The sequence below is a fragment of the Melanostigma gelatinosum genome (genome assembly GCF_949748355.1).
Source record: "Melanostigma gelatinosum genome assembly, chromosome: 17".
Taxonomy (NCBI): Eukaryota; Metazoa; Chordata; class Actinopteri; order Perciformes; family Zoarcidae; genus Melanostigma; species Melanostigma gelatinosum.
This window is the reverse complement of record NC_136650.1, coordinates 8,729,389-8,873,567: the sequence shown is the minus strand read 5'-3', so window position 1 is coordinate 8,873,567 and position 144,179 is coordinate 8,729,389. Positions and strand designations below refer to the sequence as shown.

Sequence of the window (144,179 nt, the reverse complement as noted above, 5' to 3'; positions counted from 1 at the left end):
CCATAGTCAACATTATGAGATAGAAAGTCGAATTTATGAGATAGAAAGTCATAACTGTGATAGAAAGTCAAAATTACGAGATAGAAAGTCAAAATTATGAGATACTTAAACAGTCATAGAAGCAGCTCTTTGGCTTACTGTACATTTAACATGGAAATGTATTGTGAGCACATTGAAGACTACTTTAAACAGTGAATGCAGAGAGTTATTTAACAATATGTTACGAGTAGTTCCATTTACAACCGGCCCTTTGTGGGCGACCATGATGCTGATGTGGCCCGGAGTGAAAATGAGTTTGAGACCCCTGCTCTAGCACGATGAAGAAAAACATCCTGCACACTAAAAAAACGAATACACAGCTAACATCTGACACGCAGATGAAGAGAGCCTTCAATCAACTTGTTTATCAGCTGATGACTCATCAAAGGTCAGATTTAATCAGACTGCCAGCCTACTGTATGTGATGTGATGTGTCTAACAAAGACAAAAATGATCTTTGACATTTGAATAAGCAAACCTTCAGCCTCAGCTGCACTGTTATCATCCCGTACCATCTCAACTACTCGTTGTTGTGACAGTGTTTACACAATCTCCCAGAAGTTATTCACACATGGACTTGCCAGTAACAAGAAAAATAAATGAATGCATCTCGGACTTAATTGTGCTTTATTTTGCAAAGTGGTTTTATGGAGAAAAATTGAAAATCGTGACTCAGAATGTCAACCCTACTGGAACATGTTTACAGTCCCCAACAATCTGAGTCAATTGTTGCAAAAAAAAAGCTGCATTACATACACAGTTAATGCAACAAAGTTCTGCTCAAGGCAACTTGTCAAAAACTGCAAACCTTTTAAGATACTTCAGGAAGAGCAGCTGAGGAGGGATCCCTCTGACGACGGCCGTTCACTAGATGTTCAGTACGGAATAGACTGGCATAATAACATTACAGTACAGACAATACAAATTATTGGTGAATTTGCTCTAAATATTAAAAGGACCAGGAGGAAATATTTCTAACGAATCAATAAGCTAATGTAAAACCAGCATCTTTGATTCACAGTAAGTCGGGAACTATTGTTGCTTTTCGCTTCCACTTACTGCAATAGTTTAATTGTTTTCCTAACAATGCAAAAACAGTAGAGAATGAAAAGAAAAACTGCTATGCAATTGCCTGTTAGACATGCTCACCAGGGTGAAAATGTTTTAATATTTGCTGGCTATTCTGTTGAGCTGTGTACATCTGCTTTCAGTAAATTAACTATAATTTCTCAAATAACTTGATATGGAACTCAGTTTCAAAATCACAGGGATGAATAAAGGTAAACTTAACATTTTCGGTCATCAACTCATTATTAATGTATAGGTCTGAAGACCAAATTTCAAAGTGAATGCAAGTGATAAACAGTGAGAAGGAGTTTGTGGTTCTTTTACAGTTAGAATTTTTGATCACAAGCTAAACAGTACACTTCCATTAAAAAGACAAACCGTTCTATCATCACAAGTCCATAATCAACATTTCCGGAGACCCGCAGGCCCTAAATAACTTCGAATGAAACCGCAACACGTCACTGAAAGTGAAGAGGTGTTTTGAGAATCATCTTATTTTCAATTTGCCAAATTATTTTTAAATCATGGCACATACGCAAACCAACAGTATTCACAGCCAATGGTTTCAAATATCAGACGAGTGAAATTGCAGTGGGTGTTGAATTGTTAGTGCAGTTGTAACTCTTCCAGTTTTAGCAGTTTGTATTTGTTATCTCGAGGTGGAACAGAGTCAACAGGAAGAGGTTCTGTGATTTCATGGAGAGGGTGTAAACTAGTTGTGGGCTCACCAAGTGGAAAAGTCTTCACACAAGGGGAATAACTGGGGTATGAATGCCCTTCATATGGCTTATACTTATATGATTGATCCATACGGGTCAAACTAACTTTATTTAGCATTTACAAGCACTATATAAACATTTAATAACCTTTTTATAACATACTATATTGGGATATTTGTGTCTCTATGGTTACAGAAATTGTCAATAATTACAACTTACACATGTATATGTTTTACAATATTGTCAATCATTATCATTTTATCCAATAGTTTCTACTTATGGATGCCTTACAGGAGGTGTTATAGTTGTTGACAATTACATAAACACTTGAAAATGTTCTTATATTTGCAAAAGTAAATGATTAAATGCTGTGTTATAAAACAGATGTTTTTAAACTGCTGATGGAGTGGTTAAAGTAGAGTGTTACCGAACGATGTTTCCACTCTGAACTAATGAGGGAGACGATAGCAGCAGAGTGCATGCACTAAGAAGTGTGTTTACAGCCCCCCCCCAAAAAACAGAGCTAATGTCACAGTGGTGTCAGAAGATAACAAAAGGTTTTTCTCTCATTTATTCTTTTTATATTGGTATTGATCTGCTCATCCCGACTGTCAGCACGACATGAGAGACATTCAGGATCTGCATTCATTCGGTGCATCAACAATCTGCAGGCTGCAGTAGTTTGAGTCTTTCTGCCCTTTACAGCTGCCATCGCCGTCACCCCTCACCCCCGACAGGAACAAATCTACACCGCAACCACACATGCACACTTCATGAGACTGTCAGCCACACTAGCAGGTCAGCTCATTGGTACCACAAGGTCGCACAGTTTCACACCTGCACTGTATACATCTACCCACTGGCACTGGACCGTATTTTGCATCGTCGCCAAATTAGCCTCCTCCACAATTCTTCACATTATTTCATCAATGTACTATTTATTCGTGCGGCTAGTTGTACAGAAATAGAGTTGTAAATCTTACTGACGTCAATCGGGCTCAGCTTTCCACTCGTGAACACTCAGAGACAGAATGTGGGTTTTGTTGTTGGAGGGAAAGAGTGACAGAAGAAGAGGTACAGTACACAGCGATCACTCAGACATGACTCATCTTCAGATGCTTTCTCAAAATAGATATTTACCCCCTTTTAACAAGAGAGAATGTAAAGCAAACTATGTAAATAAATAAAGGAATACGCTGTCATTCATTCACCCTCCTCCCCAACATTTCATTCTGTAATGTAGCTATCTATAACTAAAACAAGCCAACAAGTGGCTCCATCATGGCCCCTTCAGCTCTGTGATCTTCCTTTCCCCCATTTGGCAGCCTGGGAAAGTGGTTTACAATGTGCAACTTTGTAAATTCACACCTTGTTGAGATCCATTAGGACGTCAAAATATACCACTTCTGAAAATAGTGCAGAATACGGATACAGGGGAGCTGCCACGCAGGATGATGTATTTGACTGAAAAGCAAAGAAGACCGGTGATGACTTTTGTCGGAAATATGTCTATAGAGCCCTCTGCTCGTCCCCTAACATAATGTTGTTGTTGTGCAGCAAAATGAGTGTGTCAGTACATGAGAAACTGCTCCTGCTGAGTCGAAATGACACCATTTCCAAAAACCCCTAGTGTCACCAACACAAGCACAATAAAATGCAATCCACTGCAGTGGTCCAACAGCGATTCCATTTCAAGCTTGTAATGTTCAATTTATGTTGAACAGTGTTGAGTGTTTTAGGATATTTTTCAGACACGAAAAGCTCCAACCGACAGTCCCCCATTATACACACCGTTCATGTCACTGTCTGGCAATTAGCAGAGATAATGTGGGGATGTGGGGGAGGGGGGAGGGGGGGGGGGGTTGGGGCAGAAGGTTCATCATGCAACGCAAAAAAAAAGCATCATCATTTTGCAAAGGCATACTTTGTTGCAGGTCTACTGTACTGGATTCAATGAGGTCATACGGGTGTTTGTAATATCATCAGGTAGCTGAAACATTTAGGACATCAGAGAGAAACCTCTGAAAACACACACAAAAAGTGCTGAAGATCTGTCCCAGTGCTTCTGCGATGTTGCCCAGTATGGATGTGCATGTTACAATATTGCTCAAGTTAAAGCAATATTAAGCTAAAAACAAAGTGTTTAAGCGGCGGCTATCCTGCAGAATAGTGCTCAAGTAAAAGTACTTGTGTAAAAATGTTCTTAGATTAAAAAAAGAAGAAAAAGTCGGTCAGTTAAAATGTACTTTTCGTAAATATGACTGCGTTACATTTTTATTTTTAAAAAGGGAGGGAGGGAGGATAAGCCAACGCTGGAACAACAACAGCAACAAAAGCCCATTTATCCTTTGATGGCACTTTGCAGCCTTTTCATACAGCACAACTGATTTTTTGTTATAATTTTTAAAAAACCTCCCTCAGCTGTTTTTGCTTTACAAGAACTCACCAGAAAAGACAATTAAGCAAAAATGGCCGACCTGTCAATTTTTTTTTTTTTTATAGAATCAAAAGCAGAATAAAACATCACCAACGCAGCAGGTTCCAGGTTCAACTTCTCTGCTCGTTCACTCTTTATACATATAATCTGTCCACTCAGCCTCTCAGTCCCAGTAAAGCCAGTCCAATCGTCCTCTCTGTCCCACTGAGCTCCTCAAATTAGTCTCACTCAGTATAGTCTCAGACAGCAGCATGTTAGCTAAGCGTGTACCTGAGGACACATCATGGGTGTGTTTGATTCTGGGCACTTAGCATACCGGCCAGCAGGTGCATTCAAATTATTAATTAAGGTAGATGGAACTTCTTTTTTTTTTAACCATGATGATGTACAATGAACTTAAGCATACCCCTTAAGCATGTGATCTTTAACTTGATTGCATTGTTGTCCATAATTTGTACTGTGGCCCGGTACCGCTGTTTCACAGCATTTCGAACCATAGCAAACATGGCGGCAAACTGAGACTGCAAAGAGAAAGCTTGCTTTGCTGCAGAGTATAATATAGAATCACTGTCAACATAATGAGACACGATCTGTTCTGTCGTGTGAGAGACAGTGAAGGATAAAGCATCAGAGAGAGAAAAGTGAGAGACATGCCAATATAAAAGAGAATTATGGCATCACATGATGCTGACATCAACCTGGCTGTGAGACAAGAAGAGCCAAAGCAAAAGGAGAGCGATGCAGGAAGGGAGGGAGAGTAACCGGGAGCGAGCGGAAGTGGTGGGCGAGGCAAAGGCAGACAATAGTGTTGAGTTTGTGCGAGACCGAGAGAAAAGCAGTGATAAGAGTAATGGGAGGCTGCTTCAGAGGAGGAAGTAACATGCAGAGAGAGAAAACTAAGCAGGCAGAGCTGATGAGAATTTGGTGTCGGGGGATCAAAACAAAGAGCTCATCAAGGACGAGAGAGCAGCATGCTGGCAGCGAGGTCACTCACTGTAATAGATGCATTATGCATGAGGATCAGTTGAATAAAGACGAGGCGGGGAGGGAATGCTATGTCTTGCGGGCGTGAACGTCTCTGAATCCACTCAAGGGATGAAGAGACTTCAATACATGGTTTTGATGTTGTCACTTTATATAATATGTGGTTCGGAGCATTGTTTTGATAATAGTGACACTGAGTAGATAGAACACTTGTGTCTACCTGCCATTGAGTGTACTACGAAACAAGTCTTTCCTCATGACAAACCCGCAACACTGTTTCGGTTCACTTTCATCAGCTTCATTTCCAGGTGCAGCAAGCAGCTGTTTTCAGCAAAACTGCTGACTAAAGTCCGGTGAACACAGCGGAGCATTTAGTGAACTGAAGCGTCAGATATTCCCCTCAGGAGTTGGTGGAGACCCAAACAGAGATAAAAGAAGAGTTGAAACATTACTTTTAAATGAATGTTAACGTCACTCCATGTCTGCTGGATGTGTAAACATGCAACTTTATAATTGTCGGTGTTGTGTTAACAGCTTGTTGTACAGCCAGAAAGTGAGATTGACTTTTAAATGAATGAGACAATTAGAACAATAGAAGTTGGAATTTTAACCACTGAATTACATTCTGTAAGTGGCATTTTAAAGGAAAAAATCCAACAAACAAACATACATCCACACTATACATGATGATATATTTTTTAAATTACAAAAGTAAAGCACATTGCCATTTCATCCAGACTTTTCAGGTACAACATATAATTCATCTTTTTTTGAACACAGACTTTAACTTTTCCTACAAATCAAACCAAGTGGTTGAGATGGAGGAGTTGCTTTCATAACACCAACACTGATGCATTACTTTCTCCTGATTAACAAAAGACAATAATAGGCTTTCGTCATTCTTTTCACTCAATGCTGTAACAGTCTGAGTGAATCTGTACCGGTGAGGCCAGTGGTGAGTTCTTGAGGACTTGTATAAGCAGTGAAGTTTCCATTTCCGACACGTCAATCGGATCTCACAGGAAGGAAAAGAGACCAAAGAGCCGGAGAGAAATTTATATCAAATCTTCTGGGAAGCAGCTGTGTCTGTCAACATCAATGTGTGCAGCTGATGTATGTCATCGCTTGTTTTAATGTGAATTAATGTGCGCACTGCTGTTGCTGCTTGGTCCATCAGTGTGGTGCTTAATTATGCAATCCACTACCACCAGTAGGTTAAAGGACGAGCTCAGTAATAGCACTAGTGCAGACAGTCCTATTTGTAATTGTTTAACCATTGCAATTCTTAATTTTAGGTGCCTAATCAGTTATGAATGTAATATTCCATTTCTGCTAATTGAAATGCTACACACTGACCTCTTAATTGGACGCACCACCATCAAAACACAGAAATTAGTAAAGAAATGAGGTGTCCAGATGGAATAGCGCAGTGCTAACACCTGTTGGGTTCATAAGATAAACTGTGAGATAACAAAAGGAAATTGAACCAGAGCTGGAGCTCTGTCCTGTCCGATACTCGACAACAAATCCAATACCTGCTGTGCAAAAGTATTGACCTTTACTGGCAAGCTATCCAGTTTTTTGTTCCATTGACTTACATTAAACAATGTGCAACCGGCAGTATGCATTTATGTGAAAGGGTAATAGCTGCTGCTGAAGGCACCAGTGGTGCTGTAAAGGTCTGGCTCCTATACATATCCCTATAATATCCCAGTATCTGCACTTTACTCTGTCAGAACCAAACCAGAGAGAGTGCATCTCCGGGTTAAAGTGGAGGAACATAATCATTGCAATTTACATTGCAAATAACATGATAATTGCTCTCAAGGCTTTAAGTGTATCGTGATGATGGTGGAGTAACATTATTTTCATGTGTGAAAAAGTCCTCTTCCATCTTCCATCTTTGAAGATGGAAGATGACCCATACGGAGCATGAAGCAGAGAAACAGACAGTTGAAATTTCGTCACTGTAGCCTCTCTGCTGTTTTCTTTTTCAAAAGTACAGTCGCTAAAGCTTTTGCAGCCCTGTTGTTCAAGAATGCCACTGCAGCGATCCAATCAAATATCAAATAAAAGGATGCACCAAAGAGCATGTTTGCATGTCAGCTTTTTAGAATCTCCCAGTCGTGTCTCCTTTTGCTTCTCATGCTCTCTTTCTCACATAGGAGGTTGAAGTTGAAAAAGTACTTGCTGACATGACAAGGATTTGGCTGCGGCTGCTGTTGGGCCCATTCTTCTGAATAATTCCCATCGGTCTGTCCCATTTGTGCTGCTCCAATGATCCAGCAGCAGACTGAAGCCTCTGTGACTCATGGCGTTGAATTCATGACTATGTATGCACGAGCAAATTACACTTTGATCCTGACATGATACCCAAGGCATCACAGAACATTTGCCTACCAAATTTATAATATGATTTTAGTCCAAATCCAACGGCTTTGATCAGATTCCTAAGAGAAAAAAAGATGGTTGTCAGTCTTTTGTCTGCTTTTGATGAGAACCACAGCGTGCTTGCACAGTAAATGTTTATGTTTCTGGATCTGTCATTAAAACTCTATTCATGACACAGAAGTGTCTTGCTTGATCAGTTCGGGTACTGCCATAGCAACGACGGAGCAAAAAATAGTGTCAATTTATCAGACCAGGTTTTATGGGTTTTCAAATTCATCACATCCAATTACCAACAAAAGGACCTCTAATATGAAGAATTATTATCATATATATTGCCACAATTTGGCTTTGAAAAACTGATTGATTTCTAGAGCACCAGCCTAACTGACATCTGCAAAACAAATAGCATCAATCTCAGTCAAGATAGATATGACATGATTGGTTGTGAAAATTGAAATACAAAGTGCAGCCCATAATTTGAAAGCTATTTCAATATAAATGCAGAAAAACAAGAAGACAGGGAGTGTTTGCAAATAGACATTAAATAGCATGTTGTGAACTCAAATTACCCGCTGTTGTTTCTTTGGCCGCCTCTTTATATAATTTGTAAGAGGTCATGTACCTATTAGAGTGTTTTGTTTGTTTATTTTGCTCATATGATGTTTGTTATTCAACACAAACATGTATTACAGTAAATATATATAAATATTAATACTGCTGTTCGTTCTAAATGGAGAACAATGGCTATTAACTGCAGCTGGATCAAGAGTGACATATTAGCTTATAAAATGATAGAAACTTATAAAGTTAGCAGACAGTATTCACACATTCAGCACAGAGTACATTAGCATGTACTGTATTTGCAGTCATGTTTCTGGCCACCTGATTGGTGTAAGTTCAGTTTTAATTCTTGGTTTCGGTCTCCACCAACTCCTGCAGGTAATATCTGCTTCTTTGGCAGCCAGAAGCTTCACCTTACTCACGGTCACTGACTTTCTCTGTTGCCATTTGCAAGGTTGATGAGGGTAATGACATTAAAATTTATAGTTGTGGGCCATAAAACGAAATAAAAAAATGGACAGCTATTAAAACACTCGATGGAGCAAAGTCAACGATTCTCTGTGGGTTCGTCACCACAAGTGACTCCCTTTACACATAGTTATTTGATCCATTGTGGAAATGGAAAATATTGATATAGTTTAATGTAATATGTATTTTCACCACAGTACTGACACAATTGTCTGTTAACAAACCTGTTCCAGTTGCAAGCAAAAGTGCATCACTGAACGCATCACTGAAAATGAATACGTTTTGAACACGTTGACAGAGCCAACAAGCTAATTCATCTTAGCTGTGAGGACTGAAACATGGCTTTTTGTGCTTCATGTTTATTCATAGAGTTGTGTTTCGATTATAGCTGTACCATCGAGCATCAATGCACAGCATGAGAAGCATCGGGGTGATTCAGTAATGTTCGACACATTTTATCATAAAACGTTGTCGTGAGGCTCAGTGAGCGCCGGCTGCCTTCAGGTTGAGAGAGAGGAGTGTGATGGGTTGTCCATCACCCATTTTGCTTCGCATCTGGCACGGATGGTGTAGCTCGCAGTAAGCAGATGTCTTGGAGGAGTCATAAGCCATCTGTGTCCTCATATTGAGCGTGACTCCCTTTCATGTGCCCCATGTCCTGACACAGTATATTTGAAGACTTCCACACAAACGGAGAAGGATGGCAGGGATCCCGCTGCATTGTTTCTAATCCCCAAAGTTGGCAGAATGTTCCCGGTGAACACACTCACTGTGCAACTTCTCAGAATATGAAGAGAAAGGAAACTCGATCTTCAGGCTAATTTCCCAGTATGTCATGACAGGAAGCCAGTATGAAATAAAAGCGGCTGTGTGTTCCCCTTGCTTGTGCATATCAGTCAGTTTTTAAAGTCTCTTCCAGAGCTGTTAAGACGAATGTACACCTAGCTTAAATGTGAAGTGTGTCCTTACATGGCCAATACACAGGTTATTGACTTGATGGCTTTTATGTTGTAATTGAAAGCTCAAAGCAACAAGTGGCAAGATGATCAACTACTTTTTACATGAATCAAAAATGTTCTTTCAATCTCAGCTTTTAAGGCAGCATGGACAGGGAGTCCTTACAATTCTCTTCTTCTTTAGTTTCCTGACATCTATCGAATATGACCGAGGCTTTCAGAACAGCTAAGTCAACCTCAAGCTGCGATTTATTTGCCTCGTGGTGACTCCTGTGATTCCCTGTGGTTGTAAGACATATGGGTTTGTTTTTTTCTTATTTGTAAAATTGAGTTTCATCACTACAAACCTCATTCTTCCAGCCCTCTGCAGTGTTTGTGTTCCCCTGCTCATTGATCTCCCTCTTTTTACGAGGCTGTAATGCCTCAGCAGCGGAATAGCTCGTTGTCTCTGTGTTTGCTTCTGTGATGTTCTTCCAAGTAGCACTGACAACTAATACTCCGCACCAACTGTAACAATGTGCCAAAGCACCAGAGAGTTTAATCCTTACACAGCCACTATTAATACAAACTCCAAACATTACCAGTGCCATCACTGGAAAGTCATCACGAAATGTTGAGTGCCGGATCAGAACGCAGTTTGTAAAATAAGACAAAAGACAACCAGAAGTCATGTTTCTATTTGATTACTGTTCCACCACTACAAGCTGTCGTATGAGTAACTGCTGACACAACACCCACTCCCACCCAGAGCCCCGGTGTAGGCTCTGGAATGGGCAGGCCTGAAGCACGAGGCACCTGGGCTAAAAATCATTCCCACCTTCTTGTCCAATTGGCGAAAAACTGTCACACACCCCCACACACATACGGAGCAGCGTTGCACACTCACTCCCCCTCACTGTGTCCTCCCTCTTTAAGTCAAAACCAGCTTTGTTTATCATATACAGGGAAACAGGCCCATGTTACCGAAAGACTAACAATTCAGGTACAATCAATAACAGTTTATTAACATTAACAGATTATTATAAACAAGTTGGATGAAGCTGTTGAGCATACAGTGCCACTGCAGGAGGCTACAACATCGTGAGCTGAGAGAAAGCTCTGTTCCTTGAGGTGATGAATGTGACACTTGAAAGTATGGATGTCATCTTCAACACTGAAGGAAATGTGCGTCATGGAATTAAGATTTTACTCAGAAACATCCGGTGTGTAGCGTGTACATGCGTCAATACATATATGTATATAAACTGCATGTGCACAGTGAGAAGATAATACCATAGACGCTGCATGAAAACCTTTTACTTAAAGGAACTGCAGGAAACCTGTAGAAGCAATGTCTGAAGTCTAGTTGTCTGACCAGAGAGATGTCCTTTAGTAACCTGGCAGCCTGTACTTTCTTTAGTCAGCGTGCTCGGAGGTCATCTCCAGCTCTCTTCTGCCCCTCTCAGGCTGAACTGGGAGCAGCAGCACTTCCGGTCGTCCTCGTCTTTTGTATTCCTCTTGTGGTGCAGTCCTCCTCTCTCCCTCTCTCAATTTCCCAGCTTTTTACTGAAGAGACATCTGCACACTCAGGCGAATGGATGCTTGCCTATGTTGTCGGTGTTGAAGTTGGTAAAGAGGGAAGTCATATTGGTATATAGATTTATATTTTAGGGACTCCAGAGTTAACTTAAAAATGGTTGAGAGGGTACATTATTCGATTATCAAAGCACATGTCAATGCATTCGAGTACCTTTGCAATAGTATTATGGCAAAAGAGCTGTCATAGCAGAATGCAAGTTAACATCTCATTACTCTTCCTGCTGCTGGAAGATCAGATAGAAATCCAAAAGGTCATCAGAGTAGGAATTAACTCAGAGGAGATGCAGCTGTCACATTGAGTGAATGAATAAAAGTGACGTGATGAACTGCAGGATTGGCTAAGGCAGACAATAAAAATGTGCTCCTATCCACATCTAAATGTATAGTAAATGTACAGTGCATGCACATGGTTGTGCAATGTGCAGATATTTGATATCCAAGCCAGTATGCACGAGGAAAAAAAAGTATATGTAGATTAATAAACTTGTATGCTTGTAAATACATACACTGCAGATGCTCTGCAGCCTCCCCCTGAGCTCATGCCGTCTGCACAGGAAGTGTTGCACAACAGAATACACAGAGCACTCCATGCGTCACATTGAGGGGAATAGAGCCGAGTCTGATGGCGAGATCCATCGCTGCATTACATACTGGGCAGTAGGTGATTGGACGGAATTCACTTTTCTCCCTGTTTTCAGACTCAGCACGGTGTCAGAGCTGTCTCACTGCCTGCCTCACTCTAATGCTGCATCCTGTAAGCAGACTTCTGCAAGCACCACAATGCAGCAGACATCATGTCAAGCCCAACAGCCCGGTGTTGTCGTGTTGAATAAACAAGAAGAAGAGGAGGAGAAAGTTGAGGAAGAAAAGTTTATTCTGCTATAAATCCCTCTGTTCTACTTTGCTGCTGACGTACATGCATCCCCGGGCACAGGACTGGTAGCTGCTGCCTCATCTCCATCTCACCCCAGGTGGTGACAGGCGTCATCGGCGTCCAGCTTTGTTGGGAAACCACGACCAGCTTCTTGGTCTCACTGAGCTGCAAGCTGCACGTGGTGCTTTGCAGCTCATGTGAAAGATATCCACAGGGTCACGGGATCACGCCATCCCTCCTACTCTCCCTCGCTGATATGGACTTCAGCACCAAAAATCTAATATTTACCTTGTAGACAGTGTGCAAGAAAGGTGATGGATGTGGGTGGATGGTGTTGCAATCTGAACAGACAGACAGAGAGAGGAGGACAGTAAGACGAAGAAAGATACAGCGAGAAAAAGTAGGAATAACCGGAACATAGTGAAACATCAGATACACATGCTTCTCACACTGTTTCATTTGTATGATTAGACTCAACTCCCTGTCTCTGTGGAGATTATGCGTCTGAAAACTCAACGTTGAACATTGCTGATGAGATATCTGATCTGCTGTGCTCAATAAAGCTGAGCAGTCAGAAGTGTGAGGGCTCAGTGGGGGATCGGTTCAGAAAAGAAAACATTTTACAAACTGGTTCATTAAAATTGTCGTTTGCCAATAATTATCCTTCACAGCTAAACTTTTAACCACCAATAAAGACTTTCTAGGTGTTGCTTTTTAATTGATGCGACACACATTTTTCGAAATTAAAAAAACACCGTGACGGAAGTATGTCAACAACTTTTGGGTGGATCGCTATGAAACTTTGTACAAACATAGCAGAGACAGAATGAATGCAGTAGTAATCCTGTACGCCAATAACAGAGAATCGTATAATTTGTAATCGGATGCAGTAAAATTCTCACTAATGGCCTCTTTTAATTAACAGGAAATGATGATATTTGCACATTACACTTTCGTATGCAGAAATGTCCAAAGGGACAGCTTGAATGGCACAGACAGTATACGAACAGTACTTCTTACCTTTTCTTTTAATTCATGTCTTTTCCCACTTTTGTGTGACATTGTTGTTATTCATCCATCTTTCGCACAAATACAACAAAAACTAAATAATACAAACTCTTCTTAGTCTTTCACGAATAAGAGATTTGGTTTCCATCGACGTGGTTCTAATGTGTATAGGATCAAAGCAAGGACACAGGCTACTCTATCTGAGAGGCCTGTTGCCTTGATGACGACCTGGTGACGTTTGCAAAAGGCCTACGCAAAAGAAAATCTTTGATACGGGATTTTCTTCAGAACTGATTAAATTGTCCTTTTAACACAGTGTAAGAATGATGGTTATTATCAGCAAGGGGACAAGTCCAACTTGTTTCTCCTTTAACGACCTGGAAATAACTCAGCAGCCCCCAACTTATCACCTGTTTTCCCCTCAGGGTTGAAACACTATAGGCCTTGCTCAACACTTACAGCTGCAGGCAACAGTACGTACGTAAGAATAAGGGCATTTTAAATGATTGAAAACATAGAATTCCCATTCCTTAATTAAATAGTAATGGCGAGCAGCACACAAAATAAAGCACCACCTTCTTTATATGTGGTCTAGTAACTTTTACACACTGTGGACTTATTCCAGGTTGTTTCTTTCGTTTGCATACGTTTTCTAGCTTTTTTTATGTATTTCAAACGATCAAATTGCTGGAAAATACAGCACATTCTTACAACCGTTTACTGGCAATGAATTATGAGCAGCCTTCATCTTAATAGCAAACATTAAAGAGCATAAAGTAGATGCTGTATGCAACAGTTGATCACATATATATCGTAATGCATTCAAGGCTAGAGACATACGAGAGTGGAGGGTAGGCGTTGTTAGCCCCACTTTATAGAGGAGAGCTGTGTTGCTGCAGTGCAACGTACAGTTGGAAACACAGAGCTAGTTACAGTTGCTTGTTGCTTATTAAGAAGATGAAGCATGATGACAGTGACAACAAAAGCTTAGCGTAAATTCAATCCTTAAATCCCAGACAACTCTGGCTTTGCTTGACAAGAACATCACCACCACAATCAAACAGATAACAGCAGAAGGAGACAGCAGTCAGTCCACACAGTTGGGTATATCCATGTGTGCATCACATAGACACGCTCGGAGTCTCACTCCGGAGCTGTGAAGGCATTATAAAAACGGCTGCCCCGGGAATCAACAGAGCTCTTATTCCACACTAGAGAGGATACTTGGCTGTTCCTGCGCCTGCAAAGCTGTGATTTCAAGAGTCAAGTACAGCAGTTCAGCTGAAACTCCATTCCACAGACTAATCAGGGCTGCCCAACTCATTTAAAGAAATCTGTTTCAATGAAGACTTTCCGTTCCTCAACTAGTTCGTGCTGTTTCAGAGGCCTCTATCTCCATCCCACTGGTATGTAGTTATGCACACATCACATTTGTCTTGAAAGTGAGTTTGGATATAATACTAATACCACAGTGATTAGTAATGCAACTTCTGCTTAGTGGGGAAGAAGGCATTTGTAATATGTTGCATTAATTCCACACTTGGAAGCTACTGAGAGCTTTTTTTTTTCCAGTTTCTCACTTCATGCCAGGCAGCTTGTTATTAAGACTCTTGTAGATATTACGGTCATTAAGCCAGATTTTTCTCTCCTCTCGCTTGTATTTGTTTTTTCCTTGTATTTTCGGTTTCAGTGGTTGTCTGATTACAATGGCTTCAGTCAATAATGGCATAAAATGGCCAAATTTACTTTTTTTTGATAAGATGAACTGCAGGAGAGCATCATAAACACTGTTTTCCAGCATCACAATATTAACATTTCCTACCTCCCAAACAGTGTCTCTATTTCAGCTGCAGAAATGTTATCATTGTGTTAAAATGGGTCATGTATTAGTAGGTGTTGCCGTAGCGTCACTGCATGTCCTGAGCTTTGTCACTGAGCAGTAGTGTTTGGACGTCCTCTTCTATCCTGAGTGTCTTATTGGGAGTTAATGAAGCTCATGAGCATTCAGCATTTCACAGTCTGCGTGTTGCTGAACAGAAGAAAACAATTACACTAACCATTCTGATGTTTGTTTTTTAAATTGCCGCACAAATAAAATAAACCAATTAATAATATATGAAAACATCTGATCAACTATGCTTTGGCTTCATTATTTTTGTATGTTTGCTCTTCTTCTGGCCTAGAAAATGTATTTTCGTTTACTTTTTTCATGTCAAGGTTAGTTGAAAAGGTTCTGTATCACGCAGAGAGGATGTGATGTTTTCCTCATATTTCACTTGTACTATATTGAAATGGTGTCAGGTCAGTGGCCACAGGTGTATTTCAATGATTCTGGACACCATGGCAACAGCAGCCTGCTCAGCTCAGCCAGATGGCTGATAAACTCAAAACCCTAAACCTCACATTTCACCCACATTTTACTTTGATAGTCTAATGATGATGATACCCTCATGAGACAAAAAGCATATGCTCAACCGAGTACTTCCTGTCTACTTATTGCAATCTATAACATTTACCCTGTCATTGATTATGTCTGCACGTGGTGATATTGCCTTCTGGAAACACATTGTTGTAATTTAAATATCTGCAATGTGATATTTGTTGCTCCTAAAGAAGTGTAAGAGATTTAAGTTCAATGTTTTTAAAGGCACATGTCGTCTTTGTCGTCTTGTTTCTTAGTTTATTTTGACACATTGAAGTGTGATCGATTTAGAACAAAAAGAAAACATGCAATTTATTATTATTCCATCACCGCCTTTGCTCCCAAAGTCATCTTCAAGTTTTCGGCTGTCACCGTGTCAGTCACACAAACCGTGACAGAATTCATAATGTCTTTATTGAATGGACCATGATTCACAGAGAGGCTATTTAAAGACTGTGGGGGATGAAATGTTCTTCTTGTTGCTTTTATATGGAAATAAACAGCATCTTTTTACAACTATAATTAGACAAAGTGCTGCTCAGTCAGGGACACAGAGACTTTGTTGTGATTCACAGCAAAGTTCTTAAGAACTTTCTGTGTGCTCTGAAAGCATTGTGCTGCTCTTATAATGGCATTCTGGGAGTAAACAGAGAATCGGACTTCTTTCTTCAGTGAAATAAATGAGGCACAAGATGCTGTTGGACAAGACTGTTAGGCAACAGGCCCAATCTTCGTGTTGAGCTTCACCGGTGCTCTTATGCATCATTCATATTATTTGATTTTAAGGTAAAAAATAAGGTATCCAGGAGGTAAACGGCCTCTGAACATGGTGCTGCAATCACGAGGTGGATCAATGTCCTGTACTTTTAGATGGCATTGAGGGAAATGCTTTTCACCAGGTAGCATATTGCTAATGGCTGCGATGTGTAACCGTCATCTCTCACATGGAAAGTTTATTGTCACCAAGACGGTGTATTTTTATTATGCCACGAACGGTCCAGGCCTTCCAGGCTTTCTCCCAGAAAAGTCTCCCAAACTTCTTAGCAAGTTTTGTGTGATGTGTCTTGGGAACCAAAGACGAGGTTGGTGTCACTCCTTTATCGTCGCTCTTATTCACTCTGAATTCATCTGGTGGATGTGACACATCAAATGACCTCAACACTCCCTCACAGATTCCTTCATAGCCTCACTTCCTTTGTCTGTGTGCATCATCACAACCTGCACTGGCCTTTGCGTCTGTGCTGCTCTATTAGAGTAGAAGGGATGGGTAGACAGACAGGCTGTGGGCTGGTGGAGGCGGGAAAATAAAATCTTAGCGATGAAGATCTTGTTAATCACATAAAAATAATACTTAATGAGAGAAGAAATGTACTGCGAGAAATTCTGAAATAGCAACAATCATAAACGTGGGAGGAGTCGTTGAGTGCAGAAACACTTGGCTTGACACTGTTTGCTTACGTACACAATGATCCAAGTGCATATATATATATATATATATATATATATATATATATATATATATATATATATATATATATATATATATATATATATATATATATATATATATATATATATATATATATATATATATATATATATATATATATATATATATATATATATACACACACACACACACACACACACACACACACACACACACACACACACACACACACACACACACACACACAGTACAGTAAAAACTATACTATACGAATCATGTGCCACATGGAACACACACCCACGTGTGCACAGAGAGGGCTTTGGGTTCATCACATTTGATCAACTGTGCATTACCACTTGCTCACATAGACAAACGGGCATTCAGAGAGACATCTACGCATAGGCATAAACATATTTTCCAACCTACGTCAGCATGAACTCACAGTTGGGCGGCAGAATTGAGTTTCTCAGTGTTTGCTGGTGGCCTCCAATGAAACAGTGAGGAAATACGTCAGAGGAACTCTCCCCTGTTGAAGGAGGGGGTCAGGGATGACTGTGAATCACTACCTTTCTCAGTAGTTTGCCATCATTGGCTCCTTTTTCCAAAGGGAGCTGAGGGGAAGTGGATTATTGCTTTTCATCTCTCAGCAACCATAAGGGATTGTCTCTTTATTTAGGATTTCCATTAGCACGAGCGTAAGCATTTGCGTAAGCATTTGGTAAAGCATCGTCTTTTCTTCACGGGGTCCATACACATATAGCCGAACACACTTAAACTATAGCCACATATTCACAACAAGCACAACAGCTCATACTAGATAATCAATCAAGTACAAAAGAGAAACAAACTGCCATCCTTTGAATGAACTTTAAGCCAAACACCTTAACAAAACTTAGCTGAATTTCAGGAGCAGGACCACACATCAGCCACTCGCCCACTTCCGGCCACGCTTCTATTAATACCTACCCACTCTAAGCCTCGGCACACTCGCGTTTTCTGCACCCGCAACCGGAACTCCACACAGAGGACGCCGCCAACCGCCATCGAGAGGGTCCGGGCAGCAAACCCGCGATCTCCATCTCGCCGACCAGCTGCATCCACCCGCCAGAATCTGACATACGAAGAGTCGGACTCAAGGCCGTCCTCCTTTAACTCACGTCTCGGTGGCAGAGGAAGACCCGCTACCTCCAGACGTAGACAACGGAAACGTAAATCCAGCTCTCTTCTTCTTCGCTCGCTCCAGACCCAGCTCGGGAACGATTCTCCGACGACTCTGGCTGCCGGCACGCAGCGCTCAAAGACGCCGCCACCCCTCCACGCTCCAGCCAGGTCCCCCATCGAAGACTTACCAGCTGATCGAAGACTCACCAGCTGATCGAAGACGCACCAGCTGATCTCCAACTCGACCACAGTCCGCCTGCTAAGAGCATCAACGCAACAAAGCAAACCGTGCCAACTCCTCATAACTTTCCCAAAGTCACGTTAGGGGGGAAAAAAAACAACTGATTTTCCTACTACGCATACTCTTCCCACCATGCAGATTCCTGGCACCGGGTTGCCAGGTCTTCTTGCCTCTGTCCCCCTCTCTAAGCCGTCCCCCCCTCTAAGCTGTCCCTTCACTGTTCTCTTACACCACCTATCTTCTGCCGTACCTAGGCACCGGGTTGCCAGGTCTTCTTGCCTCTGTCCCCCTCTCTAAGCTGTCCCCCTCTCTAACCGCAACAACGCAACCACCGAACGCAGCAAGCAACAACGAACCGCAACAACGGAACGCAGGACACCAGCGCCCCCCGGCCACCTACTTCCAGCAACCACAGCAACTTGCCGGGACACCGGGCACCGGGATGCCAGTGCCCCCACCCCGCCTACTTCCAGCGATGGACCCACACAATTGGCCAACAACGATGCCGCTCCCTCTGCCGTCTTTTGGGGGGTTTCCACGACGGACGACATTGCCGTAGACCAGCCTCAGATCTTGCAAGCAGATGCCAAGTCGTTTCCCCTCATGCTATGAAATCGGACCAATAGTAGCCACAGCCATCACGTGGGGCCGCGGATGGGCCAGCAAGTCCATCCCTTAAACTCCTGACAACCAGCAGTCGGTTACCCAATCATCAAATGACGCTGCGACACCCGTCCGCCAAGGGCGCGTCCTCGATGCAGCTCACGTCTGGGCCACCGCCATGCCATGGCTTCTCGTTTCCCATTCCAGAAGTTCAGCCCTCCTGCAGACAAGGCCCGGGAGCCGCAGTGGATCCTCAGCTAAGCCTCTCCCAAACCGCATCAGGCCAAATCTCCATCAAGCATTCCTCAACACTCCAAACAACCGACGAAGGCTCGCTCCGGCCGAGGTGGGGGCCTAAGCTAGTGAAATTAATGTAATAAACTCTTCAGGAATTCATACAAAACAAAATTTTGTCTTATAAATAGTCCTTAATGAGCAGACACCCTTGTTTAGACAAAACAAATTTAGTATAGCTGTAGACTGCGGAGACTTCACTCAGCGCCCACTCCCAGCCAAGAAATAATCTGAGTCGTGTCTAGATTTTTAACCCTCGATTTGCGAAACTCTAACGAGACGATCGAGGTTAGGCATCGGCTTTGAATAGTTAGGCTTAGGATAGGTCGCTGGGCAGTGAATCTCACAAGACTTTTTGCAAGTTTGTGAAAATCTAGAGTGACCTTCTAGACACGAGTAATAATCTGGCGGATAACATTCCTTAAAACCACCACACGTCACTTTTACACTTCGGGAAAAGAGTGATGTATACCTGGGAAGTAATCACATGAACAGTGGTCACCAAAGAGCCATGCAGATAGCTGCCCTTAGTCTTGTCAATGCTTCTATGCTGAATAACTTGTTCTGTTCTCAACAGCAAGCAGACAAAAGAGAGGAAATACATCATTTATTTGGTCTTAAGTATGTTGTTGGGATCTAAAGGAGCGTGTTTGGGTTATCAGCATTTAAGAAACTGAATTCTTGACATCAATAGAATTATTGATGTATGTAACAATTATTAATGATTATTAATATAAACGGGGCACCACCCTGCGAACAGGGACCAATAACCAAACGATAAAACTAAGTCTCATAATTAGTAGTCACTCATAATGTCAATAGTCTGCGTATGACTATACATTCAGTGACAGTGAAGGTTTTTAAGTTCGAGCACAGGCTACTACATACAGTCTTATCAAATACATATGCACAAGTAATCACAGACGACTGCTCCTTAAAGTATAACAGAGTTTATTAAATCAAAATAATAAATGATCAGATCAATTAATATTGCAACCAACAAACGTTATCATACAATTTTATATGCCTAAACTAAAGAATGAATAAAGTGGATGAGGGTGTATGTCTGTGTGTGTATGTGTATGTATGTGTGTGGGTCTGTGGGTGAACAGGAAGGAGTCTTACAGCTACGCTAAAGACTACAAAGATGGCGGCGTCGAGTGACGCTGGCCAAAGGGGAGGGGCCTTAAGAACTACAGCTAAAAACTACAAAGATGGCGGAGTCGAGTGACGCGGACCAAAATGGCAGTTAGGCTGCTGTATGTAATTCACGTGTGCCGATGCAGCACGTGTGTTGTGCGCTCGTTTGAACGAGGTTCCCCAGGGGTAGAGCTAGGAGCTGTGTGTGTGCGTGTTTCGTGAAAGGAGGAAAGAGAAAAAAGGAGCGAGAACTCGAAGTGAATCACGCTTCGGCGTGCGATGTGGTAGGGAGCCTGAGTGCTGGTTCTATCATGCATAAATATACCGCTGTCGTCTTTGAACTGCCGGTAACTTATGCCGTGATAAGCCACGCACCTCAGCTCACTCACCGAGTCGAGTTAATGAAAAGAGAACTTCCACACGGAGTGGAAGACAATGAATGAAAATGATCCCAAAGAAACAGTCATAGCAGTTACACCAATACAACGGAACTTCTCTGTTCCGTAATGATTGCGCAATATCTCGATATCACGCGACAGTCTTAAACACACAAAAACACGGGAATATCAACATATAAATGAATGGCCTGAATTAAACTTAAGTTAATTTAAGCTAAGCTATGCCCAAATGCCAAGAACCTTACTTGTAGATGCTTCGTTGCAACGTTGAAGTGTTCGTGAGCAAAGTGGTCCGTCTTCCTCGTCGGGAAGGGGGACAGGGGGGGGGCTGCTTGCAGCGCGGCTTTGCAGCGGGCGCTGGGTGTCGCACGGCGTTTGCTGGTGCGGCTTCGGTCCGTCGTGGCGTGGCTCTGGAGCAAACGCAGGTCCGATCTGTACTCGCTGCAGGGAGGACAGTTTAACTTCGGCTGAGACGACGTGGTCCGTAGGTCTCCCGGTAATCATCGGTCAGGAGAGGAGCGAGGCTTCGTCGGCTCCTCTGTGCCGGTTTGTGCACAAAATAAAAAGAAGCAGAAAGCACTGAACGAATGCTGATGCAGATTCGTTATCGCGGGCTGTTTCGTCCAGCGAAATGGCTCGTGACCTGTCAGGGTTTGATGAGGGTTCGAGGGGCTCCCTCGTGGGGGGAAAGCTGGTTCTTCTGTGGCCTGGACGGGGGTGTCCGAGCGAAGAGAGCGTGGTGTGCTCCCTGTTCGACGGAGGTCAACGGGAAAAAGCTTTGAGGTGGGGGCAGCAGATAGTTTTATAGAACAGGGGTCGAACCACAGGGGTCCTGGGTTCGCCTGGCCTTCGGCCAATGAGATTGGACCATAGTTTTTTGGGGGGAGGGGGAATTCACACCTGAGTGTGAAATTTCACCCAGAGGAGGCTTGTTCTCATCAAACTACAAATCAGGGTGAACCCTTTGCTCGACAAAGTGAAGGCCTGATTGTCTTTGTCCACAGCACATGTTTAAGCCACATGGTCAGAGCCCAACATCCCCCCTTTGTTCTGAAGAGCGAGGTGTTGGCTTCGGTCTTTAGAGCAAACCAAGGGCTGGCATGTGCATCCATGTGGTGGGGAAACCTGAAGAGGTGAGACAGTCCAAGTGTTCCTGAGACCAAAAGCAGTGGTTAAAACAGGCAGTGTTCATTGTTCATAGAGTTCAAGGTTCATAGTGGTCAAGTTCATGGTGTTCAAGTTCAGAGTTCATTGGCATCTGGGCAGATGACTAAGGTGGCATCTGGGCAGATGACTTTAACTACTTCTACCTACATCTACTATCATACACAATTCAAATCATAGGTGAGCAAAACATTATTCCCAAATAATTCAATCGCTATTATGATGTTGTGATAATCTAGCATTGCGGCACAGTGTCAAAGAAAGTAACAACCCAAATAAAACAAAAACAAAACACAAAAGAGAGAGAAGGTAAGAATAGAAAGACAAGAAGCAGGTGAGGGGCAAACAGTGGTTACTGGTTCAACTCCTAGACAGGACTGGAGTCCGTCGGCGGAGCAGTCGTAGGTTGGCTACGTGGTGTTATGAATAGGAGGGAGATGATCGGTAGATTTAGAGCGAGTCCTGTGTCTAAGTTTTAGAATCTATCGATATTGGAGTTGCGTTGCCAAGACTATAGGCCAGAGGTACCTGTGAGGGTTGCATAACAGTAGTGGTAGCAGATTTACAGATTTCATTAGCACGGCTAGTGTGACTAGCTAGGCTGGTCTTTCGCTGCTCCCGCTGTTGACAGCTGAGCCTTCTCGGATGAGGTCCTGGGTTAAATCTGACTGCTACGGCAGAGGTTATGTCCTCTTTGGTTACTTCTGGTAGAGTCTATAAAGCATGCAAAGGGTTCTCTATGAGAGTGGAGCATCAGTTTACAGTCGCAATGATTTGTCAGGTCATGCAACTGTTCTGGTTGAAGTAGGCTGTGTTAGCGGTTAGTGCATGTCTACAGGGTGAGTTGAAGCATGCAGTTAAACGTCAGTAGTCAATAGTAAGCTGCCATTCTGCCGGTTGGTTTCGGCACTGGCGAGATTAGAGTGTACTTCCTGTGAAGTGCATCTCTCTAAGTTTCTGTTGTCAGAGATCCCACCCCCCTCGCGCTGTTTGAGTGGCGAGGGCAGATATCCCACGTTACCGTCAGCACTCAGGGAAACGTCGCGAACAGTTTCACTCTGGAGTGTGTCATGACGGGCTGGTGATATCTCCCTCCCCCCACCCTCCTAATTAGAGATGGAGACAGGTCCGGCGCACAGGTCAAGTTCAGTTACCTACGGCACTGGCGACTTGACAGGCCCGGGCGATGACTCGGCTGAAAGAAGGCGGTGGCTTCGTTGAACAAGCTGGAGGTGGCTCATGCTGACAGAGCAGGAGAAGAAGGCTTAGTTGACGAAAGATCTTACGAGCTACTCGAAAGGGTGCTCGAAGGGCCTCTAAGGTTGTGGCACCCTAGAGGTGTATGCGAAAAGGTGGGGGAACACATGAGGCTCGTTTCTGACCCGGAGTCGGGTAGAGCAAGAGTGTTATGACCCCCCAGTAGGACTGAAGAATATGTATAGATTTATACATAACGGGCATTGCCTTTGCGAACAAGGTCGCCCAAGAAGGTTGAAGAACGAGGTGTGAAAATGGGAGTGGTCGTTTCCGGAAGTGTGCTGAGTTCTCTTCCCCCCCCCCTACCACGTCGACTTGGCAGCAGGGGGAAAGGTCACTCGGCTTAGTCAGGTGGGCTGCGAGTCAGCGTTACCTGATGTGTTGCCCTTGAGGCCGTCTTTCACCCCCCTGGTTCCGTCGGTCTTTCGACCGCCAGGGTCGTTTGTTCCTCGGGGTGACCAGGGCTCGCTAGGCCAAGTCCTCTCGTCGTCTTCCGACGCTAGGTCGGAGTCGCTCGACTGTTGGATGCCTAAGACTATGGCGGTGTCTTCGTACCGATTTGTCGGCCGTCCGCGTGTCTTCCATGCAAGTTGCGCATATTTCCTACTCTCTGGCATGGTGAGGTTACTCGTTCTGCAGTGCATGGTAATATCGTATCTCACGTTGTCGTGGAGATTGTGCAAGAAAAGCGACTTGAAGGCATGGTCTTCTTCTAGACCTGGGGCGTTACGTCCTTGGAAGTACGCAGATCTCAAGCGCCTGAAGTAGTCTCTCGGAGACTCTAGCCTTTCCTGGGAAATGGCAAAGGCGCAGAGGGTGGCAGAAGCTGGGTTAGAGTACAGGGAGTACTCCTCCCTAAGGGCGTGACAAAGGGATGAATAGCAGTCGCGGATGCTCGGCTGGAGCGTTTCCACGAAAGCGTGGACGCTTCGCGCTGTGGTTTTCCACACTAGCTTTAGCTTTTCGCGCGATGAGGGGCGCGATAGGTCGAGGAGGCAGCGATCGATCTCCCTTAGGTAGTCATCGATGCTCGAGTCGTGATTATCGGGGTTAAAGCGCTCTACGTCTTTTACCAGAGACTCAATCTGTCGAGTATGCAGGCCTCCAAGGTTGATGGGGCCTGGGCCGTCCGAGTCGTCTGAGTCTCCATACTCGCGATGGTGGTAACGACTATCATCCTCCCTCCCTGAGGGGGATGGGGTCAGTTCTTGTCGCGCTCGTGAACTGCGTGGAGGATTGCGTTCGCCTGAGGTGGTTTTGAAGCCGCCTGGGCCGACTAGGACCTGGTGTTGGTCCTCTCTCCTCCTGGTTGGGGATGTCGCTTTCAAGAAATGCAAGGTGGTTCGGGTCTCGGGGAATGAGGGAGCCGAGACCAAGAAATGACTGGGCTGAAAGGCTCGGTAGGGGGTAGCAGTACCTACCGGGGTTGCTGGAACACCTTGAAGCGCTTTCAGTTTGTCATCACTCTCTGATGCTTTAGAGAGTTCTAGGTTGACCTCTCTGAGGTCACTGCGCAGGCTACTATTTTCTGACTGTAGGGCTCTACAGTCACGTGACAACTCCTGAACCTCTGTTCGGAGTGTCCAGATCTCGCGTTGCTGCTCGTCGCTCTGTGCCCGGGTTCGGGCAGCTTGCAGCTGCATTTTCTGATGGTAGATGAGCAGTATTTCGCCGATTACGTCCTGAATCAGGCGCTCTCTGTTACCTGCTGGGTTATTTACATAAGCCACCAGCTGCTCTAATTGCTCGTCGCATAGGACAGCAGTGTATTTTGCAAAGTACTCTCTTTCCTTTGCTGTGAGTCCAAGGACATCAGCCACCGCATCTCGTAGTGCGGTGTCTTCTGGAGCTACAGCTCCAGGAATGGGGGATTTCTCGTCGGTCATTCTCTCTAATGAGTGCGACTCCCAGTAGTTGTTAATTCCCTAGTGTTAGAACGGAAACTGTTAGTGTTTACGGTTCATCAGTGAAATGTCTAGTTCTGTAACTTAGGATTTCTACTGTTAGATGTTAATTACTGTTAGTGTTACGGTTCATGCAGGCGCACAGTGAAATGTCTAGCTCTGTGACTTACGTTTCTACTGTTGCTGCTCTGAGGTATCACTACTGCTTTGCAGCCAGAGGTGCGAAAATGCTAATGTGGTTTAGCACTTTGGGCCTGTGACAGCTGTGTGTAACTTCTTTGAGGGATTTAAGAAAGCAATCAAGGTATTACAAATAAACAATCAAATCTACTACACAGCTGGCTGTTAGTTTTAAGAAATGAAACGAATAATTAAACCTGGAAACGAAATAAAATTTCGAGAAGGGAATTAAAGATTAAGATTAAAAATCTGGATTTAAAATCAAAAATTTAATTACAATAAGACAAGATTTTGAAGATAAAAGCCTACCTATTTTGGGAAATAAGTTCCAGGAATTTGGATCATTCAAAAGAAGAAAAAAAATAATTTTTCGAAAAAAATATTTTTTTTGGAAAATTAATTATTCAAAAATAATTATGGATTACTGTGCATATATACTGTAACAGAACTGGAATAACGTAGCCTCACACGGGGCACCATTATGTTGGGATCTAAAGGAGCGTGTTTGGGTTATCAGCATTTAAGAAACTGAATTCTTGACATCAATAGAATTATTGATGTATGTAACAATTATTAATGATTATTAATATAAACGGGGCACCACCCTGCGAACAGGGACCAATAACCAAATGATAAAACTAAGTCTCATAATTAGTAGTCACTCATAATGTCAATAGTCTGCGTATGACTATACATTCAGTGACAGTGAAGGTTTTTAAGTTCGAGCACAGGCTACTACATACAGTCTTATCAAATACATATGCACAAGTAATCACAGACGACTGCTCCTTAAAGTATAACAGAGTTTATTAAATCAAAATAATAAATGATCAGATCAATTAATATTGCAACCAACAAACGTTATTGTAGCACCTGGTTACCACAGAGATCCGGTTCACAACACCGTAAAGGCACATACACACAGGAAGCAGTGTTATAAAAATATAAATGCTTTATTGGTACATCCTATGTGGAGTAACCAGTGACAGCTGGTTTAGCAGGCAGGAGGAGTTCACAGACCGGGCGATCAGATAGATATCAAACAATTTAAAGCCAAATAAACAAAACAAAAAGACCAAGGCAGCGTCCCACTAACTAGAAAAGAAATGAAAACAAAACATAAGTACTCACCAATAACTGCCAATAACCAGAAAACAAACCCAAAAGATTATCCTTCCACCCACCTGTTCAGCAACCCAGCCACCCCCACTTGGATTCCCCCCCAGCTACCCTTGGGTGCACTGCTCAGGAAACTCTAAAATAACACAAATACACCATTACATATCCCTTAATTATACTGAATTTCCCCAGCACATGACATACATAAAATAATATATACCTGAAACAGCCATCCCCCAAACCCACGCTGTCCCCTCCGTAACTGACGCCTCTCCGCCACTGCGCTACTGACGCAACGTATGCGGCCTCACCATACGGCTCCGCTTGTTGTGGGAGAGAAAGCAGGTTGACTCGCCCCCCCCCCCCGCTTGTGGCGCCGGAGACCAAGAGCAGATTCAGCACAGCCGCTCGCGACGGCGGAGAGAAAGACACAGGACGCGAGTTGCCAGCAGGTGCCTCTTTTCACCTAATCAGACCGTGCACCTCATTACCGGTCCGACGGACCCACTAGTTACACCCAGTCAGTTCCACTGGGTTACATCCACCCCCCCCTTAATCACTCAGTGTCCCACTGATGGCATATGTCCCCTCCAGATCCCACATCACCCTTCCCCAATCCTTCAGCTAACCCTGAAAGAACCTGTTTCAGCACCGCCTCGCAAGTCTGCTGCAACTGCGTCACCCCCACCGGAGCTACTCCCTCCTCCCTGAGATGGCTTACCGCAGACCTCGGCAGCCGGTGCGGGTTAGAATGAACCCCGGCAGTAGCACGCTTGGCCCTCCGAAGTGGAGGTGATGGCGAAGGCACAGGTAATGGCAGTGTCCGTGGCGAATGCCAGACATGTGTACTCTCGCCTGCACTCAGTTCCTGCTCTGCCATCTGTACGCCTGGCCCACAAACACGCAACTCATGTCGATGTAAATTGCGTTGTGGTTTCGAGAAATCAATCGGGACCACAGAATACACAGGCAGGTCCCCACCCAGCTGCGCTATGACTCGGTGAGGGGTGGGAAGCCACACATCCTGAATCTTATGCCTACCCGAAAACTGACGATTCCTAACATACACAAATTGGCCTGGCTGTAACGGATGGTCACCTACAGGCATGCCTGCATACCTTTTACGAGCTTCCACTGCCTGCGCCATGTGCCTTCTAGCCCGAGCGTAGGCACAGCCCAACCTCCTCTGATGTTCCTCAACCCGACACTGTCGCGCCATGTGACCCGCACCCCGACATTTAAAACAAATAGGCTGACCATCAGCGTCAAACCTCGGCTGATCCCCACGTACCCCCTGCCAGCTAATCCCTAGACCGGACAAATCAGACACTTTCCGTGCCAAATCAAAAATCCGAGCCTGCTGTCTCTTAAGCGTGCTCTCAACCTGGACCTGCTGTTGTTTTAAAGTTTGCAGAATTTCCACCAGCAGTGGGTCAGGTTCGGGGAGGGCAGCCGCAACAATTGTATTGAACTCAACAGCTCCCATCTCACATGAGTTTGTCACCCGCCGACTCTGACCACCCGCTGGCTCTCCCTCTTCCCACCTCAACGCCTCCTCGCGTAACCCAAAGAAAGTGATTTTATTATTCTGCCGAATCACCTTCTTTAGCTCTCTACGGAGCGCTAAATCCCGAACATTCTCGGCAAATTGGTCACGTAAAGCAAAGTCACTACACCAGGCCTGCTTGATGTCACAATGATTAATATCATCAATAATAGCCATCAGCCCGTGCGAATACTCCCTGACAGATTCCCTTTCTCGCTGCCTCCGGTCGAAAAATAGTTTTTGCAATCTGGTCAGGGAATCAGGCTGCCCATATACTTCCTTCAGGATCTCCAGCATGCGCCTAGGGTCTCTCCTCTCACTCTGAGACCGATAACGTACCTCCTGTCTGGCTTCCCCACCCAAATGGTCATAAATGTACATCGCCTTCTCAGTATCCTCAAAATGACGATAACCCAAAACTGCATTTATCTCCTCCACCCACTCGTAAAACTCAGCACAGGACCCTTTATTGAAAACCGGACACTTTTTTTCCTTTGGTACGTAAATGACACGCTCTCTACCCCTCGGACCAGCAGCACCATCCCCCAGTACTCCTGTTTCCTCCGGTTGTGGGGAAGACAGGGCGCGGGATGTAACGGGAGACCCCGGTCGTTGCAACTGTTCATTCAAGGAGTCATAAATGTCTTTTAAGGCCGCCATAGCTGCCACCACCCTCTCCTTCAGGGCCTGTAGCTGCTCTTGAAGTTCGTCCATCTTCACCGTTCGCACCGTCCTCACCAGCTGACGACCCCGGCTCTTGTAGCTGTGTAGACTTCGTGAGACCCACTGCCTTGGTCTAAAATCGTTTGCCTTCGCACCAGTCCTGCCCCTCCAGCACTAGGCCCAACCAAACTGTCACTGCCGAATTGGACCCTACTCACAGCGCCAAACTGTAGCACCTGGTTACCACAGAGATCCGGTTCACAACACCGTAAAGGCACATACACACAGGAAGCAGTGTTATAAAAATATAAATGCTTTATTGGTACATCCTATGTGGAGTAACCAGTGACAGCTGGTTTAGCAGGCAGGAGGAGTTCACAGACCGGGCGATCAGATAGATATCAAACAATTTAAAGCCAAATAAACAAAACAAAAAGACCAAGGCAGCGTCCCACTAACTAGAAAAGAAATGAAAACAAAACATAAGTACTCACCAATAACTGCCAATAACCAGAAAACAAACCCAAAAGATTATCCTTCCACCCACCTGTTCAGCAACCCAGCCACCCCCACTTGGATTCCCCCCCAGCTACCCTTGGGTGCACTGCTCAGGAAACTCTAAAATAACACAAATACACCATTACATATCCCTTAATTATACTGAATTTCCCCAGCACATGACATACATAAAATAATATATACCTGAAACAGCCATCCCCCAAACCCACGCTGTCCCCTCCGTAACTGACGCCTCTCCGCCACTGCGCTACTGACGCAACGTATGCGGCCTCACCATACGGCTCCGCTTGTTGTGGGAGAGAAAGCAGGTTGACTCGCCCCCCCCCCCCCCCCGCTTGTGGCGCCGGAGACCAAGAGCAGATTCAGCACAGCCGCTCGCGACGGCGGAGAGAAAGACACAGGACGCGAGTTGCCAGCAGGTGCCTCTTTTCACCTAATCAGACCGTGCACCTCATTACCGGTCCGACGGACCCACTAGTTACACCCAGTCAGTTCCACTGGGTTACATTATCATACAATTTTATATGCCTAAACTAAAGAATGAATAAAGTGGATGAGGGTGTATGTCTGTGTGTGTATGTGTATGTATGTGTGTGGGTCTGTGGGTGAACAGGAAGGAGTCTTACAGCTACGCTAAAGACTACAAAGATGGCGGCGTCGAGTGATGCTGGCCAAAGGGGAGGGGCCTTAAGAACTACAGCTAAAAACTACAAAGATGGCGGAGTCGAGTGACGCGGACCAAAATGGCAGTTAGGCTGCTGTATGTAATTCACGTGTGCCGATGCAGCACGTGTGTTGTGCGCTCGTTTGAACGAGGTTCCCCAGGGGTAGAGCTAGGAGCTGTGTGTGTGCGTGTTTCGTGAAAGGAGGAAAGAGAAAAAAGGAGCGAGAACTCGAAGTGAATCACGCTTCGGCGTGCGATGTGGTAGGGAGCCTGAGTGCTGGTTCTATCATGCATAAATATACCGCTGTCGTCTTTGAACTGCCGGTAACTTATGCCGTGATAAGCCACGCACCTCAGCTCACTCACCGAGTCGAGTTAATGAAAAGAGAACTTCCACACGGAGTGGAAGACAATGAATGAAAATGATCCCAAAGAAACAGTCATAGCAGTTACACCAATACAACGGAACTTCTCTGTTCCGTAATGATTGCGCAATATCTCGATATCACGCGACAGTCTTAAACACACAAATACACGGGAATATCAACATATAAATGAATGGCCTGAATTAAACTTAAGTTAATTTAAGCTAAGCTATGCCCAAATGCCAAGAACCTTACTTGTAGATGCTTCGTTGCAACGTTGAAGTGTTCGTGAGCAAAGTGGTCCGTCTTCCTCGTCGGGAAGGGGGACAGGGGGGGGGCTGCTTGCAGCGCGGCTTTGCAGCGGGCGCTGGGTGTCGCACGGCGTTTGCTGGTGCGGCTTCGGTCCGTCGTGGCGTGGCTCTGGAGCAAACGCAGGTCCGATCTGTACTCGCTGCAGGGAGGACAGTTTAACTTCGGCTGAGACGACGTGGTCCGTAGGTCTCCCGGTAATCATCGGTCAGGAGAGGAGCGAGGCTTCGTCGGCTCCTCTGTGCCGGTTTGTGCACAAAATAAAAAGAAGCAGAAAGCACTGAACGAATGCTGATGCAGATTCGTTATCGCGGGCTGTTTCGTCCAGCGAAATGGCTCGTGACCTGTCAGGGTTTGATGAGGGTTCGAGGGGCTCCCTCGTGGGGGGAAAGCTGGTTCTTCTGTGGCCTGGACGGGGGTGTCCGAGCGAAGAGAGCGTGGTGTGCTCCCTGTTCGACGGAGGTCGACGGGAAAAAGCTTTGAGGTGGGGGCAGCAGATAGTTTTATAGAACAGGGGTCGAACCACAGGGGTCCTGGGTTCGCCTGGCCTTCGGCCAATGAGATTGGACCATAGTTTTTTGGGGGGAGGGGGAATTCACACCTGAGTGTGAAATTTCACCCAGAGGAGGCTTGTTCTCATCAAACTACAAATCAGGGTGAACCCTTTGCTCGACAAAGTGAAGGCCTGATTGTCTTTGTCCACAGCACATGTTTAAGCCACATGGTCAGAGCCCAACAATGTTGTTTAGGTGAGAATTGTTTAATGTCAACAAAATGTGTTCGCCTGGAATGAAAACTCCAAAGAATAACGTTTGTGTTGCAGAGAGTTACAAGGCCAGAGTCTAGACGATAAATATCAAGACATACTCTGTAGTCACACTCGTGAAATGTTCCACGCGAGTTGCCTGGGTGAATTATTGTTAATAATGAAAACACTCCAACAATGATAGAAAAACAAATAAAGCAAGAAGAAATATAACTCATTTAAATATCTCCACCTCATTTCCATATTATTGTATAATATATTAATAATGCTGTATTTGGTATGTTTGAATTATCCAAATCATATTTTGTTCAAAAGTATTGAAAACATTTTCCAACTTTTTGAATGTCTGTTAAAAAAAACAATTGCTTTGGCATTGTAACTTTTATGTATTGATATGCAATAAACCAAATGTCTTTCTTTATTGTTAGAAAGGCGAAGTCATAAGTCACTCACTGTTCACTACTTAAGGATTCATTTTTAAAACTTTTGGTAACGGAGAATCAACATACCTGTTGTAATAATCTAAGTTATTTTCTTTTTGTTGGTAAGCTATTTATTTGTTATCGCCTGATGAGGTAACCGAAACAAATCATTTACTGATTTATTCAATTTGAATTAATCAATAGTCATAGTCACCCAATGTCATTTGCATCGTTAATGGCCAGGTGCAACATTTCTGAGTAGTGCTGCGTAGACAGTTATCATGGTTCCAGACTGTTTCCAGCCATGGTAAGTGCCCCATTTGTCTCTTTTACTACAGGCACACTTTAAAAAAGGTTCAACCATGAACCAAGTTTAAACGAGGGAAACCACAAAATGTAAAACACAGGATTAAAAACTACTGGGTCCTTTATACAGTATTTTGATGAATGAATAAAACTACAATTGCTGCTCCCATCCATCTTTATTTTCCCATGAAGAAGATACTTGAACTCCTTCACTTGTTGAGTAGCATGTTTTTGCTTTTGTGGCCACAGGAGTTGCAGTTCTTCTGACCAGAGATTTAGATTCAAAACGAGCGCGTCCTGCTGCAGTACAATAGATTTCAATTGTTTTTTCGCTTGCAGGAACTACCAGCGATATAATCGCCTTTTTTCCGACTACGTTCATGTTCTTACGTTCACAAACGAGCCAGTATTGCCTGATGTGCATATGTGTGTTCATTTATACGGTGTGTGTGTGAATGTGTGTAGGCAGTTATTGTAGAGCCATCAGGTGGGTGCATGCGTCATTGATCCAATCTGTACACAACAAGTGGTTGCAACCTCACAAGTCCTCAATCGAACCCAAAGAGAATGAGGAAGACAATGACGCACAGGCCTTCCCCGACGCCGTCTCCTCCATATTCATTACCAGATCTAATGATGCATAACTGAAGTTTTAATTGCTACATCTAAGGAGATGGGGAGATTCATATTAATATACGAATAAAGACAAATCAGGGAAAACAGTCAAATTAATTTCCGGTCCCCCTGAAAAATTCTGGAGCAAGAATTGTTAAGTGACAGCTTAGTGTTGATGGTTTGATGTTTAGGTCCTTGGTCCAAAAAAAATAAAATGAAACTTAAATGATATCCTGCCCCATCTGCAGTCAGGCTTCTGTTCCACTAGCATCCAATCCACAATGGGATTGTTTTGCATAGCGGGTTTTTATGCTGTTCAGTAGTTCAAGCCAAGTATAGCCGTATAAACTGAGTGCAAACTAAATCAAAAACATCCATGGGTTTATTTCTCCCTATTTTTCAGGGTCTCTGTGTAATTGTTTTTATTTCAGGAAGTGAGAGCAAACGGGAGGTGGCAGCTGACAGTGACAGATATCAGTCCACTAAAACCCAAATAGAAATCCAATAAGTTCACTGACGTCAATGCCCAGGTTCCGAAGGCACATGTTGATTGAATCAGCAAGGTTGTTGTAAAATGTCTGCTTCGCACTGCACTGTTTGTTGTGATAATAACGGACTTCAGGCTGCAACACCGACACCGAGTTAATGGGGATGAGAATTTGAATGAGACAGGCTGAGTTCACCAGGAGATGTCCTCACAGCAAGCTATCCATTTTTGGGAGAATAGGTTTTTAGGAAAAGTGCACAATTTTTAGGATAGGATCGGTTTTAAAGCTAAACTAAATGAGCATCATTGCATCATCCCAGACTTCCCCACCAATAAGATAAAAAAAAGAAAGGATTCAATTTCAGAACTTTGCTCAGGGTCATACTGTCTACACAACCCGGCAGGTGAAAGCCTGCAACTTGTGGTTCGAAGGATTCAGTGGCCCATCATGGTTGCTTACAATGTTCTGATCAGACCCCCTTGATCTCCCTCCACCTGCCGGTTTGCGTAACAGACAGAGAGCGTCGGATGCTGTGTTCTTGGACAGCTGCTATGACTGAGCAGCTGAACCTCTAATGGTCACTTCCGCTGTTGAAAACCGAGCCTTCACACGGTCACACTCCTCTCGCCTCGGATAGTTCCATCTGTGTTTCAAATCTGTTAACCTTACATGTTTCCCCTCAGAGGCTGAGACCACAAGGTGATTGAGACTGAAGTAATAAAAGATGCTCTGTTTGTTGTGCTTGCCCTGAGTGTTCAGTGACATGCAGAAGAAATCAATGAGCTTCAATATGGCTTTTATTGCTCATGAAGGCCAAAGCTCTTGCTTTTCAGCAAATAGTTTCAAACCGGAAACAGTGAATCTTTTTGATGATCAATTCTAAATCAGAGAAAAGGTCTGCTGATGCACAAATGACTATGTCCTTGAATTCCTACGATTTTACTGAAATAAAACCATTTTTTATGTAATATTTGGTTATTTTTTCAGCAATAGTCATTCAGTGTATTTATATTCAGTAATTATATCTCGGTAGTGGCAGAGTCCACCATTCTCACTGTGGATTCACCACTATCAGCCTCACTGTTTCCCGTTCACTCTCCGACAGAGCTCAGAGCTGCCTGACGTTACTACTGTGGTGAAACAAGCAGTGGCTTTTATTGTGAAGCAGTCACACAGGAAACACACTGTATTTGTCATCAAGGTTAGCACGAACTGCATAATGTTCATCTAAACTGCATCTACAAAAGTTGACAAGTCATTTTCAGCATTGTTTTTGTCAAAGGGTCATCACACATGTTTGCAAGTGGGTACTGGAGCAAGAAGGAGCAGGAACAGTGAGGTAGCAACCCGGTCTCACGCCCAACTCGCCAGATGCCCACAGTTGTTCGGTGCTGCTCGGCATCTGATCCCGATGATGCGCCAGGCTTTCAACGGACTCCAACGCAAAACCCACCTGCGTCATTATTGACATTTTGTCACATGACGTCTTTGTCACTCGGTAGGGACGTGAGTCGTTGGTCAGCATCTACCAAGCTCTCTTCCTAAACCTAACTTCCTATTAAGATGGAAATTAATTTTGAAAAGACACTATTCATCGTCAGATTGACTTCTTTATCTAAACTAAAGGACTTTGTTTGACTGAAAACACGCACTCCAGTGGCTCCTCTATGGTGGGGCTTGCTCTGGAAACAGAGACGCTGGTGAAATGCTTTCTCTGTCTAACAAAGATCAATAACTGAATGGCGGCAGAGTGCTACATTTCACACAGGAAATCCTTTAACAAAAGCAAAAGTCGTCTGAAGGTGTTGCTGTCCGGAAAAGCCTTCTGACAATTACAAGGATTGAAAGAGAAAAACCTTTTTCTCAAAGTCTAAGCACTCAACACTTCATTCTAATTGCCTCGGCGAGCTGGTATACTTCCAAAAAAGTGATTGCTGTAGGTGTTCATTTTCTGTAGTTGCTGCCTCCCTTAAAATGTCATTGACGTCATTGGACTTAAAACAACAAAAAACGGCTGACCTCAACAATTTGTCCCCGACCATTTTCATTCTGAACATAAATGAACAGTGCATACATTCACAACGTGCACGTATCCAGCACAGAGAGAATACGCAAAGTGAGTGGGCTAATTGCAGCTATTGAGCACAATGACAATGTGAACAACAGCACTTCAGCGGCCCGAGCAGAAGCAGACGTCATTAAACACTGATGGAGAGGAGAGACAGAGAGAGTGTGAGCGACAAAGACAGCGAAACAAAATGAAACATTTAATTGAATTCTCAAGGGCAGGGGGGGATTCAAACAGTGGCGGCTGGTGCAAAATGTTCTAGGTCGGGCCATCCTATCAATTTCAGCAAACATCCCAGTATGATTTAATGCAAAAAAAATGTAAGTATCAAACACGCATTATTACTTGGCAGTTAAATATTTAACATGTATTCCAACACGAAAACAATCAGTAAATCACACTTATATAATATAACATGTTCATTTATTGAGATGCCCCTATGGACCTTGTTATAGGAGGTAAAGATCAGGAGAAGTAAACATGAAGTGTAATTATGAATACTGATGTTAAATTAAGCTATGATGAGTTTTTCTCATCTTTGCACCTCTGCAGTCACTGAATGAGATTGGAGAAAACAAGCAAATCAATGGTGTTTTTACAGAGCGAGTGCGTCAGACCAAATGATGGAGAGAATCTCTAGAGGCCATGGACGTATGTGTGCTTGGCACTCTGCCAGGTTGTGTAATGATCACATGCTTGAGACTACAGATGGATTTTCAATTTACAGGTAATGTCACGGTGCCTTTGCAGAGGGAATCACAGAGGCTTATCTTTTTTAACCAGATCATTGTCATCACTGCTATCGATGAGCTCAGAGCAGTCATTTCAGTGTTTTGCAGTGTGATCCTTTTCCACAGGAAAAGCATAAACAGACATTTTAAAGCTTTGAATAAGTCCCCTATATAATGCAATAAAGGCATTAATGGTTACCAAAACCTTAAATGGACCGAAAGAAACTTAGGTTTCCTCTGTTTTTTTGTTTCTACTAACTGCAATAACTGACAAACTGCAATTTTCCTTTCCCTACCTGCGGTCACTATGGGGGTAGGAACTCACTTTCAGTTACTTATCCTGAGGTTTATTTTTTAAATATTTTTAAAGAGCTTTTGCTTGTGTCAGAGTGGCCCAATGAACGGAAATATCAGGTACACTGGTACCAGCAGAAAGATGACTGAATAACTCTACACACGTATTGACTTGAACACAGGGTTTGGTAAACAGTCCAAAAATACTGGCACGGGTTTCCAAAAATCGTAAGCAATGTATGAACTACAGAATGGTTATATGACCACTAGGAATACAGCTGCACAGCGATTTTTCTCTTTGTTTATTGCAGTTGCCTCCAGCCATTACTGAGCTAATTGTTCCCCTTCTCTGTTTGTCCAAAATATGTTCTTCACCTATAAATGTGTCAGTCCGTGTCTTTCATTCACATTGAGATGCAGGAGCATAAGACTTGGTCACAAGAACCCGGTGACAAATCATTATGGAGCGAAGGATGTTGCTGCTGAGAGATTAGCGTCACGCAGGTCTGATGACGCACATAACCCTGCAAAAAAAAAAGAAAAAGAAAGGTATGCTCGGTGCGGCAGAGAGGGAGGTGAACAGCAGGAACGTGGATTAGTGAAGCTTTCATCCATGCAGGAGGACAGAATCATGGTCTGCATGCAAAATGATCAAAAATGAAATCATTTGAAAGTTTCTGCAAAAATGGATACCACATGGATTCTGTGCACACGGGCGATGTCTGAAAACAGCAATTTAAGAAAGCACTGCATAACAAAACGAGGCTTGTTTATGTCTGACAGACTCTCAGAATGACACAACTGCCTTTGGCCAGGTCAGCACGAAACGCAGGCTGCAACAGATCTCCTGCGTCACTGAGTGAGCATCAACCACTCTGATGTTTTGAATGACCGCCCACGCCTCTGCGCACTGCAGCCTGTCATACACACATACATGTGCATACAAACACACACCCTGCATGAAGCAGGGTGTGTTTGACATGCTCTGTTTGACACAGTTTGCGTGCTCTGTTTGACACAGCAGCTCGTCACAGCCCTGTTGCTGTGGTGATGTCCTTCCCAGAAAAAATGTGATGAATTTGACAAGTGGAGTGTGAACGCTGAAGGCAGCATTCAAATGAACAATTAACAACATAAAACAGACAATACCAATGCACAAACACAGGATGTCACTGCAAACGAGTTTATATCAAAAGGTTTAAGTGCAAGTCATCGTCACAAAAAGGGATAAAAGAACTGATAATTGATCATTTTGACATTTTACTTAAACTGTATCTGATTCCATATTGCAGATGATACGGCTGTGTCCTGCTGCACACACTAGTTAAAACAACTTAACTCCCATTCAGTCTAACCGACTATTCCCTTGGCTGATGGCACTTTGTTCTTTGATGATCTTGCAAGATAAACAGGAGGCACAACTCCTCTATAGAGTCAAGTAGAAAGGTCAGGTTGAGAAATGGGGAATACATTAAAAACGGAAGCTGCATTGGTTTGAGAAACTCAGACAAAGAGCACAGACAGTCTCTGTGGCGTTGTAATTACTATAGCTTACACTGGCCATCGGTGTATAGAGCGTCAGCTTCCAGCAGCAGCTCAATACAGAATACTAATGATGCAATTAGTGTAACCCAGCAACAGGAAGTTGGCTGCCCTTGAGGGGAGAAGAGAGAACAGAGCTGAATACATCGCTCTGATACCGACGAGCTTTAGTGGCTGCTGTCAGGCGGGCCAGGCTCCCTGCTCAGACCTGAGGGAAAGAGCTGGAACAGTAAGGCTCTGCGGGCTGCCTGTACTGACAACAAGGGAGGGGGGGGGGGTAAAGCTGGCATGTCACGGTTAAGTGCTGCAGGATCATTACAGGTTATCCCTATGATAATCAAGACAAAGCGCCACTTCTGAAGGTCCCCACATCTGTTTGAATGCTGCCCTGGCAGGTTCTGACCCTGCAAATTTGCATTCAGAATATGTAACAAGAAGAAAAGTTGCAAAGCTAGGCTGAGAGCAGTCGTCTTTTGCAGACTAAGGCAAGTAGCATGCAACTAGGAGTAGAATCAATAAAGCATATATATGTTGTGAACAATTTACTTGCACATGCTGAACAAAATGACAAAATAATTACACAAATATAGCATCTCTATATCATCTCTCCTAACAACCTCCAAAACCCTGGGGTCTCCCTAAGACTGAACCGAGTACGGTGTAATGTAAAGTGTTCCTCTGTTCACAAGCCACGGAGCTTGTACCTTATTTGCAGTGCTGCACACATCTCCAAAACATCCGACTGAGTCGTTGAAACAATGGGGAGGTGTGTGCAGCCATCCAGAGGTCTGAAACCAGGCAACCCCTCTCAGTACTGACCTACAGATATTGTCTGTCAGTTATATGGCAATTAGTTAACTCTCAGATATAGACAGAAGCCATACAGCGGTCTGCTGTGGTGTAAAAGACCATTAGGACCAACTATCTAGACAACAGAGCTGAAGTTATCGGATGCCTGTTAATTGGACTTAATGGTACCAATTGTGACTCTGCAGAGTGCATCCATTCAACCCGATTGTCCCTGCTCTCACATCTCACATGGAGTTGAATGACACGTGTCCTGCATTCTTATGAGCCCATGTGGAAGCTCGTCCTCGAGTGGCAACTTGTTCGATAAAACACACTCTGAGCTTTGTACGGCACTTTCGCTTAAGTGCAGCTTTCAGCTTGATACGCTCATTTCTGAGGCCTCGCACCCATTATCCCAATGCTGAGGGACAATCAAATGATAGACACAGTGTCTGTTTTCAACAGCTTGTATACATTTTTATTTATTTTTTATTTTCTGAAAGAGTTGTCAAGCCCATTGACAGTGCTGACACGTCGGAGTCCGTATCTCCATTCATGTTTTGAGTCTTGGCTTATGGAAAGGAGGAGGACTAAGAGGAGGGAGGTTTACTAGTTGTCATGCCTCGCACTACCAACGCTTCATTTGAGTTTTATTTTTCATCAGTGGGGATGACAGTAAACACACTTATTAGCATAATATTTTTCATTGAATAAAACCGGGAGTAGGATAACATGAATGGGATGTGTACTTGACACGGAACGTGGTCGTACTGTATAAGAACTGCAGCTCATGACAACCCTCGGACAATCAGGTCACCTTTTATAAAAGTTCAGACCCTTACATATTCAATCACCGGTTACCTGCCGTTTCATTTAAGAGGTGTAAATACATTTGGAATTAAATCCAAAAGCGATTGAGGCAATGAAAGTCCAGCTCCAGAATGTCCTTTAAAGAAAGTTACTACGGTATATACTTACTTTTATGTTCATAATATTATTTTGTGTTTGTACTAGAACGTGTTTACATAATGAAGCCATTGCCCAAGACCCACAGGTGGGTCGAAGGAGATTTTATTAGGGTCGCCAAATAAATTTGCAGAATATTCGCAGAAAGAAAAGTCTTTTGTTAAATATTTATATCTGCAGTAAACCTTTGAGCCACATGAGGGGGCTTGAATGTTCGTAATGTCCTGATAATTGTAGCCTACTTATAACATTGAATCTAAAATGAAAGGCTGGCATTGTTTAACGGATGATAAGAAATGAAAAGTATGAGATGGCCTGTGTGCCCCTCATTTATAAAATATTTATGTTTTCAAGAACACATGCATATAAGAAAGTTGTGATTTATCGAACATATTTTTCATTGAAATGGCGGGAGTACCTTTTCAAGATAATATCAGGTGATGTGGAAATGGCGTTTACGCACTTCTCGCGATTTACAGATATTTATTGTGATTTGGGTCGCGATGCTTTGTCATTTTTAAAAAGTAGGTAACTATAAAAAATACAGTTTCTATTTTATATTGACTGTGGTAAGGGCCATGATAACCGTCAGGGGCCCTGATTTGCCAAAATTGCAACGCAAGAGCAACTATTTCAGACAAATTGCAATTCAACTGAGCAACAAGATCAGGTTCAGAAAAATATGTATGCAAATCAAGTGATCATAACCGGTAACACCCATTTGCCAAATCTTTCTGTGCAACTGCGTAGTCACACCTGCTGAACATGTGCTCACGCTGGGTGCACTTTAAAATACAGAGATGTGCAGTTTAAACTGGTATGTTCAATTTAGCTGAATGTTTTTAAAAAAGGTATGTTTAGCATAGCTTATTTTTTGATTTGCCTTCCAAATTAAGCTAGAATAAATTAGACGCTATCGTTAAGTTTGTCAGTTTTGCTGTTGTTTTGTTCATGGTGGGTGGTAAAACAACAGTTGGCACTTATCAGGGAGAACAGAACATCTTTTGTATTTTAGTGGGCTGAGCTGTCAAATGTTTTTCCAGTCAACTCCCTTTAAAGTATCCTTGTGAACACCACTAACAATTTGGCAAATATCTAAATAAACAAAAGTTTTGTTGTAACTTAGTTTGTGTCACACTTTTCAAAACCAGACGGGGCTCAACACTAACCTGAAAGTGGTTGTCACGCTGGCGATCAGGCACCAGCTTTTGTTTACTGAAAAAATGGTTGCCGTTCTTCGTCACTTTTTATTTCTTGTTCTCCCCACGTTTCAAATGTTGGTTTTCTGGACATTTTTGCTGATTCCTGCCACAGATCCATTGGCCTTTCAGCATTGAAGTCTTGGATTGTGGGTCCCTCCAGTGACACCCGCATCATCTTGTCCATCACCTATAGTTTCAGACATGACCTGTCTTGATTCTGCTCAGACAGCTGAAGAGACTGCATGTTATGCTGTTTGATGGCCCCGTTTATTTAGATGTTAAAAAGTGGTTGCCATTGATGACAACCAAAATGTCAAGAATCGTCGCCAATTTCTCCGAATGGTTGGCAATGGAACAACTTTGTTTTCGGGACGACATGACGTTGAAATGAGACTTCAAGCTACAAAATCACTTTGTTAAGTTGATAAAGAACATCATGGTTGGGCATGAAATAACTACAAAGGTTTAGATTTAGGCAAGAAAACCATGAACGGTAAGGTTTCCGCAACAAAACCACTACCACATATCTACAACGCCGTGTCGAATATCGGTCTCCCGGTTCAGCTTTAGCGTGCTCCGTTTTTGACCACAGTTCCCGATAAATACATGTCTTCAAAATGAGCCACTGGTTGCCCACCACCAGTGATCATCATTATTGCCTGGGAGTGGATTCAATGAACTATTCTTAGTTGGTGTAACTAATAATTTACCAGCGTGGGGAACTATCTTTGATCACAATGCCTCTGCCAAGATGTTTCACCCAGAGTCTGCTTAGTACATCATTCGTGGTTTGTATAGGACCATTATGAGCTTGCCAGAAATAAAACTAACAAAGGCAGCGTTACAGACCCACCGGTGGTACATGCATCAATAATAGCCCCTGGGGTGACATGGCACTGGGTCATCATGCCTTTGACGTATTGACCCATCCCAAGATGAGAAGAGGAAACAAATACCATTTCTGTGACTTCATGGGCAATTTACCTTTCCTTCAGCACATCCATTTTCAGCACTATGGGGGGGGGGGGGGTATTTCTGTTGCTAAATAGCATGCAATTGACCGTGTCTAGTTTGTACCTTTTTTCCTTCCTGTGGGCAGAAAGCACATGCATATAAAAAGGTTTGAGTCATTCTTAATGTCAGGTGGCTTAGTTCGTCTGGGCGCACCAGGGGATCATTATATGTGCAGTTATTGTATTTACTGTAGACGGTGAGGCATATAGAGTATGTCATACATCTCAACTTTTGAGTTTTGTCCACTCTCTCCCCTCTCTTCTTTTCTCTCCCTCCCTCTCCAACAGGAAATCTCTTTATGGAGCTCCAGCAGATAAGAAAACCTGTTTCCATGGGGACTGCAGTCTTTTACACCGGCTAGACATGTGTGCGTCACGCAGCTCGAAAATAATAAAGTTTTCCACTTTGATATACCAAGCTGTTGACACAAGATGAATTGCTCAGGCTAAATCGACCAATTTTACCGCGACTAATCAATGGTGTAAAAACATCAATTGAGAGTTTAAATTGTTGCAGTGTGTCTGCAGGGAGATCCATTTAAGACTGAGCAATATGTCTTTCCTTTGTAAAATAACAGTGGATGCATCCCAGACTCACATGCCAAGGTATTGTATGCATGCGTAAATGAAAGCAACACTGCACTTTGCATAGGCAGCGAGTACACAGCTTGCCAGTGTTGGAGAATTGTTTGCTGCAAAAAGTAGTTTTTTCCACTAAAAGTCAGTGTGATCAGATTGGAGGTTTGGGTGCAGGACATATAGGAATGCTGCTCATCAAAAGTTAATTTACCTTTTGGTTTTTCTGTAAAAATGAATGCATACTGCCACCCAGTGTAAGCAACAGGTTTTCTGAGAGCTGTGTGTGACTCACACTAAGCTGTGCTTGTAAAATGATACTTTTACATCTTCATGAATTAGATTGCAGTGCTGTGCTGTCAATTACAGCTGCGTGTGTTTCGACTATTACAACACTATGTACAGTATATGTAAAGACAATATTAAATGATAAAGTGAGACCCTTCAGGCAGCAGGATATTCTGTGAATGACCCCAAACAGTGAAAGAGCTCCACTTATCAGTATGGCGCAATCAAGGGTTTTACCAAGCTTGACTTGGTCTTTAACAGTCAGAACCGGATATGCAATTAACGCCTCCTCCTTCCCGAGCCACTGACTTTCTAGCAGTGACTCACTAATTGCAGACAACCATTGTCAACTACACCGAGCGGGCACGAGGGCTTCAGAATCTATTCAGCACAATACAAATGGAAACATAAACTGACAGCATTGAGAAAGCTTTCCTTTTCTTCTTTGAGACAAATGATGTTTCAAAAGGGCAAATGTCTCAATTTGACCAAAAAACACAAGAAACAAAACGTTCCATCTATCCGCAAAGGATTTGTCAATAGCTTAGTTCCATATGAAATACTGGATCAAGTTAAATTGACTTTACTCCACGGTCCACCTCAGTGAAAAGTAAATCTCAATCACTTCATAAACATAAGCGCCATCCATTCACAAAATGTGCAAATACCTTTGAGCTTTGATGATTAGCACTAGAAATCTTGGCAGACACTAACATCCTAGTAAGCAGTGTAGCTCTCCGTGTACTGCTCTTGTAATACCTACGCCAGAGTTCAGCTGTGGAGAGATCTCTGGACAGACAGACCTTGAACCTGCACCAAAGTCTCCCTGAGCATATAATTTATGACACAGTCAACATCGAGCTCTGTCATACAGTACACCAGCGGTTCCGAAACTTTTTAGGCCACGCACCCCCTTCTACATCCCGACCGGGTTCACGCACCCCCAACCCAACAGAGCCGCATAAAAATCGGACGAATGAGAGAACAGTTTGCTCGCGCGTGGCGTTTGTTTACAAGATAAAAAACACAAAAACTCTTCCTGCGCCGTGCCTTCGAAAAGGTAACGGACGTAACGTTACGAAGGTAACGGACGATTGGCCAGATTGGCCACATCTGTAGGCTCGTCTACTTGCAGAGAGTAAAACTCACTCTTCTTCACGCGACCGACCAATGCAGCCAGGATGTCTTCGGACAAAGCATCGATGCGCGCGACAGTGTTGTTGGACACCGGGATCACGTCCAACTTTTTCGCTTCTCTCTCTCCAATCATACATTCCACCATCTCTTTAACATTTTTCCCTCTCCACCACCGCCTCTCCTTCTCCCTATTACGCAGTCAGAATACTACCACAACACACCGCCTGTCTTCGGCAGAAATGCGCTCATCCACGCACGGGAACAACACCAAGTTGTAATATAAACCTCCATAACACCCCGCCACTCTCGGCTCATACCTCCCCAGCAACGAGGCACATCACCCGGTCACAATACCTCCAGAATGTCCCCCGGGTGAAATCCGGGACTTGGTTTTATGGTTCCGAGTGGCGGGCGCTCACTCGTTGACGCCGGGACGCGAGGTCTCCAGCCGTCAGGTCTGTCAGCCCTCGGAACAGGCCGCGGGTCAACAACTCGTGGGTGGCGGGGTAGAGGCGAGGCAGATCACAGAAAAATAATAAAGACTAGAGTACAGCAAAGATATGTTGATGAGAAGCGTATTTGTACGTCAAACACAAACGTAATCAGGGAGAAAATACGTTCGTGGTAAAACGTAATTGAGAATGCATTTTAGTTTTGGGGGAACGTAATTTTTAGGAGACAGGACTGCACCGCCATTACATTTTTCCTCTCGCGCACCCCCTAGAGGCAGCTCGCGCACCCCCAGGGGTGCGCACACCCCACTTTGGGAATCCCTGCAGTACACCATCTGACTGAGATATTTGACCTGGTACTGCAGGTAGAAACTTTAACTGAAGCTCCTGCGTAAGCAAACCTGTTTAATCTTTCATGGCATGAGCCGGCTGCTCTGAGACCAGAGTCAGGGAGAATATCTGAGTGGAGAGAAATGTCTTCAAACTTTTGACAAGTTAGTTGTAATCCGGTGGAAGTTTATATCACTGTCTTACTGTCGACTGTGAGCTCTAAAGCATCCTTGTCGCCGCTCAACTGGGACGGGCCGTCCAGTGCATGTTTCCAAAATGATGATGATTTTTGCCATAATCAAGCAGCCCTACTCGGAGGCCTTCAGCAGGGCCGCAGCTAGGGTTTTAGAAACACTGAGGTAACTCCCCTCCTCACTAAAGAAAAGATTCTGGTGAAAAATAATGTACTCTTTATTTATTTATTGCCCTAAAAGTAATCTATGTTTTAATAATGTTTTGGTTAATTGTTTTTGATTTCCCAAATGAATTGGAACTATACCGGATGTGTGAACGGATGCATGGACGGATTAACAGATCGTTGGACGGATGGATTATGGATGCAATTTAACACACAGAGAACCCTTCTTGTTACGACTTTTTTAAAACCTCCTCCAGGAAGTGTCCTTTTCACACTAGTGACTCACTAATACAGACACTCAAAATAAATCAGAGGGGGCAATCTGTTCAGTTCAACAGAAGAGTCAAAGCATTATTGAACAAATAACAGCTCTTTTCTTTCTATAGACATCAGTTATCTATAGAAATGACCATGCCTCATGGCCACTGAGGGGCAGATAGACTAACTGTATGTGTGAATGAATGAATGAATGAATGAAAGCTGTTTGGGTGCTTCACTTGTTGTCAAAGGCTTTTCATTTCTATGTTTTCTGTGTATTTACCATCATTTAATACGGCAGCTTTATGTTGAAAGGGAAAGTCATATCTCTTTTCTTTTCTTTTTTCTTATGTGTCCAGAAACAAATTTGCACACCTCCTTAAAGCCAGTTGAGGTCACAGGAAGCTCGCCGAGGGTTCTGAGTGCAGCCTGACATTTTACTGGGTGAGAGAAATGGAAGAATAAGAAGGCAGAAAGCATTTTTATCTGCCGTTCTTGGCTGGATCAAGAACGAGTCTCCACTCTGCTGTGTTAGCCATCATCTAAAATCAAAAGATGAATACAGGATGCTTTGAAAACACTTTACCCTCCTATTTTGCATTTATGAGCAGTAAACACGTAATAAACCGTCAAACTTTAACAATATATTTATAGGCGGCTATAAGGACATCTGTATTAATTGCTACATATATATATATATATATAACTCCTTGTATGAAACATATATGACTGGTGTAAACAGTTAATAAATGATTCATAACACCGTATAACACACAGCTATGATCATATCTGATGATAGATGAATACAGAACTCCTTGCAGTGTTTAATACAACATTTGCATATTAACTGATTGTACACATGTACAGTTAATAAACGTGTTCTAATCTGATGACAACATGTCATCTCAGTGTATTCAGTGTATGGAGTTCGCTCAGTTGACGGTTGAGAGTGGTATTTGTGAATAAGTAGGTACTTCATTGTTGAATACAACAATTATGATAAGTACTTCCTCAATGGATGTGATATCTGATCAAATAAACAAACAACTGCCCAGTGGTTGCTGTGGTGTTTGAGTTCGTAGCTGTGACGCTTCTAAGTGGTTGTTGGCTGTTCGTGATGTTCGGGACGGCTACTATGAATAAATAATTCATATATTGTTGATTAATAAATATTCATACGGTATATTATTGACAACTACTTTACCATATTGTCAATCATCAGGATCCAGTCATTCAAATGAGTTATAAATGATGTTAAAAAATAAACTTGTGTACGAGTTTACATGTAAACTGTAGCGTATTTAGCTACAATAAGAGATTATATAGATTATTGGGAGGAATTAAAACAAAGTGTATCTGTTATAAGTTACAATCACGATATGAAAAGATGAATCATGTCCATTTATATAAGGTGCAGTCATTATTAGGGGCTCACTTTACCAGAGAGTGAAATCAATAAAATCAGGAACAATCACTGATAAGCTATGTTCTTTCACATCCCCTACTATACAAACACACAAACCTGCAGCAAGAGCCCACAACAGAACAGACTGAGAACAAACAGAATGAACAACAACAGCGACACAACCAATAAGGGGAAAAGACAGTTACATACAGTACAGGTGTGCAACTCATGAAGAATGAGAAAGCAACCATCCAGAAGGATTATGTTAATTGTGTTTATTTGATAACTGATTCTAAATAGCATACTTGAGAGAATGCACATCAAAGAAATGACAAAATACATGTAAAAAAAGAAATTGATTACGTCATGGGGTTAGCTGGAGGCAAAACAAAGAACAGCTGGAGGCAAACCCATCTCCTCAGAGTCGTGCACTATGGATACACTTTGAAAATGTCATCTTGCTGTGTTGTTGGGCGCCAGAATCGATCGGATGATAAACGCAGATTTTAGTTTCCAGCGAGCTGCAATATTGGCGAAACGTTTCAGAGATTGAGAAAAAATGTTGTTAACCTCCAGAGCTGTCACAGCTACTGCACTGAGCTTAGATTATTTTCACTGCAGCAATATTGGCCTTGATTCAGACAGTGATGAGTACTAGGAAATAGGCAAAAAACAAGAGTGATGGAGGCCGTGATGTTACGCTGTGCCACCACCAGATGGCAGTCAAATTGAATCACTTCAAACGAAATGGATCGTAGACCATCATGGGATAGATCCCAGCCCTAATCAATCAATCACTCATTCAGTCAGTGATACGTTTTTGGTGTAGTTGATTAACGTGCTTGCATGCTTATTGTTTCCAATATTTGTTCTGGTTTAAGACCATAATCATGTTAAGAGATTTAGAAAATATGCCTATCAACATATACTCAGCTGTCAGTTTATGTGGTGCAGATACAGGAGCTAAAACGAATACAGTCTACAACAGCCACGCAATACACCTCACCCTCATGAAGGTGGTTTGGTTTTTGATTACGACTTTAACTTGGCAATTTGGGTTTTTTGTATGCTGTAGTTTGTTGCTCTGTTCAGTTGTATAGCGTGATACAGAGAAGATGTTTATATTTTTTCAATCCAATTTACATAATTGGGGATGGTTCTATTTATTAAATGAATAACGTAATTATTGTATTAAATCATGGTCATAAACTGTATATATACAGATATATTGTTATGGCCCACGTTAGATTGTAGCGTCACTTCTCTGTGCTTGTAACTCAGACTTCTACCAGCGGGTGGCGGTGATGCGCCGTTAACATTGAATATCGACAACATCATGAAAACCAACGAAGAAGGCCGACACCCCTCCGGGTTCAGTCTGGGCTTGGAGTTAAAAGTAGGCTGCATATCCCGGTCACTGGGGGGGTAAACAAGGTAGGCAGACAAGACACGTCTCCCGCTCTTTGACACGATCGTCTGTATATATAACTATATCCTTTTGATTTGGGTGGCTAAGTATGCTAGCTAACAACTTTCTGCTCGAGTTGACTGACATTAGCTGCAAAAACCTGCTGAGGCTAACGTTAGCTTAGCCAGTTAAATACTGCTAACCAGGACAAGTTAAAAGTATCTGTTGACAAACGCGAATGAATCCCACACATGCAGTTGCGTCTCCATCCGTCTGCACGAGCTCTTTATAACAGCGTAACGCTAGTTGCCATTAAACGTTGGTCGTGTTAAATGTCTGTCACACTACACAAAGCATTCGCACCAGTAATTATTCATTATTTGATATTGTAACGTCTTATGCAATGCCGCAAGTATATTCGACAGCAGCACAAATGACTAATCTGTAATATTACTGTTATGTTGTTGGGATCACGTTTTCCTTTCTGCCCTCAGGTTCCAGCTGTGTGCCGTCTCCACAACATGACAGGAGCCACCTTGCAGCTTGCAGGCGAGCAACATCAGACTTGACAATAACATTACAGCTTCGTTCCGATGTCAGGAACACACTAGAAAACCATCAGGAGGACTGGAGCCGATATACCCCCGACAGGACAGGACAGTCCGGATCTCTCTTCTTTCTCCACTTGAGACAAATGGTTTTGAGTCATGGATCAAGGTGTTGTGGACGGTCCTGTTACCCTGGTCATCAGGGCACCCAACCAGAAGTACAATGACCACACCATCAACTGTTGCCAGAACTGGACTGTGGAGGAACTCAAAGCGCACATCTCCGATGTGTACCCAAGCAAACCCGTGAGTATTGTCTTTTGCTCTTGTCCACCAGGACAATGCCTGTGGTCCTCTGGTCCATCCTGCTGCCCTTTGTCATTCAAGTCAGCTGATCACCTTTTGTTGAATCACCAGAAAGAGCTCAACCTGTGTTGTTGTTGTTTCACCTGTACTGGGCAGCCTGAAACATGAAGTGAAACTGGTGACATAACCATGAATAAAATGTTCCCCATGACTGCTGGGTCCCCCTCATGTGATATGTATGATGTCTGTAGAAGTTAAACCCAGGAAGTGAGTTGTGTGAGATAAGATCAAAAACACTGTTTCCTCCTGTTGAATGTCCACTCGGAAGAATAATGTAGAAGAAATGGATTTGGCTGGTGTTGTAACAGAATCCAAACATGTTCAGATAGCCGTCCCTCTGAGTTCATTACTGTTGAATTATCAGCGTCACATAGACCGTGTGATCTATTCTATTGATCTATTCTCTGAAGTGATAGTAGCTGAGAGAGCCTTGGAGTCACAATGAAAGGAAGGCATTTAGACTCCTGCTGTATTCTGCAACTAATCACATTTTGCTCCCTTTCCTCACTGCCCGGGAATAGTTCTGATGCAATCGTTGTATGAAACACACAGGAACAAACGGCTCCCTTAGAAAGCTCTGGAGTAATCTCTGTAAGGGCTCCACTTAAATTAGGAGGTAGCGGACATTGACTGTGACATATTTTAACAATGAGGCATCTTGAACCCAGAACAAGTTTGCCAGGTTTGAAAATAAAGGCCAATCAAATTCCTGACTGGTCGTACAGTGAATGCAGGCTTGAGGAGGACACACTCTGACCTTGTTCCACCGCCAGGTTAATCCACTGTTAAAACCCACTTATTCCTTTTGAGGTGACTATAATCTCATCCTCATTACTCGCTCACACAAAGTATCTGTCTTTTGCTGTCGTAATCTACATTTCAGAGTTTGCTGTTTTTTGATGCTCGTTGTTGTCGACATTGTTGCCAATAGAAAGGTTGAAACTAAATTGAATGAACTGTGTTCTATTATCTCCCGTGACCTAATTATCCTCACACTTCCGGATTTCTAGAGCTCCAAAGACCAGAGGCTGGTGTATTCTGGGAAGCTGCTTTTGGATCACTTTACCCTAAAAGATGTGCTCAGAAAGGTAGGTTCTCTCTGTGGAGGATTTCACATCCATTCGAGCGACGCTAGTTTAGTAATTCTTAAGCTACCGAGAAGCACACAAGCTGCCTGAATCTCTGCTTCCACCAACTGCATATTATCAGCAAGTGGACACCTGTCAGACTCCCATGGATTGTGCTCGTAAGATAAATCGTACTGATAGACTGATATATTTAGACAATAATGTTTTGCTTGTAGCAACAGTTTGGGAAAGGTCCCGTCCTCTTTAAACAAGACAAAGCGAGGTTTATAAAGCAGTAGTGTTCCCGGTTTAGTCGGGACTCTTACTCGGAGCCCTGACCTCTTCCCCGTGGAACACCTGTGAAGCTGCTACATGGTGGTATATGGTGGTATTTTATTGAGAAAATCAACTAGACGTGTTGTTATACTCCATTTACTGATATTAAAACAACTCTTTTATTTCAGTTCCTAAAGCAAATGACACCGTACATCCGTTAAGTTCAGAAGTTGCAGTTACATGCAATACTTTGACTGTGTTTTAACAATGAGCTGTGTTTGCTTCTGCAGCAGGACGAGTACCACATGCTCCATCTGGTGTGCGCCTCACGAACCCCCCCCAGCTCCCCGAAGCCCCCCCGCAGCCGCAGTAACAAGCCTCGGGAGAGCTCGGCCGGTCCCGCGGTGGGTCCGCCACGCGCTCCTCACACCTTTCCATTCATTTCTTCATTTCATCATCAGCGCATTTCCTTTCATCATCCAGCTCACTGCTGTGATCTACGCCTCCTTGAGGATTTAAACGAAATAAAAAATTCAAAGAAAACGTGGCTTGCCTTTCTTTCAAGATGAACCATAACTTTGGAACTTTTTTTCCTGGTTTCAGCCTCTTCAAAACTCTACTAGTCCTTCTACTGGTCCACACAGCCAGCCACCGCCAGCAGGGAGCAGTGATGGACTAAGACAGCGAACCGGACCCTTCCCTTACCAACAGATGTATCCGCAACTAATGCACAGGTAGGCTCACTACAGCAAGTAAGGAGTTTCAGAACAAAGGAAAAATAAACCTTTTGAAGGGGATAATTTGATGAGCATTGCTGCTCCAAGAAAAGTCCTGTAATGTCTGAATGATGTCACAAGGAAGATTAGCATAAAATACTCTTCCACGGATTTATGGATCAAACTGTACTGCAGCATATGTCTGAAAAAAAAGATCCGTAGTTACAAAGAGCTGCTATTGTTTTGAAATGTAATTAGTTTAGCTTATTTTCCAGTGCAAAGTTAGATTTTCTGGACATTCTGTACATAATTACCTTTTTGTAACACAATGTCTGTGTTTCCAGCTGGAATCGGTACTCTCCACAGTCAGCTGCTCCCACTAACATGCCCGCATACATCAACCCCATGACGCTGATGTGGTGGCAGCAGTTGTACGTCCGGCAGTACTACATGCACTAGTAAGTCCCCTCATGTGTCTTAATGCGTTAACCGATTCCCTATCCAGCCAATAGTAAACGACCCCCCCTCCTCCCCCCCCCCCTCCAGTCAGCTACTGGCTGCCTCCTCTCAACACCCCAGGCCGGACCAGCCCTCCACTCACTCCAACCAGCCCGACCCTGTGAGCCAGCGACCTCAGGCGGACCGCCGAGGCAACCCGGAAGTCCAGATGAACGCCCAGGGAGGGGAGGTCCTGAACGAGGAGGAGCTGAACCGGGATTGGCTGGACTGGGTGTACACGTTCTCACGCGCTGCGATCCTCCTCAGCATCGTGTACTTCTACTCCTCCTTCAGCCGCTTCGTCATGGTGATGATGGCCATGCTAGTGCTTTACCTGTGAGTCTTCCTGAGTTATGCTGCTGTAGATTGATTCGGCAGTCCGGGCTTTTGGTTTATATTGTACATAATGATTCCTGTCTTTTGTTATAATTATCACAGACCTCACTTTTTGCTCAAAATAATGATTAATAATGAATAGATAGGATGTTAAATGTTACTGGCAGGATGTACAAAGTTTGTAATACGAGTTGTTGTTGTTGTTGTTGTTTTCTTTCTGCAGGCATCAGGCCGGCTGGTTTCCCTTTAACCTGGAGAATGAGCTCCAGCTTCCTGGAGATGGAGCCAATCAGGACGACGTGGAGGGAGAGCTACAGAACCAGGACATACAGGAAATGGTAGCGTCTCAGCTTTACCGAGAACATTTCATCTGTAGCGAAAGGTTGTATTTGAAGTGCAAGTGGTTCACCGAGATGCTAGTTTACAGAAAATCTAAATACATCGAAACAAGTAAAAGTGTTAGTCGGGCTGGAATGTACTCGAATAGAAGTTTAAAAACAGAGCTGAGTTTTGTTGCTGTTTAAATAAATTGCATTAAATGTCACCGACCACACCAGTGTGACACATGACCACTGATGTCCGAACCAACAGATTATCAATTCTAAATATATGACCTTCCTCAGTGCTTCCTCGCTAGAATTAACCAGAAAAGAGGCCGAACTCAGACAATTAAACTGAAGTAACCAAAGAGCTATTTACACCTCGGCGGGTGCAACAACAACAAGAATTATTAATTCAACAGCATAAAGGCTGATGACATTCTCATCTGGAGAGCGACTTTCATTTGTCAGGAAGTCTGTTGTACTCACCCGTCTGAATGTCCTTCTGCGAGGCACTGCAGAAGAACTGCACTGGAGTCCTCTTGAATCTGCTTCTTTGCTGGATCATTTTCAAAGCATGTTGTAACCCGTCCACTCAGCCAGTCTGTCCCAGTACAACTAGTCCACTCAGCCAGTCTGTCCCAGTACAACTAGTCCACTCAGCCAGTCTGTCCCAGTACAACTAGTCCACTCAGCCTCTCTGTCCCAGTACAACTAGTCCACTCAGCCAGTCTGTCCCAGTACAACTAGTCCACTCAGCCAGTCTGTCCCAGTACAACTAGTCCACTCAGCCAGTCTGTCCCAGTACAACTAGTCCACTCAGCCAGTCTGTCCCAGTACAACTAGTCCACTCAGCCAGTCTGTCCCAGTAAAACTAGACCACTCAGCCAGTCTGTCCCAGTACAAATAGTCCACTCAGCCAGTCTGTCCCAGTAAAACTAGACCACTCAGCCAGTCTGTCCCAGTACAACTAGTCCACTCAGCCTGTGTCCCAGTATAACTAGTCCACTCAGCCAGTCTGTCCCAGTACAACTAGTCCACTCAGCCAGTCTGTCCCAGTACAACTAGTCCACTCAGCCAGTATGTCCCAGTACAACTAGTCCACTCAGCCAGTCTGTCCCAGTACAACTAGTCCACTCAGCCAGTCTGTCCCAGTACAACTAGTCCACTCAGCCTCTCTGTCCCAGTACAACTAGTCCACTCAGCCAGTCTGTCCCAGTACAACTAGTCCACTCAGCCAGTCTGTCCCAGTAAAACTAGACCACTCAGCCAGTCTGTCCTAGTACAACTAGTCCACTCAGCCAGTCTGTCCCAGTAAAACTAGTCCACTCAGCCAGTCTGTCCCAGTACAACTAGTCCACTCAGCCTGTGTCCCAGTATAACTAGTCCACTCAGCCAGTCTGTCCCAGTACAACTAGTCCACTCAGCCAGTCTGTCCCAGTACAAATAGTCCACTCAGCCAGTCTGTCCCAGTACAACTAGTCCACTCAGCCTCTCTGTCCCAGTAAAACTAGACCACTCAGCCAGTCTGTCCCAGTACAACTAGTCCACTCAGCCTGTGTCCCAGTATAACTAGTCCACTCAGCCAGTCTGTCCCAGTACAACTAGTCCACTCAGCCAGTCTGTCCCAGTACAACTAGTCCACTCAGCCAGTCTGTCCCAGTACAACTAGTCCACTCAGCCAGTCTGTCCCAGTACAACTAGTCCACTCAGCCAGTCTGTCCCAGTACAACTAGTCCACTCAGCCAGTCTGTCCCAGTACAACTAGTCCACTCAGCCAGTCTGTCCCAGTACAACTAGTCCACTCAGCCAGTCTGTCCCAGTACAACTAGACCACTCAGCCAGTCTGTCCTAGTACAACTAGTCCACTCAGCCAGTCTGTCCCAGTACAACTAGTCCACTCAGGCTCTGTGTCCCAGTACAACTAGTCCACTCCGCCTCTGTGTCCCAGTATAACTAGTCCACTCCGCCTCTGTGTCCCAGTACAACTAGTCCACTCAGCCTGTGTCCCAGTATAACTAGTCCACTCCGCCTCTGTGTCCCAGTACAACTAGTCCACTCAGCCTGTGTCCCAGTATAACTAGTCCACTCCGCCTCTGTGTCCCAGTATAACTAGTCCACTCAGCCTCTGTGTCCCAGTATAACTAGTCCACTCCGCCTCTGTGTCCCAGTATAACTAATCCACTCAGCCTGTGTCCCAGTATAACTAGTCCACTCCGCCTCTGTGTCCCAGTATAACTAATCCACTCAGCCTGTGTCCCAGTATAACTAATCCACTCAGCCTCTGTGTCCCAGTATAACTAGTCCACTCAGCCTCTGTGTCCCAGTATAACTAATCCACTCAGCCTCTGTGTCCCAGTATAACTAGTCCACTCCGCCTCTGTGTCCCAGTATAACTAGTCCACTCAGCCTCTGTGTCCCAGTATAACTAGTCCACTCCGCCTCTGTGTCCCAGTATAACTAGTCCACTCAGCCTCTGTGTCCCAGTATAACTAGTCCACTCAGCCTCTGTGTCCCAGTATAACTAGTCCACTCCGCCTCTGTGTCCCAGTATAACTAATCCACTCAGCCTCTGTGTCCCAGTATAACTAGTCCACTCCGCCTCTGTGTCCCAGTATAACTAGTCCACTCAGCCTGTGTCCCAGTATAACTAGTCCACTCAGCCTCTGTGTCCCAGTATAAGTAGTCCACTCAGCCTCTGTGTCCCAGTACAACTAGTCCACTCAGCCTGTGTCCCAGTATAACTAGTCCACTCAGCCTCTGTGTCCCAGTATAACTAGTCCACTCAGCCTCTGTGTCCCAGTATAACTAGTCCACTCAGCCTCTGTGTCCCAGTATAACTAGTCCACTCCGCCTCTGTGTCCCAGTTCAACTAGTCCACTCCACCTCTCTGTCCCACTGCGCTCCTCAAAGTTTCCAAACGTGTTGAGTTTTTTAATGGCAAAAAACGAGCAGACGGTCTCACACTCCTGACTGAGGGTACACGCTCCTAAGTGAACGCAGGACTCCCTGCTGGAGGATCCACCACGAGCGTTTCAGCATTTAGCTCGTGAGACAGACCCAGCATGCACCTGTTGATGATGATTCGAATCACCTGGTGGTTATTAGTTAGAGGGTCAATTCATCGCAAAATCAAAAATACATAATTTTCCTCTTACCTGCTGTGCTGTTTATCGATCTAGATTGTTTTGGTGGGAGCTGCCTAGTTCTGGAGAGATCGGCTGTAGAGAAGTCCGCCTTCTGCAGAATAGAATGGGACTATATGGGTCTCGGCTTGTGGTGCTCAAAGCCCCAAAAATTACATTACATCACCCTTACATACACCATATTTGATTGCCTTGTTGTCCTTTTTTTTTTTTTAACCGTCCATGTTCCTCTTATGAATCGATTTCGTCCCGTACAGGAAGGAGTGATGGACGACGGCTCGGACGACGACGGGGAAAGTGGAGAGGAGGGAGCGGAGGATCCAAACAGCGCCCCCCACGCGGGCTTCCTGTCCTCCACGTGGTCGTTCATCATAACCTTCTTCATGTCTCTCATCCCGGAGGGACCGCCAAACGCTGCTAACTGAACCACGAGCCACCACGGGTCTCCACAAGGGCTCATTCTTTCTTCTTCAAGAGGACGAGCATCCCGCCTGCTTAGAGAAAACCGTTTCTGTTGCAGCACCGTGTTATAGTTTCCCATTGGTGTACTTCACTACCAAGACTTTGAGCCAAAACAAATGACTGATTGGATGTGAAAAGAGGAAAAAGGGTCAGAACATTTTGAACTGTCACAGTGACACGGAAATTAGTTTAGCTGCTCCACACAAGGATTGCTAGTGATGCCATGTAAACATAGTTCAAATAATGATTGATTCTGCATTATTGAAATAGGGACAACAGGCACATTTATACAGAAAAATAAGACCTTTCTTTTTTTTTTAAAGAGCCACTTTAGTCCAAAGGCTAAACTTCAATCCTGAGTCAGCGCCTGTGATAATTAACATGAGTGATGAATTTCATAAAAATGTGTCTGAACACATTGTGTACTGTGTTGAAGTGTATCTCAGAGTGATGTTTGCTACAAAAGTGTGATTTCTTCTCCTTTTTTTTTTTCTTTTTTTTTTTTACTGGAGTGAGAGCTGAGTGAGGTAGAAGAATTGATCTTCCACCTTTACTGGAGTGACCAACAGGACGGTCGTTGATGGGACTGGAGTCACGTGGCATCGAGCGAACAGGAGACACTTTGCACTGCCAAAGTTCACATTTCATGTTGGACAAAACTCTCACCTCTCTCGAGTGTGTGAAAATGGCTGATGCTGTTACCTTTTGACATGTTCTGTACCAATAATAATCAAGTTCATTAAACCTTCATTCATGGCAATGTAGTCATGTGGATTAAGATGGATAATGCTGTTTTTTTTTTTTTTTTATTCCTCCAGATTATAACTTTAGCTAATAGCAATGCACACAACTGACTTAATTGCCTTTGGCCACAGGACAGATGCAGATATTTACGTGCGCGCGCCTCACCAAGCCTTAGTGGGTGATGGCAGGAAAAGTGCGGTGTATTTAGTGACATTAATGATAGCTGCATTCCACTTCCTGGGACACTTCGGGGCACCGAGCAATCGTTAGTTCACGATTGTGCTTTTTTTTTTCCGACTATGACAAGTGAACAAAAAAAATGTCTGCTGTGAATAACAGTCCATTAGATCTCTCTGTAATTGTTTTGCTACAACAGTGAGGGAAATGTCAAACACAACCTGTAGCTTTCATGCCCACTCAGGCCTGAGAGGAGTAATTCGTCAAATAACCAGGATTACACAGAAACTCAATGTGCCAGCAGTACTCGGCTGTGGCGTGTCGGCGCTGGGTTGGAGTTTTACTTTTTTGTGATTGCTGGATTAAGAAATCTGCCACGGAATTAGATTAGGATTGTTTTTATTGGCTGGCTGGAATTGTTAAAATCTAGCATTATTCTTTTGTTTTTTAGATTTGGTGGTGATTTTCAACCTGGTGTGTAAGACAGATCTCTGCTGCCACCTTTTGTCGTAATGATGAAAATGTTACAAATGGGACGGTCAAGAACTTCCCTACGACACACATTTTCATAAAGACTGCTTCAGATTGGGTATTTAAGAATTGTAACTAAGATATGTACTTTGTGGGACATTTGATATACATAATAAACTTAACTTGTCCTTAAACTGGAATACCACCCACTATTTTCATCATTGATTTAAACTTGTCAAACAATGCAATAGTTTCTAAACCACAAAAATAGCTTTTCTGTGTATCAGTCTGATTACTTATTGGCCGACATCCGATACTGAAGACTAGTAGTATTATATCAGATTTTATTTTGTTACTTTATTTATGATCAGTGTTGATCACACCTGGTTCTATTATTCTTAACTATTGTTCGCATGTGGATTGTGTGATGCAGCGGTTTGGAGCCCAAGACAAATTTCCTTATATATCTGCGTAAGCTAAACTAGAAGACTGATACATCTGCAATAAGATAAACTAGGAGAGCTGCCTGATGAATTGGTCCAGTCATAGTTTTGACTGTACAGTACATTGTACCTCAATCAACATCGTCTCCCTAAAGCCAACAAATGAAGACAGAAGAACGTCACCATGTATTCACTTTTATTGCTTTGCACCAATCGGTCATGACAGAAGATGCATCATTCAGTCGAACAGGACGCCATGTGCTTCGCTGATGTTGTGCGTCTGTACATCAGAACTAATGCATTTTTACCAAGTAATGGTCGAGTGTAAAATCTCCACATTTTTGTTGTTGACATCGAAGATCCGCCTCTTTAAGTTTATACATCAACGTCAAAACCGATGTCATGTGAAAATAGGTTTTCTTCATCAAAATAAACATTCTGAAATGATAAGTACTTGGTTGGTGGATGTTCACTTCGCTGTGTTGATTCTACCGATCAGCTCACACCTTTCTTTTTTTTACCTCAATGAGGTGTAAGGAAAGAACTTGTGCAATACCTGTGACTGAATTCAAATTCAAGATCTTTTGAAAATAGAGGTTTGGCAAAATGTCACAGACTTCATTTTTGACGGTAGGAAAAAATAAATAATTTGCCATTCACTGATCAATTCCAAAAAAAAGAAACAGTACCTCAATAGCCACAACGGAGAGTTTACATGTGCGCAAATACCAGAGCTGCGACAGTAGCGCACACACGCACACACACACACACAGTATCAGGAGTAACATTTGCAAATGGAAGATAATTTGAGTTACATCGTTGGAGTCGGTGGCTCTGGCTAACGACTTCTCACAGACGTGGAGCAACACTAGGACAGACAGGTTCACTGTTGTAAAGTTATGATGATCCGTCTTTGGCATCTGTGTGCCATCGGGTGTTCTGAACATACATCATCAGTACGCCACTTTCAACATAAAGCGCTTCGACAAGGCACGTAAGCGAGTGTCCGTAGAGTCGCTGTAGCTACACGCACACACACACGGAGCCGCTGAAGTGGCCACGAAACAAATCATTTCAACATTTACTCTTTGCCTGAATAGTAGCCAGGTTCCGAGTCCATACATTGCACGGTATGGAATACTTATTGCTAAAACAGGACTGCACTTAGCAAAATTAGAACAACTTCATAGAATATAATAGTTTTTTTGTTTTTTTTTACATTTACTGTAGAAATATTTTACATGAAATGATTTGCACCGCTAAACATACCAAGTTATCTTTACGCCACGCACACATACAAACTATTACCAACAGTAATACAGACCGTATAAAAACCGGTGCATCTAACTGGGTCACAAATACTAGTTTTTTATTCAACAACTTATTGTATTTTATGATTTACAGCATTTGTTAAAATAGTTGTGATACCAGCAATGAAAGGAATACAGTAGACAGTTAATTCTCACTGCCTTGTGACAAAAAAATATAAATATCAAGTGACCACAGTCAGAAATCATTCAAGATTCCTGAGTTCTTTAACTGACATTTGAACAACAGCTCTAAAGATAATTAACGCAGATATTAACACACTATAATCCGTTTTTTGGTAAGAAACTATACTGGCAAAGTGCTTACTGTACAGTACAGACTTCATATGGCCTCTGAAGTAAGTTTCCTATAATGTTACAAATTAAAAGAACACAGTATACATACATACAGAATATTTCTATAAGATAACATACAATATCAACAGTGAGGTTTACAGTGAAAACAACCGACCAACTTATGAGCAGCGACGTCAATACTGAGTGTTCCCCGGCAGACAGAGATGATTCATGAGCAAATTCTACAAAGATGTGTGTAGTAGTGTGGTGGAGTAGTTTCTATCTGAATGTACCTCTGTTTTGGTTTGGTTCCTATACTGTGCCATACAATCTGTGAAAAAGAATCAGCTGGCACCGACGGTACCTGAATGGCTTTCATCAAACAAGTTCTGAAGCTGGTGTAGTTGGGCGACGGGTCTTAATCCAACCGAAAACACATGGAAACAAACAGCGCAGCAAAACTCGTGGTGTATGAGCTTCGAAGGACCCCAAAATGTACAGTACGGTAATCAGCCAAAAACAATAACCGTAAACAGAAATCAAGAATATACAGCGGGATAAAAGTGAAATTCAATTCAACCAGCCCACGATCCCCCTTCCTTTGGCATCTGTGGTTTTAATGCGTGACGAAATTGCTGGTTTGAGAGACTTCCAAAACAAGTGAGCGCCGGTGGGCAGTAACAGCGGGATTCCTTCATTCCTCGGAGGTGCATCGCGGCAGCCATAGTGCACACGCGCTGCACACTTACAAGACTTCAGGTGGAGGAGGACTCACAGCCCCGGGGGAGCTCGCCCGCTGCCCCCAAGATGGGAACGCTGCAGTTATATGCCCCCTTATGCCATTAAGATGGTGCTCGTCAGCGGGGTAGGGTGTCGCGTGTGTGTGTGTGTGTGGGGGGGGGGGGGGTTGGGTGGGTTCGGTGGTGAGGCATCAAGACGGGAGGAGGGCCTCCGTTTATCACAGGAAGGTCTCGTTAGTGGAGCTCCTTCCTGGTGTTTCGGGGCTGATGTCGACTCTAACACAGGCCATCTTCTCCTGGCTGTTTCAAAGACATGAAGAAGACAGAAACGATGAGCGCTTGTGCTAATTCGCGCTGCGGCTGAGAGCAACTTTTTTTTGTCACGGAGAGGAGTGATGGTGCCCAATTAGCAGTGCTCTTAGAACAAGCTTTTAGCACCGACAGTACACCTCGAGGACGGGGCGTTATGTGAGGACTGTGTTAAAATATGCAGCTCTTAATAGAGACAATTCTAGATTCAATTTGTCAATGTTTTATGGATTTCCTCATAAAGTTTGAAAGTATTCATGTTAACATAATCCAATTAAAAGCTTTAGCGACAGGAAACAAGAAGGAACGCTTATCTTTCCTTTTTCCAACACTGTATGGACAGTTATCCTGCTTTAGATATTAAGCTGATCTACCTTCCAGGCAGCAATACACTTCAATTTATTTCAGGGGAAATAATCTTGCAGAGTCATAAAATTCATATCATATCAAAAGTAATGCAGTTGGGGGGGGGGCTGTGGAAAACTCCAGCAGATGGCATAGCTACCTTTCACTACGCTTCACAGGTTGGCTACATGACTCTGCACTCGAGTTCACTGCTTTCCACGCTGACGGTTTGTCCATTTCATCAGAGATATTTACAACCAAGGGGTCAGTATCAGAACTGCATGCGAAAAATGTAAACACACACACACACACACACACACAAAGAGAAGACAGGCATGCAGATGGCAAATCGGCAGGAGAGGTTCAGTGCAGGACAGTTGAAACAAGCGGACACAAACGTGCATAGAAATCAGAGATTAAATCAGCAGCACAGAATGGCTGAGCAGACGGGCCACACACAGTATGATCCAGATTTACGTGGATCAAGAAATGTGGACCTTTTGCATTAGAGGCAAACGTTATTAGTCATGAGTTGATTGCGTACACATTATCAGTTCGTTAGACACGGATACGATTATTTTAACGAGACAAACTTTTGATCACGGACTATTTTTACCCTCAACATAAAAACACCACATCAACACACACAGCAGTGTGTTTTAAAAAGCCATTGTTTCTGTTTTGACTGACAGTTTTGGCCATGCGACAACTGTCTGAGTATCAGTGAGGAGGGTTAGAACGCAGCCATGTGGGTCAGATGTTTGCCATCAGACACACAGCCCTGCTACCTCTTCTTCCATTGGGAGGCTGTGGGTCACTAGTCCTATTCTGTAAGATCTGTTCAAGATGGACATAACAACACACAGCTGACTACCAGTGACAGCATTGCCATTACAAGGTGTACATGACCACATGATGCATCCGAAAATGTGGCTACAGCTCTAGTTTATTGTTTTCTCCAAGTTTCTGGAAATGTTTTCAGCCATAACAACTATTTGTATTAAATGTCGTCCATAAAGCATAAAAAATGTGTTGTGTTGCCTCATAAGGGTCAGACCATAAAATCCCCATCTCTGTGTGATTCCAAATAGAATAGACTTGACGCCTCACTAAGCATTTGAAATAAAATGCTGCTTTGGGCGTCGCACCACTTACCTCCCCGAGAGTGCTTTCACCGGGATGTTGAGAAGGCTCGAGCCTTCTAAGTTGACCTTTGGTTCCCGAGCCTCTTCTTTGTACAGACTGGACTCTTCTTCCTGAGTGAAAACAGCAGCGGAACCCTAGATCACAAGAGCAGTGAGGCACGTAAAATACAGGTACGGTATCGAGTCACAACTGTCATATTCACATCTTCTTAAACATGCCAAGTTTAATAATCAACTCTGAAGGTCGGGTGTTGTGAGAGCTCACATCACTTTTCATGCATCAAGACCCACCACTTGAACTGAAGCATCATTGGACAGACCTGAGTGACTGTACCGAGCACAGATTCCCAGACTGAGAACCACATCTTCAGGACTTGTGACGCTCCTGTGTTTCTGTTCACTGTAACTCTGAGAAGACGAGGATTTTGATGCCTTTTGTAATATTACGGGTTTTAAGTTCAGTGTGGTGAGGTCGCATAGTAGGTTTGAACATTTACTGTTCTAGCCCACATATACATACAGTACAAAAGAATTCAGAGCAAAATTAGGATTATATTGTAAATTTGAACATTTAGAAAAAACAGACTTGGTCTTCAGGTACACAACCAGGCAGACCGAGTTAGTTTAGTTTACATTTCCTACAATTTGGAAGCTGAAGTGGGCTCAATGCAGAACGAACGCACCCAACGTGACAAGGCTGCTACAGTCAACTCTTTGTTAAAAGGTGCAGCGTAAGATGCAGCCAGAACCTTAATTGAAAATGAACAGAATGTGGAGAGGTTACAGCGTTAGTATTATGTTAAAGACGTTTATGTATCATAAGGTCCCTCTCCCGAAGCCGTTTCATGTTTCCTGCGGTGAAACGAGTCTTCTGGTGGCAGGAAAGAAGTTGTTTCTAGTTCTTACCATTTGGCATTCAATCCAATAAACAAACTATCAAAATGTACACGGACCATACAGACCCCAGTCAGCAGCAAAGTAAACACGCAGATGGCTAAACGTAAACTATAACTGGCTGTCAGAGTTTCAGCAGTTTGGTTGAATTTTGCTTCGTTTTTTCCTGTTGTTAGTAGTAGTAGTAGTAGTAGTAGTAATAGTAGTAGTAATAGTAGTAGTAGTGCTGACCCTTTATTTCTTTGGAGTGCTCCAAATGTCACGTTGCCCCTTTAAAGAATATAAAAACTATACATTCCACATTTACCAGACTTTCTCGAGCTTTCTTTTTCTTGTCGTCCTCTTTCTTCTTCTTGCTTTCTGGTATCAAGTCATCGAGCCAGCTCAGCTCTCTCTTTGTGAAGAAAAAGTCGAGAAGCTTTCGGATAAAGACCAGCGCCAGAACCTAAAGACACATGGAACAATGATTTAATATCAACAAATATAAATAAAACGGAATAAAAACACACATATTACACTGAGAAAATGTTGAATCAATTTCATCTGAAACCACAACATGGTGATATTAGAAATATCTCTTACAGCTCAACACACACTGTGTTGTGACATGTATCTTGATATCTTAAATCTTCGTCTTCAACACATCATAAAATCTGAAGTTGAGGTCATTACCATCATGGGAAATACGACAGCTGCCGAGGAGGCCTTGATGACCCAGAGCAGCACCAAACAGGTGAGCTGCACCAGAGTGAAGACGTGGACCTTCCACAGCGGCACGTAGCGCAGGTAGATCAGGTCGGGCTGGTGCTTGGCGGGCATGCCGAACAGCTTGATTCTGTCAAAGAACTGCGGAGGACACGAGAGGCTCAGTGAGAGAGATAAGGAATGCTAATGAGAGCGACGAGGGGTGGTGAGGAGAGGAAGGGGGGGGGGGGGATTCAATACCGTAGTCAGAAGACAGATTCTTCTGAATGACCATCAAAGGTTTGGAACTACAAGGGGAAAACTTATCTTTACTAACTGCTGTTCTGTTCGGGATAAAAGGGCGTATTATCTTCAAAGACCAGCAGAGTCGAGTCTTACTACATATCTATATCAATGTATTATGATTGTATTGTGCATGGATGTCTTAGTGGTCCAGCACTTGGGAGACAGGGGGCATTGGAAGGGATGGACAAAAACTTGACTTAAGTGTACTATGTTCAAGTTGTATTTGTCTTTCGTGATGTATTTAATAAAATAGAGTCTTACTTGAATGCCTTTGAGGGAAGAGACACCCATGTAGAGAAAGACTCCATACAGGACCGGCATAGGAATAAACTGTAAAGAGCAGACGTATAACAACAGTATCACTTATTCAACTTGCAGTTCAGGAAAGGAACTTGTATCATGCTATTTGTTGCACCAGGACAAGTAGTGAAAACTTGAAAATAATGACCTGATATGTAGCTACTTAGATGAACTTCTCATTGTGAGGCCAGAATCATTACAGTGCCTCTCCCGTATCTCACCTTGAGCACCGATGTCATGAAAACAGAGCAGCCCATGAGGACAAAGATCATAAACCCAGTGACGCGCTGCTCCCGGATGCCCAGAAACTTGGGCTGCTCTCCCGGAGCGGAGCAGCCGGACTCCACCTTCAGGCTGTTGACGTGGGAGATGGAGAGGACGGTTGCAGCCACGAACCACGGCAGGCCCATGATGGAGCACACACCCAGCATTATCGCCACTATCAGCAAATCCAGGTGATAGCCACAGCCTTTCTGTGGGGGACACAGGGAGACCGCAAATACGTTTGAGAGCCAGTGAAGCAGTAATGAGTGGTTGTAACCGGGGAGCAAATTTACTTCAAGTAAAAATAGAATTACAAGACTCAGGAGCACAATCTTTGAAGAAGTTGCTCATCCACTCTTGGAATACTTTCAAATCTTTGCTTTATGTATTTTCAAGGTGGATTAAAAGTATTTTTTTTGATAAATGGTAGCACTGCTAAACCTGGAGGCATACAAATACCTCAGAAAAAAAAGCTGAAAGAGATAATAGTTGAAGAATTTCTGTGAGATGAGCACAGCAGAAGAACAGACAGAATTAAGATGACAAGAAGGGGGGGGGGGTTTAGAGAGAGCAAATTAGGAGAGTGGAAGAGCTGGAGCTGAAACACCAATGAAGTTAAAAGAGAATTAAAAATAATTACAAGGTACATTTTAATACATTCGCTTAAACATACACATCAATTCAAAACATGACTTCTGTCATAGATGCTGCACAGCTAGTTTGCACTGCTGGATGTTAAGGAAGGGATGAACGCCACCACAGAAACTCTGCTTGTAACTAAGATGCAACTCTGGCAAAAGCAAATCTCCAGCGGCCGGTCTGACCTTGAGCTTGTGCTCCTTGCGGTTGATGATGACTGCAGTGATCTGCTGGTCCATAAAGATGAGGATGGTGCAGAGCAAGGCAGGAAGCGCCGCCACCAGCAGCGTCCACCAGGGGTTTTCTCCTAACGGGTCCATCAGCCAGCCTCGGTTCTTTGAAGTTGGCTGTGGGGGAAAAGCAGGAATGGTCTACATTTACTACATCAGGCACAGCTTCATTATTTGAGAATATTTGACAATGTGAACAACATTTAAGGAATAGTCTACCAAACGTAAATGTATTTAAGTACAACATTTAGACCTTTGCTTACATAAGAATGACTTTACAGAAGTAATAATGTGCGACGTCCCCTTGAAGACAGGAAGACAGACAGACGTGCTGGAATAGATGCCTACCTCAAAGCAGTCAGGGACATTCAGTTTAGGAGAAGGGATCCCCATTAGATAGTCCACCAACACCATGACCATGATGGTTATAAACACAGCGAAGTCGCTGATGGTGGATCGCACCTACAGAACACAACACAGGTATTAAGTGTTCTCTATTGTCACACACACCCACACAGCCTTTTACTTCAGGTCACTGTCGAGATCCAACAAAGTAATAATTACATTGATGTCAACAGTGAGAAGCGTAACAATACCAGCACCTGCCTACACAGAAGACCAAGTGATAACAGACTAGCTGGTGCTGTGTGGGCGGATGCAGGGAAATCTTTTCTTTCTGCACATGGGACTGCTCCAGCATGCTAATGACTGATACAATGTAAACATGGACATAGTGTGAGAAGCTGTAAGCTCGATCTGCACAGAGGAGTAGAAAGAACACCCTGCTCTCTCATGGGAATTTCATTTTTTTATTAACCAGTCATATAAAAATGTATTTTACTTTGTCACGTATGTAATTCATTTCTGGACTTTGAGGACTTGGTGTGGGATTAGTGGTAAACGATAATGATAATTATCTAATTGCAATTGTTTTGACTGATATTGCAATTTAGATATGGAATGCGACAACAGAGGGAATGCTAATTTTTACATGAATACTCTAATTGTTATTGAAAAACTTGATTACGGTGTGATTTGTGACGGGATCTGTACCAAACAAATATGTTTTGTCTGAAGTTTGAGGAATATGATGTGCAGACTCGGACATCTCTGCAGCTCGACAATATTTTATGAAAACATTGTATTTTGACACACCATATTGCATTGTGCAGCCCTACAGGGGATCATGGGAGTTGTTGTCTTCATTGTTGAAACAACCACCGTTCACGATAATTATCTATCTGACATGACTCCAATGAAACCATGTTCAGACTGTCAGACACTGCTGCAGTAAAATGAGGTTTTCTGGAGGGATTCTGGTGCTCGGAGGCAGTACCGCTATTGTCCACAGGGGCCGACAAAATCAGCACAAAAGAAAAGTTTCTTGTAAATTTAGGATAATAAAAAAACAACCTTGAACTTGATTCATGACTTCATAACTAGCACTGTAATCTACAGCAAATTCCACACTGCATTCAAATTAGCATGTAAACATGTCCCACAGAGCTGCCAATGCAACAAACAAGGATTACTCATCATTACACGTATGAACTTAGTTTGACACAAGACGGATCCTTTCCAGACATATTTGGGGTAAAGGGAACACGACACCATTGACAGGCAACCAAAGAAAAACACACCGTTACCTTGAATATTGTTGGAAACATTTAGGCTAACGTAAGAAAATATATAACTTATACATTTGGGCATTTCATTTTGGAAATGTTACGTATTATACCTAGTATAATACGAGTAGTACTAGTAGTACCGAGAAGAGAATGCAGATAACAAATGAAGGAAACACCTCACCCTGGTGGGGAAATATCTCTCCGTCTTGAACTGCTTAAGGAAGGAGGACAGACAGAAGGTGGTGAAGAAGAGGATGACGGACCAGAAGAGAACATCTGGGATGTAGGGCCCAAGATGACCGCAGGCAGGACCCACAAACTCCCCATGGAGGGTATTACACATCTAGAGAAAAAAGGAGTATTAGGTTAGTATTGTAAAACAAGTTGAGCTGCTCCAGTACTGACAGTACTATTGGTTGCAGGTGTTTTTGTCAGGCCAGACACAGTTCTTGTGGTGGTTGCAGTTGTTGCATTGATGTTAAAGTGTCCGACTTAATCGGTGTGAATTAGGGAGTTGGTGTGAGTATGTATGTACAGAACAGGATGTAGGCCGATGATCCTATACATGGGTGTGATTCCTGCACATGACAGCGGAGATCATTGTGTGCTGGTCTCACTGAAACATTGAGGCTGCTCCATGGGATAGAGTCCGAGCCGTTTCCTGTGATGTTCCACTTCCGCATGAGCTCCTCCGAGGCATTGACCGGTGGAGAGCACCGACACCTGGGGACAAGAGAACAAATGCTGAGCAAAGTACGGATGCTTAGCTTAAGTTTGGCTCATTTTAAAGTCAATTAAAAACACAGGATGCAGCAAATCTGCTGGCATCGGTTGTTTTTAAATGTGTTATTTTGCACGGGGGTAATTTTCCTCTCTGGGGAAGACACAAACTGGGAACAGCTCGCGCCACTGCTATCACAGTTTTCAGCAGTTTGTTCCCAATGGGATATTTTCATGTGCATGATACGCTGCTTTCTGCAACTCTTTAGCATTTAAAATGACATCCTGACCTAAAGAGAGCATAAAAAGGGACTTTTTAGCTCTGACTTAAACAGTAAATACATACGCTGAACATATTAGTTATCAGATAATTTCATAGTTTATTCAACTCACTCTTTGAACAAGACACATAAAACCGAAATATTAAAGGAACTGTAAGTGTAGTACTCACGAATACAGGGTAAGGTTGTCCAAGTTGCTGTGCATGTTGACAGGGTAGTGTTCTCCCAGGTGAAAGAGCTTCTCGAGAGCCTCGTAGATGAAGATGATGCAGATGAGTGCAGCGAAGGCCTCCTCTGTGAAGCGGGTGATGTAGCAGACCAGGGAGCTCGCATCTGTGGCCACCAGGACCAGACACATGAAGGCTGTCCACAGACCAATGCTGGTCCGCAGTGACAGGTAGGACAGTCCGTAGTCACTGGGAAAGAGACCGACAAACACGGAGGAGAATGGAAGCAGGTACACACACGCACATTAGGGCCAATTAGATGGTTGGAATCCAAAGGAAAATGTATTCACTGAGAAACAAAATGCTGCATACTGTGTAGACTATTTCGTCTTATCAGTAATTTGACTCCGTATCATGAAGCAGACTTGCTTGAACGTACGCGCAGAACTTGAAGAGGATCTTCTCAAACACTAAAACCGGGCCCGTGCTGCCAAGGATCGTGAGGGGCTGGCCTGCGAAGAGGGAGTACGCCACTCCCGTCAGTGAGGCCCCAAACAGAGACTCTATGGCACTCTGTAGAAACACAGCAGAGGGAGGGAGTGAGGGAGGACGTGGGAGGTGATACCAGCCAGAGGAGAAGGAGGAGGAGGAGAGGTGAAGAAGAGACCCCCCAACAAGAACACATACACTTTTGATTAAACAGACACTCTGGGCTGCGTCTGAGAGGCTAGACAAAAACAGTTTGAATGCTTCCACCCTGCTGACTTGTCGGAAGACATATCTGTGTGGAGATCTCGCTTGCCGAGTTTATTCAGAGGCATCACACGCACACCAGCACAGACTGTGCCAATGCCACCAGTCCCTGTCCTAGTAAGGACATCTGGTTAAACAGGAGAGAGAGAGAGGCAGACAGAGGGAGCGACAGAAAGAGACACTGTAAAGCTTGCATTATGATAACAGATTGGTGCATGGGAGGCTGATTATTATTCATCATATCCTATTTTGGACAGTGAATTAAGACCTGACAGTGAAAGACACCCACCTTGATGAGAAAGCGATCGCACGGTGACAGATTATGGTGACTTTCCTTGACACAGTGCCAGCACAACACTAAGAAAATGTAATGATATACTCACATATGATAGCAAAATTGTACGATGTCCTGGTTAGGGGTTTGAGTAAAAGTATTGACTTTTGAATGCCACGCTTTCAGACTCACTATGTTGCCTTTTGTTGCCTCCCCGAGCAGACCCCCAAATGTGATGACGGGGGACATGCAGGCGCAGTAGAGGAACAGGACGGAGGCCAGACACTGCAGACTGAAGGAGTCTCTGACGTCGCTCCAGTAGAACGGTAACTTCCGCTTGACGTCCAGGACCAGACCTCCAAATATCCTGGAAGAGGTAAGTTATGTTTGAATTTACAAGTATGAGTGCACAATGCCATTATATAATAACGTACATTAATCAATAGTACATCAGTGCGTTAGGTCGGCGGAATGGCAAGAGAACGCACTTGATTTAGTGTCACATGAAACCCTTGAATGTGACGCAGTGGTTCATCTATTAATTCCATAGAGATTGTTTCAGATATAAAAAGGTAACTGTAATGGTTCGAACGTGAATAATAAAAATTATAAATGTTTGCAGCCATTTAACTAAAGTGGCTCTGCAGGTCTCTTAACACAAACACCTTGTAAATTGTCATTTTATGGTCATTCAACACAAGCTTCCTTGTTCTCTTTATAGTTTGTTATTCAAATGCAGTGTTTCTTAATATAATGTGATTAAAACTTATTGAGCATCAATTCATATTTACTAGGTATTGAGGCCTTTTTGACGCAGTTAACTGGTCAGGACTGTTTGCTTCAACACTAATTAAAAAGGTATTAACATTGTTTTACGTGATGCTGAGGCTTGAGTATGCATCTTTATAATACTCAAGCCCTAAACCGAGACACTGATGGTGCTGCCTGTCGTCTCCGTCTGCCTCTTTACTTTGCTTTTGAGGGATTCCTTTTCTCACCGTGTAGATCTTCCTCTCTTTCCTCTGACACCTGACCAATTGCTCTGCTGAGAAGTCTTCTTACATTTTCTTTCCCCCCCCACACCTCTGGAATAACTACTGCCTGCCTCCACAACCCCTGCTGTCTCTTCTACACAGCTTCTGATAGCTTTTCCTTATATTAGCCTCTTACACTTCCTTGCACTCTTTTCTCCTCCAGTAGCTAACTCGTAGCATGAGCCTTTTATAGTAGCAGCAGAGTGGAACTGTAAATAATACAGTGCCTCGCAACTGATGTGTGTGTGCATTTCTGTCTGAGGTTTCAAATAATCTCTCTCTCTCTCTCTCTCCCTCCCTCCTCTGTTTGTTCCGTCTCCAGAGACCCAGCATGAGTTACCCATAAATGTCAGCAACTGACTTCACAGAGTACAGTAGACATGTACCTGCTTAAAACACAGTGATGTTGAGCTTATCAAATTGAACATTTCATACACATTAAAATTCTACTTTAACGATATGTGAGGAATCTCAGAAATAATTCTAAAAGCTTTTACTGAACGCTTATAGATAGAGTACTATTACACTCCGGGTACGGAAGAAACACTACTGTACTGTAAAAATACTGAAAATAGCTCATGGTCATTTAAGAGAGTTTGCAGTGAGGAAATTCAAACTATTGTAGCCACAAATGAGTCACTGTAACTTAAGAAGATACAATGAGGTCCTTAGTCTCTCAAGTCCCTTTCCCACCGGACAAAGTAGAAGATCAAGCCTCTCGGTACACGTCAAGTTCGACTCCAGGAACCTGATTAGTAACCAATAGAAAGCAGCATGGAGGCCAGTGAATTAGTTACGCTGGTTACTTCTTTTTTTATATATCTATATAGATATATATATCTGTTACTCATTCAGTCTCTTTGAGCGCTACTTGGACAGAGACAGACTGAATTTGTGGCTGAGATGAGAAAGAAAGCGCCGTACAAGAGGCAGCAATTAGCGTGTCCACCTGGGTGTCATGTTTCCATAACTGCGGGTCGGAGCTGGAGCTGATGAATACGCACAACTACTACAGAGTCATTTGTCCAGGGAATGAATGCCGGTTGTATAACCTTTCCCACCAAAGCCAAAAGACAGCTGTTAGTGGGTCTTAGTGGGGAGTTTCTTGTCCAGAGGGAAAGGGGATCGATGAGTTTCCTCCTGCAGCTCTTGTTAACAAGAAGCACTTTGTCTCCACATAATGAACATGATATATTGAACAAGCAACTAATTTAATAGAAACTCCTGGAGTGGGTAAGTTCCACAACTCATTTAAACTCAATGGTGGCAAACTCGCCTCCCGGTCCTCTGTAGCTCAGGTCCCGCTTGGTCCTCACACTTTTCCATCTCTCCAGCTGGAGACGCAGTGCCGTTTAGCTGGGTCGGGACCTTCCTCTTCATCTGCAGGTCAAGTCAAGACATTTAAAAAGGACAGTTTCACACAATTCAGTTCCTTTGCTGTCATGATGCTTTAAATCCATAAGGGGGCACTCTTATTGTGGTTATAGTGGTGTGACGTAAAGTGTGATACACAGAAAAACACATGAAGAAACTTCTAGGCTGCAGTTTGTGAGACCAGGCTTAGATATAGTATGCAAGGTGTAGTAAGTGTGTACTGTGCTAGCATGCAGCTGGTAAACGATCTCTGCATCAATTGTTGTACATGGCATTTTCATACGTCTCACACACACACACACACACACACACACACACACACACACACACACACACACACACACACACACACACACACACACACACACACACACACACACACACACACACACACACACACACACACACACACACACACACACACACACACACACACACACACACACACACACACACAAACCTGAGATGGGACATTCTTGGGGGGCTCAATCCGGATGGTGGGGTCCCATTCACCAGGAGGCAGGACAGTCACTTGATCAAGGAACTCATCTATCCCCGAGAGGAGATCCGTTCGGTCTTTGGCCTTGTATGCCACATCGTGGAAAATCTACAGAATGAATATTATTCGGAGTGATTAAAACATCTCTGCAATAAATAAAAAATAGATAACAGCCCAAGATGCTTCTTTAAATCACTAAAATTCTAAACTGAACCTCATCATTTTTTGATACAGTTTTCAAGCTGAAATCGTTCTTTGTCTCACCTCGTCCGTCATTAGTGTGGCCATGGATCTGCCAATCTCATGGTACTGGGGCCCTTTGCCATGAGGACCCAAAAGCAGGAAAAGAAACCTTTGAAAAAGACAAATAATCATGAAACGCACCATGAATAACACTGATCTCAATACTAATCACAACAGCACACATTCACTTAGAAAGGTACTCTGTGGAGTGTACACGTCAACAAATAAATTAACACTCATCGTTCGTCACTTAAATTAATTGTCGATATCCTTGAGGATGATAAAAATTAAAAACTACATAATTGGTTTTGCAAAGTTAATTTTTTTTTCTCTCAATATTTTGATAGCTACATTGTTTACATCTTTGTTTGCTAGCTAGCAGTCTTCTTTCCTGCCTTCGCTGACTGACACATTGCTGTTTCTTGACATGTGACAGACATGATTAGTTGGAATACAGTGAAATCATCTGTGGCGTCACCCCTGTGTCCATGTACCATGCTCAGGCCCAATTTAAACATGTTTGCCAAAATATATGCAAAAGCAAACCAAAGTTGTCTCTCGGTTTTCCAAAGCCACCATCTTGTGACTGGTGTGTAATGAGCATTCGAGCTACAGACTGCAGAGAATAAAGAGGGACAACAAGGTTGTGGACAGAGAGTTACTGTATTCAGAAGCACAGTAAATCCCCAGGTCACATTAGTCACATGTGACTGTTGCGTTCTTATTCTCCAGCAGCAACTTAAAGCAAACTGACGAGAGTCAGAATTTTTGGAGTAAAAGTCTCAGTCATCATGACATCGTTCAATTCAAAATGAATGTACCTCGTGGGCACCGGCACCTCTGTGAGGCCTGTGATGAGGACGGCAGGGGACAGTCGAACAAAAGCAATTATGGGCTTCTCCAGGAAGTCCACTTCTCCCACCAGTACGTTAGAAGCTTCAGCACCCAGAGGAATCTTCTTCATGAAATTCATGTCCACCTGAAACCAATGGAAGAAATGAAATGAAAGAGTCAGAGAAGCAAACTAATACTCATGATAAACGGAGAGAAAGAATGAATGAGGGACTCGTTTACAAGGACACACATGCAGGTGCACTATGATAACGAATGAAGATAACTACAAGACAAAGCAAGTTAGTAGCTACATGTAAGACTACATAGTACTGTGCAAAGAATGTCAGTTGCTGTCTTATTTTCCTGAAAAAAATCTCTCATGTGCAATGATACACGTAGATTTGAGCATCAACACATTCTTTATCTCTCTGTAGAAAAGACTGTGCCTTCATCCCTCCTTTGTATCCTCTTCCTCATAAACACTGCACCTTATTTTTGGCAGTCATAATAGATGCTTTCATGATGATAACTACTTCTGGCGGCCTGCCATCTTACTTAATGGATGAAGAACAAAATGGTCGGATGAATGGAGGCCATGCGAGGGAGGACTTTTTCCAAAACTAAACACAGTTACGCAATGATGAAAGACTTTTACTTTGTTGATTCATTCTTAGTCCATTAGCCTCAGCCTCTTACTGGGACTACAAGAAAAGCGCTGATGGGTATGTGATGGTGGCCTTCAGTCAGGCAACTTTCAAAACAGACCATTGAAATGTCTGTGGAAGTCCAGAAACTGAAGAAAGACACTGATGAACTCATGGGCCCTTCCACCATGATGGACTGTTTCTGTGCGCAGTACTGTGGTTAGGTTACCTTGCTGAAGTCGACACTGCTGCTTTCTCTACTGACCCCTACTTTGGAAGGTCTCCTCTCCACTGCCTTGGTGCCATCCAGGTTGTTTGGGACAGAGTTCGGAGACACCAGTGGTCCTAGGGGGAGGGGACAAGGGGAGAAGAAGGGCAGGCGGGACAAAGTGGTGATGGACACTGCGTCAGTACTTGGAAAGCAAAGACAGGTCGAGAAGTTGAGAATTGCAGTGATATGCCATTTCTTATTGCGTTACTTAAGGCTATGTATTAAATGCGTTGTGTCTTTCATTTCTCTCTCTCCTAAAATAAATGCCCACGGTATTTTCATCTTTGACATACAATGTGAGAGCATTTCACAGGTGTTGTACTCATTTTTGATCAGAGGCGAGTTCTTTGCAAAACAAAATCCCGAAGTCACAATGCTACGAGTTAAACCGATCAGTACTGTTTTTGTGGGATATTTACATTCTGCTTTGGTCATATGAGCAGACAAATTAACCACTGCATCATATGCACGATGTGCAGCTACTTAGCCTCATTAGTTAGTCTTAGTGGTCACTTTAGTGTTAGTGCCAGAATGTCCCAAGCTCATTTCTTTACTTCTCAGGTTAGTATAAGTTCTAATATATTCCATTATACCATCTACTTTATCAACCACATTTATTTACAATTAAATGCGATTAAAATCCAGTATTCTACAATGACAATGATTAACTTAAACACAACAAATAGGCGATCAAGCTCATATTAGACATGTAGCCTAAATCAGTAGTATTTGGATTAGCCTTTTTAATATTTCACATGTTTGGCTGCAAGTGAAAAGACTTCTTCCACTACAACCATCACCAGATGTGATGATTGGTACAGAGCAGCAACACTGACGTCTCTCCACGGGGAAGACGACAGAGTTCACAAATGCTTAAGTCAGTCCTGCTTTGCTTGAATTCATGTCAGCTTTAAGCTAAAAGGTGATGTGCCTGACAGTTCAACCTTCCTCCGACTTCAGCACCTTCAAGTGGTGATGCTCGGGTATTTCTGTACATAATTGGATGCACACTTCAATATTGCTTATGCGATTCGAGCCCTACCAGACACAGGAAACGCTAGCACTTGAGGTGACATGAGAGCGGGAGGTGAGATGAGGGAGGCGTGTATTTGAATCAAAAAGGATAGCATTTGCATTCTATCCTCTGAAATTCTGAAGTAACACTTCTTTTACCAGGGTTTCCTTCTTTCCCCACATACACACATTTCTCATTTTGCCATCAGGAAGTAATCAAGCCAACGTCAAACAAAATACATTAATAAAGGCTTACGCAGTATGCTGCATTTTAATTTACAATAATCCCAAACAAAATTAAAATGAGACATATATCAACAGCATGTGGTCTGGCCAGTGATCCATACCCTTGAACTATACCACGGAGTAACCCCAGTGGATGCTGGAAAGCTGAGACTGCGGAACACGAGCATGATTGCTCACATACCCGACAAAGCCTCTTGGAATAAGGGAGGGATTAGCTTAGGTTGCAATTGCCAACATGCTTCATTCAGGACGCTAAGCCCTGGAATGCTCCCCCAAACATGGCGTCATAGCGCTCCCCCATTCATATGCAAAACAGTGACAAATACCTAAAATGATACAGTATTTCTGACGTGTGGAGCCGATAGCACTGGGGCTTTTCTGATTAAAAAGGTGAAAAGATTTTTGTAGTAGTTGTACGGCTGCGGCCATTTATAAAGAAACTTTAATAAGATAAATGTTTTAGAAAACTTCCAAAGGGAAATGCTTGGACTTTTAAAAAGCTCTCACACTAGAATAACATGGAGCGAGTGTACCAGTGAGTCCCTGCATGGCCTGTGTACAGGTATTCCACCCATGACTTCATGCTCAATGGATCCATGGCCTGTAGATGTATAACTAGCCAGTGGTCAAGTCAATACCATTACAGCCCATGTCTAAAGAAATGGCAAGCACACCGTTGACTACTAGAATTATGTCCTCACTCGTTATTAACCTCATCCAGACACATTGCTTTTAATGGCATATTAAGGGCACTTGACTGTCTAACGCTATCTAGCTGTTCAATACACAGTTGCTATTTTAAGTCAACGTTGTACAATAGAGCTGATTTAACGACATGCAGTGTTATTAAACTGAGATGAAGGCTTGAAACTCCCCCTCTGAATAATAACCCACGCACTGATGTCAAGACGCTGGCTTCTTGTGAAATACTGAGTATTTTCCGAGAAGAGGGTACAATTACAGAAGCTTCTCAGCTATAATAAGACCACCCCAACCCTTCAGATACAGCTCCCACCAAGAGATCGCTATTGACCCAAACTTTGAAATGGAGCCATTCCCAGAGTGAGACAAGCACAGACACACACACCGAAATGCAAACAGTCTATTAATAAACTGAGCAGGCTTAGTTTTGGAAAGAACAAAAAGTCACTGCTGGTGCAAATACATACAGTACCAATATGCCCACCCTGGTCTCTGGCTCATATTACTACTCTTAAATCGGGTAAAAGAATGTTTACACTTAGGAATCGATGAGAAGAGCATGTGTGCCAACTGAATCAATGGGGAAAGCCCCAAAATGGGGCAGTCACCTGGGGATAAAACACTTATATTATAGGGATGTCCCGAGCCTATCTGTAAGACCTGTGACCGAGACTAAAGGTATTTCTTTTTACATTTATCGGTATCACCAATTAAAACCCCAATCCATCCATTTTTAGTCTGAATGTTCATATTGTATTCAAGTAGGAATATAAAGATGCTCCGTTGTCACATTGTATAATGTGGTTACGGCTGACACTGGCGCAGGATCAGCAAAGAGAAAAAGAATATTATAGACAGGACAAAATAAAAATTTAAAAAAATAAGGGACAGTGAGAGAACACGGCCAAAAACAATATTGAAACTTGGCCGATTATTTAACAGATAGATTTGAATTATGGGATGTGAACGGTTTCAATACTGTTGTAAAATATATCTGTGTTTTTCACAAAATACATTGAGTCTTTCTTTCACTCACTTGCATAACAAATGCCTGTGCTAGCCAGATCAAGACCTTTACAACAAAAGGGGTTGATGTTCATGTAAACATTACCACCTTTGTCCACCGGTGTCGCCAAAATCCACATAAAAAGTTCCATGTTGCTTTAAATTCTGTGGGAAACTACTGTATAATAGGAAAGCACTAATGCAGATATCAAGCTGTTAAACCGGTCTGGGTTGGCTTTAATGATTTGAACACAGGCCTCCTTGAGGTTAAGTTCGTATCGGGCAACTGTATAATGCACCTATCTTATACATATGATTAGCTAAGTACAACAGATACCCAAGATTAAATGACACAAAAAGTAAGAAAATAGTGAATTTGACAAAAAGTCAAAGTAAAAATAATCGGGACATCCCTTCTAGCAGGTCTTACGTGAAATGCATTGACTGAGATAAAAGAGAGGGGGGAAGCTAAACGTGGCAGTAAAACATCACATGATGCAGGAGGGGAGAAACACAGACTAAGACAATTTGGAAGGCAGCCTTGCAACGACAATGGCCAAGCAAGTCATAGACGCTGAGGAATGTCTTGAAAATGTGTTGAGACAGAGAGGAGTTTGAATGGCAAAAACAAGTAAAGAGTTTGGAGAGACCAGAGAACGAGAGCAAAGAATGAGTCTGTGGAATAGATGCACACAGAGGAGAGAGAAGCAAGAATCATGAGGCAGACAGTGTCAAAAACCAGTGGATAAATAGAGTGGGAAAAGCGTCTTAGTGATTGAGCCTTGCTTGTTATTGATGAGATGACCGCAGGGTTGGAAGTTAAAGGGACAGTTCAACCCAAAGTCAAAAAGACATGTTTTCCCTTTTACCTGTCGAGCAATCTGGATTATTTTGATGCGAGTCGTCTAGTTTTAGAGATATCAGCCGTAGATGTCCAATAATTGGGCAATTTACACCAAAACAATCTATATTGATAAATAACACAACAGGTAAGAGGAAAAATATGCATTTTTAATTTTGGAGTGAACTGTCCCTTAAACAGGGAGCAGAGCTTTCATGCTAGTGCTAGTGTTCTCTGTTCAAGCCGTGACTCACACTAGCAGGCTACACAGATATTTGCCTTCTAAGGGCATCAGCTCGAAGCCATGAGATGCCGAGGATGCTCGACGGCTGAGCTCCGGTGATGAGGCCGCTTCTTCTGCAGAGTTTTGTGGGTCGTCGTCCTCGGGAGGCGATACCACCACTTCGGGGATGCCTTGAGGGCCAAGGCCTGCGCCGTGGGTTTGGGACGAGCGGCGGAAGGTGGATGGGGTATTTTCAGGGGTGGCGAGGAGCGGAGGGCCTGGGACGTGCCCAGTGTTGGAGGAAGAAGAAGAGGGCAGGAGATGGCTGAGCAGGACGGAGATCCTGGACTCTTGTCTCTGGGAGAGGTTGGAGACAGAGGAGGCTGCCTCTGGCTTGTGGAGAGAGAGATGTGAAGAGGACAGGCCCTCTCCTAACAGAGGAGACAATGGCAGACAGGGGATAGGAGGAGGAAAAGGAATAAGGGATGGAGCAGAGAGGAAAAACACGTGAAGTCGGAGTACATCACAGAGGTGGTATCTGGAGGAGACACAGCCAGAAGGGGTGGGCAGCAGGAGCGGGGCACCAGGTGTAGTTAGAGAGAATCGTGCTTGAGTGGAAAGCATGGCTGTGAGCAGAAGACACTAAGAATGACTCAGTGAGGCATGTGGGAGGGTCCGCGGGGGCCACAATAGCTCGTCGCATTCAACTCCAAACAAACGGATCATACGACACGTCGGAGGCGAGGTGAAACGCGGAGTTCAGAGAGACGTGCATGCAGGAGGGGATGAGTTAGCGCGATGTCAGTGCACAGTAAGCAAACGTGTGCTCTACCACAACGGTAGAATCCTACACCGCACACACAAGACATACATCATCACCAGTCATCAATGTGACATATGTATTTTTGACCTTTGACGTTTGCATTTTTAATGAGATTAAAAATGCAAGCTTAACAAAAACCACAGGCACGGAGGTGGAGAATGAGACATTGCTTTCATTCTTAGAAATCACAGGGTCTTAAAATGCACACCACACATCAACACCACTGCGGCCATGCCCAGTAAAAAAAACAAACACACAATGCTGACTCCAGTTGCAGGTGAAGCAATATTTCCTGAGTGTCAACCTTTGGAGTGAAAACAATCATTAATTCAAAACCCCGAGCCAGGCCAGCAATACAGGTTAGCACAGTCAGTAGCACCCACATTTCTCTTTCACTTGTGGGGCCGACTGAGATCACTCTAGATTTTACTCACTTTTACCATCCACCTTCTACGATGGCATTGGGGGATTTGAACAGCGGATTTTTAGGAATAGTTCCACCCAGCGGTGGAAAGTGTGGAGGAAAAAGAAATGCGAGTGCGTCGTTGGATCTCACCGTTTCTTTCAAGCAAGAGCGGGTCAGAATGTTTCTTGCCTATGTCAGCGAAGGAGCGCACCAGAGGGATGCGGTTGCTGAGTTTTCTCTCATTCTGGTGGTGGTGTTTCTTCAGCATGGCTTCCCGGACATTGTAGCGCAAGTCCTCCTTCAGATGGCCTGACGCCACCATGCTGTCTATCAGCATGTCTGAGTGGTACAAAGACAGGGACGTAAACACACAGCAAGATACGGACCACTGAATGTCAAGTTATTTGCATTGTTTTTCTCATACTAGTCACCACATGGCTACAGAAGAAATACAGTAAAATGGTGAGAATATGTCATGCATCTTTCAGTGAGTATTGAAAAATGTACCCGCGATGTCCTCGATACTGTTGGCCCTCATATCCAGCATGACGGTGCCGTTGAGTATGCAGCTACGCAGTTCAAACAAGCTGTGTAGTGACAACGTGGCCACGTAGGGCTTACTCCACCTCTCCCCGCCGTCTTCCACGTCCTCCTCAAACTTCAACCACCTGTAGGTAAACATGTCATGTAAATGTAGCCACTGAGGCTGATAGTGACTAATAATAACCATGATACCTAAAATCAGAGTTTCCACCAATAATATGCTTTAATTATGCTTCAAAGCTTTCGTACAGATGCATTAAAAGAATTCTGAAAACTAATGTCTGTACAAAAAGCCAACAGTTCTATAAACCTTGCTAGGGCAACAGCTTTGGTCCAAGTTTACGTCCTGTCAGATTTTGCATGAACAAGCATTGCAACAGGAAATACAAATGGTGGCCATTTAAAATGTTTGTTATGTTTGAAAAGGTCTATCTTTCTGCACTGCTTTCACTTCATGCAGTTGCCGTCATGCCGTTTGTGCCTCGAGTTGCTTTCTTTCTGACCTGGCCGTCTCCTTCCATTCCGTGGCACTGCCATGTCTGAAGGAGAGCTCGTCCAGCTCAGTGAAGAGGTCGTGGGGGACGTGCTCCAGGTCATCGTCCTCTGTACCCAGGATGAACTGGACCCGCTGGGATGGTGTGTCTGCACAAAAAGGGAAAAGTTTTACGATAACAACAGTACAACTCTTCAGGGATTAGGCGTTATTAAAAAGGTAACCTGTGGAGTTTTTGACCTTTGCTCGCACATTACATGCACAGTCCTGCCAACGGTTTCACACTTTTCCACCGATCTGCAGGTGGCTGTAATGTGCCAAGAAATGCAGCATGTGCCAGCAAAGGCGGGGAAGACGAAGACTGCAGGCTAGGGAACATGGGTGTTAACAATGCATGTTCCAAAATGTTCTGCTTTGGAAATGTTTGGCGAGTGAGGAAATGTATTTTGGTCGTTAGAGCTCAAGGGGACACACAATACATTTCATGTAATGCTGAATGTAAACATAACTTTGGTCAAATTCCACAGAGTGGAAACAGGGATTATATCCGAGCATAATAAAAGGAAACGGTAGTAGGATTAAACAGAATTCTTTGGGATCACTTTTTATTAAAAGACGTGTGTGTCGTTGGCCAGCACAACTGCCCTAATGTCTTCTGAAGATGGGGAGAATACCTTTTTGGGGTAGGGTACAATAAAAACCACTAGACCGCTGTAACTGCTTTCATTATGAAAGTGTGCGAGAGAGCATAATGAAAACCTGCAAGCTTTACAGCAATTTTCTATTCATGTCTGATTAAATTAGAGGGCAGATATCGGGATATCTGGAACCAGAGAGAGAAAACGGAAATCGATGAGGCAGATTACAAAACGAAGCGTCGCAGGGAGGCAGAGATGGAACGACTGGGAACAAAAAAGGGACAGATACTTTCTTGAGGCTCGCCGGAGGAGCTGTAAGCGAGGAAACACTGGTGTATCCTCGGTGGAAGTGTTTTCCTGACCCGCGACGTATAAATCAGGTGTGACACACTGCTGGAAATAGTCTCAAACCGTGGCAGGTTTCTACAAACGTAACTGTTCCTTCTGTATTCATAAGTTGTAGTTACTTAAGACGATCAACTTTCTTCCCTTGATATTACTTTTTATCTTAAATGTAGGCTACATACAATTCCACTGCTCTAATCGGGACATAAATATGTGTTAAAAAAAAAAAAAAGGGAATTGAATTATCAGTAAATGTATAAATTGTAATGGACAGTGTTATGCTACGCATAAGATACAATGCACAGCTGATGCATCCTCAATTCCTTTGAGGAGAGAGAGAGAGACAGAGAGAGATATAGTAGTCTAGTAGTAGTAACGTCTCTGTGTACTAAAGCACACATCAATTATATTTTAACAAATATTCTCATTTTTCTAATTTAACTGGATGGATAATAAATAATACATAGAAATACATGAACAAATGTTCTTCTCATTTCAAGTAAAATAACGGCTGGATTAAAGAATAAATTACGTAACAAAATTCATTTTAGATAAATTATTTGCAGCTTTAAACTCAGTTCATTCAGGGTGAAGTGAAAAAGCCACGATATTATATTTTTCTCATCTTCTTATAAGAGAAAGTAGTGTTGGAAGAATTCACTTATAGGAGTCTGTCCAGTCAGAGTCTAATGACTCTGGTCTCTGGATATTTTGTCTTTTGGAAATCATCCTATGATTTGACTTTCACAACTCAACAGTCCTGCTCTGCTGTCTGTATCCTCGTCTCTCCCTGTGTGTCACTGTGTGTGGTACATCTCACTCAAGTCAGGAAACTTGTCAGAATACTCATATTTGATTGGCTGAGCTGCATCACGTGATGTGATTCACAACAGTGTCAGTGTTTTTCCTGCACCGCTGAACAAGCGCCGTAAATGCAGGAAAAATTCCGCTGCATAAAAAATGCCCTTCAAAATAAAATCACAAATTCTTTTTTTTTTTGTCAGGCAAAGGCCCGCGACCCACTGAAAACGGGTCCGCGACCCACCAGTTGAGAATCACTGCCCTAGATAACCCTTCAGAGTTCAAAGCATTGTTTGGGGGCGCACAAGTGTTGCAGTTGAGGTGATGCACCAATTTCTCACACAAACGCACGCACGGACCACTTAAATGCCAGTGCCTTCGATCAGTGTCAGAGGCCCGTTCACGGTGGCCTTTGATGCCGTTTACAGCCGAATGTTTTGTTCAGAGCTATTTGAAAGATGGTGAGAAACAGAAGGCTAAAGCAGAGTGGTGCTATAACCTGGGAAACTGAACAGCTTTCAGCTTTTTCTGTGGTATAAATGAAGATGTCTTAAAGCAGCCATATTGCATTAAAATTCCATGATCATGGCCATTAGAAGCAGGCAAATTACAGCTTTATAACTATTTACAAAGAACATTTGTACAGTAGACAGTTAATGTGCTGGGAAACAAATAGAAAAAGTATGCCAAATGGAAGCTAGGTCTCTCCATTGTAGATTGCTGGGGCTTTGTATATTGTCTGAGGCGAGTCCTGTGCTTGTGTGAATAAACACAGTTGAAGGCTCTAAACGTAGACATCAACTGCAAGGTAGAGTACTGACTGATAGAAACTCAGTAGAGACAGAGATTTAGAGAGAGAAATAGAGTGTGGCTTGGTAGAAAATGGGGACATTTAGGAGGAGTGTTTCCAACCATATGTGGGGGATTCCCGGCCATCCTCCTTCCCCTCCTCAAAGTCTCTCTCTTTCTTCTTCCGGTGATGTTTGTGTCCTCGGTGGCGATGCCTCTTTTTGCCGTCCCTTCCAAGAGGAACATGGACGCCTACGTACACCGCTCTGTGGCCTGGGGAGAAGGAAAGTGCACCAATAAGACACCTTTTCCTCTACACCCACTTTCACACAATTTGGACAAGGAAACAAAGCAGGAAAGCATCTTGTAAACAAAATAAAAGGTTAAATAGCACAAAACACGGAATACAGTTCGCTCTTTCAGTTACATCTTCAGTATTATGCAATCTGAATACCACTAATTAGGTGGTAAAGAGAGAAAAAAACCATTTCATGTTATTTGAAATAGAGTAGAACCACTGATGGAAAGCGTTCCGCTGTAAAACCTGAAGCCTCCCGTCTATTCCTTGGCCATCACACACACAGATGATTTAGTAGAGCTAATGAACTGACAAAGCAAGCGCTGTCAGATGATTCCCAGAGGACAGCAATCATATGAATGGAATTCAAAATGTTTTAAGCCTACAAGAACAGTGTCACTGTCCCAGTCTGCTACAACTGAAGTAAAAGACAGACGCGCTAAGATGTTAGGCCGACGACAGAGAACCCATTTCAATTTCTTTTTAGTTCTCATGACAATCGACTTGAAGGAAACCAGAGTACAACGTTGACATTTTTCACCCCTCTGCTTTCTCCCGAATGTTTACTTCCCCTCATTATTATTACTGCCACACAGAAACTGTGTTCTGAAATGCAAACGCCCTATTTCTGGCCTACATTCTCTGCAAATACTCATTTTTCACAGATGAGTCATCTCTCTTTGATTTGAGAAGGGAACCCAGAAGGAATGAAACCAGGATGCAGCACTCAAGGCACAAGTGACATACAGTACACATGAGCCGAACAGATGGAGGAGAAGCAGAGACGGAGAACGAGGGGAGGAGGAAGAGGAAGAGAGAAAGAGGAGATGAAAGAGGAGGATGGAGTGAAAATAAACAGCTTAGCCGGACAGAGAGCAGGGGGCTCCAGGGGTGTCACAAAAGGTGAGAAAGGGAGATATTATTGAATTATTGAAGAGGATATGAAGTGTGGTGGACCCACACTTCAACAAAAAAAAGCATTAATTTCCAACCCTTTATTCAAAAACAGAACTGATCTTCAGAAAGTGCACAAACGGGTTGCTCCTTGAACATCCCTGAGCTGTTAAAAGTAATAATTAAAAAACAAAAAAACAAATGGACTAACACGAAAAACATACACATGTGCACAAAAATATGTATATTTTAGTTTAAAGGGACCTGAGCTGTCAGAACAATAAATAATTTATAAAAAATACAGAAAAATACAAATCAGAAAACTTAACAGGATTTGTTTGAACGTCAGAACTTGTTCTCTGCACTACAATCACAAACTGAATCATCACCGTGGTGCTCCCGTGCCACATCATGTCGCTTTTGCATATCTTGCAACGAACACTTTTTCAATTGAAATGCTCCCACACCTTGGACGACTTAGGTCGTACTGATTTCTCTGCCGCCGCCATGTTTCAGAACAACGTTAAAGGTCTCTCCGATGGTCTTTCCTCTGTTGTAAATTGTTTGATCGCATGTTTACTTTTATTGTGAAGAGCATGAAAATGGAAGTGATTTTACTGTGAAGAGACAGGAAGTAGCATGATGCATTCTACGTGCTATGATCCGACAACAATGATAACGACAAGTGAAAACCTAACGTATATGTCGGGTGCAAGAGCGCGGTCTGTTCACTGTAACAGTTGTTAAACTGCAGTTTTCAGGAAGTAAAGTGTTCCGTTCAAAACCAGACGTGTCTTGGTCGTCATTAGAAGCTCCACTTCAACAACCTGCGCTGTGCGCTGCTCTTTTTTTTCTCAAACATCTCCGCGACTTATTGAGTGGCGTAATAATCGCGCGACAACGAATCGATAATGAAATTTGATAATCGACAATGAAAACTATTTTAACAATCGATTAGTTGTTGCAGCCCTAATTGATTTATCGTCTAATCACATAGTCGATAAAAATATATAATAATATTCAATTATATCAGACTTAAAGTGACCAGCAGCAAGTGAATGAATGCAAATACAATAAAGCATTGATTTAATAGAAGTAGAAAAGGCAACAATCGTTTCCACTTTACATGTGCAGGCTTAGGTACCCACCCGTACCATCAATCTATGACACATTCGTGACAGGAAGAATATTTCAGCTTTAAACTTACTTTCCAAATCTTCCCTTTCATAGCTTGTGAGAGTGGTGAAGCTGGATTTCCCATGGTCCACTAATGCCTCCTCATCTGGACCCTGAGAACGACAGGAGGAGAGAGAGACCATAAGAGACAGAAGGACTATAAAAAGAGAATAAGAGACACATCAGACATTTAAATCAGACCTCTCATCGCTGCAATGGAGCACAATGTTAGGAACAATGACATGAAAATACATCAAAATTAAGCTTGAGTCCAATATACTGTCATCACAAAGCAATCAAAGCTGATAGGTCGATGACAGATGTAGGATCTAAGAATATTATAATAAGAATTTACCAGCAAGCAGTGATTATTCAAAGTTTTGGCCATTTGAGTTGCAATGCCATCTGACCTGCATGTGTTACCCTGTGACATGACTTTTGCACAACATAACCAAAGTACAAACGTTAATATGATCCTGATCATAGGTCACCGTGGCTCCCTGGGTTAAGAGGGTCGTCTGGGAACCGGAAGGTCAACAGTTCAATCCCCGACTGGGACGTGTCACGTGTCGAAGTGTACCTGAGCAATACACTGAACCCCCGGCTCCCCGGGCGCCGATCAATGGCAGCCCACTGCTCCCTATATACAGGGATGGGTCAAATGCAGTAGTCAAATTTCGTGTATGTGTAAAATGTATATGGCAATAAAAATGGTTTCTTCTTCTTTCTTCGTCAGCCCTTTCAGATGGCAACGTTATCCATTTTTTGGGGGGGCTCTGATAGAAAAGGTCAAATGTCCTGAAAAACTCCTGTCATTTTCCATGTGGTCAACTGTTTTTCAGGTTTTCCAGGACATGTGGGAACTCCGTCTATCAGACTGCAGGTTTTCCATTAAGCCGAGTAGCTCGGCGGGGATTGGCTCGGTTGTGATAAGACTGGTGGGAACAACACAGCATGGAGAGAGATCCTTAAGTTTCCTTAAACAGTCCAAATATGTTAATCGCCCTGTCGGTTTTGTGGAGCGATATGAAGGCAGTGCTGATTTTTCTATTCGTGTTTTTACCTCATTTAAAATCCCTCCATAGCTGTGGGTTCATGTGTTGCAGTAAAGAAAACAAAGTGCTTTTGGTTTTTACAGTTTCCACTCCCCTTAAACATGATCATGGAGGAAAATAAAATCCAGTGTTATTGATTAGTGTGATAAATGATATGTAGTCCAGAACACAATGAGGCTACATACTCGTTACGACATACGACATACGACAAACAGGTTAGAGTCAGCAGATTGATAACAGCATAGTTTATCCAGCAGATTAACTTCTGGTGCTTTTCTTTAATAACTTGAAGTTCGGTTTAATGCAGCGAGGCATCATTGGAACTTCATGAGGGTTTGTATACGTGTTATTTTTCACAAACCAATTAGTCCGTATTGGAAAGTATATTCATTTGGTCCATGCCACAAAAGGTCGAATTTCAAGAGGCTGGCTACACTCATTAAAAAAAAAAAAAGGCCATGACCTTAGTGAAAATAATTAGCCTGATGTCATGGAAAAATCAAAAGATGGAAAGATCCAATTTGAGGAGACATAAATCTGCCAGGAGGCAAGACAGCAAAGGTGCATATTACTAATATTATTTATCAAACTATAACTACAGCAACTAGACAAACATACAATTGCTATACTTGTGACGACCCTCAACCGCAGCCTTAACCATAAGCAGTACAAGGTTAACCTCAACATTTAAGAAGACATTAGCCCAACCGTAGCTTACTTTTAACATAAATTAAACTTTGCTCAGCCTAATTCATTTGATGGAAACTTTTGCTGCTTTTTAACCGGCTCTGCGTCCCTACAGCACAAATAGTACATGTGAAAAGCCCGGCGGGGTTTTGCCAGTCGGTGAGCAGGAAGTTAGGGTGGTGCCTGGCGGCATGGAGGGAGGCTGAATGTACTGCCTGCGCTGCAGTTGAAAATCGACTAACTTTCCCTTTCATCTCTCCATCGTCATCCTCCTTATCTGACAACAGGTAAGGGAGGGTGTGTGTGTGTGTGTGTGTGTGTGTGTGTGTGTGTGTGTGAGAAACACTAAGCATGTCCACTAGTTAGAGGTCCAATCAAATGTGAAGGACTTGATTTAACTCCCTCTTGTAACTGCACACCGTTCAAATATTCGGTTTCACTGTGAACTATGTAAAAGGACAGAAGCTTCAATTCCTCTAACTTTCACTGGGGCTTTAAGTGCCAGAATATTTTTGGTGGCAACAGTCTCCAATTACTGCTGCATGTGTGGCCAATAGCGACCACACAGAGCGAATCGATAGAAGTCTGGCCAGCTGTGCTCCGTGATCAGTGTCTTTACACTCGACATGATTTATTGAGACCAGGAAGGAACCGCTTATTTTAGACACACATTCATACCGGGTCTATAAACACTACAGGGTGGCAGTGAGCCAATGGTGGGTCGGACAGCCAGGCTGATAAGATCAGCCTGTATGAGAGATGTATAGAATGTTTGTGACAGTCACGGCAGATAGTAAGGATCCTATCTTATGGTTTATTTCAGTCCAGTTTTTTGGACAGCTTATATTTTAATAACAGGATGGGACAAGTTGCAAAATACAATATAAAAATTTATTTCGGCGTATTTCAACTGAGCCTAAAGTGATAAAAAAAACATACACTTCTATGATTTGTTTTTTCAATATCCAACATTCGGTCTTCTACATAGGCGATATAACGGGATCAGAGATGCGCCGCAACAACTGCGCTGGTCTCCTGCCTTGTGTACAAACTCTTTGATGCAACACAATCCCCCAATTGGATGAACCTTTCAATTCCCTCGACCAATCGCAGAGGCACTGCTGCCAAGCAGGAGTGTGGAAACAAAAACAAGACTATGACAGCCGCATGCTGAAAAGACACGGGATACGTGGATGATATCAGGGCCTTGTTTGTGTCTTAGCCCCAACATGACCCTCAACCCCGATAGAAAGCACAGGCTCTATCTTCTGCTTTCCCTGTTTCGTGACTAGCTTCCTACTATGGATATGTCAATGACATTCAGATTTCCACACATACATTACCATAATCATTCTCCTGTTAGTACCCCACGTAGGATGAATGATGCCATCTGTGATTGTGTCTGCGTGTGCACGTGTTTCTCAGTTGCTAGTGGATTTGCATGATAATGAGCCGTGTTGCTCTCTGACGGTGCCTTCATGAGGAGCGGTAATAATTCAGGGAGGAGGGCCGAGAGAAATGAATCTCTCTCTAGTTACTGGACTTCTCCTCCCCCCCCCCCCCCACGGCACAACAACGGCGTGTAAAACTGACCAAGGGTGACTAAAACTGGACTGGTTCCTCATGGCCACACTAGTTGATGCATTTAGAAATTACATCTGTACTTGACTGAGTATTGTGTAAAAAAAATTATTTAAGGAAAAAGATTTTTTCTTTTAATAATAATTTTAAAAAAGTAAACTAAAGTAAAATAATTTAATGGAGAAACTTTTTGAACAGTTTTTGGCTACCAGCCACAGTTCTAGTTTCCCAATCTGCCAGAATCACATGTACCAATGTTCACAAGCACAGCACACAAAGCTGGTGTGAACATATTCCTGCTTCACGAGTCTTATTCTTAAGCTTCTTAAAATACCACTTCTACAAATCTGTTCATTTCACTGTAAAACCAGTTTACCTCCCGTTATCATGTACTCTATGCATGCCTGTTTAGTGGAGTGTGTGCACATGTTAACTGTCTGTTGTGCCCTCAACCCCACATTGAACATGATGCAACATGTCACATAGCTTTGTCCAAAATAAACTCCTAGTCTATCACCCACAGTCCCCGGACCTCGGAGGCAATCGGCCATTATGCCTACGAAGCACAGCTGAGGTTGGGCTACAGGGCAGTGCCAGTGGGGAGGGCAGAACAATTGCCAGCTGGGTAAGAAAAGCCACCATCCGGCGACATTAATAGATGTTGACAAAAGGCAGATGCATCTCTGGCTACGTGTACACTCCCAGACTGTGGGCCTAGCACTGCTTTCTGTCCTGTGTGGATCCAGAGGGTGTCTAGTAATGACCAATATTATACTATAGCGTTTGTTTTAAATATGCCACCAAACCTGTCTGAAACTAATGAGTGTTAAGCAGAGCTGCAGGTCACATTATCCAAGTAGATCTGGATCAATACAACAGTACACTGCACAATCAAATCCAGATACAAAGATAGCTGGAAACCAATGGAACCATGAGCTTAATCTAGAAAAATGCTGTAGCCGTAAATGTAAGCACAATGTCTCCTGGCCTGTCCACTGAGACATGTGTAGTCGTGGGATGCGCTGCTCCAACTACCACTGGCAAAACAGATGTCTAGCACGGTGGGGAATTCCGATCACAAGCCCCTCGATTGTCACCAGGGAACATCACGTCACCCCTAGTCTGAGTTCGGAAGAAGTGAAAGCATGCATGGAGTCTGGTGCGTGATAAGCCCGGCCTGGCTTTTCTCAAAACACTTGAGATAGCAATCAAAAGAGAGGTAGGCAACACCAGCAGGAGACCTGCCAAGACAACACAATCATATCATGAAGTAAAGTGTCACTCTTCATCATTTCTTATCTTTATGTTCTCCGCTGCAGCCCCCTCATGCTCTATTCTTTCTCACATGGCCATCCTGTGGGACTACCGTTATAATAAAATGATGAAGATCTAGAGAGGGGGGATTATCAGTATCACTTTTCTTTTAGTTTATTCGCAATTATCTTGCCATGTGATTCATATGCAGAATCTGTTTTTTAGAGGGTAATTGTTTTAGGCAACTAGACAAGATTTAGGTTTCTGAAGCGTGCCGGTTTCCATTTGTATACCGTGTCGTATTATGTTCCAGCCGGCTGTGGTTAAATACAGATAAACAGTCCACGTGGCGAGCAAAAGAGGTGGAATACATTGGCTGAAATGCAGAGGCAGAACCCACCGGCTATCGTCCGACGATGATTTCGCTTTATATTGGTTTAAAAATCAGCACGCAAACTGCCAGCTACATGCCGTCTCTCAACTCCGACTCATGCATCTCATGTTGCTAATTGGACTGTAAACTAAGAGCAGGGCATGGAAAAGGAAGTCTTGGCCCAGATATCTGCTGGCTGCACCAGAACCTCAGAAATATAGCCCCTTGTCTGTCATCAGATGACTGCAATTACCCTAACTTACCTGCTCCCAACTAGATCATTCAGCAAAGAACAATATGAAGGTGAGCTTGTATCATATAATGATACAAGTGGGCCAAAAATGACCCCAGTTGCTCTTAGTTTAACAGTTAAACTCCACAAAAAGTATTTTGAGCATGAAACTCTCACCGCCTACAGACTTGAAATGTTGCTGCAAAAGTTTGTAGTGTGATTTAAAAAGTAACAGTGAAGACTAGGTGATTAAAATGCTGTTTTTTGTTTTGATTAATTGTATTGCTTTGAAGTGGGTCACTGAGGAAATACTTAGGTGGCAGCATATTAAGTGGTAGCATCCCATCAAACCCCAAAACAATCTGTTTTCATGACTGCTCATCAGAGAGAAAGACTCGCTCAATACGTAATAAAGATAGAGATCCATTATGTTCTAGACGGTACAAAAGAAATTCAATAATATTAATTAAAATATATAAATGTTCTACCATCTACTTTATTGTCCATGCTGTATCCATAAAGGAAATCATAAAGGGCTGTTAAAAGCATAACTGTAATCGTATATGCCAGTATATGAGGTTAATAACAATAATAACAGCTGAGGTGGTACAATCAACGTAGGGAATTATGTAGGAGGGGGATGTATGGTTCACGTGAAGCTATGAGAGTAAACAAGGCTCACCATGTGTCCATCCAATAGCAAAGAAAACACTCCATCTGAACTTTATACGAGGATTTCCCCAAGTACACGATGAAGGTTGTGATACACTCAGGATAGGCTTGTTGGGAAATGCTGTTAATGTATGTATACAGGGGTGATTGTCATCAAGATATGAATAACGCTATGGCATTTGTGGTGTTGTATCATATCATTTTGTTTTACAATATCTTCAAATATTATTCACGTACAGCCTCAGTAATTACCTGAGTTGAATAAACATTTAATGTGTCATTTTTTTGTGGAGAAACTCAGTTTTACAGATCTGTCGATTAAATCAACTTATCCTATGTTGAGTGTTTCCGGTACTCGACTCAAACTTTTTTCGGTCAAGGACGGCCTCATTTACATAATTGTGTATTAGAGAGCAGTCTACTTCTCTCCTGCATTTGCCAGCACACTGCTGCATATCTGGGCACCTGTAGATCAGTGGGATAGCATGGCACCATTGGCAGGAATATGTGTCATGTCACACACTTGCATGCGTATCCCTGTGTGCGTGCGTGAGTATAACATGACCCACTCACAGAGAGAAGGCGCTACTAGAGTCAAAAACTCCACAAGGAAAGCATTTGGAAAATTGTGATTCATTTTTTCATTATTTTGTGTAATTTTACTGACAGAGTTGAAAGGGGCACAGTTGGCTGACTCATAACTCATGTTTTTTTAATCTTATATGTTATTGAAATTAATAAGTCCTCACAATTGAGCGGCTGGAATCAGAACATATTTGACACTGTTGACTTAAACGATGAATTGCTAAAATTCTGCCGATCGACTAATCGCGTCATCGTTGCATCTTTTACACTTAAACGTCATTTTCTTATTAATTGACAACGTGAAGGTTAACCTCTCTTCTGTTAGTGCGCTCGCGTGGGAGTGATTCTAACCACGCAGCTGCCAAACGCCTCTTCCGCCAAGCAGACAGTGAATAACACAAGCAGCCACCCAACAGGCCTGGTTCCTTGCCAGCCTTGCTTCACTGGGACCCGATCCAATCGATGGAGACTGACGTAAGAGGGGTGTTACATAGTGAGAGACCTGTCCCTCGAGATTACTGAAGATCTCTCTGTCTTACACTGCCAAAATGGACAATTGCATACTACGTATGAGAATATTGACATTTATTTACTGCCAATTAATGGTAAATTATGCAACCAATTAAATGATGTCTGAAAACAAAAAGACAAGTAGATCTATTATAGATGGCTGCTCACCAAATGATGTACATTAAATGATTAGCACAAGTAATATGTAACTTGGGGAAATCTTTTCAGGAAGGCACAAACATACATGGTGCTTAGCAGGGGCTGGATAGCGAACGTAAACACAGATAATAATTAAATAATTTGATCAGGCAGCAACATTTAACTTTCGCAGACTAGCTATTCAATTATTTACCTCCCTCGAACCAATCACCGTGTTTGGACAAGGCAACACTAACAAGGCAGAGACAGTCACAAGCTGGTGACCCGTCTCTGATGTCTCCAGAGTCAAGATGTAGTTTAATCTTGTCGTTTAAACAGCTCATTAGGCAGAAAACAAACAGATACTAGTCATAGTCTCCATTGGACGTAGTCAATACTCTCAAACATGCACAGACTTTGCAGACAAGCACAACGATGGAAACCATCCCCTCTCTCTGCCTCACACATATTTTCCTTCTGATTCCAGCGGTCCCTCCTTAAGCATTGTTCCCACTCTGGGCATAGTCATTCTGTAGTCTAGACTGAATGGAAACAAGCGTTTCTTTTAAATTCACTTCGGTCCATAAACATCATCTCTATTGACAGCATGCACCTTCTTTTGTATTCGGCTACCTTCGGCAGACCCATTTTCCACCCTCCTCTCCCTCACACTCCTCATCCCTCTCTTCCTTCCTGTTCTCCTTGTCCCGCTCTCCTTCAAGCAGCCATAACGGTCTCCGTCCTCACTTTCCTGTTCCCCAAAGGCGATTAAAGAGTAGAACGGAAACGTTTCCATTTCAAAAGACACATGAGGCAACAGCTTCTGTGCACCGACCACCTGGCCCATTCATCGGCACAGACCAGTGCACTCTACCGTGGAAGAGCACAAGAGGACGAACCGATACAAAGCACAACCATACCAATAACACTGTCATGTTCTACACTTGAACAGGATCCAGGGGCTCTGTGCATGCAAATGGAAAACCACACAGGCGGGACCAGACGTACCGTAAGCACATGCTGCCCTTCGCTCTGTTCATCCATTTAGACTAAAACATCGGCAAAGCACAGGCAGCGAGGACGTCAGCCAGTTCCTTCTTTGATGGCTATCTCTGTTGGGGAAGCTGTGTGTGAGCTGAGACGCTGTCGCACTTGTCCGTTTCCCTCTTCCGCCGCTCATCTCTTTATACAGAAAAGGGGGGGGGGGGGGGAAGAGAGAGAGAGAGAGACTTCTGAACACATGGTGCTCTGCTCTACCCTGTCAACGCGGTCTTTGCTTAGCGGCCAATCCCACCGTGCCACCATGAATATTTTATTCTCCCGGCCAAGAGCTAAAAAACGCACCCGTACACGCACATTTGGAGGACCCGCTGAGGTATTCAGGGTCGGGCGGGGACACACACACACACACACACACACACACACACACACACACACACACACACACACACACACACACACACACACACACACACACACACACACACACACACACACACACACACACACACACACACACACACACACACACACACACACACACACACACACACACACACACACACACACACACACACACACACACACACACACACACACACACACACACACACACACACACACACACACACACTGAATTGAGAAAGGCCAGATAGCTGCGTATTCATTGACTTCAAATGCGTCTTTTGACATTCACAGTCTTTATCGTGGCCTGAAGGTTGCACACATCTTTCGACAACCTGTAATTTTACAAAGAATTAGGCCTCATTTGTCAACTGTTACACGAGTAGGGCAAAAGGAACATATTCCTGAAACATAAGCAGTAACTATTCTCTAATTGAAGGAAGCGCCCTTTGGATGCCGAACAGGACCAGTCAATTCTAAGCAACCACAAAACCATAAAGGTGAAACCAAACCTAAAATTAAGAGAGCACCATGGTGCTGAGCTTGAGCAGCCAAATATGGATACGATCCGACCAGCACCACCTGGTTTATTTGCTAACGTATGGGAGCATTTCGCTTTATCTTCTTCCACCCAACTTGGAAAGGGTGAAGCGAATCACGAACTAGATTCCTACTTTTTTTGCCACGGATTTACGCCCCTACTCACTCATTGAGGATAGGAGCTATCGCGCTATGTTGCACACTTTGGAACCGAGATACAACATTCATCTGACACAGCGATGCTCTACAACCAAACCAAAGCTTAAGTCATGGAGTCACTGAGGAAAGCAGGTCGGATGGTAGTAACACGCTATGAGTGACAACAGAATATAGTGTCACAGTAACCGCACACTTTATCAAATAATCAATCAATTAATTGACGTACTGCTTGCGATCTAAACATATTCATCCCAACAGCCTTCCAATAAGTTCTGCTTCTCTTATGGTAAAGAGATTAAAGATTTCTCTGGCAAAGGGTAGCATGTGTACAGTCCAGTGTTCATGCACAGGAAAGAGGCTTTGGGACCACGGTCCCATTAGATGCAACTACCAAGAGTGACAGACCACACCTCGCAGCATGGGGTCGACACGTTTCTTAAGTTTTCCTGTAATTGGATGAACTCTCAAATCCTCTCAGTTCACATGGTTGGCAAAACCATACTACCATGCAGATTTGTACAATCCTGGGCCCTTTGATCTGCTTTTCTGTGTTTTACAATCATGAAATGACCTTTGCAGCAGTGACGGTTACTCCCAGCAGTATTCTCGAGGCTGCTCTGAATACCCCGTGGACGAGCAAAAGAATCCCAAAACTGTTTCTTTGCGTAAGAAACAAAGTACAGGACGGGACACATAGCTAGGTCACGCTCTAACTTATGTAGTGGACTTCATTGATCGTTGCCTCCAACAAGCACTTAAACGCTTGTGGTATGTTTAATCGCTCTCTGTTGTGTACGCCAATTAGCCTATAGCTGGGTACGGTGGGAATTAATTATTTCTATCGTATTATCTTAATAGTGTAGCTGAACAGTACACGGCACCAGCAGACTGGCAAAGAGGCTCATTGTATGTAATTGCCCATTCAAAACAATGTCATACAGTGAGTAAGCTGTATGAAACACTCACTAACCCCGGCAGTAAGTGCTGAGCCAATAATAGTGCAGCTCATAGAGCCTACTGTGGCTGAACTAAACCCCCTTTTTCACTAGTGGAACAGCAGGACGCACAAATCCCTTTTCACCTGAGCTTAAACTCAGTGAGAGATCACACGTCAGGGCCAGATTAGCATAGACAAAATCGTTGAAAAACAAGAATTCGAGGTGTCAGTGACAAAGCAAAAGTGTGCATTTATTAAGCAAATTATGGGGAAATCAAATGGTCAAAGCAATAAAATCACTATTGTAATCCTTCGGTTTTCTCTCAGTGTCTCGATCCTCAGCCGCTCCACGCCAACCCGTATTTCCGATGCAACCATATCGTCGATAACACTCTAGTGCGGATACGTCCAATCTTTGGCCACGAAGCACTCATAAGGTTAAACATGCAAAACACAGGCAGGCGGAGAAAGAAAGCTCATCTCCAACTCTGAGGCTAATACCGGTCACTCAAACACAAAGCTAAAGCCGTCTAAGCAGCCTTCTATAAATGCCACAAACAGCCTGCGATGATAATCGGTGACATAAAGGCAGGCGAACAACAAACGCTCAATGACATTGCATGCAGTGTGTCCCCATGGCCTATTGATATGACCCCAACACAGTTGTTCTAAATGTACAGAAGTTGAGGCCAAACTAAACAGCGAACTACTCAGTTCAGAGGAGTCCCATTGGTCAACCAGCAAGCCTGAATATAACAAGAGTTTCTGTTTGAAACCAGATTCCTGTGTGTTAAACATGCACACGCCAGCTAAATGTCACACTCAACTGCGCAACAATGGCAATTATAGGCATCAAGCAGTTGAATGTCTGTCTACAGGGCTCCATGAAGTACACAACCCCTTTTCATAGGGCAGCCGGGGGGGGGGTCAAGTTTCCTCAGAGCATGCACGTGGATGAGGCCCACACACAAACATAGTCGTGGATAACCCAACACCAGCATTGATGTCAGACAGCCAGCACGCCTTTTAAATGTAGCTCTCAAACCAGTTTCTTTTTTGGGGGGGGCTCTCTAACACTGCTGTGTGTGTTTGATGCTCATCGTTCTCTCTGTGACAGGAAAAGTCACACCAAACAGACAGGATGTGAGTCTCTACTCAGCCACAAGTTAGCACACAGAAGAGTTTGGTGGATGTGACCAACTTTAACCGAAGTGTCTGACATTGTCCAAACACAATTCCTGTTTCAGCTCCATGTCTATTTGTTTTCCTCTCTCGTTGGACGAGCACCTGGTAGTAAAATTAGCAGCGTTTCCTGACTTGGAAATGTCACACAGGAAGGCTGGTCTATTTTAGGCGCATTTGATATGCAAATGAGCCTTTTATTTCTGTAAATGTACCAGTAGATGGTATCGACCGGCTGGGACACATATGTAGTGACGGACCTGTTGAACGTGAGGGGGAAACGCTACAAAGCTGGGTACAAAACGTAACGTTAATTAACTTACACGAGCAACACCAAAGGCACGTGGTTATGTGCACGTTTTAGTTGATTAAAGCGCGTGGGCACACACTAACGTCCAAACAGGACATCTATTACCTCAACTAACGTTAATAACGTCACTTTATCAGGCTCGACTCTTGCTCGTGCACCCCGGATATTCCATTAACGTTAGCAGGTGCTATCTAAAAACAAGTGAAGATGAACTAATGAACCTAAAACTTCGGCAGAGGAACCCATTGCTGTTAAAACGTATGTTTGAATGAACGCTTTGGTTGAATTAAACGGGAGACCCGAAACACAATTTGTACCCATGCCACGTGTCAGAAGTAGAAGAAGCCGGCTAACAATAGCAGCCGGATGGTGCCTTACTGAATCTGACTCCCAAAGCATCACTAGAACACGTTACTTCTGCGGCTGCTGGACAAACAAGAGGCAAACACGGACAAAGAGCCGCACAGATGTAATGGTGGGCTAACGGGTGACTGTGTGGGGCGGGCACTTACTGTTCTCAAAAGAGGCCTCATTTGTTCCGACGGTTCGTCCATTTCACCTGCAGCTGGTCTTCTGCCTACTTGCTCTTTTATTTTTAACAGTTGATGTAACGGAAGGTCCCGGGCCGGTAAAGACTAGTGAACTGTAAGGACTGGATATGGTTTCCCTAATGACACGGTGAGGACACGCCTCTAAAATGATTGACAGATACTGATTGCCAATTCGCACGCAATACCCGGCGTTCTCAGCCAATCAAATCTAGAAACGTCATGATGTGGGCGGGAGGCTGTTTTCCGGGCTCCCGCAAAGTCTCAAGCGGTTTTTCTTCTTTTTTTTTTGTGTGTGTATTTTTTTTTTTTTTTTTTAACTCCGATAAACTTGCTGGGACGGTTCGCTTCCATGGCCATTTGAAATGTAAGTTGTACAGATTGTTGAAATAAATACAACTTATTTAGAAGTCTAGATTCCAAAGTTTCATATCTAAACTGATATGAAAATGATGCATGTCGCCGTAATAAGGTATCTTGGGTTTGACGTTTTGGGCACTATATCCTCAATGAAGACTAAGAACAATTTTGTATCACTTTTTTAATTGTATCTTACTTTAGAGCTACTTAAAGGCAAAGTAACACAAACAATGGAAAGGAATACCATTACCAACCGACAGGTCTAAGAACCAAAAGGTAGCCTTAAAGTTATTTTGATCATGTTAAAGATTTATTTACACTAGCAGTATTAACACAGTCAAATAATACCTGTATTCTCAACATTTCACAAATACACACAACTGTATGTACATAAATGCATATACAATATATCTGCAATTTATACATTCAGAAAAGAAATAACCAATATTTATATTACGTTGTTATAAGATGTTTATTATGACCTGAAGTTATTCACTTCTCAATAAAATGTCATCACAAATGTTAGATAACGGACAGACGAGAGTAATAATGTTGTAATAAGTTTGATAATGGCTAAGCATTCAAACACTGTAGATGTTTAATTCTACACAGACTTACTTTATAAAGGATTTCAATATAAGAGTTTACTGTTAATGTGCTAGCCTTTTCTGCCAAAAGATTACACGACCGCCTATGCCTGCGAATCATCCAATATTGATTTTACAGGACATTCAAATTGTTATAGGCTATTACAATGTCACATTTTACAACAAATCAGAATTTTAAAATGAAATCCTTCTTATTATCACACCCTCCTGACACATGCTTGCCATCCACCTTCCACAAAACAACCTTTGCTTCTCATGTTGTTATAATTTCTTACTGTGTAATAAGTCACTCTCACCAGCAGATGGCAATGCTGTATCAGCCATTTCTCCTGTGTAAGAAAGCAGTCGACCGCCAGACATGAACATATTTAATTCACTCTTTAGAGGCAACCCTTTCAGTTTCATTCTTTAACTTCTGGTCTTTTATGCTAAATAATTAGTCAAGTAAAACCACCTGTGAAACGACACCTACCTGACTTTTAAAGCATCAGACATTTGTTGTGATTGTGATGTGATGGATCACAAACTAAACATAAAAAATAAGAAAGTGTTTTGAGCCTCGGTGTAAAAAATATGGTTGGTTAAGTTAGAGTGGATGCACAATATGATGCTCTTAGTCTTTGCAATTACCTTCAATAACCGTATCAACTGTAGGACCACCCTCCTTACAGAGCTGTGGGATTTGGTACATAGAAAGTTAACTTCCAGTGAACACCATCAGTCAGTGGCATTATGCCAAAATCACTTTGTGATCATGTCATACATTGTATTCCAATGGAGTACAAATACCGGTAGGCGTGGGCAAACAGCAAAAGTATCTGTTCTTTCTGTTCATGGGTGTCTTCCTTTAAATAGAGGCCCGTTCCTCACCCACCCATCAACCTCCGGCATAATCACGCGGCAGCTCAGAAATAGAACTGCGAGGTGGGAGATCAAACTATCACCTCTTAATTGTACCCGAGTCTTAAAGATGCTGAGAGCCCATTAGCGCACAACGAAGAGTGCTGTGTACTGCTCCTGAAACATGCATCCGCATAATGAATCTGGGAGATGAGTCAGAAGTTAGACAAGTGGAAGAAGCACCACACTGGCATCCACCTGTGCTGGAGGACTCACGCAAAGAGATGCAGACTGCAAGGTGTGGTGATGCAGAGAGAGAAAGTTTTCTTTTCTGAACCTTCAGAAAGAAAACAAGAAAAGCAGAGTGAAGAGTGTAGTCGTACTGAACTTACCGTAGCGGAAGAAATACAACCCTTGTCTCTTAATGTAAAATGCAAACTCCAGAACTAATGGCTGCAGAACTTGTAGAACGTGCGCAAAGGTTACACAGGCATTTTTCATTTAGCTTTGAGCAGCAAGAGGCGACAGTTCGGAGAGAGTAACATGTGAGGGGCAAGCCACCAAATTAATATTGACTGTGTCATGTTTGTTCCCAGAGGCTGCAGAAATGAAGAGTCCCTCCCTCCCAGAAGGTTTAGTGGATGATGTTTTTTCTCCTGTGGCGAGGCCTTCTGATGGCGCCAGGAGAGAAAGACCAGAATGTGACATACCCAAATCTGTCGGAGCGCTCCATCAAAGTGCCAATGCATTGATTTTGACCACAGATCTATTCCACGTGGCTGCCTCTGCACGCCCTGGCCCACAACATTGCTCTCAAGACCAGGGTCCTGCTGGAGCCTTAGTGCCCCTGAAACCTGTTCAACTCCTCCGGGACACTCAGAGGAGGTGGGATGGGGGGGTGGTAGAGGCCAGTGACCAGCATGGTGTACCCAAATCGACTCTGGGATGGGTAGATGGTGGGAGGGGTAGGCTGCGGAGATGATAAATGGTGGTGGTGGTCAGTAGGGGAAAATAAAGGGGGGAGGGGGGGGGGGTCCGGCCTGTTGAGGTGCGTCCCACTGCCCTCGAGAGGGAACACGGGGGTTTGAAATCAATGTGCTGTTAAGTGCAGCTTAGCCGCGGGATACTCACTCCAACGTTATCCACGCACCAGTGAGTCCGGACCCTGCCTGCACGCCGCACACGCCGCGTGGGGGCAAAGACACACGAGGGCCCGGCCTGGCCTCCGGTTCCTCTCACCTCCGTGCTCTCTGCCAACACTCAACGCACACACCAGGGTCTCACCAGGGTCTCACTTCAGCAGACCTGCGAGCATTACACCCGCACTTAAGTCAGCCCCCCCCCTCCCCCTATTTACTGCTGATTAATCAGGTCCAAATAAAGCATTGTGTTGTGTACATCGACACCTGGGGCGAGCAAAAAGCAGAGCCTCTGTCAGCATCATTAGGACTGTGAATGCCCATGACCTCCACTTGACAACACAACGAACATGTGCTCATTACACGTAAAACAGAACATTGCATCGCGTGCCAGAGAATATCTACAGTACTGTATGTGTTGGGCTACTTTTACAATATAATATAGCACACTGGACCTGGTTCCTGGCTTTAGTGTGGGCCTGCGTGTGTCTGCAGTGTCCATCGTTTCCCTGCAGTTAAAAAGATCTGACTCGCGTCGACTAATGACATTAAACTCAAGATGTTTGAGAACGTCTTCGTAAAATAAAAAGCCATTAACTAGATGATGCGTGAATACATCACAAAACGGCAGAGTGGCCATACGAGGCTCAAACCGTCCCTGAGGAACAATTCCACAGTAATTCTAACTGGCTTGATAAGCATTTAACAGAGGTGACATTTATCAACACATCAAAAGGGGAAATGTCGTGTGAAGAGGAAACATAATCGCCACCGTCTCACTCGTGCTCGTCTGTGGGGTACTTCAAAAAAGAAAGAGGGGGGGCGTCTTAAAGAAATGTTGACCCAGACACACGTCTGCCTGTGGCTGCATTTAGCCAGTGAGAGCAGTAATAGTGTGTGACTGAAGGTGAGGAGACCGCCTCAGGCCTTCATCTGTGTTTAGATGTCAGCCCTCCTTGGGTACAATGTCTCCGTATAGCCTCCGTGGCCTTTCCTACATCAACTCTCAACGTGGTCGCCAATGGGCGGCCTGGGGGAAGGTTGGTCACACACATGAAGCAAGAAGAAGTTTTGCTGATGCGCTTTAAATCCTGCAAACCACTGGATTGCTTCTCCCAGGGCCTCACTGACACGACAGCAGAACCCAGTCAATCACTGAGATTGTAGCCAGCAATGTTAACAACGGCAGTCAATTCTTCAGGCCTCATCCCGATGCGCATGTAGCGAGTCAACATGGTCTGAATTTGCGGTAGCATGCTGTAGAGGTGTCTATTGATTACTGTACTTCTTGCATGAATGGGTTGAGAAAGACACAATTTATCGACTTGTTGTTGTTTTGGAGTTGTCCAGAGCTCCCATGAATCACCTGGAATATCCTTTGAATAAATAAGACGAGGATTGTTGAGAGAGCTGCAGTGGAGACCGAGGACGCTGTTTTGTAGTTTAGATGCAAGATGCACGTCCCTGTATGGAAGTCGTGCTGTCGCTGGGTATGAGGTTGCATTCCAGCTGGGAGGACGGCAGACATTACATATGCAGTGCCGTCATGCGTTTGACGAGCCATTCAAACAGATAGATGCACCTTGAAGCATGTACGTGTGCTTGGGTTTGGTTGCGTGTGTGTGCTGGAAAGACAAATTCCAGCAATCATGTGTTTATTATGAGTTAAACTGCAGTATTTCTAATGATTGGTGTGAAATACATATCACCCATGCAAATTCTTGTGGCAATACAAAGCACTAGAATTGTGTTGCTAGCATCCTAAACACTGCATTATTTTAAAAGCAAGGTTTTAACAACAGGATTGAGGACAATTAAGCGCTGAACAGTGTCCTGACCCTGAACGACAATTCTTTGGTTGATGCAATTCCCTCGTTTGTTTTGTCTCCTCTTTAACTTCGATTGTTGTTTCTGCAGCTTTTTGCTGTTTTGTTTTTTAAGTTTGTCATTTATGTTTGTATGTGGCGCTTGTGTGAAACCTTTATGCTGCCATCTTGGCCAGGACCCCCTTTTAAATGAGACTCAAAATCTCAATGGGATGATCCTGGCTAAATAACGGTTAAATAAGAATAAAATAAGACGACCTTATTCTGAGACTCGCGCCATTTCCACTAAACTGTAGGTCAGTTATGGGTTATAAATTAACGGCGTGTGAAATTCTAATTGTTTTCCCCCTGCCATCGTCAGGGTGTCAATCACTGTCACATCGCTGCAACTCTCTTTCGCTAGTTGTCCACTCAGAATCTTGATTCTCCACCTCACCACCACCGAGGAAGCAGAGGTCAAGGCAGCATGAAAAGGAGAAAAAAAACATCGTCAGATGCTCAGAAATACAATTTGCTGACACGCACAAGTGCAAACATTTATACTCTCTCAGCTCGAACACCCCCCCCCCCCCCAAGAGCCTTTTTCTTACAGCTTTCCTGAGAGCCCAGGGCAATCAAGCACTCTACCTTGTTAGGAGGTGTTAATTGGAGTTTGTCAGACTCCTCACTTTGTCAAGGAGTCTGACAACAGAATTAATTAGAATTCCAGTATGCAAATCAATTCAAATTGGAGTCGTTATGGGGGAGGATTCAAAGTATTTTCACTTGAAGAAAAACAGGTGTTGAGAACATGAGCCAAGTAGTCTCTGTGTGAATATTATGACTTCTCTTTTCATGACTTTGAACTCCACTAATCCACTTTTGAGAGGCGTATAAATAAAGGTGTTTGGCTGTGCGTTGCCCTTAGCTGGGTGGCCGACGGACCGTTTTTCATTTAGCCTGTTTCCATATCTTAAGTACACATGCCTTGCAATGCAGTTAAACTGCTGGGGTAAATGATAAAATGCGTGAAACCGCCATGGCAACAACAGAAGGAATGGTAGGACTGTGTGCTTTTCACCTAGCTGGGTCCGTGTTGTGAGTCATCTCAAAAACATGTACATCTCATATTTCAATCACACTTCGCTCACTTGAATTGTGAGCTGTGGCGTTACCTCGTCGCACTCATTTGTTGCTTGAAAAGGGTTGCTCAGCTCTTTTGTGCATAAACACCATGGGCTCTGAGAATTTCAAGAAAACATAACAAAAAACAAAACAAAACGATGCTTACTGACTGTGACCCTAAAACACAGAGGCTTTCACACACTATATGCCATCCCATGCCCTTATCTTCTGTTTACTATGCATAGGATTATTTGGTTTTATGACACCCGATTACAAGTCTTTGCATATGAAAATATTCTGAAAAATGATGCTACATGTGCTTTATTGTAGAAGGGAGATGGGTGATGGATTTAAGACAGCAGAAGCTTATTCAATTCTAAGTGACAAAGGAGCGTCGCTTGAAATGAATTCCCTACTCAATTACAGTTGGTCTCAAATCACTTACAGGAGAAATGTTGATTAATAATCTCAAAAATGCCTCAATTTGAATCCAAAATTGGGTACATTTTACCACTGCGCCACTCCATTTGAAAGCATGGTCTTATCCATATTTTATGATGTAGGCTTGTTGCTATGTCAACTTCTTTGCAGCAATCACAGGGGAGCCTTTATTTTAGAGGCCCGAATTCATGGCCTCTATAACAAGCCATAAAAATACAGCATAGGGTTACAGGCACTGCCACTCATTCACTGCATAACACACGCTTTTGATTTATTTTCATCAGAAAATGTATCAGATCCAATCATTTCAGTTCCAGCAGCGACTGTACATTTAGAAAATGCATGCGTAGACTTTCATCGATCGCTGATACAACGTAGAGATTATTTTAAGAGCTGCCAAAGGCCCGTCTTATTCATTCACTGTGGACATGGGACGTTAAAACATACCGAGGCAGACATGTGGACAGCTGCTTTGTGAAAAGCCGTTTTATTATCCATTTAATAACACCTCCATGAAGACAATTTGTACAAGATACATCACATTCTAAAGTGCACGAATACTGTACAACGGAAATGACTTAAATACGCAGGGGGAAGAGAAAAAAAGAAGAAAATTCACATTTGTAAAAAAAGTAAAAGTTGTAAAAATAAATGATTAAAAAGGGACATGCTTTTTCAAAAAAAAAAAAAGAATCACTATGCATGTTTTTGCTCAGGTATGTGAGAGGGGCTGGCCTGGGAAAATAACCTTGTGTAGCTTGCTTGGGGGGAGGGGGGGGGGGGACACTAAGCTTTGGCACCTTTAGAGAAAAGAGAAAACAGACATTAACAGGGAATGAAGAATTATATTTAGTTTCAATAGATACAGTCTTAGGGGCTTGTGTAGAATGCATAATAACCCATGCCTTTTGGGTTGTCCTTGTACTCTTCCGTAGTCAAGTCCTCACACTTGATGGTGGGGGAGTTCTCTGTGCTTGAGCCCCCAGGGGACATCCTGCGCCGCTTGCACACCACGGAGTACACGCCGCAATCGCTAGAGTCCACCGATTTCAGCGAGTGGGACGTCTCGATCCAGGTCGAGGCGGGCGGCGCGCTCTCCTCGGGCAGCTTGTCTTTTGTGGCCCCCAGCTGATCCTCCGGGAAGGCTGGGGGGCTTGGACGAGGGGACCAAGGCAGGCCCGTGGTCATCTTGCGCTGGTAAGAGCTTCTGGTGCCCCAGCCCGCAGCCATGGAGGCGAAGGCCGAGTCTGGGTAGTAGCCGAGGGCGTGGGACGTCTGCAGGGACAAGGGCTTGATGCCGTAGGACAGCAGGCTGCTGGTGGAATAGTCATTCTCGTAGGACAGATCCAGCTTGTTGGAGCCCGGCTGCTGGACTGGGGGGACGAACCAGCGCTGGGCAGAGGCCGCGGCGCTGACGTCCTCGCTCTGCGGGGAGAGGAGGCTGTTGGTTTGGGGGACGGCCCGCTCACTGGCGTAGAAGCGGTTCTGAGGCAGGTTGTTGACGAACTGGTCCTGAAAGAAAGGCTGCATGGCGTAGCGGGCCCCGGGCACAATCTGGGTGGAGCGGGGGGAGTCCGTGGGGGACGGAGTCAACCGGTCACTCTCTGGGGCCGTGTACATCCTGTTCGACCAAAAAACGAGAACACGAGAAAAATTCAGCATCCGAGACATGCATCAAATAGCGTACCACGGGAAAAACAGATCAACCACACTGCTTGAACTGCAAGACACGTACGAGTCATAGTTGTCCCGGAAGCCTTTCGCAAAAGGGTTGTGATCTATCTTCAGCTGTGTGATCTAAAAACAAACAAACAAAAAAGAAATCTTGCATCAATAATGTGAGAGAGCAATACTAAAGAATGACTTTAAAAAAAAATTAAACTAAGCATAAATGCATGCATTGCATCAAAACAGCTAAATTTGAATTCTAAATCACAAATAATAAATGTATAAATTGCAGTGCTTACATCTGTGTTCTGGTACGCAGTGACGGCTATAAACTGGTTCTCTGGGAAGGTGAAGGTCTGAGTTCTGGCCTCGTTGCTCATGTCCTCCACTCCGTCTTCCGTCACCTCCACAATGTGCAGTCGCGGTTGGTATTTATGAAGCGACTGCAGGACTATCATCTGCAGAGGAGAGACGTGTGATGAGTGCAACGCCGGAGATTTCACAACAGCCTGCGTGAATTGATTTGTGCTCAAATCGATTTAAAAAAAAGACTGCAGCCATGCTTGAAAGTTATAGTACTTCCACAATTATTTTCAGTTCGTCAAAATCAGAAACAATATTGGCGAAATGGAAAATTCGTGTCAGAAATCGATATCTTACCTGTGTGTTGTTGTTGTTGGCCCCTTTATTGTTGGTCAGCTTCAACTTGCCAAAAGAGATTTCTTGCCTCATCCAGTGAGCACCAGTGTTTGGAGATTCAGGATGAACATACATTTTGTTACCTGAGATTGAAATAACGCACTTAGTAATATGCAAAACAGAAAGAATAATACATCATATCCTGCTTTTCACATTATGCATATTATACATTATGCATAACAATAAAGATCTTTGGGGAAAATCGAATTAAAATACAGAAAACAGGAATTATTATTAAATTAGGTTATTTTAATGAACACATTAATTGAAAGTAGATTCAAGACAGACGAATGGAATTTATTGAAATAAAATTCAAAAGTTCTGTTTTAAAAGATGCTGAAAATTATACTTTTTCCTCTCATAATATTTCTCTTAACAATAAATTATCAAATGAAGAATAATCATTTTAATCCATCTAGCAATTGAAAAGACAAGTTTCACACTAGAGTTGGTTCTCCGAGGAGTCTAAATTATTGCATTATATGCATTTAAACACCACAAAACCACCTTTCAAAACATTTGGCAAAAATGGGTAAAAATAATTACAATAAATTAAAAGAACCATCTTTATTTCCAAAACAATCGTAATCTTTGACACCCAAATTTGATTGTCACTTCATCAAGCTCTCAGGACTGAATGCTACATTGCTGTATTATTTATTTCTAACCATGTTTCATTCCTTTCCCAATTTCTTTTTCAATTTTTTATTAAACGTATATCTGCCAGAGACAAATACGTTTTCTTAAATCTCTAACTCACCTTGCATATTATTGTCTGCTTTCCCACAAGTGACCCACTTCCCTCCCTGAAAGCGCCAGTGATTTGGGTCAGCCAAAATAACTTCTACAAAGACATTGTAGTGGGCCGTGAGGTTGAGTCCAGTGATGTTGAAGCTGAGGAATGGGAACATCCGTCTAGAAAAGACGAAAAAAATAAAATAAAACAGGGATAATTAACAGATGTGCTCATAAAAGCAGGAAAACAACGCTCATGTCATGTGGCATTTGGCAAAGTGCCTCTCTAATATTAGATTTTAAATAATTGTACATTTCATTCTTGTCATGTTTAGTCTGCATTCACAATTTACCAGAAACGAAAACTTGCAATTTAAAAGTTCAGAACCACATACAAAATGTGTAAAAGGAAGATAGGAATCCTGTGCGTAAAATGTTAGTCATGCGTAAAAAAGTGGTATGAAAATGACCGGTGTCATGAGAAATAGAGTCTGAACAGGCTGACGGGAAATATTAAAACGAATTTCACATTCTGCACATGTCGTGTGCTTAAATTGGGCCTTCTGCTTACCTGCCCTGTTTGGTGATGATCATCTCGGTCTGGTGCCGGTGGAATTTCAGCCACAGAGGCCGGTTGCACAGATAGACCTGCGCTCTGGCTCCGGCGGCAGACCCCGGCAGAGACATGGAGCCAATGCCCGTCCCCGTCCCGGGATAGGAGGGGTACAAACAGCCCGGGCCCTGGCTGAACTGGTACCCTCCGCTGCTAAACTGACTCCGGCCGGTGCACATGGACGAGGAGGAGAAGCCCGTGGGCGGCAGGACGGATCCGTAATGAAGTGAAGCCGGGTACCTGGAGCCGCTGGACCCGGTGTACACCGAGCCGGTCTGTCCTGTGTAAGGAAAGAGGGAACAGGGGCTTGCCATCTCGGAACTCGCCTGTGCGGACGAGATGAAGTATCTGTCGGAGCCCAGTTCTTCTATGTTGTAACGCCGACCGCTCGTCAACTCGTCCTCGCCGAGCACCGGGGAGCCTTTCCTCCCATCGAGCCCGGCTTTAGCGAAAGTGTCCCCCTCTGCCTCACCCAGCATCCCGTTCCCTATCCCGCTCAGGTACTTCTTAGGGGCACTGCTGGACTCCGATTCCGTCCGGTCGACTTCTTGGTAGTCAAGCTGCGATGACGGCCTCGGGCTGTTGTTGGCACTGTCCGACGACGAAAGATTGTAAAAGGTCTTGGGTAAACTGATGCTGGCGCTGGGAAGGATGTTCTCTAACTGCATTGTTTAGACCTTGCAATACAATAAAAAGAGTTTCGGGAGTTTCCAGAGGAGTGAATCTCAGCCAAAGGAGGCGACGCGACCAACCGGCGCCCTGGTAGTTTCTGGCTCTGCACGCCTCCCTCCCGTACGAATGATGGAAGGAGGTTAAACCGGCTCCTCGCCTACGGACGTTCGGATCAGATTCTAGGCTGGACACTGGGTGTTCAGCGGCTCTTATAAAGGTGTAGTTCTCCACGCACCCAACTGATTGTGAGCGAGAGGGGAGGAGCTCTTGGAGAAGCACGCGGGCGCACCAGCCCGCTCCGCAGCCAATGGTCGCACCACGATAATTCAATTAGAAAGCGTTTGGTGGAAATAATATCAGGAGGAAAAATGTCTTCACGAGTGTTCTTACGTTTATTTTCACTCTCACGTCCCGGGTGCAGATTTGAGTGAAGTGGCGATCGCTCCACGCGCCACGCATCCAGGATTAAAAACAACAACAATAAATTACAAGAGCAAGCTTCAGTTTGCTGTCAAACATGAGTGAAAAATCATTTCTAAGAGGCCACAACGAGAACCAGTGTCTCTGCACATTCTACACACAAACCAAGTCTCTAAAAAAACAAGTCGCACTTCACCAGTCCTGCATTCCCCCCCCCCCGCGCACGCTTCTAATCCTCGATAAACTTTCAGCTTCAAGTCATCACGTAAAATGTACATTCACATACGGCTTGTCAGATTACTTCCACACTCACGCAACCAACTAAGACGTATCCTCGATGAACAGCAAAACACCGAGACCCTTTCCCCTCTGCAAACACTCCCGACACATTGAGAATGACAAAAAAAAAAAAGTTCCATGTGCACCTTATTTCCTATAATTGGCCTCTGTCGCCTCTTCCACTTCTTCAGTGTTGGCTCTAGTAAAACAATTGACCGTAAACACGGGCTCAAAAGGAACACCTGAAAATTAAAAGACGCTTTTTATTTTTCGTTTGACTGAATTTGTTTCTGCTTAAGAGGGGAAAAAAACGGCGAGTATTATTCTAGCTTCCTTCTCCTTCTCTCAGGTGACAAATGCATTTTTGTTGCTAGAGCTTTAATTCCCTTCAGATGCTGAATAAAATAGAAATATAAATGGATCTTTTCTTTCTTATTTTCTACCTTTTTAAGTTTTAATCCAATGTTTGAATTATTGTTAAATTGGTCACTAAATAAAACGCCTAAAATGCTTTATTTATATGAGAGATATTCTTAGACACAATTGGATCTATTTCCTAATTTAACTGAATTAAAATATAAAACCGTTCAAATTGCTTTGAGTAGATTTGGGAAGTGAGAAATAAATGTCATATTAATAGGCTACATAATGGGGATGAGCTCTCTTTAAAATGTTGCATTTAAAGTAACGGGGTTAAAAAAGAGGCGAACTGCCGTTTGTAAATGATGGTAAATAAATCGCCCTTAAAACCACTGAAATGGTGACAACGGGAGGCCTTATACTAGTCTACAGCACTGAGAGAACGGAAGCACTAACACTGCACAAGTCTGCTGCGTGACTCTCGGTGAAGAAACGACAACAACAAAAAAGGACACACCTGTTTACTGAACATAAGGTCGTTTTAAATTGCCCACGTCTGTGTCTGAAACACAAACGCGCACACACGCTGAAGGAGCGAGTGATTGAGATCGAAAGCTACCGAAACCAGAAATAATCAAAGAAACATGTCGCACCTCAAACGTCGTTCATACGGCCCCCGGACCTCATCATACGGGGATTTGTCAGCAGTGGAGCGGAGACAGCGCCCTCTAGTGAGCGACCAGGATAACTGGGGAACTTTCCCATCGTTGGTTATATTCAAATAACTCAACACTAAGAGAGCTGCATGCAGGCTCTCACTTTCTCCACTTGCATCTCTCACTTTGCAGCTTCTTCCACTGCAGCGAACTCAGCTTGTGTTTTGCATGTGTGTGTGTGTGTGTGTGTGTGTGTGTGTGTGTGTGTGGGCAGTCTGGGCATTTGTGTCCTAAAGTAAGCTGAAGGGAGAGGAGGGGGGGAGATGAATTTGGGGAAAATGGGGATACAGATCTGTGAAAAGCTGTGGGAGAGTCTCTGCTGGAGGCAGATTGGCTGGTGTCATAAATGGGACAGTGGAGCTGGCTGTTGGGCCATCAGGGGATCAGAGCTACATGCACACGGCACACAATCTGTCAATCAAAGACCGGAGAGCCGTCCCAGACTGCCTTCACAGAGGCGGGGAACACCAAACATTCGGCAACAGAGATCAAGCTTCTTCTTCTTTATTTCTCCAAATGGCTCGGGGAAGAAAAGCAATTCTATTATTTCTTTTTTGACCTGTCTCTCCTACAGAGAGTCTCACTTATCGTCCTCCTTCCTTCTGCTTTTTGCGACGATTGCAGAATTCCACAGGGGACATTGTGAGAAAGTGCCACCGGAGCAGCTTTGGGTTTTTTTTGTGAAATGTAAAATTTCATTTCAGCAGAATCAGAAGGAGCTACTGTTTGTGAAGGCCCGTTTTTCCATGAATCCCGATGGCTTTGATGCAAAAAGGAAAAATGAATAAGTATGCATCGTGAGGCTCACCAAGGGCCTGTGAGCCTGATCCAGGATTAAGAATGATGTACTTTATGTCAGTGTGTTAATGCTCTCTCTTGCTCTCGCTCTCTCTCTCTCTCTCGTAGCAGAGGTGCTGCTCTCTTGACTCAGTGGTGCTGCAGTCGTTCTATAGTTGGAGGCTAAATCTCTAGTTCAAAGGAAGAACAAAAGTCGAGCATTTCACACCTGAGCTGTCAACACCTCGTTAGTGCAATCTCTTCTTCGATGGACCTTTGCATGATCACCAAAATTCTAACAAATGATGTTAAGAGAAAGTTTTAATTTGGCTTTCATGCCAAACAGTTGTTTCGCAACTTTGAAGGTTGAAGAGAAGAGAAAATCCTGTCAAAACCAAACTCAGTGCCGTTGTTTTAATGGCCCCGCTTTCCAAAGCAAAGTAGGTTGGTTTCTCTGAAATGACCCCAAAGACTCAGCCATTTGAAAGCAATGTAGAAAACAGAATAAATGTGATTTACAGGCCGCCTATAAATGAACTAATTCCAAATGAGGTAGATGTTGAGGCTCCACTCATAAAGGAGCTCCCACTTGTGACCTGTCAGCGTGTTTCTTGACCACCTATAAAAGTCCAAGTGTGTCTGAGATGACCCTCCTTGGCCCCGGGCCAGGGCCCGCGCGACAGGGGAAGGGAAGTCCTACCATATTGCTGTCAGAGTAGATCATCAACAGAGCACATGAAAGGCATACATTCCAGGTTTTATGGGCCAAGGTGGCTGCTGAAGCCTTTGCTCGGGAGTGAATTCATGTACCCCATTGCAAGGATTAATAACGCAAGTCTCATTAGAGATCCTCGCCACCGAGACCCCTGGAGGGGAGTGGTGCTGGGAAACCAAACGAACCGAGTGCAATGTGCACCGTGCCAGCGTCCTGCGCTCCTCCACAAATCATCATCCTCCAGAACATTTTCATTGGAAAGAATTTATTCCACAAGTTTATCAAAGATGTGCCCCAGTACATTTTCCGGGGGGGGGGGGGGGGGGGCTCCGCGTGAGGAAAGCTTATGTTGCAGACATGCTGCTGTCTTCAAAGATACAAAGGTGACAGCTTTCATGAATTTCCATTCGGGTGCATATTGCTTTCATCAATTACTCCCTTTTTTTTCTTATTTCCTTGTCCCCGCCATTTTCTTCATGATTTAAACAGCACAAGGTTCTCCCTCTAGCCTGGACAAAAAACGTGTTTTGTACTCACTTCTTTTTGTTGTCATGTGTTTTTTTTTTCTTAACCCCTACTCAGAGAACATTCGAATATGTAAAGTACATTCATGTTCGATGTCATGCAGGCTATTTCACATATCGTTCTAGCAAAGCAAATTATCATGAAATGGGAATCTTTCCCATCTGCAAGCAGTCAGTGGGTGAGACCCGCGGGAATTCTCTCTATATATGCAGCACGTTTGAATTTTCTCAAAATACATTAAAGTACGCCAGATTGCATAAAACCATCAGATGCTACTTTGCGTCACATCAACAGATAAGTCTCAATGTCACCATGTTGCATGCATGCACGCATGTTGTGTGCGTGCGTGTGTTGTTGTTTTTGTGTGTGTGTGTGTGTCCGGCCCGTGGAAGGAGCGGTGGATTACTGTAGAAATGTATCCGGGGATATGTGAGCTATAGATGCTTCTGTGATGCGAAGGGTTTTCAGGGGGCAATGATAATCCACTGTGTGAAGACAAATCTTTGAAAAAGAAGGTGTACTGGCTGCATTCAGGGAAATAGGATTGCACTCACTGTATTTGACTCCCCAAGGCATGCTAACATGATTTTTGGATTACTGCATTGTAGAAAGTGTCACCCATGGGCCTGTGGGGGAACGCGGCAGCTTCACGGTATGGAAGCAGGGTGAGTTTCAGGTACTGTGCTTCTCTTATCTGACTTTTTATCCTCTCATAAATACATTATCTCCTGGCGCATGCCGTGCTGGGTTCTCACGGAAGTTTTGAATTCTTCAAGTCGAGTGATGTTTTCCAGATACTGAGAAATAAATTTAACCCTAAAAAAGAGATTGCCTACAACAGGGCGTTAACTTCATGATGCTTTTTGTTTGTTTTTGGTCTTTGAATTGGGTAAGCAGATCATTGAATTGACTCTGACACATCCACCATATTACTTTCACCCACTGTGTTGTCACAAGCAAAAAGAAAGACAAAAGAGAAGCCAACAGCAGACGGGAGTCCGATGGCCCGAGTCTCACCCTCACCCCCATTTTAGCGTCAACCTTTGTTGACCCACTTCTCCCTGCCCATCCTCCTGAAAACACCAGAGGCATCGACATAAGGGACCGGAGCAAAATAGCAGGTGCTAAAAGTTTGACAGCGTAGACTGCATATATGTGTTCCCTGGAACGTGAGGTGTAAGGGAGGGTGGCGGAGTTTTATCGAGTCGGCATTAAGCCTCCCTCTCTGGATAGGCACACGAGGAGAGTTGGGGTGAGCTGGGGTGGGGAGGGGAGGGGGTTGTCCGTCCTTTCCCATAGCACTATTACTGCCAAACAAGCTGGGCTTTTATCACATCGCTAACCCTGACTCAGGAGGACCCTTTCTTTCTTTCTTTTTTCTTTTTTTCTTTTTTCCTTTTTTTTTTGGGACAGGGAACACAAACAGATTTACACCACAGGAGTATTCTGCTGCTGCTCCTGTCTCAATGTGGTTAAATCAGTGAGTCAGAAGTGAGAATGTAGAGTTTTAACACTTCTCTCTGCCGGTATGAAAGCTTCTAGAGCGACACAGAGGAAAGCCCTGAAAACGGATTTACTGTCTACCAGCCAGGGGCATATGCTAGTGGGAGGGAGGTTATGTACATGATTAATGGCTTAAGGTTGACCCCCCCGGTGATACAGTGATGTAGCCTCGGCATCTTCAGTCTCCTCTGGGGAGTAGGGGCTACATTCACAGTGCTAGAAGGCCCTTTGATGCCCCTCTCTGTCAAACACACCCTCACAGCCCCCCGTTCAGGCCTCATTTATACGAACACTGGACACATTGAAGTCAATATTATTATTTCCTTTCCTGCTTCGTGCAATTAGATATTAGACTGATTGATAAAAAGCCAAATCATCCTCTGAAAAGGCTCCTATTCCTGCTCTGGAGAAATGCGTCCAGCAGCCATTAGATATAATTAGAGACCACAGAATGCTTTTGTATTAAAACATTTGCAGCAATTTGGCAGCTGTATAATTTAGATCATTCATGTACTGGATCATGCCATGCACATACATGAAAACACGTGCGCACATAATCGTATACGCTTGTCGGCGCGTATGCACACACGCTCATATATGCACACACAGAGGGACCTCAGTGCAGCGGACACCTTCAATATTGAACCCAGACCCAGGCCCGGTCTGTGTATTTACATGTAAATGGTCTACAACAATCTGCGGCCCCTTTCCTCGGCTCCGTCCCTTCAGCCGTCTGGGCCCGGAGAAGAGAGCTGCTAGTCAGATGGGGGGGGGGGGGCGAGGGTGGGGACCACATCAGATGGGATCCCGCGGTGATGGAGCCAAACGGAGGGAAGAGGCTGCCTGCCTGGCAGCTACTGAAACAGCAGGGACTCCCACATATCATGGAAGTGGTCCATGGTTTGGTCTCCTTCTCTGACTGGAGAGCAAGGGAGAGACGTAGAGGACCAAAGGCCCTCCCGACTGAGGGCCCGAGACCAAAGCAGAAGTCGTCTACGTTCGAGGGGAAGGCCCACTCGTGTGTGGCTTGTTGGGAAAGTTTAGTCAGGCTTCCCAGAAGAGGGATGATAACCTGGTCTCTTCCCTGTGGGTAGAGGTGTCATATTTGACAAGTGTATATGTGGATGTGGAAGGGTGGGTGTCAGTGATAAGAAATTACGAACAGCAGTGAGCATGCATATCCAAGTCACATGGTGGAGGAGAAGGAGGCTGCCTGTGTTTGTTCCTCATGCTCGTCTGTCGAGTGTTTGTGTGTCCTTCTGTGCTGGCGGGTCAGACATGGTGGAGGTCTAGACACATGGACCAAACATTCTGTCTGACGTGGGGGTGCGCTTGTTTCGAGGTTCATCTGATGGTTGTGGACCTTGATAGAACAGACCAGCCGAGACAGGCTGGACCCATACCCAGCGTTAATGGTCCAAAAATCTGGTGTATGTTGAAGCTATTGAAGCCACTTGGAAAAATCAGACTTTTAGCTGCGCTTTCTGACGTGCGTTTTTTTACGCACACGGTATGAAATGAATAATGTTTTGGTGCATGAATGAGTCGAAATAACCTGTAGTCAACTTGAAACAATTAAAAAGCGAGGTGTTATTTACTTGGTTGGCAAATATTTGATGATTCAACTCATGACCAAGTCAGAGAGAGGGGGCACGGCTTGATTTTCAAACGGAAAACAGATGCTGACAGTGATTCATAGGAATGAATAATGCCATTTAAGTCCCATGTCTCACAGTATTGTTTGACAAACTGGCATTGAGCTCCCTATTAACGGTATAATTTGGCGGGTAAATGACACGATGAAGTCATTTGGCATGCAATAAGAACGCCTTTTGGCGTTTTATTTGTATGCCATGTAGTCTGAACTGAATGCAATGCAAAAGCATCTACGTTCTGAACAAGTGACCGAGTATAAACTGAGGGGGAGACCGTTTATGATGGGCAGGAAAGTGGCTCAAACAAACAGGTCTTGAACCAGGACCAATGGTCAAGACCCAAAGTCCCAAAGAGATTTTCTTTTTTCAAAGTAACATTTGCGACGTTGTACTTTTCCATTGTCTGTATGTATTTTACTCAAACCTAACTTTGCCTCTCAACTCTCGGCAAGAAAGCAAAATAAGCGTATTTCGAAAAATGCCCAACTATTCCTTTATTACAGGAAGTAAAGTCTGAATTAGTTTCACAGCATTTGTTTGCTGCAGTTTTAGAGTCTTTTCTTTTTTTTTAAAGAAAGGAGGACGAGGACATAAACCCATGACAGTGCAAGGAACCTCGTGTCTGCTTGGTGTAGCTGTCCTTCACAGCTCTGATGGGTACATCGGGGGATCCCCAACGATGGCCAACCTTCAAGTCTAACTATGATTTGGCAGAGTAGGACACACCAGGCTAATACCTTCCACCCCTGGTTCAAGAATGTCCCCCACCTCCTCACCAGCACAACGAGCGATCACACCTTTTGAGCAGAGGCAGACAAAAAGGGGAGCCCCAGGCCGATGTGGTCTTCGTATAGCTGTGTGAGCGTGTGTGTGGGTCTGTGTGTGTTTCTGATGTGTGTGCGTGTACATGAGTAGCTGTGTGGGGGACAATGCAACACGTTAAAGCAACGTGGGAGGTGTGAAGACAGGGGATCTGCTGCAGTCAAAATGAACAAGGAAGAAAACTGCTTTTTGCTTTGTTTTCACGTCTTGTGAAAGTGCAATTAATTATGTTCATTGTCAGGCTTTTTTGGTTTTGCTTGTTGCCTATGGAGTTGTTAATTGTTACATATTAAGGGGATGCCCTTCGAAAAAGAACCATCCCAGTTGCGTGAGCATGCGTTAAAGGCCTACCGATGAGCAAGAATCTCAACGTAAAAAGAGATACTTTCACGGGGAAAGGGGGGCAACGTTTGCCGCGTTTCATTTTGCTTTAGAGGCGATCTATGTAGGTGTTGGGGACCAAAGTACCTGTGTGGTTAGCAGTGGCTGGCGGTGAGTCACCCAGAGCAGAGGATGTGAGTGGGTGGTCTCACACCACCCTAAAGCTATTTTCTCTTTCACTTTCTCAACAGGATTTCCCTGAATCTTGTTCAAAATCAAATTTTAGTGGCAGTTGTAAACCCACATTACCATCCACCCCTCTCAAACATTCTGATGTGATCTCGATTGCAAATGTTGTCGTACAGAATATCAGTTTGACTTGTAGTTTACCATTCATAATGCGATAGAAAGAGATGATTCTTTCCATAATTTGATGATGTAACAATTCATTTCCCCGTTGTCACGCTTTGGAGAGCAGGCGACAGGCGACGGAGCCAAACACAGAGAAAGATGCGGATCCAACACAAAACTATGTAGCGATTTAATTCAAAATAAAACTTACACGCAGGAATCCAACATAACTGAAGACACAACGACAAAGAACAAAGGAACTGGGCTAGTATAAATAGGGACTGTGGAACGGGGAAGTGGGAACAGGTGAGCATGAACACAGGCGACTACCAGGCTGACGAGAGACAGGTGAAACTAATTAAGGACACAGTAGGCAGGGAACTTCAAAATAAAAACAGGAAACAACCTGAAGTAAAACCAAGATCATGGCTCACAGGCCTTTTTCACAGCAGACAATTGTACTTGCGATTGCAGGAAAAGCACAGGTGTGGCTTATAGCATTAACGCTCTGCTCTATTCAAGTGTCCCAGAAAGCCGTGACCATGTGACAGTGTGACAGTGAGCCAGCAAGCGTAGTGCCGAGTGCAGACTTTGTGGTGGCTGGTAGTTGGCTTGTTAAAGTGATGTGACTTTAAATACAAGACTTCCATATTTCTTTAAGTGTCCATCTGGCTGACAGGTCCTTTCAGTCTGGCTCTATACTCTCTGTAAGACAGGTATTAAATGGACAAACTCAACAGAATACAGCAATTTAAACGGTGCCAAGCACAATTGTTTTTACGCAATTAACAATGAGTTTTTCTCAAAAAGGCTTCAGTACCTGTCAGCTGGAAATTTCCAAATATAATTTGTTTTATTTTGTGTTTTAAATATTGTGGGACATCTTACACCTTACTGTGGACGGTGATGACAGTTAATATGAGGAGAGGGAGATGCAACAAAGTTCTCCGACTGGACACAATCATCGCGGCTCATTTTCGACGCCGTAAGAGCTTGGCCACCAGGGCGCCCCTCCTTTGTTTTCTTTTGTTTTTTTTAACTATCCAGGGACTTGCCATGCGATTGGATACACAATTCACGTCAACCTGGCACCCTGTAGGTTTACATGAGCTGAAACTCATCCCAGTTTGCATTGCTCACCCGCGACATTCTGCTAGTCTTGGCAGGGCCGACCTGACTCGGGGTTCAGCACAAGGGTTAGGCAGCATCATCCGACTCGTGCCAGTTGACAGCGATCTCTGCTCTTTGTAGCTTTCTGATTCCTGCCATTAACAGGGTCACTAGTTGCTGCCCCCGCCCCTCTAACCCTGCTTGCATGTGAGCGAGCTTGCAGGGTGAAGTGTGTGTGTGTGTGTGTGTGTGGTGTGTGTGTTGTGCTGCATTCCCTGCTGGCCTTCCTCTCTGCCGAGGCCAGAAGGCGTGCTCCCCGAGTCCTGCCAGCTTCTCCACAGTCTGGGGCCACTGATGTCAGAGTGGCAGGAGCTTGTAGGCGGCTGCTATTAGTGAGTCCTCTTCACGCCGGATTCTGGAGTTCCATCAGCTGGTTGTGTAACTTGTTTCTTGTGGGACTGGGAGGAGGAGGAGAGGGGGGGGGGGGGGGTATGTCTACACTTGTGCTCAGGAGGGGGGGGAGGTGTGAGGTGTTGGGGGGGGGGGGGTAACTTTTGGCTCTGAGCAGAGCAGTGCGGGTGGACCTTCAACCACATCATTGACACCAAAGTAAGCTACTAGCCAGAAACTTTAGCGACGTCTGAGCTCGATTTTTACATTTTTTAAGATAAAACGCCGAACTGTGCTGTACTTATGAAAATCTGATTCTAATAAGAACACCTCCGAACAGCTGCCCTCCCCACGTCTGTGTTTATGGTTCAGTCCTGCCTCCTGTATAGAGCAGCAGCAGGGGCGAACCATCACATTTGGTGCCCAGCGTGGGGGCGGTTGGTGAGCTGTCGAGCTCCAACTATCCCATGGAGCTTCTCTTCTGTCTTTTCAGTACAATTTTAACTAACCTCATTTGCATCTGCTAATTAGATCCTGTTAGCATAATTCATACACATGACACCCTTTTGAAGCTAATGAATAGATACATCTCCAGACAACTCGCAAAGAGCATTTAATGAGACTCAACTTACTTGCGAGCTCCTGTTAATGTGAAGCGGAAAGTTGACGAGGAAAATCAGAGGCATTACATTTTGTACCTCGAAGTCAGGTGGGAGTTCCGAATTAAAACTTGATAACGCAGGAATATTTGCAACATAATGAATTCAACGACCTGCTGTAAAGGCGTTCGTATAAATATTCAAGGCTGCCTGTACACATAAATCATGTTCGTTTCTCTTTTCACGCTGCATAAAAAGTTTTTCAGAAATCACCAATCCATTTGTTTTCATATGAAAGGACGCCACAGATGGTAAGACGCAGACTATGACACTGACATCCACAACCATCCATGTGGATAAGGTATATGCAAAACACTGAGTTATGAATATTCATCAGTAGAAATGGTGAGTATGATTCATCGTATACAGCTGGGGTATAATTCACAGAGACAATGTGTAGAATAGAGCAGAGCCTTCCTGCCAGGTTTTCAGAACAGGAACCAAACTCCCCATGTAGTTACATCTCTGAGCTGCTGATCCCTCCATTATCAGGACGTGTTCTTGATGAGAGTTCACAGCTTTCACGGAGCTGGGTCGCCACGGGAGTGAAGCTTCTATACCTAACACGCAACTCTTCAACGCTATAGGTTAAAAGTTTGTCAGACATAAGGAGTACACCACTGTAGCTCCAGCTCTTTTTCTCAACCGATGCGGTATACTCTCACACAAGGACTGCTCTCTTTTGATAGTTGCACCAAGCACAACAGAAGACGGGAAGACATGCCGTGCGACCCCACTGCTGTCACGCGTTCTCGTCTGTATCACAGTAGATGAGGTTGTGTTTTGAAAAAAATAACGATGATACAATGACATGAAATTACGGCAAAAACTGGTGCTCAAATTTGTGAAACACTCCAAATGGTGTTCATTATTGACTGCAGATGTTTATTTGGTAAATTATGCTTGACCCGCATTAATAAGATCGATCCAAACTTTTAATTTCACAAATGAAAATGATAATCTTTTTTTTTAAGTTGTAGCCTGATTTGATTATGCCTCATCAAATAAAGAGCTTTACGATTTAAGAAATGTATTATGTTTAGACCCAGGTGATGAAATGTAATAATTCAAAATTATTATTGGCTATCTGGACATTGAAGTAAAGTTAATGTTATGATTAAAGCATCAACAGAGAAGCATAATGCTTTGTACTAATACTGGGGCAACATGCAACTCAGCCGGTGACACTTTCAATTTATTGGTTACTTTCCGAAAGTGTTCTGTCACTTTCATTTTATTTCTTTCCTTTTCTTTCTTGTTAAAAACAAACAAAAGATTGCGACAGTAAACTTGAGGTGTGGGAGCGGTGGAACCGATTCACGGATTAATAAGTAAACTAATTTATTCTTGAAGTTGTGAAACATCTTCAGCTGCCTCGAATTTATAAAACCTTTATAATTCATGCATTCCTGTCCAGATATATTACTTTTTCATTATTTTTCTACCTGGTTGGTGCATCGGCAGATTAAAAGTTCTCCACTGGTCAGTAACAAACTAATACGTATATTTCCATTCGTATTTAGGGCCAGACAAAAAAAATGAAGTGACTTACAAATAACTGAAGACCAACTTTCTCCAACATCATTTGTGTCGTTTGACTTCAAACTACATATTCGTCCTCATACTACATTGATTGGCACAAATTCACACGCACAAATTCATTTCCACATTTAGAGAGGCTGTAGCGTGGCGTGTTGGAGCTCTGCTGTCGCTCTGGTGCGGGGCTCCACCTGGCCGATCGAGTGAGGACCCAGCGGGGCGTCTTGAATCATCTCAGCTGAGGCCTCATGGCTTGGCCTGGCTGGAGCCCTCGTGATGTGATACCATAGTGAGCCAGGCCCGAAGTGTGTTTGTGCCGCGGTGTGGGTGCTCTTGTCTGTGTCGCTGCGTGCGCATGGCTTTTTTGTCTGTGTGACTCTGTGTATGTCTGTACGTGTGCGTGCATTGTGGTGTGTGTGTGTGTGTGTGTGTGTGCTCCCGTCTGCTCCCTCCAACCGGTTGATCTTTCACATTTCGCACGGGCAGGAGGGACAGGAGGCTGCCAGGCTGCGCCCGGAGCCTGGGTACAGTACGGTTAGCAATGCCCGGCATTCATTAGCACCTCCCAAGCTGTCTGCACTTTTACCAAACGCTCTAGCTAGCTAACATGCACTGGCTCCCTGCTCCCTGCTCTCGTCACCCCAGTAAAGGCCTTCGCCATGCGTTGGCTCCACTCAGACACAGCTGAGGCCTCGAGTCTTGGCTTGGGCCACTTCAACTTTGTTACAGTTCAGCACAGCGACACAATGGGAAGCCGGGCAGCTTTGAGTTCACAGAAGTTTATAGTGGAGGATTTCATTTCCTCTTTTACTCTTTTGCACTGAGTGGCTTGATTCTCCGTCTCACCCAAGTTCAAGTGGGACCCTTTGGCAGAGAATTCCTACAACATTCGTACGTATCTGATATTGTTCCTTGTGTTTCTTGTTTCTTTCTTGAAAATGATTACAGGAACAAATAATTGTGCTTAATGAATCTCCACATTTCCCCTTCTATGTGGTCAATAACTACAATCATTTGTAATTGGTTAGTGTGTCTGTTAGCTAATGCTATGGATATGCCATATGGATGTATATATTAATGGCTCGAAATATGGCGCAAAGGTGGCAAAAAATTCTCACCCACCACGACAAAGGCCGGGGTTCAGTTCCCGCTAGCGGTACCAAAGAACACAATTGGCGGCGGTTGCTGGTGGGAAGCCGGTGAGGGATCACGTCCTTGTTGCTGTTCTTCCAACTCTTGCAATTACGAACATTTTCATTTAATGTTGGCCAGCGTAACCAAAAGTAGTGAAGTAAACTGAAGGGACCAACAATCTAAACAGAAAACACTTCAGAAATATATTCAGGCATGTGTGGCCAGAAGAAGAGCCCTTTTACACACGCACACACAGTTGGCACTCTGCTGAGCGAGTGACTGGTTTTTTACACTCTACACGATCATATGACTTAATGACAGTTCTCAAGGAGGGAGAGAAACAGCGAAAAAAAATCTGACCTGTGCTAAGCTGTGAGTCTACTGCAGGCGACGTAACACAAGGTGTGTCTCACCTCATTACTCATCTCTTTGTTTTACACTTCCAGAACTCCCCCCCCCCTCTCTCTCTCTCTCTCTTGCGCTCTCTCTATCTTTCATATGTTCTCTCTCTCCTCCTCCTCCTCTCATTTGATCCTCTCTCTTTCCCTCACAGGCTCAACAGGCCGGGGATACCTCTGAGAGCTGCGACCGGGGTGCAAAGAACACAGCAGGAGTGGTATTTGTTCGTCTTGGCTCTTCCCCAGCCAACTCTGTTAAAGCCTGAATGTACTCTCGAGGGCTTCTGAGAACCCTTTCAAACTTCAATTTGATTTGATGAATTTTCATGGTTCTTGAAAATTGTAGACATATATATTATATACTGTATATATACATTCTCTTTCCTGTCGCATGGACTTGGTGTGCTCTTTCAGCAATAAAGAGTGTTGGATGGTAGGTCTGACCTGCGTGTCAGGCAACACCTAAGCTGTGAAATAATGATGGAAAGTCGTGGAAATCAAACCGTAAGCGGATCAATACACTATAGTCAAGTCCATTTTTGTTTTTTATGTCGCTCAATATCACCAATCACAAATTTGCCTCAGGGGGCTTTACGATCTGTGCAGCATAAGACACCCACTGTCCCTCTTCCACCCTCGCTTCGCATGAGGAAAAACTCCCACAAACAAACCCCTTGAACCGGCACACTGAAGAAACCTCAGGAAGGGCGACTGACGAGGGACTCCTCTGTCATGACGACTGTAATAGATGTTGTGTGTGCAGAATAGACCAACATAATGTCAACCACAATGTAGACAATCCGTATTACAAAGTGATAATGTGAACATATTTGAAAAAGATGCATCCAGGAGGATGTCAAGCAGCTTCAGGGTGTTCATTCCGTGAGGTCTAAGTGAGTTTGGGTAAACATATGCAGGAGGAATTTATGACATTCTTAATTTCCAAGGCCCCTCGTATACATCATTTTCCACCCGACCCCATCGCCGCAGAGGTGAGCAGTCATCCAAAGAGTGACTCTTCAGAGTGACCTCTGTTTGATTTTGACAGACTGCATGCATGACATATATACTTGTCGGAACTTCGAAGTCGAAGTGAAAATTCAATCCCACTTGCAGCCTCAGTGTGCATGATCTGTCACAAACCGATTCAATACAACAGCGTTAACGGCATCAGTTCTGAATGAGAAAAAACGCTTCGAGACTGAAATAATAACTGGAAACATCACTCTGCCACACATTAGTCGACATGATATTCATATTCCTCGCTGTGCAGCGCGGAGCAGCAGCGTGCTTTCCCCAGAATCAAATGAGCTCAGTGATACCAATTAATGGATCTTGCAGCTGCACAATAGATACATTACAATATAGAGTACCTCCTCACCATGGCAACAACCTCACCCCGAGCCGCCGCTATCTTGAGTTTGGAAATTAGGAGAATGCAATCGGTGCATCACACGCAGGTAAATAACAGCTCTCGTAGAAAACATTATGCACAACAGGGTCACGTAAGGTTGGGTCAAACATTTTTCATTTAAACATATTAAGTTCATACATCTCGCACGACGAGCAGCAGCTACAACTGCAGGGTGGTTTGGAACAGGAGTTAAGATAATATTTAGTTTTTCGGGTCTTTTTATGAATTTTGTCACAAAGTGTGAAAGACTGTGTGCTGATCAGAGAATGTATGGAGTTGGGCTTTTTGTTGATCCTTTTGGTTTCACGTTTTTTTTCCCCCCACTATTACTTTTTAAAGGGCACGTTCATGTTGTTCTGCGCTAACAATCTTCGTCGATTTTGAACAAACCACCAGCATAAAGAACTCAACCGTCACTCTCACTGCTAGTTGTCAGGCTCATTGTTCTCTGGCGGCAGACAGGTCACCACGACGCGCGCCTGCAGGCCACCATACATGCCCGGGGATGTAAAGTGTACGCTGATATGGACTGAGGGTTTGTGCCACGGTTGCATAGTGTTTGTTTAAGGCGCACCATGTGCAGTCTGTTCCTCTGTGAGCAAATCCATCTGTTTTTTTTTCCGGATCCGCTGTAGCACGCGCCCTGACAAACACTTTGGGTATGTAGTTTGAGGCTAATCATTTCAATGGAAGACAACCCGAGAAAAGCTGTTCCGCCACATCCTGCATGCGGGAGGGGGCTAATGTTATGCGATAATGAATGTATTTGACTACTGAGCCACGTCATTCTCAATACACTCATGATAGAAAGATGGATCTGAAAACTAATTAACACTTAAGTGCATGACTGTCTGTTCTGTTGAAGAGTTTAACAATTCACTTCCGCGGCCTCCATTTTTCTCATTTGCGTTTTCTTCAAACGTAGGTGCTGAATATGGTGATCGACTCTTCATGTTTGACTGATTTATTTACAACTGAGAGAACTGTATAAGGCGTCATACTTTAAGATGATTCCTGTATTCATTTTAAGAATTTACACGTGTTTAATTTATTGTTATTCCACCGGGGAAAACAAAAAACAGAGAAAAAACAAGGTTTGCCACGAACATGAAAAGCGAGTGAGCCAAAGACACACTTTTTTTTATTGGATCCGTAAACATCCGCAGTGGCAAAGCTGCAAAAAAAGGCCACCGCTGATTGAACTAATTTTAGGTGATGCCATGCGCGCAGGACAACCTGCTGGGCCCAAAACGGGCCTTCGCCATGCCATGACAAACAAGTAGTGGGCGAAAAAAGAGAAAGGGAAAATTGATAAATGCAGCAGCCCACGCCAGTTTTTCTCTTCCAAGTGAACAATACCATCATTGTTCAGCAGGGGCTCTGGCACGGCTTACTTGGTGGCGGTTGATTGTTTTGTAAAATCAACAACTTAGAAAATAGACTTCTGAGATTCCTGGCTCCTGTTTCCAATGTGGGTAGACTACATACATCTTTTAAAAACAATGTCACCTCAGAAAAAAAAGGACAATTATTTGCATAACGGTTATATGTTTTATGTTGTAAATGTATATTTTTCTCTGATCCTCTGTATTCCTCATCGGCCAAGACGGGCCTTCAGCAATCTGCGGGATGCATCACGTCAGTTCTCTTTCTCCTCCAGCTCGCCATGAGCTGTTTGGGCAGATGCTAAATGCGAGCAGCGAACCCCGGATCCACCCCTCACTCCGCATTCAGCACATTGGCCTTTGTCTGCTTTAATTGAGCTCCCCACTCCATTTAATGGCCTGTTTAATACTTATTGAAACAGAGCTAGTGCTGGAGGTTAAATACGTCTTAATGCACTGCGTTAATCCTTTCATTAAAAGAAATCTAAAGCTGGTTGAAAGCTGCAAGATTGCCTCCATTAATTAGGGGGGTCTCTCTGCCCCACTGCTCGGCCAAGCCGTGTGTCGCTGCTTCGAATGGTGGGAGAGGGCTGCAGGGAGAGGGGCCGTACTAACTGCTAATACAACTGGCAGAAATGGATAAAAGAGGAGCCAGCGTTTTATTTAGCGAGGCCTCAAAAGAAGCCGTGGCGGTACGAGCTTTAGTGCACTACGCTCTTTGGAAAAGTCTCACTGCCGTCTGTATGAACAGAAAATAAGAATATGTGTTTTTGGATTGAAAAAAAATAGATAAACAATAAGTTCTTGCAGATTTCCTTTTCGAAAGTAACCATTTATATATTTTGATCCTATTTATATGAACATTTCTCCTCATATCATAGATTTAAAATGATTGCAAGATCTGTAACTTACTTTGATGACACTTATTTTTCATCATTTGAATCATGTATTTCGCCCTCAAAAAAGAAATCACCTGGTTTACACTTGTGTTACATTTCTCCACCTTGACACTCATTAATGCAAAAGCTAGTCGCAGGAATTTACAGGATCGTTTGTTTGTTGTGGGTTTTTTTCACATGGTGGAGATTTGGCACCGCGGCATTTTTGATCCCTGCGCTGCTGTTCCTGACTCCTGAACAGAATGACCCTCTTTCCATAGCGAGGCGAGCAGGCCCAGCGTAGGCTTGTCTGGGCTCCAAGCCACGCTCTACGGGTGAGGGCGTGTGGTCACAACACGACTACGCCCCATATCCTACCCCCCTCCCCACACACACTTCTTTGCCTTCACCCAAAACCACCGCCTTCAACCTCCCATCCTCTTCCCTTTCCGCTGAAATTTGGACCGGCTGAGTGCCCGCTCCTCCTCCACTACCTCCACTACCTCCTCTTCACTTTCTTTACTAAGAGCTTGCAGGGTCACGCCAGGCGACAAAAAAAGCCAAGACTTTGCTTTAGCCCCTTTCCCCTTCTAGCATTGCTCCAAAAAAAGTTGCAGGTCGCGCTGCTCGGGAACAATGATTAACCTGCGAAGTTATCGTCCAGCTGATGTGATGCATCCACTCAACTCCACTCTGGAGTCACATTAGCAGATTGCAGTCATCTTGAGCACTGCTCTACCACCGACACCCGACAACCAACCCTCCCCCCCCCCACCCCCCACCCGCTTCCCCCGCCCTGCTGCTGCACTCCGCTTTAATTTCTCGACACTTTGAAAGCTTTTCTCACTGTATATTTTATCACTTTTTCTTAAGACTTGCGCTCAGCTACGCCTCAGCTCTTTTTAAAATACAGAGCCAAAAAACAAGACAAGTCGCTTCTTGGATTCTCTCTCTCTCTCTCTCTCTCTCTCTCTCTCTCTCTCTCTCTTCCTCTCTTTCATCCCATTGTGAACAGGCTTATTGGAAAGAGCGCACTGAACAGAAGAATTTCACACTGTATTAGAAGAATGCATCTTTTCACACCTGTAAATATCTTGTCTAATCTGCTTGGTAACCAGCCCCTCCGAGGGAGGGCCACATGCTGTACAGCAGAGGGGCGATGGTGGAATTCGCTTCCACTGCCAGGATGACAAACAGAATAGACGACAATGTTACACGGTAATCCGGCAAATCGAAGAAAATGAACACATGAAAGCCGCGCCGCTGTTCCTTTTGTCTTACAACCGTGCGGGCGGGCGCATTCATTCATCATTTGCTGAAAAAGAAAAAGTCGAGAAAATAGCAGCAAACACCGTCTATTAATTCCGAACATGCGGTCGGTTAATGTTATGTGATTGAAGTGTGACAAAAAGTTGTGAGGTTTATTTATTTATTTATTTTCCTCCGTTGCTGTTGTGATGGAGCTGGGAGATCTGTGGGCGTGCAATCGCACCGAGGTAGAGACACTCGGAGACAGACACACATTACATCTCGCCGTGCCAACAAGTTCAGGAGTGAAATCCTGTGGATGCGAGCACATGTAAAGTCATCATAACATTGGAACAAGGTTATCTGAGAAATGGCAGCTTGTGTGCCAGTTTTACCTTCACGGATTGAAAATATGGTTTTGGGATGAATTTGCACACGTACGAGTGCGGACGCACACGGGCCCGAGTGATACGCACTCCGGTGTGAACACGTGCACACACCCATGCAAAAACACACTCCGGGTTATACAGATATCACACTCATTTGTCTTTACAAATGTTTACAACAACAAATTCCCTTTCTCAAGGCTGTCGATGAGTGCAGATATTTTTCAATTTGACTAAATTGGTATTTATGCATAACTTTATTCATGTTCTTACCTTGAATTACCTGACACATAAATGTTACATAACACACACACCACAGATGCCCATAGCGAATAATTCCTGCTAGCTAGCGAGTGCTACAGCTAGCTAATGTCGCTGCTAGCTATAAAGTATTGTAACATAAAGTCAGCTAGTTTGATAATAAAGCAATTCTTACTGTTGGTTAGCTATTATGTTATTGTGTTGGATGATGGTGGACATACATGAGGAATCTAACATTAACATTGATGCCCCTGTGGAGGCTTCTTCCCTCAAAAATCTCATCCTCACACTTTCACATCAAATTAGCTCAAAACCACTTTCCTCGCAGGAGTATAATGATTTCGGAGCTATCTCAAAGGTTAGCAACGGCAATACCGTCCAAAAACAAACGAGGAAAATTGTCGCTTTCACTCAAACACACACACACACACACACACACACACAAAGGCCCCCGAAGAAAATCTTGTTGTGTAGCGCCAGGCCTGCACTGCAGCTATCGAGCATCAGTCCATCAATTGGCAGGAGGGCCTCTGATGAACAGGTGATATTTCAAGTGGACAAGTGTCAGCATGCCCCATACAGAACACTCAAGCTCCACTGCTGCCTCCTCGTTACCCCCGCCTATGGCTCTCAGAAATCTCTAATTGCCTACGGACCACATCCCCCCCCCCCCCCCACATACACAACCTTCCATCTTGCCCCCGGCCAGAGCAGGGATAGAATGGCGGTCGGTGGACCTTGGGAGAGTGGTCTCGGCTGCGGCCCCCTCACTAACACTCAGCCCAATGTGTTAATAGATCCAATGCCATCTTATTTTCGCACTTCTGCGAGACGGCAAGGGGCGGCCAGGCGGGATCGACAGTCTGCCGCGCTGAAAGAGCTGGAACAAGAGGAGGAGGAGGAGGAGGAGGAGTGGATGGAAGGAGGGGGCAGCGGTGGGTTCACAGCAGTCTCCCGAGGAGGTCAACAAGAAGGCAGGGGGCACAAGTTCAACTGTGCAATGGGATCGGGAATGGAAGGGTGCAGGTGTATGAATGAATGCGACCTGGAACCCAAACCTATAACCGCATCTTAACCATAGCAGTGTGAGATCAGAAAACATCAGTTTTAGAAGGCAAAGACAAATGATGTCGTCCTGATGATCGTGCCGTCACATCAGAGAACGCGTACGTGTTTTTTCCTCAGGGCATGGACAAGCGGCGTGTTCTGTTTCATCTGGAGGACTTGTTGCTTCCTCAGTATTCAAACAACTGAGGATCCATTCTAACCTGTTCAGTGCCCAATTATCTTCCAAGTAAAAACAATATATTCCAATGGATGGAGAATCACAAAAAAACACAGAATTAAAAACCAGACTAAATATTTTAAAGACCCCTTTTTAACAAAACACAATCATTTTATTTCCATTTTTTTCTTCTCTTTCATATGATTTCAACATGCATGTACAACCCTGTCTCCTACTAAATGTTATTCCTGAACAACTGAACTGAACTCAATTATGTTTTGACGGGAACGTATTTAACCAAATTTTGCCCAATCTCAGCTTTAAAAAGTTTGAAACAGTTTGAAGCACATAGTTAATGTTGTAACAAAAACACAACAAAACCTACTTATATCTCAAGGATTAGAGGACTTATGTCTCAACAGGATTTGGAAAAACTTGTCCACGCATTTATCTTCAGCAGACTGGACTACTGTAACGGTGTGTTTACAGGTCTTTGTAAAAAGTCCGTCAGAAAGCTGCAGCTGATTCAGAACGCTGCAGCTCGAGTCCTCACTAAGACCAGGAGGGTGGATCACATCACTCCAGTTCTGAGGTCTTTGCACTGGCTTCCTGTCCAACAAAGAATTGACTTTAAAATCCTGCTGTTGGTTTACAAAGCACTGAATGGTTTCGGGCCAAAATACATCTCTGATCTGCTGCTACCTTATGAACCATCCCGACCCCTCAGGTCGTCTGGGACCGGTCTACTTTCTGTTCCCAGAGTCAGAACTAAACATGGAGAAGCAGCGTTCAGTTTTTCTGCTCCACATATCTGGAACAAAGTCCCAGAAAGCTGCAGGTCTGCTGAGACCCTCAGCTCCTTTAAATCAAGATTGAAGACTTTTCTGTTTGCTGCTGCCTTTAATTGAACCACATTCAATTAATATATTAATCAATTTCCTGCATTTCTGCATTTTACTACTGCATTTTATTTCTTGTACTGTTTTTGAATGTTTTAATGAATGTTCTTAATTGTTTTTGAAATCTCCTTTACTTTTGCCTTGTGTTTTGATGCTTTTAATGGTTTTATGTGAAGCACTTTGAATTACCTTGTTGTTGAAATGTGCTATACAAATAAACTTGCCTTGGCTTACTTTGTTAGGTTCAGTAAAACAAATTGGGTTTGGCCTAAACTGACTACGAAATTGAAGCATAACGCAACAAAATTGCTTGGTTATGTTTAGGCAACTAAAGTAGTTCACTGAGGACTCAAACAGAAGTCTCCTGGATTTAAGCCCTGTGAGTTTTGACTCATCCACCACCACAACCTCCTCTGCACACGAACCTTTGCGAACTCATTTGAAACCTATTCGTGAAACGTCGACAGCAAACGTAATCCACAACAAAATAGGATTCTCTCGAAAAGTAATTCAAATGGAGCTCCGTTGCATGGGAACGTATTTGCTGGTACCATAACATCTCATGTTTACTTTAAACACAGTTTGAATACAAGCTGTGTACTTAAACAACACAACTAATGAATCAAAATGTGCCTTACACTTCTCCCTTGTCTCACGGTTGGCCATGTTTGCTGAAAAAGGGGGCGTTGCTCCACTGCAGTCCACTTCAGATGATGTGATGATTGTCTTATACACAACTCATCAAATTAGTCTGTGCATTTGGGTGGAGTCAGATGACAGTGACGATAGATCTAGACATCCTAGAAAGGTTATATCCATTGGAAGGGTGAGGCGGGGTCTGAACCCGCTGAATGGTAAAAGGCTGAAACCATAGTGTGATGTTCTTTAACAGCTGGAACAATTGTCAGGTTGGAGTTTAGGGTCGGTTGGTTGAATGCACAGTGTGATACTATTGTTCGTGCCCTGTCTTCTACCAACAGACAACTTTAGATTATTTAAAGCATGATTCTTTTCAGCCTTCCCCTAAGCTTGCAAATGTTTTCAGGTTATGTAATTTAACGAGAACATAATCATTCAATAGAAAACGTCCATATGAGTCATTCTGGAGCAGTCATATGTGTAACCTGCAAATGTACAGATACAGATTGCTGGTACTTGGACGTATCTAGTATCTAGTATCTAGTGTCTAGTGTCTTGTATCTAGTATCTAGTCACTTCAAGGACCCCCAGTTATTACATGTATCAAAAGAAAAGAAAATATCTTGGCTACGAGTGTTGGAAATTCTACACATGCTTTGCCAACTGCCTCCTACTCATGATACATTGTTCTCAATACTGATTTGGGCCCTGAATACCGTGGCAATGTCACGCCACAGCACAATGTAAATGGTTGCTTCATAGCTAAATGCATTCCAGGATGTCTCAGGTATCAAAGACGTTGTCAGTGTCAATTGAAAAAGGAAATACCACGCAACCATGTTGGCCCTTGTGAGGGGCACGACATGCATTTTGAGTGGCTGGGAAAGATGTTCTTGTTCTTACTCCTGCTGCCGCGAATACCACGACTGAAACGAACGAGCACGAGCTGGTTCCCTGGGAGTTATCAAGCAATTGTTCTTGGAGAGAAAACAGTGACAGACACATCACATTATTAAATGTCCACCGTCTCTTATTGTTCACCTGGCATGCACCAGCTGATGATATGATGCAGCAACAGGGTACCAGAGTGTTGATTTCTACTTTTAGTTCCGACGTCTCCAGAGGCCTCTCTCACTGCGAGGACCAGAGAGGCAACAGTCACACTTGTTTTTCTCATAGCTGTCGTTTTTCTCACGGATGAGTGAGTCACATGCAGGAATACAAGTTGTGTTAAGTTTTAGTGTGTTTAATCAATTTACATAAATTATATGGATCCCAAAGAGAATATGAAAAATATTGAGAGATCATTTGGAGACATGCATCTAGGAAAAAGAAAGAAGCTCTTTTTTTTATTGCAGCTTTCTTTCTATGTGATAGTTTCTGATTACATTATTGTCTGCTAACGAAGTTATGTTCTACTGTTTTTAATCTTAATTGCAATGCAACGGGCAGTTGCAATTGCTTCAAATGGTTTGGTATCATTTCCTGCTCTATCACTGAACAACCCTGTCAACATGATCAGTTCAGTTATTAGAGAAAAATCAAATCCAAGCCAAAGAGACCACAGAAAGTGTTTTCTGATGCGCTTAGAAAGTACATCTTCTGCATCTCTTGCACATTGTTTTGCAGGAGATGTGGAATCCCTTGTTCGCTTTGCAACGCCCACACGGTATCAGAACATTAGTCATCTGTGTCACATAGTCTTGAGGGGTTACTCCAAAGACACAAGTGTTTTCTTTATGTGTTTTTTTCTTCTTTTCTTAGTGCAGTGTGGCATACCCACGCTTGTGTGTTGTTGTTTTTTAATTAAATTCGATTTCTGATAAGTCACATGATGCCAATCAAATACTCTTGGATGCTGATAACTGAGTTTTGTGACTTTGAACCACAGTCCTGTAGACGGAGGAAACGTATTGGACGAGCACCTGATGTCCCCAGGCAGTACCTTTTGTTTTTTAAAGCATTCATTCATCATTAAAAACAATAACAGGTTAATAATGGACATATCTTCAATATTTGCATTTTATTTCATTTTCTTTACACAGTTGGACTGAATACAGGGAGGAATTTATGAACTTAATTCTGTGAGACGCTGATCATGATCCTTCACAATATGTTTTAGATGCCATGTGTGCATGCAGTACATTTGTAATTTAATAACAATAATAATGGTAATACTTTTTATTTGTGTAGCGCTTTAAAAGGAACTCAAAGGCACGAAACAGATGACAAAACTGTAAGGAACAAAACAAAACCCTATAGTTTAGCCGATAGAAGCGCCGCATTACAGTCAGACTAAATTACACGTTTATGGAAGAGACTTTAACAATGCCCTTCCAACATTGCTAATCACATCTTGTCAGCATCATGTGACGTTTTGTCAGACAGAAACAATGTAACCGTATGAGAACAGTTCCCACATACACACGATGCACCTCACCCACTTAAGGGTGGGTGGGTTTCTGCAGAACCCTCGGCACCTCTCCCACCCGTGGTTGTGTCTGAGGGCGGCGTGTCGCCAGTCAATAGTGGACGGTGACAACTTTCCTCTACACTCACAATGCATTTTCAGCCATTGCAGTGGATGCAGTAATTGTTCATAACTTTTAACCTTGAATTTGTTTTTGTTTTAAAATGAGTTTTTTTAACAATGTTTCGCTCTGGTGCCATTTGTCTTCCAAAGCAGGCATATTCAAAATGCAGTGAACCGTTCTCTCACTTGTCAGTCGTGTCAAAAAGCCTGATCAGCGTTAAGGAGAGAAACTAATAGGTCTAGATTTTATTCCCAAAATGTAAAGGTTAGAAAGATCATAAAGTATAAAAGTTCACATAGACGCTCTGAAGTGTCAGAAGGAGGGGGAGAGTGGTAGTGTGTGTGTGTGTTGGGGGGAGTAAAGGAGGACTAGACTTTGGCTCTGAGCCAAGTGTGTCTCAAGCATTTTGGGTCCTCGCCTTCCGCTGCCCCTGTCAGGCTGCTCATGGTCTCCCTCTCTAGGCGTCAGAGATGCAAAGTGACAGCCAGGGTGGCTTCCATGTCAGTGAGGTGAGACTAGGCTCTCCGGCTAGATGCCCCGACCAGGACCACCCCTTTGGGTCCGCCGCGTGTGAAAAGTGAGAAAAAAGAAAAAAAGATCCTCACGCTGCAGTGTCTCGCCGTGATTATATTGTCAGTGCCCCTCCCAACCTGTAAGATATCCCCTCCTCCTCCTCCTCTTGTCCTTCAGCTTCTCAGAGATCCGAGGGTGGCAGATTAGCGTGCTGTCATCAAAGTGGCAGAGTACTAAAACATCCATTAAGCTTTTAATCGAAGAGACGGTAGGATGTGTGGGGGGGGGGGGAGCATGTCGTGTGCGTTCGTATGACAGCGCTCGTCTTGCGGAGGTGAGAAGTGACAGAGACTTGTCAAAGGTCACAGTCGGCCAGAGGCCAGCCCCACTACGCTGTCAATCCGCGCTGCTCTTTTGTGGCAAAACGCATGAACACACGGATAAAATGCACTCGTGCTTTTATTTGCGCCCACGTATTTCCACCACACCTTTTTATTTCCACCACATAATGCATGTATAATTGTATCTTCATGTGTACTTTTGGCATATCAGTGGTTAAACTAATCCTGGACGCACACACACACACACACACACACACACACACACACACACACACACACACACACACACACACACACACACACACACACACACACACACACACACACACACACACACACACACACACACACACACACATCACAAGTGCTGCTTAACTGTAAATCTAGGTTTGTCAAAAGCAGATAGACTTCTTTGTGTCTCCTCAGCCGAAGGCTCACACCTCCAGCTCGCTTTGTGATGGCGCACACAAGGTCGCTCAGCTGTTTAGAAAACAGATTAAAAGCATGTGCACAAGTAGTTTGTGTGTGAGTGGGCAGGGGTGGTTAGTTGGATTTGGCATGCTCCCAAAAGCATTTCTTTGAAGATATCAAGGCCCCCCTTTAATGACTGTTTCTCGCATAAATTACTGTAAACTGTGATTTTTGTTCATTTTTAGCCACGCTACTGTGGCTCTATGGCTGCCAATATTGGTCTGTTGGTCCTATACGAACCGGCACTTTGGTCCAGACTGAAACGTCTCCGGCGCTATTTGACGCATTGGCACGACAGACATTCATGCTCCTCAGACAATAAAGCTGTGTGACTTTGGAGATTTCCCGACTTCTCCTTCAGCGCCACTGTGAGGGTGGCACGTGTGGTTTGAGTGAACTTTCTCTGCAACTATTGGAAGGATTGCCATTACATGTGGTTCATAATCTAATGCTCTGCTGAAATGTAGCTTTGGCAGGGCTCAACCACAAAGGATCACTTGCCGGGGGCAAGAGAAATGCCACGTCAGGCTAGAAAGTCACGCAAGTGGTAACAAACAATTAAACACGTTTTTTTCCGGAGCTGCATATAGAAGTAGCTCAGGAGTGAGCCATCACACTCCCTTCTCATCTCTGTTGAAAGTTGCACATGTAAGAAAGGCGGCGTGTAAAGACAAAGTTTATGAGCAGAGTCAGCAATTAGATTTCTGACCCACTTACCCGACCAGGTAAGTGAAAAAAACCCATCGCCATAGAACCCATCACCATAGAACCCATCACCATAGAACCCATCACCATAGAACCCAGCAATTTGTTGATCATCAGGTCAACATTTGTATTTGTCCAGAAACCCACACACTGCCCTTCAGAGTTTTGTCTCCCTGCTGAGAGGCAGTGATGTCAGTGTCTGTGTTGGTCAGCAGGGCCTCTGTCCACATAGTCAGCGGGGTCAGCGGCCCCACAGCAGGACCTGGACACTGGGAGAAACACAGGGAGGGGGTCAGAGGGGGCACCAGTTCAGGTTCTGAGGGGTCCGCTCATCTTCAAATCCAAGCCAAGGCCTCTATTGCCAAGCCAGTCTGTCGGGCCCCCCTCTCGCTGCGGCTCTGGCCTCGACACCCTGCAGTTTTCGAGGCATCAACTGGCATAGGCCAACATAAGCTTCCTCGTGGCGCTGCATATGATTAACTGGACCATTGGGCAGCTTGGCCTGAGAGAGGCCCAGGTCCTGGGCATGAGTCCACAGGGCACGGGCAAGGACAAGGGAGGCTTTGCCAGGGTGGAAGCAGATCTCTCCTCTTGTTTACATCTCATACAATTTTTGTGCTGACTTTGAGCTAAAAGCTGTGTTATTCTCAATGCATCAGATGGATCCCTGTGCCAACATCAGTGTCTCACACTTTCTGAGGCTTATGCATCTATGTGTAAAAATCTTCAGATGCTAGCTAGTTAGGTTTTTACAAGTAGAAAAGGTGCCAGTGAGTCAGAAAAACTCATATCATGGCTGAGGTGTCTCATGTTCAGTATTTGCGTTTAATAAAATGATATATATAGAAAATTGGGCCATGGACATTTAATGTTTGATGTATATGCAGTTCAAATAAATTGGTTTTAATAATACTTATCATACCACACTAACATCAGCTGCACATATTCAGAACACTGGGCTGTATTTTTCCGTATTTGCACCAAAGTTTGTTGGTAAAGTGTAAAAAACAGATCTGCTGCTTCGGAAGAGAAAGCGTTAAGCAGCACATTGATGGGTTTTAAAACAGCAGTCCAAAAAGCTGCCTTTAAACGCGATCAAGTCTTTTCCTTCACACCTCCAACTTCACAAGTGTGACTTCCGTCTGTTGCGTCTCTCTCTCCATCTTTTTTTTTCTCGTCTTCTCTTCCATTTAATGTTTTTCACTTGCGAATCCCAGCACTACACTCGCTTTGCATGAAAATGTTATCCTCTTCAGCATAATAAAGCCCGTCCAGGACATCTTGTGCATCCAGGTCGTGTACACATGAATGCAGGTAAATCGAGAAATTGGCCTCACGTCCATACTAGGCCGCTTTCTATGATGCCCGAAAAACCAGACAGGATCAGTTTTGTGTATCAGTATAGCTGATCGGGCGCGGCCACTGCATTTTTACATTTACCGTCAGGGCCTAAGCATGGGTATCATACGATGGCAGTACCATTACCAGTACCCTTAATGTGACACTGATACCTATAGAGTACTTGTTCAATACCCATCAAGCTGTGTATGTGTCCTCGTCCTGCACAGCACTCATACAGTGGTTACCGCTAATAAAACCGTCCCCCGACCAGCACTGTTGCCTTTGTTAGCACCATTAGCTTCCAGCTGAATAAAAAGAGGCTGCATGGGACCGAGCAAACATCTTGTTATGTTTGTCAAAAATTTCTATCCACTCAACTCCAGAGAGGATGCTGTAGCAGTCATGTTCTATTTCGATGTTTTCCAACAAAAAACGAAGGAATCTGTCCAATCTCTTTGGCGTTTTTTGGCGAGCGGACTGAAAACCCACCTGAGAACACGCCGACAGAACCAACGGCGCTTTCAAATGTATCTGCATGTTGTTGACGTGGACCCAGACCAACTTGTACCCCTACTCCCCTCCCCCTTTCCTCCTTTCCCCCTTGCCTCCAAACCCCTGTAGCCCTTCACCCTTCTTCTCCCCCCGCCCCCCCCCCCCCCCCACCTCCCCCTCTTCCTCTCCCTGAGGGCGATGTGGTGTTTCGTCCCTCAGCCGGCCGCCTCCCTGGCCCTGTGCTGTCACTCTGGATGGCTCCTAGCATGCTGTGCCCCGCTGTGATTGAGCATTACGAGGTGTTTCACGCCTCCGTGCATTAGGCGAGACGACAGGGAGGGCGTTGGGTAAACGATATGTATGGATCGTAAGGGCAACAGGGTTCATGGCCGGGTCAGGTCAGAGGGAGGAAGGCGATGGTCCTGGATCCTGCGACAATCCATGCATACACTCATGCATGTGCACACCTGCAAGCAACTACCTATACCGCTCAATACGCGCACACACACACACACACACACACACACACACACACACGTTATGCCTGTATGTTCATCTACAGATGCACACGCCACTACATGTGCATACACGTTTGCACATCGAGTAAGGAGTGCCATCACGGACGGATTGACAGAAAAGAGTTGACTGACATTTTATTTCACGTGCAGCAGCCACAACACTGGTATTTATAGAGTTAACAGAAAAACAGCAAACGCAAACCAGATTGTACACTCTGTCCAGCCCACTCATCGAGACGCATCACAAGGTCCACTGAAGTTGACGCAACTCATTTTCACATTTTAAAATAGTGGCTGCTCACTTCCATTTATTGCCATCGTCGCTGTATGTCCTTAACAAAAGATTTCAGCTGCGGAGTAAATTCTTGATTTCAAGCGACACACACTTTTCGCTTTGGTCTTAATCCATCGCCTCGCATGAACAGGCGAGGCTTGTTTGAGCTGGTGAGAGTGTGTAATTAATGTGCTGTGACGAGGGGCTTCTGCCCAGTGACAGTGAAAGACCACCTACTGGTTTTTAATACTGCCTGTCAATGTGGCCACAGGACACTCAATACAGGCCTGTTTCAGCTCGGGGGGCTGAATGGGTGAGAGCTATGCAGAGAGACAGGCACCAAAAAAAAAGAAAATTATTTTTCCTGTAAAAAAAAAATAGAAATGACATAATTATCGAGAACATTTTATTAATTTTATAATACTTTCTCATTTTAGATGAAGAGACAACTATTGGAAAAAAATAAATGAACACACGTTTAAACATTTGACATGTTTAGTTAGCCCAATGGTTCAATGCAGGTTTGACTTTGGCCAGTGGACCACCAGTTTGGCCCAACAAAATATAAGATTTGGTTTATAATTCACAAAAGCAGCGTACCTGTCCTTTCTCCAGATCCTGTCTGAGGTTTACAAACTCTGTTGCACTTCTGTGAGCAACGGAGACGCGCTTGTTATCGTGCCGGTCTCGCCTGCTCAACCCCCTCATCACCAGCACCCCCTTTTTTTAACACACACACACACACACACACACAAGCATGGGTAAACACATGCACGCACAAAAATACAACATCAAACACTTACGCACACAAACACACAGAGTCACACACGTTCAATCCGTGAGACATGGCCGCAAAATGACATTTCTTTCGCGGCCGCTGCAGATCATGCAGGGGTCATGGCAGTGTATGTGACGTGCTAACGGCCATTTGACCTGATTTACAGTGAGCGTAATGCAGCTCCTCCTATGAATGCTATATACATACACACGGAGAGAGCAGAAAGAAAACAACAGATTTTTCATTAATGGCACTTAAAAAAGGCATTTCTTTTTTCCTTTTTTTTCACGAGCAAGGATATTACTGTTAAAGTATTTCAAAAACGCTAAAAAAGAAAAGAAAAGTGCTGTGGCATCACTCATGTAACACGACAAGTGAAATGCCCCGTGTAGAGTGTTTCGGCCTTAGTGCCTGTTGTGCTCTCCCTCATCGACATGACCTTCATTGACTCTGCCTTTTGTTTTTATGTCTCTACATACTTCTAACATGACCATTTCAGCCTGAGTAAGCAAACATGTGAGCGCACACAGCTCCAGGTTACATGCCACCGCTGCAACTGCGACACAGAGAACCCAGAGTACCAGCCTAGACGCTGGAGTTAAGTATCGGCTCTTGTCTACAGGCTCTGTGAAGGGAGAAATGATTCCCCGCTTCATGTCTTCCTGTCTCCTCCTCTGTTCGGGCGCCACAACAGAGCTCTCCAGATCAATACGGCCATACAGGAGCTCTGCCTGCCTGTCAGACGGCTTGTCAGACTCTGGAGTGTCTGAAGGATTTCAAGTCACTCCTTCCTCTTAATTTCCCTCTCTTGTCACATACCTGGTCTTTCTTTACACAGACCATCCTTGCCATATTCTTTCCATCGCTGCGCCTTCTGTTCTTTTTAAAATGTATTTATTTGTTACCCCCGCTCTCCCTTCCTCTGCGTCCCTCTCTCCCTGGCTGCCTGCAACCCCGGGGCTCGACAAGCTGGCCGGGCCGCCGCATCTGCCAGCACATCTTTAGCGGCTTGGCAGTGAGGAACGTCCGTCACAGGTTGTAATCAAACCTGCCTGGAAACCGGGCAGGAGGAGAGAGGAGAGAGGAGAGAGGAGGAGGAGGAAGGAGGGCAAGTGAGGGGGAGGGCCCCTCCTTCTGCCTGATTAATCATAATGTAATTTTAATTAAAAAGCACAGTGTCAAAGGGTTTAGCTGCCTGAGAAGTGAGCCCAGATTGCCACGCAGCAGCAGCCCCCTCAGTCTGCGGGCAGGAAATGCGTCCTGACAAATCCAGGCGCCCGGGCCAAGAAAAACAAAGGCCACCATTACCGGGATATTGTCATTGAGGGAAGAGCAGGGGTGTGGGTGAGAGTTAGGGGGGGGGGGGGGGTGACATGGATGATGACGGGACAAGGAAAGCAAAAGAGAGCAGGGATGTGAGGGGATGGGATGTGGGGACAAGCAGGAAAAAGGTTGGGGGTCACACTGTCATGCCAATTGGCGCTCGGTGCAAACGGCCGTGTCACGCAAAGAAAGAGGAGAGGCAAAAGTGAGACGCGAGAGATCCTGGCATCGTCTTTTGTCAAGGGTGGATATCGTAAGCTCTTGTGAGTGATGCTGTAGGCTTTTCTTTTCATTTTTGTTGTATTTTGATGCTTACGTTTGTTTACATCCCAGGTGCATGTAGCGTCGACTCAGTGTCAGGCCGGGCTATCTTTACGCCACCTGAATCAGGGTTGCCGTGCACCGCGGTGTCGGCTCCGGGCCAAGCTGTGGCTGAGACGATGGTAGCCGCTTGAGACAGGGCAGAAGGAGCCGCGGTGTCAAGGTGGGTGGTGGTGGTGGGGGGGGTTGGGGAGAGGCCAGAGGGCTGCAGCCGGGGTCAGGGTGAGTTTCTGAGGAGAAGACGTGGGGTGTCAAATCGGCTGAGTTGAGAGGCGAAGCCAAACACTTGTGGTGACACGGCATTACCCTGGGTCATGATGACAGATTAGGAGGATTACAGACATGGCTGGATTGTGTCTTTGCAGGAGTGCCCTCAAGGTGTATTGTTTTGGATGCATGCATGTGTGTGTGTCTGTCTGTGTGTGTGTGTGTGTTCATGTGTGTGTTCATGTTAGCATCTATGGGAGAAGTACTCAGATCTTTTACTGAACTAGCAGTGATACCCGGACATAAAAACGAATCCATTACAAGATTACAATACCTGTGTTCATATCCTGTTTGCTGTATTCAGGCAAGTGGTGAAATGTAACAAAGTATATCTACTCAACTACACTTGTTTTCAGCTACTTGTACTTTACTTGAGTATTTCTATTATATGCTGATTTATACTTCTACTCCACTACATTTCAGAATGAGATATTGTCCTTTATACTCCATTACTTCCATTTCATTTATAGAAGCAACATTTTGAATACACTACGTTTACTTGAAATGATTTCTGTTTACATACATTATGCATTTTGGGACTTTAAATAGCCCATGTAAAATCATCCAGTGGCAAAGAGGATCAATATGTCAGACTGGGAGAGACAACAATTGGTGACTGACAGTCCTGGAAGTGCATCATTTTCTACCAGCCTACAGTCCATGTTTATCGTGCATTTTAACAGAAAGAAGACCTACAACAAAACTCAAATTTATAATGTGTCATATGTGTCATGAGCCTACACAGCTAATAAAAGTGTGTATTCTCAACGACATATAATCCAAGTGTCCAAAGTAAAAGAACCCCTTATCAGGAATGTCCCTTTTCAGTGTGTAAAGTGAGTGTGGATGTTATATCATTTCACATTATACGACATGATTATTCATATCCATGCATTCATGTGTAGGCAGCATTTTAATATCGTAGCTGGTCGAGCTAAGGTGCTAAACTGATTTACATATTGTTGCTTTAATCTACGGAATTGCCGGATAAACTGATTTGTATTTTTATATGTAAAATCTGAACCTGCAAAGTCGTCAAAACAAATGTAGTGAACTCTTCAGTCGTTACATAAAGAGGGGAGTTCATGCTGTATGAGGACATGGTCTCCATAAATGATTGAAGAGTGAAGGGGTAGTATACGCTGCCGGAGTGAGACAACAAAGGAGATGGATGCACCCCCGGAGAGGGAGAAGGGGCTAAAAGCTCAGTGTTCATACCCTTCATTCTGCTTCTCTTCATGGTTTTGGGGGGTTGGAGTCGGGCGGTGGCCAGGATTGGATGACCTTTGGAGAGGAGGAGAGGGGAGGAGGATACAGGAGAGGGGGTTCACCAGCATCCGGCTGGGCTGAGGTTTTCGGAGGTGAGAGACCGTGAAGGGCCCTCCGCCGCGCCCCCAAACAAGCATTTCGGTTCTCCCTCCAGGTGTCGTGTGCCTTACACTCCTCAGATGAGCGGCCTCGAAAGCAGCGCAATATCCTCCGAGGCGATTCCGTGTGTCGCCTGAGCGCGGAGGAGCAATCGCGAAATCCCTTTGGCACTCCTCTCTCTGCAACTCTCACTCACATTTTCATTCCTCTTTCTTTATTTCTTTATTTTACAATATTGTCAGCAACTAGCCACCTGAGCCGGTTGGTGGCAAAAACAAGCACTTTTAGGAGACACTGCAGTCCGCTGCAACACAATTTTTTAAATTGTTGTCCCCATTCGGCATATAGACACAAAATCATGGTCCAGGTTGAAAAATACCCAAGTTGCCCTTATTTATAGGATGTAGTTAAAAATCAAAAGAGAGTGAACTGCTCTAATTGGACCACCTTGTATGAATACATGTTGAACTTAAATCTACTGTACAAAGTCAGGGCGGCATGGTGGTGCAGTGGTTAGCATCATCAAACGAGTTGGAGTTTGCATGACCCCCCCCCCCCCCCCCCCCATGCCAGCGGTGGGCTTTCTTCCCACAGTCCAAAGACATGCAGGTTCGGTCAATCGTCAACTCTAAATGGCCCGTAGGTGTGAATGTGAGTGCAAATGGTTTTCTGTCTTAATGTGTCAGCCCTGTGATTGACCCCTCCCCCCCCCACACACACACACATACACACACACTAACACACACACACACACATTTTTGGTGCACATCAGTATCTCATTGTACAGTTTTGCAATTTTGATATTTCTTAGTTTATACTTTAAGGTGCAATATACAAGATTGGGAGCGTTTCTATTGCCTCTCAATCGCTTTCAACATGGCGGAGGCTGAGCCGGGGGCTTGCAGCTGATTGTGCCAACGGTGCCAACAGCGCTAACAGTGCAAACAACGGCAAAGAGCTAACAGTGTTTACCTGAGGGGGAACCGGAGGCTGTGTGCGGTTGTCGGCCATGATGGATTTCTCTTATTCTACCTTTCTCCTTTTTTTTCAACCCTTTATAGTCTATAGTATATTTAGTTTATGCATGTCATGCAGAGGTGACAGCAATTTAAGAATTTTGTTGACAGTCTTGAAACTTGAATTTAAAAAAAGAAGTAATTGTTAATCATTAATAATGAGTGATAATATACAGAAAGAAAACGTCTGATCTTCTTTTAATCAGGTAATTAGAGACTCATTTACTCATTTCCTCCCCACTGATGGCTGAATCCCGTCCATATGGCGGAGTTAATGTCCCACTCCTTGCCATTATTCGCTAAATCAACTCCATTGAGCGCCTATTGATCAGCGAAAGCTAACAAGTGTCGGGGAGACCAAGAAGTGCAAAGGGAATAATAAGGATCTGTTGTGGCCCATTTTGTCTTGTGATCTCGAGAGGCATGCTCCAGCAGAGCACACGCTAGGACACTAACGAGGGTTTGAAGGACCTCCCTCGACACCTGGGCGCTGGCGACACAAAGCATGCCACCCGCCCCACTGAATGGAGAGGCGAAAAGAGACAGATGACATCCTAAACAAGCATTAACACGCAGGTAGCTGACAAAGCCAGCTTGATCTCATTTACATGTCAAAAGGCATGCACATGCTTCATGGGGGAGAGGCATATGTACGGAAATGTACAAATACAAAGCACGGGTGCATTACGTAAGGGGGAGTGCACATATGCACGGGCGTAGCCCAAAAACAGACCTAAAGGCCGAGATCCTTACGAGGAAGAGAGAGTGCCTATTGGATCAGCTGAGGAGAGAGGCAGAATCACTTGCTCCCTGTCAGTCTGCTTTTCATCCAGAGCTCCTGGCGATTCGGCTTTCGGTTCCCCCTGAACAAACCACCCGCTGGCTGCCTTAACCGCCCTCTAATAAACCCATCTGTTGGGTCATTATTGCGTCCACAGCCATCTGAAGAGGGGAGCAACCCCGCAAAGCAGACAGAGCGAAGGCTGAGAGCGGGAGAGGAGGAGGAGGGCAGTGATTTCTCTTTCAACGTCCTTTCACCGAGAGTCAACCAGCAAAGCAAGTGATTTACTCTCATGACGCCTAAAAGTGAAACCTGCTTTGGCAATACGAAAGTCGAGCAAATATCTGCTCTTTATTTTTTTATATCAAAGCTAATTATAAGGTTACGGAGCGCGGCATAAAGAGTTGCTCCTTCCTTTTCAGTGATTGAGATGTTGATTTTGATGGTGCATGGCAGCAATGTTTTTTTTTGTTGTTTTTACTAATACAACTTTAAAACTTCCATTTTATCCACCTTGTCTGGTAGTATTTCCTTTTGTAAAACACTTTGTGACATAGTCAAGAAAAGTGTATGTTATTATTATTTAAAAAGAGCATCTGAAATAAAAAATATATTAAAAAAAGAACACAAAACAAATATTGACTTGACTTTTGAGAAAACAATCTCAACACAATGATGATTTTACAGCATTTCTGGGGCTTTCAATCATATCACATGATCTTCATCAAGGGATGGAGTAGCCCAGTCGTTATGGGACAGATGTTCAACTTTTATTTTATTTTATGAGCACTTTAAGGACTTCTCAACCATTATGTCAAATTTTATGAAACAATCAGAATTATTTTGGTGTTCCCTGTAACTCATTCTGCTCTGGTTTCAATGTGAGGATCACACAAGGCTCTAATAATGAATCATATGTTACTTTCTCTTACTTATGTATTTCAGATGGCTTGTCTTCTCTTTCGATGAACAAATTAACTGAAAGTACATAACATGAAAAAACCTCGTATGGCCTGTCCCACAACTCCTGAAATCGGTGGACTGTCAGTGTGTGTAAACTGTGTGAGTGTATGTGCTGTATATGCCTTGTATGTGCTGCACATGTGTGTTGTGAGTCATTGGCATGGGCAGCCGGGAACGGCTGGTGAGGAGGCTTTAACTTTGCTAAGCTTTTCCCTGCCAGGTCCCTGTGAGTTCCCACTGTTCGTTTATATTGAACTTTGTAGGCCGGTGGCTTTGCCAGGCTCCCCTGCCTACTGCTGTAATATAGGAGCTGCTGGGGACCTGCACAGCCCGCAAGACCTAGGGAGAGAGACACAGATCACACCGGCCCTGTGGTTATTACATTTACCTGTGTGTGTGTGTGTGTG

At 43.9% G+C, this 144,179-nt stretch overlaps 3 protein-coding genes across 11 annotated transcripts; 1 reads left to right on the top strand and 2 right to left on the bottom strand.

The window, feature by feature from the left end:
• The first annotated feature begins 47,838 nt into the window (after positions 1-47,838).
• LOC306791722 (homocysteine-responsive endoplasmic reticulum-resident ubiquitin-like domain member 2 protein) lies at positions 47,839-57,115 on the top strand. Its single transcript, XM_079288588.1, has 9 exons — positions 47,839-47,922; positions 48,391-48,750; positions 49,821-49,898; positions 50,444-50,557; positions 50,757-50,887; positions 51,214-51,327; positions 51,416-51,703; positions 51,927-52,041; positions 55,427-57,115. Exons 2-9 carry the CDS (start codon positions 48,604-48,606, stop codon positions 55,592-55,594), a joined length of 1,155 nt encoding a protein of 384 aa, XP_079144714.1. The 5' UTR covers positions 47,839-47,922; positions 48,391-48,603; the 3' UTR covers positions 55,595-57,115.
• A 532-nt stretch (positions 57,116-57,647) lies between these two features.
• Positions 57,648-97,133, bottom strand: LOC306791690 (sodium bicarbonate cotransporter 3-like). 9 transcript variants are annotated; one of them, XR_013772768.1, is made up of 26 exons: positions 97,017-97,133; positions 84,917-84,998; positions 82,641-82,790; positions 79,955-80,093; positions 79,416-79,576; positions 79,059-79,247; positions 77,736-78,110; positions 73,607-73,722; positions 72,721-72,878; positions 71,921-72,008; positions 71,618-71,764; positions 71,060-71,163; positions 68,942-69,116; positions 68,162-68,295; positions 67,726-67,971; positions 67,172-67,277; positions 66,736-66,897; positions 65,275-65,388; positions 64,882-65,043; positions 64,015-64,266; positions 63,755-63,823; positions 63,176-63,349; positions 62,811-62,948; positions 61,620-61,744; positions 58,208-60,110; positions 57,648-58,010 (listed from the first exon to the last, which is right to left on the bottom strand). XR_013772768.1 is itself a non-coding variant. In XM_079288537.1 (26 exons), exons 1-26 carry the CDS (start codon positions 97,056-97,058, stop codon positions 60,087-60,089), a joined length of 3,681 nt encoding a protein of 1,226 aa, XP_079144663.1. In that variant the 5' UTR covers positions 97,059-97,133; the 3' UTR covers positions 57,648-60,086. The 9 variants fall into 9 exon arrangements, 8 of the variants coding, with proteins under 8 accessions (XP_079144663.1, XP_079144661.1, XP_079144664.1 ...); XM_079288537.1 differs by adding an exon at positions 61,253-61,301 and having other exon boundaries at positions 57,648-60,110; XM_079288535.1 differs by having other exon boundaries at positions 57,648-60,110.
• A 7,107-nt stretch (positions 97,134-104,240) lies between these two features.
• On the bottom strand, positions 104,241-107,753 carry eomesa (eomesodermin homolog a; the record flags this gene model as incomplete). The annotated part of the gene is made up of 6 exons (XM_079288663.1): positions 104,241-104,991; positions 105,106-105,167; positions 105,338-105,496; positions 105,699-105,820; positions 106,498-106,652; positions 107,044-107,753. The coding sequence occupies 6 exons, from the start codon at positions 107,751-107,753 to the stop codon at positions 104,241-104,243; spliced, it is 1,959 nt and encodes a 652-aa protein (XP_079144789.1).
• Positions 107,754-144,179: the final 36,426 nt, after the last annotated feature.

Bases quoted from the DNA above. Each gene is read 5' to 3' on its own strand.
- LOC306791690 (XM_079288535.1), bottom strand. From the start codon at position 97,058: ATGGACGAACCGTCGGAACAAATGAGGCCTCTTTTGAGAACA. The intron at 80,094-82,640 runs GTTGGAAACACT...CTTTTTGTGCAG, and splicing joins CCGGGAATCCCCCACATATG to ACACACCATCCCAGCGGGTC. The intron at 72,009-72,720 runs GTACATTCATTT...TCTTTTTCAAAG, and splicing joins GAGGTGCCGGTGCCCACGAG to GTTTCTTTTCCTGCTTTTGG.
- LOC306791722 (XM_079288588.1), top strand. From the start codon at position 48,604: ATGGATCAAGGTGTTGTGGACGGTCCTGTTACCCTGGTCATCAGGGCA. The intron at 50,558-50,756 runs GTGGGTCCGCCA...TCCTGGTTTCAG, and splicing joins AGAGCTCGGCCGGTCCCGCG to CCTCTTCAAAACTCTACTAG. The intron at 50,888-51,213 runs GTAGGCTCACTA...CTGTGTTTCCAG, and splicing joins TATCCGCAACTAATGCACAG to CTGGAATCGGTACTCTCCAC.